Source organism: Pagrus pagrus, assembly GCF_965226575.1.
Source record: "Pagrus pagrus genome assembly, chromosome: 21".
NCBI classification, from domain to species: Eukaryota; Metazoa; Chordata; class Actinopteri; order Spariformes; family Sparidae; genus Pagrus; species Pagrus pagrus.
The window spans coordinates 19,427,329-19,531,341 of NC_140208.1; the positions used below are offsets into that span (position 1 = coordinate 19,427,329).

The following is a 104,013-nucleotide window of genomic DNA, read 5'->3' on the forward strand; positions in this document are numbered from 1 at the left end:
TGTCAATCAACTTGACAAGGAATGATAAGGCAGCTGTGGCTCGGGTGCAGCCAGCGTCTGCATTGTCAAAGTGTCCTTGGGCAAGCTACTGAACCCCAAACTGCTCCTGATGTGCTGGTCGGCACCTTGCATGGCAGCCACCGCCATCAGTGTATGAATGTATGTATGAATTACTGTAGGTCGCTTTGGACAAAAGCGTCTGGTAAATAAGAGGGCCTATGATTTCAATGTTAGTGGTAGTAATTCTCTTTAATTTACACATATCTTTACTACATCACAGATTGATCCATTAGTTTTGATTTCACATCAATAATCTGAATGATTGCAAAGGTGTATATAAATCTAAATCTAGTACATATAAAGGTGTTCATGCTGGGAGTTGTCTTCCATAAATCCCTGCTCTGAAAAGCCTGAATATTTTCAGCCAGCAGGTGTCGGTGTAGAGCAACACACAATTCATTGAATGCAAAAGGTGAAAACTACTGCAGAAAGAAAAATCAATCCTGCAGGCTGTCATGTGCAGCAGCAGGTCCAAAACTTTCAGATTTCAGTTCTTCTCTGGGCGAGAAGAGGGGCTGCTTGTGTGAGAAACCAATCCATCGCTTCTGTCTAGTACAAAGGACCGGCGGACTACATTTCCCAGAATGCACTAAGAAGGGTTAGAGGTTATCTGGACGTGTGTAGTTCTCCATAGCTACTGCACCTTTCTTTCACAGAAAAATAAGACCTTGCACCTAATATTGTGCAATTACGTTATCTCCCCTACACACAGCCTATGTGTACATAGTGCTGGTCACTCAGTGTGTATGAGCGACACCGACACCGCCGCTGCTGGGAACAAGCACTCAGAGCTGCTGGACTGCTGCGGAGGACTCAACAACGTAGATTATTCGAAGGTAAAAGCGAAAACTGTTCAATACGAAGCGGTTCTGCATGTCTACGGGTCACACGAATCGGCGTAACTGCCCCGACTAGCCGCGAATGTCCCGAAATGACCGACCGACCGAGTCGGCTTCATCTCCGAGCTCCTGACAGCCTGAAAACATCCGGCTTAGACCTCTTTCAAAACAAAAGCATGTTTTTTTTGCAAATCTTCTGTACGAATCTTCTGTTGACCCTCAGCAACACAATGTCACGTCAACATACCGCAATATAAAAGTAACTTTTTCAGTTTAAAAAAAACATTTTCAAACTTGTGTTTTCAATATAAAGTGAAAAAGTCAAAATAAAGTGCTGTTGCTGTGTCCTAAATGTAGGTCTACCATGTGTGTCACCTGCTTATAATAACCATTTTGTGCATTTATATTTATTTTATCTCATTTATTTTGCCCTGTTTGTGCCCAAAGACTATATTTAATATGATAAGGAAAAATTACGCAATATTTGTCCTATTTGGTCTAAGTTTAGAAATTTGGTACAGACACACTTTGGGCATGTATCAAAGTATCAGCCCTAAAACACTTACAAGATATGAAACAAACTGGGGACATTACCCCTCAAAGACCTACTTTGTTGCTCTTCATCTTTGACGTCAACAGGCGTATGCCGAAAAACCACAAAAGAGCCCCCCAGTGTGTGCTGCTCCACCTCTCGTCAGCCATTAGAATGAAACTTTATGCCATGTGGCACGCCTCACTTTTAAAAAGCCCCATCTTTCTTTAATTCACAACCAAGAATATTGAATGAAAGCCTGTTCTGTGTTTGATACAGCAGCACAATAGTAGTTGTATTATGCAGGGCAATACAGACATTTAGTCCATGGTCAAATTAGAGCAAATGTCATTTTAGACCGATGAGAAGTACATCTGGAAAAAGCGATGGATGTATCCGCTGAAGCTCTCTATCCTTCAAAATCTAACTGAAATGTGTCTGTGAGCTACATGGGAAAGAAGATGGTAACAAGTCCCAAATTACACAAAAGTAATCTCCAGATGAACTGAGTACGTTTGAGTACAGACCGTGTAAAAAGTGTATTTCCATCCACTTGTTTTATATGTAATTTCATTCTGCGCACAAAATGAAAATGCACAAACAAGAAACTTCAAATATCACAAAAAAGTTTTTACACTTGGCTCAGGTGAATAAATTGAATTGATATATTTAATATTCTCTTCCTAATGTTCCCATAGCAGTAGTGGACAGAAAGAAACATTAATGTGCATTTTCTTTTGCAGGTTTTCTGAAAACAAAAAAAATGTGCAACATTTGGATGGAAACCTGATAATGTTTCCATTCCTGTGCAGACCTCTGACGACTGTTAATGCCTTTTCATAAGTAGCCGGCCACACTTATTAGGATGCATCTTTGAAATAATTTATGTTTTAAAAGTATGTAATGTTTTTTTTCTCCTCATGATCAATTTTCACCTGGTTGTTTCTGCCAGATGGACCTGACATGGATGGAAGAACTTCTAAAACATATCAACTTTCATGACTCCAACTTTTGTATTGCTGTGATCGCCATCATTTTCAACCCTCTCTTCTGGAATGTGGTAAGACTGACTATAGATAGTACTAAAGATATTGTAGCCACTAAATAACTGTATACAGCCTTTTGTATATTTTATACAAACTTTGTCAGGTTGAGCTCACTGAGGTCTGAAGCATAAATAGCTGCTTAGTTTGCTGAAAGAAAAAATTGTCCAGAAACCTGATTGGATTTTGATTGCGTCCAATCAACTTTCTGTATATATATATTGCATTGTTTTGAGGTGAAAAGCCAGCTTAGGCCAAAGATATACTTGCTTTTTAACCATGCGTTTGTGTAGACGACCAGTTCCGGCTCCTGAACGTAGTTGTTCACATACTTACCTATATACTACGTGTTTAGTACTGGGGGATACCACTTGATGGCACATCTTGGCTACATTTCGAAACTTTCCGCCATTGTCGTCCCTGCTGCTTCTGACATGCTTCCTGACCCTCGACCCTGTCACATCCCCATACTGGCCCTACCGTTAATGTGCGCATTGCATCTTGCGAATGGGTAGTGTTAGTTTCTGAGTATGTGCGCAACTGATCCTCCACCCCTACGTAAGATAAGCAAGGCCTTGCTGTGTCTTCACTCTTTTCTTACCAACTTTGGTACTTGATTTTTCCAGACTTCTTGGCGTGTTGAGAAAGCAGTCTGATTATGCAGTTATCAGATATCAGATGTAATTAAGAATCTTTTATATATTTTTGGCGGCAAAACTGTTATTGTTCTTGGCCTTGAGTAATCAGCAGTTACCAGAACAAGCTGATCAGTGAGTCATTGTTTTTGTCGATCAACTCCAGACATGTTCAGAATCTCTGGCAGTGGTGCTTATAGCTTGGCCAGGTGCACAGAACTGCTTAATTGGTGGGAGTTTGCTGCACGACTGACTCTCAGTGGATGGTTGGTGCACCAGGTTGATAGGGGAAGGTTGAGGGGGGAAGTATGAACTTCCACTGAGTTACTGAAGCCCTGCTCTGTTGGGTTAATAGGGCACATAAAAAACACAAAAAATGACAATGTAGTGGAAGAATCAAATTGAGAACTTGAGTGTTACCAGCTTTATTGTAGATATTAGATAGACTATCACTGACGGATTATCTGCCTTTGTTATATAAAGGATAGCTGTCCCAACAGTGTGCCTGAGGCTGATTAAACTGCCCTTTTGTCCATCACACAGAGTTATATTTCACAGACAAGATGGCTACATGAATTTAATGATTGGTTCACAAATATCTTAATTATATATGATCACAATTAAAAATTAAAGAACACTTTTAATCATCATGAAGTGATTGCAAACTGTCCCAGAGTGAGTGTTGCTTCTTTACTTTTTTATCATCAAGTATTTATTGCATATAAGGTACTTTTACCTCCAAACTGGCTGGGTTCAGCTTAAGTACTTTACTAAATTTAATACTGTAAATTTGTTGGTACAATAAACACTCCATAGGGTAGGCAAGCAACCTACTGGTGTGTGCACACACTGTAATTACCTGGAAGCTGTCAAACATGATTACAGTATGCTACCTTCAAATAATTTGCGGTACTTAAGAGTAGCAGGAGTAATAGTTTTGCTTTTTCTGCCGATCTACTGCTCCACTCCAGTTTGTGGCAGTAATACACCTATCCACATTATTCAAGCCCTCATACCGTGCACAAGCTAACGTATCTAAAGCGTTAAAAGGGCCGCCAGAGTGTCAGTTATTATACTTCTTTACTTACACTAGTTCCGATGAGCACCAGAAGTATCACCGCTAATCATTTCCCGAGTAACCTCTCCAGGAATCTCGTGGATAAGGTCATGTGCCAATTGCTATTAAAAACAGAAAGAAGCAATAAAACAAGAAGAAGAAATTAACTTCCTGTGTTGTCACATTAAGCTGCACTTCACTGTTTTATCTTCTGAGCAGATACTCCCAGTCCTGCTGTTTGTTTAGCTCCATTAGCTCTGTTAGCCAAACACACCACAGGACACCGACGACTGCTAACAGCTGAATAGCTCTCCTCCTGCTGACTTCAAAACAGATTTGTTGTTCACAATAGTCAAACATACTGTACACATTGAAAAACCCCTTGTGTCCCAGAGAAGATCTTTGTTTGTCCCAGACACGTTTAATATCATCCCCAGGATGACAGGAGTCCTTTAGTCTCAAGCCCCGCAAGACTGATTATGAATAATATCTGGTAGATAATATTTTCCATAATATTACTTCTGAGTATCACTCCATTATTTGCTTTGCCTGTGTTGATTGAAGTGCACTGTAAAAGAGGCAGTCATGGGGTGTCCTTTTTCACAAAGACAAGGTTCTCTTTAGTTTTCAATCAGAGATGCTTCAGATATCAAGAGCTTTGCAGACTTCAGTTGTACATTTAAAGTTTCATCTTCCTCAGTAATGGGGTTTACCGACTGAGTCATGCCAACACTTAAATAATGCATGGAGAATTACATAACGCTGACATTAGGAAAAACAACCATATACCAGTATCTCCTCGCCCATGTTCTTTATGTTATTTTCAATTCAAAATGTTTAACATTATTGAGAAAATAAAAAAATAGTGAATAAAAGAACTGATATAACAAATCGCAAGAAGTTAAATTGATGCACTGCAATTTAATAATTCTCATGTATTCTATCAGTCTCCTGTTATGACGTTAACCACATGTTATAATGACCTCTTGCCTAGAGTCAATAAAATTGGCCAGCTGTAGGATTATTTGCTAAAATTGGTGTCATTTACTCGCTGTGTTTGAAATTATTTCCACTACCTCAGCAGGTGTATGTGTTTCATTTTCACCATGTCATTTAACCAACCTTTAGTGGTAACTGATTTGACCATTGACACAGTCTACCATCACACCTGCACAGCCCTGCTCATCATACAGCAGCTCTCTCCTTACGAAAGAGAAGTCAATTATTTGCAGTAAATGCTCAGGTGTCTGGCCCTGCACATGATCCCTAATCACCTTTATGTGCCTGTTGCGTATGGAAGATAAGCAGTAAGTGGTTGTAATGAGGGTTATTCAAGCAAACAGCATTTGGACTGATGGAAGTTACTTAAGGTAAGACAACCTTGGTTTTGTTCTACAATCTTTTAAAAGGTGGAGAAGGAAACTGGACATATATGATGGATGTCTATATACTAGAAACAAACTGCCTTCCATCCCAGCAATTTCTTATGTTTCTGATCACATGTCTGTCACACGGGCTCGGTCAACTGCTGATGTACATGACATTAGGGCGCTAACTTGTATATTTGTCTCTGTACACCTGGTCCAAAGAACATGTTCATTTCTGGTGCCGACATTTTGATGAAAGGTAATGGTAAAGTATGTTTTATTCAATCATTTGTAGCAGGTCACGCTGATGCCTTTTTTTCATGGGACTGTATGTGCTGCATGCTTGTTTGTTCTGTAAAATGTCAGAAAATGGTGAAACATGTTGATTAGTGTTACCCAAAGACCAAGATGACATCCTCAAATGTCTTGTTTTGTCCACAAGCCAAATATATTCAGTTTACTGTCACAGAGGACTAAAAGAATATTCACATTAAAGAAACTGGAATCAGAGAATTTTGAAAATAAATAAATACTCAAAGGATTAATCGATTATCAAAATAGTTGGTGATTAATATAAAAGCTGACAACTAATCTTTATAGCTTTAATCGATGGATCGTCAGAAGAATCACTCATGACAATAACTATTGTTTGCAGCCATAGTGCCTACATTTTCAACACATTGGAAAGACTAGTGTCTGGTGCTGTTAAATCTTTTCAGTCATGTTTTCCACTCACACTACCCCTCATTTCCCACTCCTCCCCAAGAAGGGAGGAGAAAGCTAGACCTTTTTTTTTTTTTTTTACAAAAGGTGCAGACAGCGGTGTGAGGTGCACACAGTCCTCTTATTAGTGTACTTTGTGTACTGAAATGACCCACCAGTCTGTCCCAATAATTAACCTGGGGTACAACATGTACAGCATGCAGTTCTGTAAAGAGGCTGCACTTATATGAGGGCACATCCACGATGGTTTTTTTACTCTCCAAAGATAATTTACTTCATTTCTGGTGCTCATTCACACAGAGCTCAGAGGTTGGGGTCACACTGAAAAGAGTGATTTTAATAACTTGTTTAGAACAGCAGTCTTTCAGTGAATCATCACTGACCTCTTGATTTGATTATGATTAAATCATCAACAATTTAAATGCACAACGATTCTGAATGCATGTATTTTCTTTCCTCCGCACATATCTACTTTTTCATCAGTTAACACAAGCCATCAGATTTAGCAAGTTCTTTCAATAATCACTACAGCAATCTGCAATACAAAAACTGCATCTTTTAGATACCGGTATCTGTGTGACACATAAATATATATATTAAATAGAAAAAATAATTGCAGTATTCTGTAATCTACCAAAATAATGTAAGGTTTTCACATTGCAGCTCTAAGAGAAAGCACTGCCTGGATGTGGCAAACATCACCAACATAACTCTGCTGCACACACCTCTCTGAGAGTTCAAGCAAAGTCGACAGCACCTTCCCAATTCTTGGCTTATTTGCTGGGCTCACTGTATTCTTTATAGTTGCAGACGTTAGCTGAGGCTGAGGTGACGTGGTTCATCAAATTTGTCGTATTATCAATTTATTAAATTTTTTTGAGGCAGATTTTACATGCAGTGTGTGTCTTGTCCAGATTGTGCTTTCCAGTAGGTTAATAAAAGTTGTCTTAATCAAAATGTTTTTTTTTATTTAAAATTAACTTGATTTATATAAACTTTATATTTACTAATAAAAAAAACCTCTTAGTGGCCTCATTTGCAGATAACCAAACCCCACATCCCAAACCCAAAGCTGTTTTTCAAGGAAATGTAATGTCAGGTCTGTGGAAGTGTTAGATAATTTTTTTTTTAATTTTTAATTTTTTAATTGCTTTTAATACAAAAGGCTTCTTGTTACGTATTTCAACCTAGATGTACCAGTCTGAGGGAGACATGCTGTTGAATGCTGTGCATCTACATGTGGTTTGACCTCTCACAACTCATAACTCTCCTCCTGCTTAATATCCTACTTATGTATTTTAAACGCTCATGTACTATATGTTCTGTCACATTACAAAAGAGAGGGACTCCTCACCAGCTCTTTAGTAATGGAGGTAGACCTATACTTTACATTGCACTGAACACAGTGTTCCTACGGGAACAGAGACACAGCAAGGCCTGTTCCTTGAATTTGGTGTGTGTGTTTGTGTGTGTGTGTGTGTGTGTGTGTGTGTGTGTGTGTGCATATGTGCATGTGGGCACGGATCAGGACGTACCAGCTCCCCACTGCCACTGCTTATCCTTTTATCTTTTCACACTGCCATGAAACACTGATCTCACACACACAAACACACATAGACGGATAATGAAGCCTGCTGGCTTAACCTATGCATTAGGAAAATATCAAATGTCGGGATTTATCAGAAAACATTGAAATCAAACTCTATTTGTGTTTTGAGGCAGATAAGTCAAGAGGTGTTTTCTCTTTGAGTAAATGATTTGGCTTAAATCAATGACACGCTGCTACAGCCGGAAAATAGAATTAGATGAAGCAACAGGAGATGTAATGTGGGCTCAGTGGGGGCGAGGAGGTCAGTGTGCCACAGAGAGGCTGTGACACATTGACCTGGTTGTGGAACGAATCCTGCTGTCAGGCACCAGCGACATTCAACCTTGGGAGTGGTAGAATCACTGCAGGCTTGAATGACCTCGGCAATACCTGAACAGCGTTGGCTTTGAAAAATCTGTGTGTGTGCGTGCGTGTGGCCTATATCATGACTCATCTTTTTGGCCACCTTGAGTATTTTATTCATTATATATCTCGACTCTCAGTATGGGACTCACCTGGGCAAAATGAATTTCCCTTTGTGGATGGAGAAAGACGTCCGTCTGTCTGTTTTTCTATCTACAGACGAGTTACGTCTCTGAAAGCCTCTGGAAAGCACAGATGTCACACGGAGAGCCTGTCAGTCAGCTGGCACAGCGCGGCGCTCTCATTACACTCATCTCCAGCAGGCAGACTTCTGTGCCTGCTGATGCTAATTACACCTGTGCTCTGATTGCAAGGGTGTCATCAGGTGCAGATGATGTCATATCCTCCCACTAAATGTGCGGTAATGAGTTGTGCGGAAAGCTGATTTCTTCTTTTTATTTTTTTTGTGAGAGCGTTCCATCATATTCTTTCATAATCATACCTCTGACAGTCCAAATACGGCGCTTAACATGGATACTGTATACCTCCAGGTTTTGACTGGTGTGTGACGATGGGTACAATGACTGTCCAAGCATTATTGTCTTTTTCAAACAGGGGAGATTGTCTTGCAGGTTTAGTAAGAGGTGAATCTGATAGTGTTGTGTTGGAGTTGTTCCTGGAACAGCACATCCACACTTTAAATAGAACATGTCACTGAATGTTCTAAACCATGACACCATCTACCAATGGTAGGGGGGGGGGCAGTGTGTCTTGGTAGACAGCGTTTTGCATCACGTGCATCTGCGCAATATCATAGCCCATGATTTCCGAAAATATACTATATCAACTAGTGGTATCAGCACAAGAACTCCTGAGGAATATTTAGACAATTGTTTTTGTCATGTTATAATAATTGACAGACGCTATGATTTCCGCTCTGTGCGTGTCCTCGCGAGACTGAACACAGGAGCTCAGCTTTGTGGCTGAGACACAAACTAGGGGATGCTGCCGTTGCGGGCGGGTGCGCCCGATTATTAGACTAAAACATTGAAATGTGCCAATTTTGATATGTTCATATACTTAAAACGGACGGAGCAACCTAATGCAAACCAGTCAGCTTACCGTTTTTAGGTGATATGCCATGTTTGTAGTCGAGCTGTGATTTATATGTATATATAGCCTATGCAAACTGTTGTTTGCTAACTTTGCATTCGACTTTTTTTCCATTTTCTATTTTTATAAAATGCTGCCACACTGCTGATGTCTGACATGCTAGAATAGGAATGACTGTAAATGAAATGCTTAAAAATAAATAAATATTTAACAAACCACCGGACCTTGGCCGTCTAGTACTTCTTCAATCTGTTGTCTGTAGTGGGTTGGGCTAATCCAAAATGGTGAAAACAAGGGGGGTGCTCTGAAGACACACTGTTACCTGTGAAACAGGGGTGCTCTGAAAACATCCCCATTAGCACTTGGTACTTTCCTCCTGATGAACTCAAATATGCCGTATGCAGGACACACAGCATTGGGATGGAGAGGACCCGCTACGTGTTTACGTAAATTAATTAAAGTAATTAACACGCCAAAAATCGACCAATCAGAATTTTGGTCCAGCCAGAACGTATTGACCAATAAATCGACCAGTCGACTAGGAGAGTACAGCCCTAGTAATGTGACTCAAGATAAAATAAAAATTCACACATGGGAGAAGTTATCGTTTCCAAGATTGTGAAAGGGTGAAACTGAACCTAAACCATGTTTTCCTAAACCTAACCAAGTATTTGTGTTCCCTAAACTTAACCGAGTATTTCTGTTGCCTAAACTTAACCAAGTATTTTTCTTTCCTTAACCTAACCAAGTATTTGTGTTCCCTAAACCTAACCATACTGCGATAGAAAACTGAACAAACACGGAAAATACTAAGTGAAATTAGTGTCAAAATAATAAGAGAACAGTATAATCATGTGCTGCAAACAGGATACGAAACCCGGTATACTGAGAGAGAGTCCTGTACGTAACCCACCCACCCAGCCAGGAAGCTTGCTCCAGGTTTGGTTTCCGACACAGTTTCGTAAATTGGGATGATGGAACACCAAAACGAGTCGTAAAACTATGGCATCATAAGAATGTGATTGGTCTGTTTGAATGATGGTCGTTTAAAGGGTTATCAGCACAAGTATATATAGCTACTAGTGTATAATTTTAACTTAAGCTAGGCTATAAAGTTATGACTATGCTAATTTAGCTTACTTTAGCTATCAGTTGCACGGTGGGGATACGGTAGTCCAAATGCACAAAACCCGATTCCATCGGTATCATGCATAGAGTGCCTGGGGCTTACTTTCAGAGCGCTTGGCTTCCTGTCAATTCACACAAGGAGAGTATGTGAGACCCTGCAGATCCAGGCAAGTACACAAGCAGATATCATTTCCTGTCTGAAAAAACATTATTGATTATGGGTTTTATATGTTTGGATGAGATTAGGGGCAGAAATGGAATAGTCATAATTATGTTTTCATTAGTGTATATCACCTAAAACTAAGAATTATTGTGTTTATCTTACCTTAGAATGAGCCTCTTATACCTACAGAGGGAGCGGGTCCTCGTGGAGTCCACCATGTTGCAGCGCCTTAATTTTACAGTAGCCCAGGACAGACAAACCAAACACTGACTCTAGCGAGAGCTTCGTACTTTACTCTTTTAGCTCAGACACAACACCCAGGTTGAAAATGAGTTAATATCTGCTTTTACAAATGTGTCATAGTATATTTGTAACAGGGAGGACCCTCTGCACCTCCTCTTCTCTGCCTCTTCATTTCCTTTGGTTTTCACACTTCACTTCCGCACCATTTTTGTCTCCTTGCCCCCTGCTGTTTTCTCCTTTCACTCTGTCCTGCTGCTCTCACCCACAATAGGTTTTGTCACAGCGAGGGTAAGTGAATCGCACAGTTGTAATTTTCTCTTTTCTCCTGTATGACGAGGCCTTCATGTATCCGCTTGCCACTCCTGTAATCCCCAGGTCTTTTCCTTCCTATTTTTGTCATAATTCCCTCTCTATATCCTTGGCAGTTGGCCTGTTCCTCTGTCTTAGTCTAAAGTAAGAGTCTGTGTGAATATTGAAAATGACAGTTTTATAAATCTGGAATATATTTAAAACCAAATTTGTTCCAGAGTTTCTGTTTAGTAATCAAGGCATGTGTAAGGCTGGACCTCATCCCGAGCGAACATCCTCTGATCCACAGGAAGAACATTAAGTCTGACCCGAAGCAAATTGGCAACGCAATGAGAATTTATCACGAGGGCTGTGTACTGAACCTTAGAGCTTTTTGAGTGGCAATAAAAGTGGGTCAGCAGAACACAAATTTAATTTCTGCCTTGTGATGACTCTTTAATGAATGAAAACAGAAGGGTTTTTTTGGTTAAACAAACACTTATTACTATAGTTTCACAAAAAACTAAGTTGTGATAACACATGAAACTTAATACAAACTTGAAATACAAATATATTCAATAACACTAATACAGTAGTATTGTGTACTTTAGATTAGCAAATGTGCACGGTATCATACTGTCAATTTTGATTTGGAACTTTAGCTTTACCTCAAAAAAACTACTACTTACTGTTACCAAGCAGCTGAATCTGTTATCTGTTGGATTACATGTTACCTACATCTGTGACTGAATGGAAACTACTAAAACAAAGTTCTCTCTGATTCTCAATTCTCATATTACCATTAATAATCCTACATAGTCACAAATACTGTAGATACTAGAAGTATGAATCTTCACTGGCCTCACGATTCGATTCGATTACGATTCAGCTGTCAATAATACAGGTGCAATTGAAAACATTAATGATGGCTGCATACCATTTAGTTTTGCCAATGCAACCCTTGCATTGCACACACACACACACACACATTCAATGGCATGGTTCACTGGAACCTTTAAAATGGAAGTTGTAATTAATGTAATCAGTTTCACCTGGCAACAGGTTAGCACTGTCAATACAGTTTTATTTTGGTCAGCAGCACAAATTCAAATGTCAGAGTTCACCAAAGTTAAATGCTGATGTCTGGGTCATTCGTCTTTGTCTTTGTCTTTTCCAGTCTACTGACTGCTCAAAGCGCTTTACACTTGTCACATTCACACACACATTCATACACTGATGGCATTGGCCACCATGCAAAGTGCCAACTGCTCATCAGGAGCAATTTGGGTTTCAGTATCTAGCTTAAGGATACTTGGACCTGCAGCCGGGGGATCTTCTGATTACTGGATTACCTCCCGAGCTACAGCCGCCCCCACAAGTTTATCAAATTTTGAACAGTTTGGTTCTGTTTATTTTGTTTAAGAGTCAAAAGTTTTTTCGACAAATGTACAGTATGTTCCTAAAACTGATGTATTAAAATATTACTATTACTTTGAGTTTAGGTATTATTTTGGTATTGATGATGCACACCTGATATATCACCAACGTGTTGCCGAAGTCACGACTAGCTCCCTTGTTTTCTTGACTTTTTTCTTTATAATGATATAATGTAGCTTCTGCTGTTTGTTGTTCTCTGAATGGTGGGGCAGGCTCATAAGCATATATTTTTAGCTTCAGTTTCTAACGCTACAGTAAAGTAATTACAGACTCGGAGTCTGGGTCCATTCTGCATGACAGCCTTGTGAGATGCTTATCGGAGTTCACATTTTCATCTTGCTTTTAAAGATAGTGTGTTTTTAGTCTTTATCGCAATGATTACATGTTGTGGCCATGAATTATCAACTGGTTGCATAAGCCTCTGTCTGTGTTCAGAGGATTGCAATAAGAAACACTTCCTAGCACGAAACTTGCAAAGTTATGCTGCTGCTTTAAAATGTGTTTAGGAAAATTACACCCTTCATCTCAGACAAAGAGTTAAGAGTAAATTCCTGCCCCATTATATGTGTGACACAGTTCCAACCCAAAAACAAGCTCATGAACTTTCACACTCACACTGATGTTTCTGAAACTTTTCTGCTGCTACTGCACCGTATAGTTCCCTGTTGAGTTTTTGACCATTCATAAATGGTTTATAAGAAAGAAAGTGCACTCATTGCATATACTTTGGCCTTAAAGGTCATATTGATGTGCCATTTTGGCACCATCTGTGCCATTTAAAATGTATCAGGTACCAAACTATATTTAACTTATATGTTACCATAGGTGCTTAATATAAGCAAATAACCCAATCTGGCTCAGCTCGGGCTTAACAGGCTAATACTCACTGCAGTATAGTGAAGGGAATGCTGAAAGGAAAAGTTAGTGCCACATATATTTAATATTTTTTACAATACATTTCATTTGTGTTGCTCAGGCAACAAGAATGTGCAGTAATTCTTGTGCTCAGTGACTGGAGAGGTAAAAGAAGATGAAAACTGTTGGTCTTTGCTTGTATGATATTTGTACGGTTTGAGGATGATACCTCTTTCAGATTAAATGTTCTCCTCGTTGCTGTCTCAGCCTCTGAAGATATCTTCAGAACTATTTCAAAGTCAAATCTGCTCCGACATAGAGGAGATTAGATCGGGTCTTGGGCTAAGATGTCACGCTGACACTTAGACGCTGGGAGGAAAGTGGTCACCCTGTTCTTTGTCGTTTTATCTCAACGCCTTAGGCTGACATCTCAGCTGGAATCACGTGGACATGATGTCAAGCATTAGATAACAGGATGTGGGACCTAACTGTGCAACTATAACAGAAGGATTGCTGTGCAAGCCATATTTTGCAGACCTTCAAAGTAATTCTCTTGTACAGTCCTAGTGGCTTGGATAAGATGTTGGAAAACTAAATTCTAACATCTCGTTGGATACCAATGAAAAGGTCTTTAGAGAAGGTTTGGATTGAGAGTGAAAAAGTAAAAAGTAATGGATAAATGGTTGGAATTGTGTCAGAAATTGTAATATCAGTTCTAATTGATATGGAACATGACAGGTAGTGTAGGTGAAGGGAAACCTTATTTTCATCTGCCAGGGCTGTGGACGTATGTCAGACAAAAAAGGATGGGAACCAATGCTTTACAGAGCATTAAGAGATTGTTGGGTTACATAGACTGCACCCCATTAGATCTTAGACCTGTGTTTAATCTCTAATCGATCTTTCTCACTCTGCTTTCAAGCCCTAATCGCAGGTGAGACTTAAGCCAAATGTTTGCAAGAAATGCAAATATACAGAAATGACTTCAAAAGCAGCATACCATGAAATTGTGTGTGAAGATTCGGGAGATTGGACGCTGGTTTACACGAACATGAAAGTGCGCATACAAAGCCTCAGTGATGTAAGGCTACCATCTCCCAGGGGTCTTATCTGGCGCCTGAAGGGGTGCTGATGCAGCCAAGGGCAGAACAATAACGTCTGAATGAGTCATCAGTGTTGAGACAGGCAGACGGAGGGACTTGACGGAGTGAAGCAGAGAGAAAAAGGGAAAGGAATAGGTGTTTCATTTCGTTCAGACTGCCTTGAGAAATTACAAAGGACAGGGGTTTTTATGAACCAGTCGTAGCTTTAGTTCTCAAGTGACAACATTTATTGTCATTAATTAACACAAAATTAACATTAATTTGTAGTCAGGATTTTGGCTTTCAGTGTTCAGAAATAACTGTTCATTTCTGAAGTAAAACAATTATGTGTGAATTTGCCTGCACTATCATTACACCAGTCTTTTGATGCAGTCTATTGCCTTTCGCTAAACTCTGCTCCTCTTAGCCTATTTATGTCAGTGCAGCTGTCAAGCTCTCTAATTAAGCTCAGTTTTTTGTGGCAACAGTTGTAGATTTGCCACTCGAAATTCATGGTAATTTTTTAAACGACAGGTCATTGATTTACCCAGATATAAACAACTACAGGCTTCCTCATTCGTGTAAACAATTGTCAATTTTGTCAGCTGAAATTACAACTGTCTGGGGCAAATTTTATTAGCATTTGATATGTAGCTATTTAATACAGATAATGTAGTTTGGTATGTTGGTAAGTTGGTTGGTTTGTCAGCAGGATTCCACAAAAACCACGGAAGGGATTTCCTGGAAACTTGGATGGAGGATGGGACTCGGTCAAGAATAGCCCCCATAAACTTTTCAACCAGGAATTTCTTTTCACTTTCTTTAACAGTCCAATATAGGGCGACATTTTTGTTAATTTCTCAGGGAATTTTGCACAGATCTTGGTGCAGAGTGCAGAATGCAATGTGGCACTAACAAACTGGTATTATTCTTGGGGCACTCTGAGGTTTTTTTTCCTCAACTGTACCAATTTTGTGTCTCTGTGACTTGCTGTGCACCCCAGTGGGAGAACAGGGGCTGTATGTGCCTATTGCCATCCAGCAGCCCACTGCAACCTTGGTGCCAAGAATAAGTGCGTCCCATCTGCCCTGAGCAGCTCAGGGCACTTTTGTTACACAATATTTTGGTCCCTTGATTTGGTACACTCACATAAACTTCTCCAAAATCACACAAATCCTTTTATTGAAGTTTTGTTCTTTTAATGAATCAGCTGATGTGTTTTATTCCAAATGTAGCAATACTATACAATACCTAGGTATAGGCTACTAACCATGATAGCAGCAGACTACTATATATTATATTTACTTTCCCTGGTGACTGTGAAACCTCAGTGCCTACACTATGTGCAGATAAATCTTGTTAGTCGGATTAATTATTCAAGTAAGGTTACAGTGGTATTCAGTTTTTCAGGTATACCGTCATGAAACTTGACTGTTATCATACCTTGTACATTTGCTTATCTAAGGTATTGATTCCTCCTTCATAAGTAACTTATTAATTTTATCTTTATAGTTTATTTTTAGTTTATGTCAAGTTTCATGTCTGTCAGGGCATAATATTTAGTGAAATTATAATAAAGTGTTTCTTTAACCACAAAAAAACCTATTGTTTTAATTCCTTTAAGTGTCATTGTTACTGATAATCATGATAATAATTGCGTAATACCATGTGATACCCTGAAACATTTCCATTTTCTGAGATGGTTGTCTTACCGTGAAAATTTCATACCGATTGCCAAACTGTCCGTCATGACAGACACAGCCCTGTGTTTAAAGTAGATGAAACAAGAAAATGTGAGTGGTCGCCAGACTCGCCACTCACACCCTCACCTGTAGTGTATGATAATTTATTCTTTCTGATCCCATCCTGTATCCAAGTGTGCCACAGGTACACATGACACACCAAAAGGGCATTTGGCACCTCCCTGATGCACTGGGGAGGGTGAACTTGACTGCAATCTGTGCTGCATTGTTCAAGAAAATAGAGCTCACTTTATCCATGCCATTCACTTCTACCACTATGTTTTTAGTTTTGGAAAGACAAAGAAACCCTTCATCCAGTAGTGTATATATTCTTTGGCTTTGTCTGCACTCAGATGATCCTGATTACTGTTCCTTGTCTTTCTGCTTTTTATAAGTAATTGCTCAAACAAAATCTACCCTCCCACTGTGCCCTCAGAAGCAGAGGTCAGCCTCAGTTGAACAATTAGTTGCCATCCGGTGCATGCCTTCTCAACCTGCCCATATGTGGCGATGAAGCTGATAGAGCAAACAACATATTCAACGTCATCTGATCTTCTCCCTGCATATGCAGTTGGTCTGATTCATCTGGTTTGTGCTGCCCGCTGACCTACATCTATGGTAACACAGTTCTCATCAGCTCATGCTGTCCATGTCGTCTGCTACAGTGGCGGGTAGTGACGTGCAGCTGAAGTTGTCTGTTAGACAGCAAAGGTCAGGAAAAATCATTATTGCAAATGTTTGTTGAGCCAGAGAAAGCAAAGAATGGGCATCCGTTTTAAATTATCTCCCAAATGGTTTCAGTACTTTTTGGATACATTTATTAAACGTTTAGAAGATTAGATTGACATTAGATTGGAACTAATGTACAATTTGTCTTTGGTACACATGTTTGAAATAGGTTCAATGGGACAAAAAGCCTAAGCGGTCTGACAGTCAAACACTTGGCTGGTTCTTGAAGGCAAGACCAACAGATAGCTCACCCTTCAGCTTGATTTATGCTTGAATCCATGTAATACCTATGGTTTAAGCTCTGCTTAGATGTATGCCCTATGACGTAGCCCACGCCATGTCTACACCTTAGCCTACACCATAGCATATGCCATAGCCTGACATTTCCCCAGTAAACACATTGACCTCTTCAGCTGTTGCTCTTCTTGGGCTATACTCCTCCTCTGGAGCTTTTCACTGCTGGGGTGTCTCTGGGCTACTGAGAGAGGACAGGCTGGATGTCCGAAGTGTGGCAAATGCCACCTTGCCGAAAGCAAGTCCTGCATCCAAGCTCGGTGTGTATGGAATCGCAGGACTCCACTCTGCCTAACCCAAAGGCACAGCACACAAAAGTCTGTGTGTTTACCAGGGTACCGCTGTATCACTGCTGCCAGCAATGCAGACACGCCAGCGCACATGTATAAATGCTCACAACGGTGTGGGCCTCTTGCGTAGGTTACAGCATAGGCTCTGCATAGAACCTACATGCCATTCCATGTCCTTGGACAAGATACTGAACCCCAAAGTGCCAACAGTGTGTCAGTGTGTGAATGGGTGAGTTGTAAGTGTTGAAATATCGCTCCTGTCGAGCAGGTAGGCACCCTACATGGCAACCTATGCCATCAGTGTATGAACGTGTGTGAGTGGAGGAGTGTGGCATGTGTTGTAAAGGGCTTTGATTGGTCAGTAGACTAGAAAAGCAGTCTATAAAGGCAGTTCATTTCCAAACAGGCACAAATGCAAACAAACTGTGGAAACTGCAATGGGCAAAGAAAACTGATGGACAGTGCTACAGAGTTCAAATAAAAGACAAACTGTAAAAACTATAGATTTCTTTCAACAAGCCGTTTGTGGTTGTGATGTTCTTGCCCAAAAGATAAAGTTTGTAGTACTGCAGATCAACTTATATTTTTTCTCGAGTTTAAATCTGTTGGTAGGAGGAATGTTGATGTTGCTGTGTCTGCTGGATGTATACGTAGGCAATTGTTCGTAAATACCACAGTCATATGAACTTGTTAAAGTGTACTATCACTCAGTGGCAGGCTTATTGTTGTGTTATGTTTTTGTTTTTCTGTCTTCAGATAAAAAAGATCCCTTTGTGTTATCTTCAGTTTCACAGTCATTTGAGGTCATGCTGCATAACACTATCAGTAGCTGATTTACAGTAAGTTATTAATTAAATTCATTAGTGTCCATACTGTATGTATTAGGTTCGGTCAGATAAGAGGTATAGATATTCATGATTTCAGTGAACAACCAAAGATTTTGTTCATTGTTTTCATGTTTTTATTCATTGGACTCAATTACGTTGATTGCCTGGGTGATCTGACCTCAGAAGTAACCACACAGTGTGGGCTAAGCTTGTGTGGTTGTATGAGTCACATTGGTTGGCATTGGAAGCCATTCATATTCAGAAATCCGTTCTGCTCGTTGAATTTCTGTGAGCTTTAGTTGAACGACAAAGATGGTGACAGCTATTTAGGATATTTTTTCCAACTAGCCTTAAATTCAGCCCAAACGATTCAACAGTTCTTTCAGGAAAGTCTTTCAAAGGCAGACGGGTTTTTGGGGAAATTGCCTAAGTGTTCAACATAGTCAAGTCATAGGAGCTTGCAAATTTGTATATTAAAAAAAAAAAAAAAATCTCAAATGGTGGCCTCAATTTATTACCGTAATTGCAGAGAATAAGGGGTTTATGTTATGTTGTCATTCTCTGGACTTATTTACACTGGTTGCAATGGTGATCTGACGTCAGATGTTCTCACGCAGTGTAGGCTCAAGTTTGCGTGTGTGTGGATGAGTCACATTGAAAGCCATGTTGGGATTTTTTTCTTTTTCTTCAATTCATTCAAATTTACAGAACAAATCTTTTTCCGGCCTACAACTCAAATCTGCTGTTTGATTTACTGTGGGTCCAATTTGTAGCACACAGCTTGTTTCAAAATCATACAAAAGTACAATAACAGGGATCAATTGATTTGTTTATTTAAGGGTCGACACCACTATCCATTAGTATCAAGTATCAAGGAAACAGATATTTTGAACTGACATACGTTTCCAGTTAAAATAAAAATCTTAATGACAAAATTTAGAATAAACATTGATGGAATGTAACTATCTACAATGTACTCAAGTTCTGTACCTAAATACAATATTAAGGGTACTTTACTTGAGTATATTCATTTTCTGCTACTTTATAGTTTCATTCCACTACATTTATTTGATACTTTAGATACTAGTTACTTCAGAGTATTCAGTGTTGCTATTTTTTGTGACATGTAACACATCAGATAGTATTGTGGTAGGGATTACATTTTCTAAACTAATTGAATTAATCGGCAATTGGACCCCAAAACCACTGATACCGATTAATGGAAAGATGCTCAATATTGGCCTCCATAATTAGCCAGGCCAATGATCGCTCTATCCCATGCTGTATTGCCATGAATCAGTCCTGGTCATTGTGTCACAACATTGCCCACAATGGCCTAATCCACTAGATATTAATATAAAATGTTAAACAGCTACCATTGTCGGACAGAATGTCAAACGGTTACATTTCATCAGACAGTATATGCAGTCTTATTACCCTCCCAAATTCAGTAGCTGACTATTCTGTGCATAATATTTATTCTGTGTGTTATATTTATTATTACAATATAGTTAAAGACAAATAATGCCCTATTGATAAATGACCATATATTGCTGTGGTCTCTGTCTATCCCATCAGGCTCAAGGCTTTAAAAAAGCGTAATTTCCACCAAGCAGTGAGGTTCAGTACAGTTAATTCTGTTACAAATTGAAAGCGGTTATCTCGAACCTGGTTGGCCCCAACTACATTTAATAGTACTGACTGCAGTGGAAACACAAAGCAGATCTGTAACGTTACCAGGGGTTACGTATGGTTCAGAGGGCGACTATACCCAGAGTACTTCAATGGAAATGACGGCCTGTATGTCTTTTTTAGGTGATCAGTGTCAAGAAGCCAAATTTCAGTGTGACTCAAATGTTGCTGTACCTGATGATACTCACAAAACTGTACATGACAAACAAGCCACAGTGTAAGACTTTCAAATCCTACAGTTCCCAGATTTTCTGTTTGAAAGTATACAACACTGTTTTCCTTGAATGTATTTTGTATTCAGTCCAGTTCAGTCTGATGACCTCAGTGATACAGGGAGAGCAGCTGGTTCCATAATCCTGACGTCTGCATGTATTTATTTTAAGTTTTTCGCAGCCTGTAAGCATTTCAGCTGAATCATTGTTGGTGATATAATCAGGCAGATATGATAGGTTAGACCTCCTACCTCTGCCTGAAGGTGGAATGGGTGCAGCCATAACAGAGGTCTCATCTCATTAGGCTTTAACTCACATGAAAGAGATGTCTCAAGGGCAACAATAAAACGTGGTTAATGGGGAGTAAAATGACATAATGTATGTATTTTCCCAGTCCAGTAAAATTAAAACCACATTGAGTGTCATTGTTTCATTTTTTCCTTCAAAGGGTGTAAAGGCATGCAGTAAATTAACTTCTGACAGTTAGCTCCTGATAATGTGCCACTGACCAATGCAACTGACTGATACTTTACACTACTGCGGCTAATAAGTTAACCTGACGGTGGTAATAGATTAAAGGTCATGGGGTCACGGCCAAGGAGGTGTACTGTACCTCTACGTGACCAATGAGTTTCCTGGAAATCTGACTCTGAGATAATGTGATATCTACGGTGCAAAGTTTGACATGAACTGCCCCAAGGTCACAAAAATGTCAAGACCATGATTATCCACAGCAAATACTGCAAATATTCAGGGATATATTTTCTGAATACCTTTTCAAGGAAACAAGCATCCTCTGGGAATTTTAAATTTCCTTACCCAACTTAAAAGCGTAATGTTTGAACTTGTTAGAAATAGTGTTTTTGAACATTACGTTGTGTTTTTGTTGATTCATGCAGTTTCAACTTTTACGACGCAGGCAGCTGTGTTTTTATGTTTTTTCAGCACCTCCCGCAGTCCACACCACAGCAGCCTAAAAACACTACCGTTATTCAAATGGCAATGGGAGGAGTGGCGTTATCGCCACAAAGCCTGATTTGGTCTGAATAAGGCCGAAGGGTCTACAGTCATGCTAGCACCTCTTGGTGACTGTACCTAGCCACAGCAGTGCTTTGAGCTAAATGTTAACGTTAGCATGCTAACATATCCACAGTAACAGTGTTAACATACCGATATTTAGCAGGTATAATATTATTTTAGGAAGCTAACATTTGCTTACTAGCACTAAATGTACATCTGAGGATAATGGGAATGTTTATGGATTTGGTCACACACCAAAAAAAGTATTATTATTATTATTATTGTTATTATTGTTATTATTATACTATACGAATTACTATACTAATTAAAATGTCTGGGGATCACCAAAGTTATTACAGTTTATCTGGAGAGGAACATAAATGTCCTTTCACAGCATCAAATAGTTACAAATGTAAACATTATGGTAATGCTTGAGGAGAAGGAAAAGAAAGCAGATCACCAAAGCCATTAGGGTGTATCCTCTGGGAACACAAGTTGTTGTACAACATTTTATAGCAATCCAGTAGATCCAATCCAATAGATGAAGAGTATAAACCTTCATATTAAAACCTGGACCTGCTGACAGCAATAGAGGAACATTTAGAAGACTACCAGCTCAGGGGATCACTACAGTCAGTATGGCTTCATTCTTTGGGGACCATGATTGTAGCACAAAATGTATTGCAATCCAACTGATATCCTTCCAGTCTAGACTAAAGAGGTGAAGCAAGCGACTGACAGACAACATTGCCATCCCTAAAACTACACTGCTAACATGCCTAAAACCTCAATTGTTCTGTTCCCAGGTTTTTGATTGTTTTTCTAAATTTAGTTTGTTTCATTAACAGAGCAGGTGCTCCCAGTATTTTCTTCACTGCAGTTGACAAAATGTGCATAAATCCCCAGATATTTAAATATTTAATCATTCCTGTCTGAATAGATTTAATCAGGGTGTCGCAGGTGTGCATGTGATCCATCTATGTTCCTGTTCTCTTTCCGCTCGTTACTGAGGGACAGCACACATCCTTGCATTAATACACTTGGCTGAGCGTGTACGTGCATTTGTGCCTGTGTGCAGGTTGTCCTCCATTGAACACAGCTGTACATTGATATAATGGATCAACCCCAAGCTGTCAATCAGGCTAACAGAAACACAGTGTAGCCAGAAGATTTTGTCCTTAGAGGGGTTGAAATTTAGCACAACTTCAGATACTCCAAAGCACTCTTTTGACAGTATTATTACATAAGTTGTGTGTGTGAGGGACTGACTAGGTGAGAATGAGTTGGAGGGTGCTTTCAGCTTTATTTTCCCATTTTTGCTGCTTAGATGTTCTCCTATCAATGAACATCAGACATCAGAAGTCCCTCCTCCTAGAATTTCTACCTGATGTCCTGACTTCAAGCCCATTGATGTACCTCCATCTCAGATTTAAGTGGGCTGATGGGGACTCAGGAGGAGCCTGTTACCTAAGCCTTGATTGAATTTGTCTTGGAGAGCTGCTAGTTCTGCCAAACCGGCGCCACTGTCTGTACTCTCCCTGCCTTCTATTATTTCCATGGCTTGATTGATGATTTGATAACAGCATCAGTAGTCTGTCTGCAGAACATCTGAGTATTTTTAGTGTACTCCATCATCCAGTTGAGGGTTGTAAATCACGTTGGATGACTGTGGGAGGGCTTGCAGTCCCATCTCTGCTTATGACTAAAGCGTACTGGTTTGGTGGATTAATAGAAAACAGATTTATTGAATCTATTTGTCTCCATTGATCAAATTATATAAAAATGTATTGAGTGTATTACAAAGTTTAAGAATTCGATATTATAATCAGAAAATAGTACAATGAAATGAGAAATGAAATTAGCAGATTTGTGTATTAAATGTAGATTTACATACTTGGAAGTTTAAGCTCAAGGTTGCAGATTTATAGGTCGCATAAACAACTGCCTGATTCAAAGGTTCAAATTGAGATTTGTTATACAAGATAACAATTTTGTCATATAGGAAAACTATATTATTTTCTATTACCCCATAATGTCATTCATTATCCCCGATGACGCATGTTTGACATTCTTTTCTTTTCATACAGTTTTCAGCTTTTATTTGTATAATTTCCATTTTTTATTTTGATAGTAACACATTCATATGAACATTCGAGTTATTGGACTGTACAAGCTTTTAAGATTTTATTTACATTATTATCAACATTTGTCCATTTACTTTCCTTGAAAAAAAATGTTTTAGTGTGATTCCATTTGCCATACATAGGCATGCATTATTCATGAATACAAATTATGCTTACATTAAAAATGAATATATCTGTTGGTTATTGTCATTCAGAGTAACTGTTTTCTCTTAGAATGCATCATTTTTATTTATGGAACTGAGAAGCATTAACAGTATGATGCCAAATACTGCCAAAGATTTTTAAGACATTTTGCAGCTAAAAGCACATTGCAGTGTTAAAATGTAGTTAAAGAACTTCAACAACTGATTAATGTCTGAAGCAAACACATTATATTGAGAAAAATAACTGTGAAAGTCTTTCTGAGCTCTATATATTGGTCACTGTCAAAATGTGTATAATTATTAAGTATAATTGATTTCAAAAGTTTAAACATGATAATATTCTAAATATTTAGCAACCAACTAAACACTTTGACACTTTGACTTTGACATTTTGACTGATGTTGTCACATAATTCTTATTGAACAACTGTTGAAAATAATATTTTTGTTATAAGTTAAAGGCAAAAACTACTTTGTCCTGCAGTTTTAACCTATTTTTGTTTTCGGTCAATTTGAAAACCTTATTTGTCATGAGGCCAAGTGAAAAGTGTGTTTTTTTTCAGTCTACAGCGGCTTGTGCAGTGCCAACAAAATGTTGGGTTAATTAGAAACAGGCCTCTTTAATCAGGTACATCTGTGTGCATAGAAATAAACAAATGTTCCCACGTCTGTTGAGTGTTTCTATACATGCAGTATATGTGCTTGTCTGTACATTTATACACCGCTATTTGCATTGTTTTCTCCTCTGCTTCTGCATCACATTGGCCTTACTGTTTTTCTTCTACCTTTTTTTTAAAAACAAATTATATGTAGAACTTGAGAATTGACCCTGAGTTTGAATGAATTGTCTCACCCTCCACAACATTTCTTTAACATTTAGAATAGAATAGAATGGACAGCAAAAAACTTTTTTTTTTTTAAACAAAATTGAATTATAAGCTTTATTCTCCAAGCCTTTCCCAATAACAAGACTGTCTAACACAGAAGCAGCGTCTCCATAAGAGACACTTCAGTGTGAACACATTTCTCACATTTAAACTGCATATCACCATTAAAAATGCATTACGTCATTTTTTAATCTCTACATTCACCAACTTGTAACCTGGAAGGTAAATGCATACCATTAATCCCTCCGTTGTTATCTGGCTCACTGTGTCCTACTGTCCTACTGAGCAGACTTTAATACAATCAACTTCTCGTTCACTCCAGTCTGAGTCACAGAAGTGCTCAAATGATTGGACTTTAACTACATAGCAGTCATCTTCTTTTGGCATGGAACGAGAGAAAGTGACATCAGGGAAAAGCCGCTAGCAGCTGCAATGAAAAGGCAGTGGATGTGTTGTGCTGGGGAACATGGAGAGGGAGAATTAAGTATGATGCTTACCTTCTTATCACTTCTCCAGGGTGCTCATCGACTAACAGTCAGACACTCTGCTACCAACACATTTTATATAAGACTGTTCATGCTCAGCCTTTCACGTAGAGGTCAAAAACCAGTAAGGATGTCATGTCATTTCGTCATTTCCTTTCTTCTCTCAGTTTCTTTCTTTTCTCACCGTATAAAGTTTGTTTCATTCAATCTTTATTCATTTTCCCTCTGTGTTTCTATCCTTCCTCTCCTGAACATAGCAAAAAAGACACAGATGTTGCCATGGCAACACATTTTCCATGTTTCATGTACGCACTTCCTCAGCCCACACTCAGTCCGTCCATCAACGGCCCTTTCTGTCAGTAATGTCACAGACAGACAGGTTCACCGTATAGACAGACAGGTCAAATGCTTTTAAAGTTGCGTAACTGGTAGGAGTTGAATGTTTTCTATTTTAAAAGTGCATCTGGGCAATTACAGCTGTGACCACCACTTAGATAAGATCTTTTGCTGCCTTCCCTGTGGGATATGCATGGTGAAAACTGTAAAAGAAAAAAACAAGACAGCTCCAGCATGCTTTGCCATTGTGTATCACTTTAGGTTTCCCACCAATTAGCAGTATTAATCAATCCATCCATATACTGACATACGTTTCGTCTACACAGTTTGCTTCTCATCATTGTTTTCTAGACCGTTCACCTCCACATATTAACGAGACTAACACCATCATCTCATGTTTTCTGTGCTCTTCCTTTCTGTTGTTTTGTCAGGTGGCGAGATGGGAACACCATACACGGAGACTGTCCAAGGTCTTTGGTAGCCCCTACCTGGCCTGTTACTGCCTGGGCTTTGTCATCATTCTGCTCAACGTGTACCGCAGCCACAGGTGAAGCACACATTTTCTGTAGCTGGCTAGTAATTTACAGATTATGTGTGTTAGTGTTACCAGGATGTCCAGTTGTTTCTGTTATTTTCCTAGTTTATCCCTATACCTCTTGTCTTCTATTGCTCTTTCTCTCACTAATACTTTCTTAATTAAGGAAAATATACGTCCTTTTTTAACTTTTACAATCTGCCATTATAATGTAATTGTAATTTGTTTATTTGCACAATTAAAAAAGAAAATACACAGAGAATGGCGAAAAATACAAATAACATACAGTGCAGGGAGAGGCAGAAAACCCAGTGGGCTTATTTGAAGCCTCCACCTATTCCTAGGGTCCCATGTCCCCCAGCTCAATATCCTCTCAGTATGAGACATGAATGCTTTTCATGCACACATTACCACATGTCGACATTGATATATCAATGGACAGATTTTAACCATTCAAACTGCATTAGAGCAGCTGCATCATTCTTTGAGTTCTTTTTCTCTTATGTTAGTTTACAGTATATCAAGAGACATAGGACTCTGGACACATAGGAATGAGTATTCTGCAGTGAGCAGGAAATGAGAAAGCTTTAGCTTTATTAGCTCTAAAAGAACAGCGCCCACCTTTTAGATGCTGTCAAGCAAATCAACAGATTTCATGCCCGCCCCATCCCACTGACTACAAATGTTAAAAAGCAGAATGAAGGCCTGTCTTATATAACTTTTCTCTCAATCAAACTTAGGGGATTTTTTTGTTTGTTTGTTTCTACCAAACTGAGCAACTTTGATAAACCTCACTGTTTTTAACTTGCATCCTTTTTTTTTAAATTCCCCTTATTCTTACGCTTCTTCTTCTTTCTTCCACCTCTGTGTCCTCTTTTCTTCCTTTCTCCCTTTCTAATCTGTGCCTACGGGTCTGTTTGTGCCAGTGTCGCCCCACGCCTGCTATCATGCAGTACCCAGTGGAAATACACGCTCCCACACCTCCCACTATGGATCAAAATGGTGACAAAGCACCCTCAACAAAACCACACATATACAGTATGCCAGTAGGCTCCCAAAGGATGTCTGTGATGTCTGTTACCAGGCAACAACGCTGTTGGAACAAGCTGCCTCGAAGCGATAAATTGTCTTGCCAGTTTTCTCTTGCGCTTCTGAGGAGAATATTTATCAACACACAGTGCAACATGAGAAACTAAAAATAGTTGTGACTTAACAATTTATTCACTCAGAGGAACAGAAGATGTGAATGAATGATGAATAATTACTAGAATGTTCAATCCTTCAACCTTCAAAACTCATATTAAAGTAACTCTTTGAAATGTAACATGCTTTTAGTTGAACCATTACACTTTAATAGCCAAGAGATTTCCAGTAATTGTAGGGAAATGTCAAATACTTTTATGTCATTTTGCTGGTTTTCTGGCAAATATAAAAGCACATGCTTGCACATGCCTCTACTTTCGTCTTATTAAAGGAGAGCCCTCTTATTTTACACCTAAAGGCCTGTTTAGTACTCATAGACTGTATAAAACGTGAACGTAGTCTCCAAGATCAACCATAGGTTTCTGAGGAGCTAATGTGACGCGATATGTGGTGGCTCACCATCTTGACAGTGACGACTTCGCTAAACTCCGGGCTTACCCAAAAAATGGGCAAAGAGGTGGAGTGTGGTGAAGCTGAGGCAGGCTGAGCGAAGCCGGGTTGCTGACAGCTAGCTTGAAAGCCAGTTAGACAGGTAAGGTAGGCAAGTAGCTGCCATTCAAAGCACCCACGCCCTTAGTTATGCATAACTTTAAGCCTTAATGTTGAAGAAACCAAAAATGTTTTTGTACCAGGCCGTGAACATCTTTATTTCTGCTCTAAAGTTGGGCTTTTAATGTAATGTTTGATTGTCTGACACAAAGGGCTTGTCTTTTTCTTCAGCGCAAGTTGCTAGTTTCAGACTGACGCAGTTGTTGGTGTTTTCCTGCCATTTAAAGGACGCATTAGATGCGCCTACACAAACGGGTTTACACTGTTCATACACTCTGATTTTATGATTTTAGAGGCTGCTTTCAGTTATTTTTAACATTTCCATGAACGCAGTAAGGTACTGTAACAAATATCGTTATTGTTACGTAACTCCATCTGAAACTAATGTTTAGCTCCTATTGCTCTCTGTTAGCGGAGCAGAGAGAGGCACTGAGACTGAGTTCTTCACAAAGAAAACAGTCCATCAGCATTAAATAACTTTAAATAACTTTTGTTTGAATAACAAATCGTCCACAGGCTTGTAGGCATCAAAGAGAGACGGGCAAGCTCTCATTTTTCACATCATGTTACACAAAAATGTCCAATAAAAAGTGATTAATACATACAAATTGCTAGAAATTGTTACATAAATCCCTTTCAATGCCACTGATCAGGCTGTCATATTAGATTAGTTGGCAGTGAGAACTTGTTGACCCTGGACAGGTCGCCCGTCTGAAACATAGAGACAATTCACACCTACAGGCAGTTTGCATTCTATTTAAGAGCAGACTCTTTCTTTATATTCAGTGCTTTTGTCTAGAGAGGCTCGATTATGGAATGAGATTTAGCTCCACAGACGTCACTCCTGCCTGTTTTATACCCTTTTAATAAAAGTAAAAATCTAAGTAGATCAAGGTAAATGGTACTGTGTTTCTTTGTTAAACATACACTAAGAAATCATTACTTACAATCTTTTCTTTAATGTGGAACTGACAGGAAGACGACTACAAGACAAAAAAAAGGAAATTGGTGCTTAACAAAGTGCAAAACCAACGTATTTTCATATTTATGTATACAAGTAAAAGAGTACAAAGTATGCCACTGATCATTATAGGCCATTCATTTAAATTCTTTCCGAACAGCATTTCCAGAGTGAGTCATGCTGTATTCATGCGTTCTTTTCTTTTCGGTATTTCAAACCGACACCTCACACATATTCATGTCTGTGCAGTTCATTCCATATGAAGTGTGATACAAAACAGTTTAATTACATGAAAAAAATCATCCTGAAAGAACATATTTTTCTTGTGCTTCCTGTGTCACCAAGCACACATTACCACATGAATTTTCAAATGGATACGCAGCAGCGTCATAGAGGCAAACAAATTTTACTGTATTCACAGTGGTAGATTGACGCTCTACTGTTATGTAAGCTGTGTGGTAATGATGGCAGTTATCCTGGAGGGGCCACATCATTTATGATGACATAGTGATTAGGAAGGTAACTGGATGGTAACACTATCTACTGTGCTGCACTGTGGCAGTTTGATTAGCTGTTAATTAAAGATCGAATCAGACAAAGGGCTACTGCTGCTTTGCTTAATGCGATGGAGAGAAAAGTAAAGATGGGGTCTTGGGGTCAATCCAATGAAAGAAAAACAAAAAAAAAACACATTCAATCTTAGACTATTTCTGAAAACTGTGCAGCCCTAATAAAATACAACCAGCATGATTTATCATTTGAAAGTGAGCAATAAATGACATTGTGACTGCCCCACAGAGCAAAAATGACTAAATGTCCAGAGGGTTGATGTGGTTTCTCACCGACTAACAATAACTTCTCTACACAGTGATGTTTACAGCTTTCAAATCACTTTCTGGCCCGTTTGTTGTTGGGAAAGAAAAGCTCCTCAGGCATTAAAAATTTCAAAAACAATTTCATACAATGATGAAAGTCAAAGAACGGACGTCATCACAACTTTAATTTCAAGGGAAGTTTTCAAAAAGAGAAGGAGAAACGCTGTAATTTACATCAAAGTTTTGCTAGATATAGAAAACATTGCCGATATGAATGTTTTGAAGTCAGCTCGTTGCATATCTCAAACAAAAATAAAGTTAAAACAATGCCTTGCTTCTGAGAGCTGCCTAATCATGTGCTGATTCAGAAGAGGAACAGATTTGAGCGACTGCTCCTCGTGAGTTATAACCACTGCTTTAGTGATAAACACGTCAAATAAGCTGGACGTGAGAGCTGTGCTCGACACAGCTCACAAAAATAACTGTTCTCTGGAAAAACCTAATTAATGATTCCAGTCCCAGCTAACAGACTGATTGACCAGCAGACTAATTACCTTACAGATTCATAGTTGTGCTGCCTGTTTGTCGTCTAATGGACTCGCTCACACACACTGACATGCTGATTAGCAGACTGACTCAGATATATAGGCTGTTTGACAGACATGCCAAGGATACGAGCTGTGTATTTTTATCTTTTAAGTACACTGCAGTGATACTCTCCACTGATTACTCTCCATAATAAACCTTTAGGGAAAGCTCCAGGGGCTTTAACAAGTCCATTTTTTAATTAACTCAGAGTGTTAATTTGCTGTTCCTGCTATTGGCGGAAAGCCTGATGAGATGGGAGGATTGGGATTTACACATTTAGAAGTAATAAATGTGAAATTGTTACACTTCCACTGCTTCTGTATTCATGCTCAGGAGATATTAAAAGTTAAATAAAGAATATACTAAAACCTATATTTTGAAATGTGATCAATGGAACCAGGCTGACAAATAGAGGTAGAAATCATTTCATGTTTTAGTCTCGATGGGGTAGTGTTCGGACTGCTTATTGAAGGGGGACTATCTAGTTCTGGAGAAGAAATTTAAACTACTCAGTTATATTTATAATATCACTGAGGTAATAATACCACCTCAGAAGTGTTATTTTTTTCCATTACTGAATAAAAACAAGCTGTTCTCAAAGGAAAAAAAGGCCCCAAGAACGCTGCTTGGAGCTACAGTAGAAATTAGACGTAAACAGAAGTAAAACAGAATGAAATTGTGTTATCCTTTAAGGTTTGTTTATTCTGTTTATTCAGTCATGAAAACAAAGACAGTCCGTTTATTTACTTTGTTTAGGCATAAAGAAAATCAGTCAATGGCATACCTCAAATCCTGCATGAGTTGAAGATAACATTTTTATTTTGAGTCTTTCAAGTGCATCAGTACTAATAAAGGTCATTTCAGATCATATTGTCAGAATGTATTGTAAAAAAACACCAATGAACTGTGATTGACGTGACAGTATGGTTGTTGTAAACTGCTGCATCAGAGGAGAATATGAATCAGGATTTTTGCTGCATTTCGCTATGTATTAGTTTGAAATGTCAGAAGGGACGGTGTGTGTATGTGTGTGTGTACTTGACCATGACAAACCTAATACACCTCGACTCCACCGGCTTGTAATCCTTCTATTTGGAAGTGAAGCCTGCCCACCTCTCACGTGTTTTTATCATTTGAAATGGGAGTAGGAATAAAGCATTCAAGTGTGAACTGGAGACTGAATGACTTCTAAAGTATTGGCAGAAATTTATCGGAGCATATGTTACATTGAGCAATGGGATTGGACAATAGCTTGGCCAAAATTTAAATACTCATTGAGATGGAGTGAGTTTGAAGCTTTGAAGCTGAAAGGCGGAAGTGTGGTTATGTGATATCGCCAACCTTGCTCCTCGCGTTTCTTGCTTTTCTAAGCTCTGCTGTGAAAGCGGCTCATTTTGAAAGGGACTTTGTCTGACTCCCACACTTCCCTCCCTGACCCTCATATACTTCCTCCTCCTCCTCCTCCTCCTCCTCCTCCTCCTCCTCCTCCTCCTTCTGCTATCTTTCTCTGTGATCAGACCTTTCATATCATATTCTTAAAAGGTACAAAGATCACAGGTGTATGGCATTGCAGAAATAGTTTGCCTACTATCTAAAACCATCATCCTTGTTGTGTTAACCACACTTGTCATAAATAACACTCTATGCCACACAGTGTGGATGTAAATGAACCATTTGCCGGTTTCTGAAAGTTTTCTCCCATTTCTAGAAGCGAGTCGCCATCAGTCGATACGTCATCAGTCCTAACAATACATCTGGTATTCAGTCCCGCATACCCACTAACCCCCTACCTACATCTCCCCAGACCCCCTTTCCCATCTCTTTTCCAATCCAAATCCCAGCAGTATCCCCTGCACCTTACTTAACAGACAGCCCAGCGGTCGCCCTTTGTGTCTGACATGGTGGAACATCACATTACACTTCCTGCTTCCTTTGACAAAGGGAGGACGCCATAAGACTCACAGCACAGACCCCGTAACCTAGTTTTCTCTTATTAACCCCAAACCTAGTTTTGACTTTGGAGACATTTTTGTATAGAACACTGCACACACAGGTGTGTTAACGCACACACAAACACACAAAACTGCATCCGCCCATGGACTAGTGTGTGTTCGATAATAAGCTGCAACGTTAGGAACTCTCTGAGCAAAACATTTCCAAAAGACTTCAATTCAGTTTCTTTGTCGAATGCTCAGAAGATGCATATTGAGGAGGCACAGTTAAAGTTTTTGTGACGTATTTTTTAGATGTCTTTTCAACGTGCACCATTGACGTCCAAGTGACACCCTTACAATTCAAAAATAAAATTTTGACATAATTGTATTCCCAAAGGGCAACTTCTTGTTGTTCAAAATGAGAGTTTTCATGAAATGTTTCTTGCACTCACTTCAGCAAAGTCACAGAGTGGAATGGGGGAGGGATTGGGGGGTGTTCTGTGCGTTAGCGGTGTTGTGTGTCCTGTGTTATTAATGTTTAAAATCAATAAAAAGTTGATTACAAAAAAAAAAGTCACAGAGTGGACTCAAACCTCCATTCTCAACCTCAGTACCTGGGGCAAACACTTAACTAGGCGAGTTAGCAGGGCACCCTCAAGCTTTACTTCTTTAATCATAAGTATTCAGCTTGATTGAATACCATGTTTTGGTCATTAAACCTTAACAACCCATTCACCAGGATAAATGTTAGCTAAGTATGTTTCTGCAAAACCACTTATAAGTGCAAACGTAAAATTTCTTTATGTTGCAACTTGACGTTTAGTTCTCCATTTCTGTCTTGTCATAACACAAAAAACTCTAACAAAAAACACATTGTTAGAGTTGGCTAAAAATACCTGTTTTGGTTGCACATAAACGGCTGGAGATGGTCCAACTTCCCATCAATGATAACTGTTTTTGGTCGCCACTAAAATAGCTGAAAATGTCCCAACAGACTCGAACTGCTGGTAGCCTTGTGCTTGTAATAACGCCATCTCCCTCCCCTCCACCTCCTGATGTGACAGTCTGCTAATAAGCATATAATGTGAACATGGCATGATATCAGATACAAATGTCAACCATGGACATATCTGTGGTTTGCAAAAATGTTAACTGCTAACATTATATCTTGGTGGGTAGGCTGTTGTTCCAAGGTTGGATGACCGAAAAGTGGTGTTCAATAAAACTGATTCTTTTGAAGCCTCGCTTGTCTGTTTTATGTTTTACACAACATCCTGACCTTTTTAGAATTTGGTTTCTAAAAAAGTCTAGAATCTGATACCATGTTCTGGTTACTGTATCCACTAACCCCCTTTCCACATCTTATCCATGTTTTGGATCTGTTTTGCTCAATGGGTAGGCAATTTCAGAAAATTATTTGGGCAAATAAATTCATCTCAATTTGTGAGAACGAGACACTATTATTGTTGCAGCCATAAAGTGGGAATAAACAGGTGAATTGCTACGTAAATGATCTGACATGCTCGTATTATCTAGCATTAACTTATTCAAAAACAAATATTTAGCATTTCAAGCTGTTATATCTCGATGTATCCTCTCTTCACTTCGATGCAATGTTTTTGACTTCTGGATCATTTACTCCACTGTTTGTATAATAATGTGAGAAGCAAGACTATAAGTGGCATGGATTTAGCATCTGAAAGGACCCTTAGAAGCCTGGATATGAGATTTCCTCTCACTGCCATCTTGTCATAAACTGGAGCCAGAAAATCCAAATTTGGTTGAAGGAAGGGAAGCCCATGTAGAGCTGTGGATTTGCTACTGGAGGTGGTTGTGTAACAGCAGCACTGGTGCTGAGGAAAATCTGTGTGTTTTAGTGAAAGCCTGCCTTTGACCTGTTGCAGCGCTTTGGGAAAACTGCCTACAAGTGGAGCAGTGAAACTTGCAGACAATTCATTGCACACCACCCTTGCAAATTGAGGACATTAATTACACATGCTTGTTTTCATCATTGAGTTGCAGTTGTACACCTCGGCTAGAATAGGCTGACCTGATACTATGATGCAAAACATAAGATTCTGGAGGTGGATTTTTATTTTGTTCTGGCTTTCATGATCATAACACCGTTACAAGCCTGTCTTACCAGTTTCCTTTCTTACACAATAAAACCGGTGGGTAAAGAATTTTTTTCCCCCCAGAATTCCTCGTATGTTTTCTATCTGTAAATGTCTGCATATACAGTAGGTTCAAACGACGTGGAACGCACTAAAACAAAGGGACGGGCAACGTCGATCAAAGTAGTGACATTGGTCTCCCAGCAACAGAAACCTACATACCCTCGCTTTCCTAACATTTCTCTATCCCTGATGCAGCCAGCATTGTTTATATGGCCAGCATTTATGTGTGTGAAAGGCCAATTTAAGTGATTGCAGAAGAGTAGTGAGGAGGTAGAGGAGACCAGAAGAGGAAATAATGACCACCAGATTATATTTATAGAACAACAATTTGAGAAACAGCACATGAAAGGCTTCCATTTACTGAAACTGGAAACCAGCTAACCCTGGTCTGGCATAAAACAAAATAAATACATGTAACAGCTACTATGAAAAGCAGTGTATACTCTTGTCACGATCTGGCTCTAAAGCCATGACAAAAGAGATGTGAAATGAAAGCAAATGATCAGTAATTTATTGAACAAAACAGCACATCTTGAAATGCAATAGAAGATAAGATGAGGTGTGTTTTTATCAGTAAAGTCAGTGGTGTGGGTGCGTGCATACATGAGTGTAACATGTAGTTTAAGGCGAAAGATGGATGACTTGATCACAATACAGACAATGCACTTCTGGAAAGAGAGCACACCCTTGGCTTTGGATGGCAGGGCGGGGCGTTAGTAGTGCGAGCACACTGAGCCTCAGTGCTTCCAGCTACGATGACGATGCTCTGTCCCAAATGCAGGCTACCTGTTGAATTGTAGATCCTTAGTAAGTAGTCCTTGTTGCAGCTGGAAGGACGTAATGCATGTCCCCTCTTTGATTCTAGCTCCCACGACATCACAATACCTTTAAAAACAGACACTCACCCTTTTGGAAAACTCTTCACTCAAACATCGAAGGATAACACAGTGGATACAAATTTAAATGCTTTTACTGTATGACCACGGGACCCTCAAATCATCTGTCAATTCAGACTGCTGAATGTGACGTCAGTGAAGGTTAAAAGCACTCTCCCTAACAAGCGGTCTCTTTCTGTCTGTGCTCACACACACAGTCGGTGCATGCAAAGAGACTGTGGGAGAGTTTGCAAGAGAAGAGACAGCTGTTTTTTGCAGTTTAACCCCAGTTAGAGGTGCCACACTTCAAATAAAATAATGCCATTTATGTTGGCTTGGAAATACAAAACAAAGGTGGACTGAATGAGTGAAATTCTCTTGGTGACCCTCAAGAACAAAATGAAAATGTGACTCCACTCTCTTGTGTTATTAAAGATACAGTAACATCAATGTGGAATGCGTAGAACATTTTAAAAGTAAGTCTTAACTGATCACTCCACCGGTTGTCCCATATATGTTTTTTCATGCAATAATGTCATGGTGATATCTCAGAGTCGGTTGAAGAGTCGTTGCACTCTGATGGTGCTTCACCGGTGGTTTGAAAATAGATCGGAATTAGAATATCTAAAACAGTTGCACTACCAGCCCTCGTTCAGTGACACAAGGGGTCTACTCTGATTTCATTTTCACGTCGGTATTGACATCATGTGGTTGTTTGGCATTTTCTGTCTGTGTGAGGGGACATTATTTCTCCCTTACTAGTCATAAGCTCATGAAGTATCTGCCTTGCTGACGTACGTTTTTAGCCATACTCTCATATGTTGATGAAGGTTCTCAGTCATTAAGGTCATGGTAATTCTAAGTGCCAGTTGCCTACGATACAGCACTTAGAAATACTCTCATATGCCATACCGTCTTACACTGTGTCACTCCACCACTTTGATCCGGACTGAAATATCTCTACAACTATTTTCATGGATTGCCATTAGATTTTGTACCGACATTCATTGTCCACAGAGGAAGAGTCCTGCTGACTTCAGTGATCCCCTGACTTTTCCTCTAGTGTTTCCTCTAGCAATCACAATGTTAATGTATTGAATGCAATATCTCAACATAGATGGATTTGCAAAAAACTTTTGTTTGACTGTTCCTCTTGTGCCATAATGAGTTTGGTATTTTTGGTTTAGAGTGATGTGTCTCGACAACCATTGAGCACCATCATCAGGTCAAAAAGTAACACCAAACAAACTAGCGGGGACAAATCTTAACTGTTGCGACACCTGTGTCTCGACCAAAAATCTGCATATCAACACATCGCAAACACTTAAGCCAACATCCAACTAGCTCGTTCATTCTGCACCAGCATGAGAAGAGATAGCTCTCCATACTACCAGGCGGCGGTAGTCTGGATTGGTCATTCAAAAGGGAAACCGAAAGACCCACGACTGTGGATATACAAACCATTGTTATGACAAAGCAGCTTTTTTTTCACATCACAATTGCTAATAAAGGCACTTCTTGTCAAGTATACGTCTGATAAAAGTTGCAAATGGCGCTGGTGAAGAAGTGGAGGCAAACAATTACGAGAAACTTTTACCATTTACCATTCTGTTTCCATTTCTCTTATCGTACACTGATTCGCTTAGCTAAACAGCTAATCAGAGTGATTTCTCTCATGAATAGCCTAAGGTGCCGATTCAACATAGTCCATCTGCCAAAGAGCCGTCTACAAGGGCAGACTAGTGCCAACAGAGCAGGACACATCGCAACAACTAGGGCCACGGACGCTCAGCAAAGGCCCCGACATTGGTTTGTCAGTGTTAGGGTTGACAGGAAGTTGTGGTTGAGGTTGCAAGAAGAAGTTGACCAGTGTAAGGATTGTTTGGGAGTGTTTAAAATGGGCATATTAGTGCTTTTCTTAGAGGTCACTACTCCATCAGATGGGAACAATAAACAGTGCCTTGAAAACTGTATTCAGTGCTCCCGAATATTATTAAAATGATATGACAGTTCATATTAAACACATTATAATAAACACAAAGTCAACTTAACACAACTTGGATAGATGTATTGATCTCATTGACTCACTATTGTTTACTGTATGTATATTTCAGTTTGATGTGATTAACAATGTAAAATCATTTGTTAAAATGTTACAATGAAGAGAAAAAGAAGCCAGCAGTTTGAACTTTTCATTTCACCAATTGACACAATTCCTCCTACAAAACCTTCAACTTTAAACTCTGTTTTAAACTCTCATTTCAAAAATGGTTGATTGTATTCAGAAGAACAGTGTGACCATGCCATCTGTTTTGTGATGTATGTCAGTGTGTCATAACATGAGCTGTGAATAAGCCAGATGAAAGTGGGTTAACATAGCTGTTCCCTTTTGGAATTCAGTGTCCAATTTTCTTCTTCAGACTTGAATACCTGTGTACTTCTGTTGTATTTCTTTCTTTGCCACCTTTATCTCTGTTCTTATTCCTTACCTTGAATCCACACCTAAGGTCTCCTGCATGCTTACATAAATGCAGTATGCACTTATAACCAAAACTGGAGCATGTACAATACACTAGTTGAATAAGGTGATTATTATTTTTTTTTTTTTCCTGCAGTATGACTGTGGCAATGCAGGCCCAGGCCAAGTGGGAGGTGATGGACAGGACAGATGTCTTTTACATTGGAGTGGCTCTCATTGTGCTAGGCACTCTGCTGGTTGTCAGCAGCTTCCTGGCTCTGGGATTCACTGGGACATTCCTAGGTAGGTACAAACAACTCAGTGTCATTGAAGCTTGATCCGTATTTTGGGGCTTAACGTCGGCATATCTTCGGCTCTGCTGCTTCGATTTTTCTTTTGTAAACTGTCTTCTGGGAGTCCCCCAACAAGAAATCAACAAAGGACTTTTCCAAAGACCCTGAAAACTTTTAATCTTAAAAAGCTTCATAGTGAGTTGGATATGATATTATATGAACCAATCATTTTGGTCCAAGTGAGAACAGGGAAACAAGGGAAAAGACAAGCCCACACGTGCTGTATTCTAACAAGGACGTACAAGTACATGAAGACACGTGAACTAATTTGCTGCCAAATTTAAACAGCCATGCTCATTTCTATGCATGCAAACACGTCCTGTCCTTGCCTATGTGAGACACAAATGTCTTTGCATCTGCCTCTCTGACAAACATGTTTTCCTTTGTTGCATTGCTGAACACATCTAGGCATCGATTCAAGCAAACACGAGTGTGACATCGTCATTATGACCAATTGGCAAGCTCTGGTTTCTAGTTTCTAGGTCAGTCATTTCAGTGAGTCATCTCCAAGACCTAGACTTTCTGTCTCAATTCTGCACCATCTTTGCCTATCACTGTACTGAAATGCTTCAGTCCATCGCTCTGTCTTCATCAATCCCCAACTGTGACGGCAGAGGGGAGGCAGCAGGAGCTTCAGCTGGTGACACGAGTTGGCAGGAGAGGTTGTGTGTTTAGTTTAATTTGTATGCAGATCGAGCAGACCAGCCACAATGGACTTTGCCGGCATGTGTCATTCTAAGACCATTTGGAGCAGTAACCTGAGAGTCTATAAAGCTGAAACATAAACAACGTTTTTCTTCAAAGATAACACTGTGATTGATGAGAAGCACCAGAGACTAAGCTCAAGTGGAGGATAAGCTGTTGCTGCCCTGTAATTTATGAGAATTCAGTATCCCTTTAGTATACCCACTGAGATTCTCTGTCCAAACGCTGTAAAAAGACATCAGGGTGCCCAGTAGGATTGAAACGGATGAGGTTTTCATAGTTCCGATAAACCATCTCAGAAAATATTAATATTTCAGGATGTCACGGTATTAGAGGATAAACCCATTCCTTTTTGGATACTGCAAGTTTTCCTCCTGTGCCCAGCTAAAATATCAACCCTGTGCTAGAAATGCATTGGAAAAAAAACAAACATGCATGCTCTCAAAGGGATTAAAACCTTTCATTTAAATAAACTCATGGCCTCTCCTCCAACAACCTTCATAAGCCCCGCTACTACAATAATAATGGAAAAAATATAATTATGTTAAACCTAAAACGTTTGTCAGGCCTTGGAACTATTTTTAATACCAGTTTTTCAAATCAATTTACTGTGTATTTTGTGCACTTTGCATTTGCAGAAGATTCAATCAGGCCATATTTTTTTCATTGGTAAAAGTGTTTTCTGAATTGTCATAGAGATTGGCCAGCTCGTTCGTCGTATTCGTATTTCGTGTTTGGCCGACATTTATGGGCTGGAATCATTTTACATATGTATTCACTTATTTTACTTTTGACCTAATTTTCAGTTGATCTGGACAAGGGTGTGTTTATGTGCCTGTTTGTGTGGATTTTTATGTCTCACCACAATCTACCTTCACTGTGTTTCCACCCACCCACAACATTCACAGACACATACTAGAGGTCATAGCCTTTGGCTGTGTGTTGTGATTTAATGTGTCTTATTATCTCTGTATTAGGCCCCTTGAGTCACTGTGACCTGATGATTCAAACTGATGGCCCAGGGGTAGAAACAAAGATCCAAACACAATCAAATTACACACAGAGTGTTAACGTTTCAGACGGCTGGCCCAGGATTCAAACTTTGATCACAGACCTACTTCTCTAACCTCTGTTATCATTACTCTTCCAGGTTCCAATCCAGGTTGAACATTTTCATAACTACAATGAAACAGTGACGCAGGAACACACAGAAAACTGTTTTGCTTGCCTTTTAACTTTGAATGTGTTGCCGTTAGTCACTTAGGAGGTCAAAAATGAGGTTACCATATTGTTCCGAAGGCCGATTAAAGCTGGTTTTCTATTCAAAACCAAACATATTTGTTTATATAATCTCTTGTCTGTCCTGCCCCACTTGGAGCCCCTAAATTATCATACATAGTGAATACTGTTATGTAACTTGGACATTAACAGAGAAACAGGGCCAGCAGCACCACATGTGTAATTCAACAGGTCATTCATATACCCACTGGGAGCCTCTGTCCTTGTGTGTGTGTGTGTGTGTGTGTGTGTGTGTGTGTGTGTGTGTGTGTGTGTGTGCGTGTGTTTGTGTGTGTGGGCACAATACCGAGGGAACTTATTACATAGCAAACAACAGTAAGTGCTCAGGTTACAGTGAGCTTTGTCCTACAATAGTTCAGGTGCCCCCAATTTTTTTATTAGCGAAAAACCACCTGTGCAAAAGTAACCACACACACTTGGTTGACATCAAACTCTTTATTATAAACCCCAAAATTACGTCTATTTAAAAACTAAAAAAACTGATAAATAAATAAATAAATGTTTGCATCAATCTCAAACTGCTGCCGTGAGCAACAGAGACCCAGAGGTTTAAACCTTACACACTGCTTCAACATGTCTAGAAACTAGAAACCTTTCGACCCTCTCCTGAAAAATGGACAAATGTATGTGTCGTCACCATTTCTATTTGTATTTTGTGTTGGTACAATGATCAAACTCTAACTCCAGAGTTTTCACATGAGGTCATATCAATGCTGTAATACTGTTGACATCAGTAACAGCCAGGTGACGGTGCGGCAGGCAGACAGTGCTGCAGTAACAAGGCTGTGTGGAGCCAGAGTCATGTTCCCTGACAGTGCATCGTCAGTCTGACTGCTGTTTGTCAGAAACATGTGAAAAAATGATTGTATCATGACAAGTGGACCAAAATCTCTCTGGTCTGAGTTTGCAGCAAGACATCAAGGTTGAAAACACAGAGGAAACCATGGCAACAGTGTGAAGTGTCCACCTTAACTGGTTGTTAACTGGTGCATGGAGAAAAATGTTCAACCGTTACTCCCGCTAATCGCTTAGTGCATTCTGGGATAAGCGCCAGCGTCTTGTGTCACTGAACAGAAAAAGGGGGTTCAGAAGTTGTCAGACATTAGTTAGGAAAAGCGGTGTTTCTATCATCTCGACCTGCAAGAGAATGAACCCACTCTGTGTGTGTGTTCCAGGTGATTACTTCGGCATCCTGATGGATGAGAAGGTGACAGGCTTTCCCTTCAACATCTTAGAGAACCCGATGTACTGGGGCAGCACTGCCAACTACCTCGGCCTGGCACTCATGTAAGTGTGTGTGTGTGTGTGTGTGTGTGTGTGTGTGTGTGTGTGTGTGTGTGTGTGTGTGTGTGTGTGATTGTGGTCAACAAGAGTGTTGAATTTAATGTCTTTGCCAAGGTCTGTAACACAATTTATTTTAACCAGGTTCATCATTAACCATAACTTGAGGAGATGGTAACACATAAATGAAATAAAATGAAGTGGCTAACAAAGTGGTAATGTACGTCATATGCTTCTAAATACAGTGAGGGCATGCAGAAGGCATAGTTGATAAGCCGCTACCTGCAAATGGAAAATGTTGTTGTGGTGAAAAAAAAAAAAAGCAACACGTGTGCCCCGTCTCTATGACAACTGTGGCCACATCTCTCGGAGCCTGGCTGTTGCTAGACGAGCGTTTCAGGCTTAGTGAGCCAGCCGCCAATAAATGCTATTAGCCCCCCCATTCTTGCTCACAGAGAGTTATTACCTGGAATCCATTCCTAATCTTACTGCCTCTACAGTCCCTTTGTTATGACTAATTTTGACCCATTTTCTCTCTGCTTTGAACTTAATTTACTTTCAGCCCCATATCTCCTGCTTTGCGAGCTTTGGGTGTTCATACCAGTGATTGCCTCATTTCATTATCAACTCCACTCGCTGTTTCTCTCTTAAACTTTTGTCCATCCAGTTACCTCCATATTTCTCTCATCTTCTAATGTTGAAATGATGTACAGAAGCAGCCTCAACCTGTTCTGCTGTCTGGAGTCTTCCTCCCTGTCTTCAGCCTTGTCCTTGTCTGTTGCCATCCTCAGGATCTACAGTAATAGTAATTAAGCTTTATAAATAGACCTGAGGCTTAACCCTTCACATGTGAACTGACAAAGTTAGTATGAGTGTCTCTCCACTGCTTCAATAATGTCCAAATCACTAACTTTCTATGGTGGGTGATGATGAAAGCAACCCAATTGGTATTTTTGAGTTTTTAGATTAATGCATGTATCCTTAAAGCCTTACTAGCTTTAAGATGTAACATAGGGGTTTTTTTTATTTTTAAGTTCCCATATTATGTTATTTTCATGTTCATACCTTTATTTTGGGTGCCTACCAGAATAGATTCACATGCTTTTATGTAAAAAAAAAGCAACAACATTTTTTCTCATACTGTCCATCGCTGCAGCACCTCTATTCAACCACTGTCTGAACGCTCCGTTTTAGCACCTGTCTCTTTAAGGCCCCCCTCCGAAAAAAGCCCAGTCTGCTCTGATTGGTCAGCTCTCACGAGCCTGAACAGACATCGCCCACTTTGTGATGTCACAAGTGAGGGCAGTTACAGAAGTCCTGATGGCCCATTAAAAGGCACAATTTCTGGAGACTGGCTGCATGCATTTCCCTGTTGCTTGAGCATTGTGATGCTTTCACAGTGTAGTATAGTACTAAGACCTTGTTTATAATGAAAACAACAATATGGGACCTTTAACAAAACATTGCCGAGTGAAGATGCTTGTATGTTTTTGAGCTTTTGAACAGGACCACCAGATCAAGCATGCTAAGTTGTCATTGAGGAGCTCTCCTTAGGATTTTTTATCCATGGTAACATAAAACAGGCATAATCAATATCTTGTTATTCCCAAGTCATTCACATGACTGATATATGTGAAAGGGGTTGCGCATAATCATCAACCTAGAGAGAGTTAGCGTGTTTTTGCGTGTAGAGTGTTTTTGTTTACCCTGATACCATCTCTTTTAAAAGCAGCAGGCAGCTATTTTAATCAAAAAGGATGTTTTGAAACCCACTGTAAGCTCCCTGCCCTGCACCAAACGGCAGACAGACAACCTGAGCAACAAGCTAGTGAACACAGTGGCATATTTAGCAGCTTAAGAAACAGATACTTTCCTCTTGAGTTGGAAGAGGACAAAGCAGAGCTAAAGGGAGAGTGAAATCTTGGACTTAAATTTGCCAGGTGGCCACAGTTATCATCCTACAGGACTAATCTTGCTCCTTGTCTGTGAATTGTAAATAAGCAACTGTTGGACGTTTTCCATATCATTTTAAAAAGGTGATAATATATCAGTGTTTGTGAAAAATGTATCGTGTTACCCTCATGCTTGTCAAGTGCATGTGTGTTTTTATGTGCATGGCGGTGTTTTTTCATCTAGCACCAACATCAATAATACTTTGTTTATGAGCAAATACCTTTAAAATGGACATTTAAATCAGCCACAGCTGCACTTTGTGTGTCTAATTAGCAAATTAAAGCATGCTTAAACACTACAATACGATTGTGACAATGGTAAACATAATAACTGCTACATATCTGCATGTTGGCATTATTATTATATGTTAGCATGTTGATGATTTAGCTCAATGCCCCACAAAGCCTTTACTTGGCTGAATGCTGGTTTTGCATTGGACTTGTTTGAGTTGCAGATATTTCAGATAATATCACCTTATTTTAAGGCCATATGTCATGACACACAATACATATCAGGATATTTTGAAATCTCAAAAGCGCTTCATAAATGTGAGTGCTGGGTGATTAACTCAGATATCATAATATTTTTTACCATAGGTCTCAATATCGTACGGATGACTATTGGTAACTTTCACTAATAATCATCAGTAATGTGGATATGTGGCTAAGGGGGTAAAGGCAAGTATTTGATAAGGTAGAGCTGTCTGGTTAAGTTCAGAAAATGACATCACTTTTCTGTAATGCAGCCAACAAGGGAAAGACAGCACAACACATGAAGCTTGAGCGAGTACTCGGCTGAAACAAGTATCCAGTAATCCAAATTCTCATTGTAGGTGACTGAAGTTTATTTATTCACGACATATTACTTGAATAAATAAACTTGTTCTCTAAATTTGTGAACAAACTTGTGAACATGAACAACTTCTGGTTAGTGAAACCCACTTCCGGTTTAAGCATCTCCGATTCAGAGTATGAATACAGATTGTGTAGCTCATTGAACAGATGCAGGTACAGATAATACTGTACATGCTCATCACTAACACTTACGCCATATCATGATATACCAATATCAGAAATCTGAGACGATATCTAGTTTCATAGTCTGTTCTTGTCTGTTGCGCATAATTGCAGTGATTGTGTATTGGGCTCTGCATCTCGTCGCACTGTTCCTGAATGCATCTTGTCTAAACTTTGGTGGAGGACTGAATCTGCTGCTTTGGCTCGTCTGACATGTTCCTTTCGGTGTTAAGTGTTTTTGATTTCAGCATTGAAAGCAGTAAAGTGACAGTTTGTAAGATTACCTTGTCCTAGTTGATATAGCAGTATCGGTTACTGGCAGTCATGGCAAATTTTGATGATATGGGCCCCTGTTCCAAAAAACACATGTATCAACCAGCGAGTGCAGCAAACTCATCTTAAGCAACATCTCTGTTGAAGCTGAAAAACCTTTACTGATGTACAATGTCTGGGCATGCTCCTGATGAGTCGTGGATGATGTCCTGGGGGATCTTCTCCCAGACCGGGATCAGTGACCACCCCATGCAAAACCATTCCCTTTTTGGGGGTTGTGTTGCTTTTGCCCCTCACTTGTTTGCCATTCCATTGTTTAAGTGTTTTTTGAGCAGTGTATGTGAATTGTCATGCATGCAACTGGTTTTGACTTTTGCATCACATCCATACATGCATGCATCAATTACTGTGAAGAAACAATTACAGAATCCAAATACAGTATCAAAAATGGGGTTTTGATTATAACAATACTGAATTCCATGCACAAATAAGTTATTTTGAGAAAACCTCCACCAGTTACACAGTTGGATAGTTCATTTGTTTTATCAACCTTACATTTCCAGAGTGATTATCAGTATGGTGAAGTTACATCACAGACCATTTTATCATGTGTTGTGTGTGTGGGAAGAAGCGGTATCTTTAGGCGAGACAAAACAACGACGCTCTCACTTTCAAAAGGTCACTCTCTGCTTTGGGCGAAATCGCATCACTCTACTTCCCAGTCTACCATGTGGTTGACACCAGTGTGCATATCTAGAGGAAAGCAGAGAGATAGGCCGGTCATAAAACATTAAAACGCATCTCAGGCCACAGCTTCATGGACAAAGCATATATTCATGCCTATATTTGCTACGCCATGATCACAGTAAAGCTCCTGTGGGAGAAGTATGATTATGCATCTGTGTTTTGTAATAAGAAACATATGAGGAACTATATAACAGCAGTAAATCTGTGCTTCAGCCTGTGTTCCATTTTTAAATTAATTTTAAAAAAATTACTTTGCCCTACATAGCTCCACAGAGTCTCACACAACATACGGCCATCACAAGACCCCTCAGGTCATGTGGCACAGACCTCCTGGTTGCTTCAACACTTAAAGGGGACATATTATGCTCATTTCTGCTTGTTGACATGGGTCCTTGATGTCTAAATGGAATGATAGTAACATGCTTTGGTCGAAAAAACCAAAGGATTGAGCACAGCAGGGTTGTTTACACACCAGTTTCACAGCCCTGCTCTAAGCGGCCGGATTCAGTGACTTTTTGTCATTATGTTAATGAGCTACTGCGTGCGCCGCCCACTTCTTCCTGCCAACCGGAAGACATGAGGAAGGCATCGCTGGACCATGGCAACAAGCACTACACAGCAACTTTCAATAAAGTTGAGGGAAAAAAACAAAAAACAAAAAAAACAAGGAGCAATACACAGCGCGACGCAGCTTTTCTGTGTCCGTGCCTGCATATAACTGATAGTAGCACAGCAGACATGTAGCAGGTAGCCGCTGTCTCCAGCTCCAAAACAAAGTAGTGACTGCTTTACTGCAGATAACGTTTTGATACTCTCAGGTCTCATGCCAGCAGCTAACGCTACAGGCTGTAGCATTAGCTGTACCGTTAGCTGCAGCCTACAGCTAACGCTACACACGTATTACAAAAAAATGGCGGATTCTCGTTCAGGTAGCTGGCGTAATGTGGGACGAGATATGCAAAGAGTATGCAAAAGACCGGATTGTGACGTCACAATCCGGTCGAAATCCAAACGGCTCGTTTAGAGACTCAATTCCTGACTCTGCCAGGTACAAAATATTGACTTAGTTGTCAAAACTCATGCTTAGGGGGTGGGGAGGCACTCCGGATACGCAACTATACATACTAAAGCAAGGAAAAAGTCAGTTTTGCATAATATGTCCCCTTTAAAACCAAAGTTGTTGAAGCAGCTTTTAGCTTTGAGGTCTCAGCTGTTGGAATACTGCGTCAGATGTGCTCCAATATTAACATCCCTGAACATCCTGCATATTTTTTATGTTGTTATCTTCTATTACATTCTATTTTGGGGGAGTAACTACAACACATACAGTACGATCGAAAAGTCTGAGACCACTAGTCAACATACAGTTGCATGTCATACAGTTACATACAGTTTTACAAATTTCCAGCCCACAGTCATTTCGTTCCCTTTTAATCCCTTTTAGACTCCTTTAATAGACCATGAACATTATGAATGAAGGGCGTTTTGTTTGAATTGATGTCACCTCCATTGCTTTATATGTATTGTGTACTGAGCTTGCTTTCAGTTGCCTTCCCTGTCTAAATGAAGGTAATATTGAATTGAGGGACAGTGCATAGACTTCCATGGCAATGAAACTTTAGGGTGATGTGTCACCAACAGACGGACTGATATTTACATACCTGGAGTAGTCACCAGCATGTCTATAAAACACATTTAATGATGCACTCAGTGTTCCAGCGTTATGTTTTTGTCTTCTGTTGCCTATGGATTATCATCATTAAAATGCTTCACGACCCTTTAGTTTTAATTCTTTGTCTTTGTATTTTATTTTATTTTATGTAATGCTGTTTGTGTTATGATTTAATCTATTGTATTCCTGTTTTTATTCATGTAATCTCTTTGTAGCACATTTGTTGTTTTTAAATGTACTCAAAAAAATTTCAATTTCTGTATTTCCCAAAAGTTCTCACAGCTACCTACTCTTTTCTTCTTGAAAAGTAGGTAGGAGTTGATATATTTTCTTGTTTTTTTCTTTGAAATATTTTTGTGTGTAACTGCATGTCTTCACTCTCCATTTATCCAAGTTATATGTAGAATAATTGCAGCACTTACTTGCTCTTCAATCAAATGCCAACATTTGTGTAGATTTGTCTGTCATTAAGACTCACTTAGTGGAACATGCTGGTGCTGGAGCTGCTCTGATTTCTCTCTCTAACGAATATTAATCCTATAGTGTTCTCATAATAAATTGGAAGCTACCGTCCTCTCCCAGCTATACGGTAGACAAAGAGAAAGTCTATTCCCCGTAGGCCTAATTTGTTTAAAGGTTATTCCAATTACTATGTCAGTTTTTTATACAGACTTCAACCTAACCCAGCTGAAATGTCTAAACCTGACACATAATCTTTATATTCCCTTCTATTCATGCTGGTAAGTGCGTAAGCGGATGGTCAAAGCTAGAACAAGCTACATAGCAGTGTCTCATTGTGGTTTCCATCCCTTTCACCAAACCAACCCCATTCCCTTCCTCCCAGTCAGTCAACATCATCCAACAGCAAACTTTTCACCACTAAAGCGAAGTTCAGTTTCTGGCTTATGTTAAACTAGATTTCTCTTCTTCATATCCTCCGCAACCTTGTTTCCAGCTCAAACTCACTGTAAGCTACCTGCACAGTATCAAACTGCAGACAGACATACAGTAGTTAGTAATTAAAACAGTGGAGCACTTAGCTGCCAAACAACCAGACAATTCCCTCAGGAGTTGGTGGAGACTCCACTGAGAAAACAGTTAAAATAAGAGTGAACATTGGGCTTCTACTTGTCAGGTGGTCAGAAACACGACTCCAAGTGAATGTTAATGTTGCTCTGTGAATACCACAGTCCACCAACTCCTAGAGGTATGGAATTGATATATGTAGGTAGCAGAGTATTTAAGGGTATAAGCTGACCATTTGGTAGAGTGGAACATCCACTAATCAACATTCTTGAGAATGTAGAGCATGTTGTCTGTTTTCATACAGTTTTTCAGTCATATCTTATTTTCATTCAATACATCGAGGGGCAGACTGGAGAGCAGTGTTGCTCTCTGGAGGAATGTAGGTAGGCAGGCAGGATGGGATGAAGCAATGAAACCAGAATAGATATATCCATCCTGTGTGTGTGTTGTGTGTATGATGAAGCCTGTCTTTGACATCTGGATTTCAGGTTACATTAACTAGTCCATTTTTTCAAAAGTAGGTCAGTGTTTGGTAGCTCTGTCTCCCACACACAACCGCACACAGGTACAAACTCAGTCCCTCCGATCACTCTGTTTGTGCGTATTTGTGTGTGTGTGTGTTGACTATCACTTTTCCCAGAGAGCAGGTCAAGTATCATCAGAGTCTTGATTTGAAAAACACAAAAAGGCTAAAGTGACTCATAGCACGCTCAGCACTTAATGCACATGCAAAACAGCCTGCAGCTTGTCAATGATGAATAGTGTGTGTTTATACGTGTCTACAGTATGTGTGAGGTACAAAGAGGGTATGAGTTTGAATACAAGTTATTAACCCAGTTTTCGTGGGGAAACCACAATCTACAATCTAGCACTATGAGCTCATTCAAGATGATAATTAGGATAAATATAATGCACGCGTCAATAAGGAACAAGCAGGAACAGCTTGAGTCACGTGCCGCATAGTAGTAGGTGTCAGGTGTCATTCAAATTTTGACATCACCTGATTGACCCAGATTTGGTCAGTGGAAATCTGCCTCAGATTAAGGCACCTAACTGAATTTCTTCAGACAGTGCGGTCATTTTTGGATTAATCAGTAAACGTTTGTCTTTTATTGACTTTTTGTGATCACTTTATCATCTTATATCACACTGATGCCGAAACTTGTACCCAATCTTACGTGTTACAGACTCATACACCAAATCAATCAATTATTTAGTTTTAAACTGACAATGAGTCATTTTTTTTTATCTCCATCTGCGCAGTGACCTTGTCCACATACTTAGTTTCAACGCTGCCAGCATATGAGCGTCTGCTGCCAGGTCCATACAGACAGCAAAAACGGAAACACACAGACTCAGGCTGCATATTCATGTGCAGAGACACAGATTTCTATACAGATTTACACGACAGCATGCACGAGCTAGACCGATGCACCGAATAGAATAATACTGTTCCATAATAAGCGTTAATTATTCAGATGCTCATTAACTCAAACTGACAGCAAGTCTATCTTAGGATCATATGATTATGAGCTTGATCATCATCTTATCATATAACAAGTCATTTTAAAGTGAAATTTCAAAAATTCTCCCTTAACCACAGCATTAAATGTAAACCAAAGGTCTAATAAACTGTGCGAAACGATGAGTCATGAATTATTGTTCACAAATGCTCTGCTTCTTTTTCCCGTAGCTGCCAAAGTCTCTAGATCTGCCAAAAGAGAAAACTGGCGCTCCCTTCTACTTTAGGGAGGCTCTGTGTTACTTTGAGTAAATTCTTGTATTTGGTACAAGCAAATCAGCCAATGGTCTGATCAATTTGTTATATGGGTCAGGGGCAGATGGCGATTACCACGCAACGTCTACTGACTCATTCATTGTGCCAGATTTGTGTCACAGTCAGTGTGTCTCACTGAAGCAAGAGTTGTGTGTCAACTTTAGAGACAATGATGGTCATGAATTGAATGTAGTTAGTCAACTGACACAGAAACCTAAAGTCAGTAGAGAACTGCTGAAACACTCAACAGTTTTGTTCTCCAACTTTGTTGTTATCGACATACAGTAGACTTTGTACTTAAAGGGATGTGAAAGTCAAATGTCACAGGTATAGATGTATTTGAGTAATGGATAAGACTGCAATGGCTACTTTCCAGTACAACCTATGGAAAAGTACACAGTAGTGCTGTTACAAATGTCTTACAGGGGTGGAATAGAAAAATGGGCCAAATATGAAATATCTAAAAATGTTCCAGGGGTCTCAAAACACAATAGTAACTCTCAGGTGTGGTGTCAGAAATTGTTGACTTGAGCTGTAAGAAGAAGTCCTTTTTGATTCTAAGCTCCTGGTGTGTGCCCATGCTACAGTCCCATTTTCTGTCACACCTGCAATCTTCAGAGGTCAAAAGCAGTTAAATGAATTGAAAGAAGACATTTTGAGAAAACCAAGGGTAGTGCCGAACCTTCCATCACTTCACATGTCCTGACCTGGTTTACGGTCCTCCAGGGAGAAAAGCAAAATAATGGCTCAGCATTCCAAGGGCAAGATAAAGCCAGTGTGTGTTTAAAGCTAGGCTTAAGATGATCACAATTGTAGATGACAAACAAAGAAGTCAGTTTGGAATCTGTTCATCCAAGTGATGTCTGGACCAGACTAACATAGTCCAGACTCAAATCTAACGTCTATCTCTTCAAGTCAAATGCTGTAAAGACTTTTGTGTTCCCCAGAGGATGAATCCTAATGACTTTAGTGATCACCTGACTTTTAATTTAGGTCCACCAGCACGTCAATGTTTTCACTTATCCAGTGAAGTATCTCAAATGATGGATTTTTTTTACAGACATTCATGCTCCCCAGAAGGTGAACCCTATTGACTTGAGCAACCCCATGACTTGTCCTCGATTTTATTATCACCATTTGCCTGACATGTGGTTTTGAGGAAAATGCCTCAACAACTATTGGATGGACTGACATTGCATTTGATACAGATATTCAAAGTCACCAGAGGATGAATTGTAATAACGTTGGTGATCTTCATCCTGATGGGAAAATGAATGTCAGTATAAAATCAATATACAAGCCATCCAATGGTTGTGGAGTCCATGGGCGTAGAAAGCATTTAAAATGTAGGTGGGACAGTTTAACAAGGCTCTGGGGGTATCCCCTAGAATATGTTTAACAGAGAATATGCCATTTTCTGTATTCTGGTTGCTTTTAACGGGTGAACACTTTTATCTGGACACATTAGCAGGAGAAAAATTATGGATACATTTATCATTTCATTCAGACACATATTTGAAGATATAAAAAAGCTAAAAGTATAGAAATGTATTTGATGACTAATTTATAACAGCTTTGTGGCACAGGACCAGCCACTGACATACACTGTTTTTGGCTAAAAATATAATTGCTAACATTTCAAATAGTAAATAACTTAAAATCTAACAGAGAACTAAAAAGTCAAATGAAATATCTTTATAAAGATGACATGATTAATCACTAACTATGACTTAAGGGGGTTGGTGCTTTTGCTGTTCTTTATTGAATACATTTCATAGCCTGATGCAACTGTCAGGTCCCCTTATCTGTCAGCCGCCTGGTTGCAAGGCAGCAGTGAAAACACGGTATGGATTTTTATTGATATGGGAATTTTCCCAATAAGAAAGGTACCATGAATTTCTGTACCAACTTTTATCACACTACATCAAATAATTGTTGAGCTCTTTCATTCTAAACCAAAGTGATGGGCTGACAGAGCTGCCCACAAATTATGCTGCCCATTGAACCATGCTACTAGCGAGCGAAAAGCATTTTTCAACACATTACTCAGAACATCTTCTTTATCTCTGAATGTGTGCTGTTCCAAAACGTAATGTTCTCTAAATATTATTGTTGTTGCTGTTGAACAGAAAAGAAATTCAAAATTGGAATAATTAACAATAGTATTTGTTGTATCCTTTCATCTCGCCATTATATTTTTTTCCAACTGGCCTTTAAAAAGGACCAAAAATGAACTAAATTAGACTAGACTAGAGGTTTGTCTATATCTGTGTGCCTCTGTTACTTACAGCTAAGTAGGTCATGGTGAACAGTTTTATAAGCCTCATCAGCAATTCAGCTTTAACTGGCCCCACACTGTGTTGTTGTTCTGATTGATGTCATTATGCTTCTTTCTTTGCTTTACTGACAATGTGGGCATTGACAAACTTTAATAGGTGGTATGGTGGAGATGAAATTATTTCCTGGGGCATTCAAACAAGTGGCAGTCGAGGTATCAAAAAGGTGTAAACATTGAAAATGTGGTTTGTGTCTCAGTGATTTCAAATAATACCTTTTTATTACCTACACTATGGTTCCACATGTGAATGCTTTCAGTCCACCATTCATATTCTTCCTTTTCACTCATACCTTTTCATTGAAAAAATAATCTGTGTCACTATGCCACTTTCTGATCAGGTGTATGTAGGTCAGTGTGTTGTGTGCAAGTTTATTTCTCCTTGCAAGGTTGAACTACAGCATAAATAATGTTTTAAACTTATTTAAAAAATGTGTAAAATATATTTGATTTATTGATTTACAGGCACATCTTTAAAAAATTCAGTTTCACTCCTCATTGGTTGTTTTGGGATTTTTTAATGTGAATTAATTCTCAAGTTCTGCTGTCTTTGTTCTGTTTGAGATTGATGACCTGAAGTGGGTACACTACTGAGCATGCCACGCACAATATACTGTATAACCTCTTTCTCGCTCTTCTCTCCTTCTCTGTCTTCAGTGGTGCCAGTCCTGTTGGTCTCGTCCTGACTGCCATAGTAGCCGTGGCTTACAAGGTGGCGATAAGATATGAAGGGTAAGTCTTTCTTTATCATACATTTGGCGAATCACTTGGGTATAGGGTTGGAATGCCTTCCAATATGCATTGAGGACACAGTGGAATTTGATAATTTAGGGCACGGTCAGACATGGTCATGGATATAGTATGAAACTATTTATACATATATATTAGGGCCAGGACTCGATTAAAAAAATTAATCTAATTAATTAGAGGCTTTGTAATTAATTAATCGAAATTAATCGCATTTTTAATCGCATATAAATATTTGACCTGAGAACAGTGAGAAGCAATTTTTTTCATATGGGTTTTAGTATACCATTGAATAATGACTATTACACGGCCTTACGAGTGAAATAAATAATAAATAATCACCCACAATGATTCAGCAGCGACAAGGATTGCGCGGTAAAGTTTTAACTTTCACTTTCACTTTCACGGCCGGCCTGAGCGAGGAGCTGGACAGCGTGCTGTGGTTGGTGTAACGCGTTGAAAGTCCAGCTGTCTTGCTTATGTTGCTATATGTTGCCAGGGCGGATCAGAGCGCCGTCCCTAGCTGCTCTCATGTGTCAAGTCACAGACATGATCTGACGACTTTCAAGGCCGGCCTGAGAGAGGAACTGGACAGCGGTGCTGTCTTGTTTATGTTGCTATTGCCAGGGCGCCAGTGTCGGCGGCTTTTTAACTCGTTAAATAATTGTGCTCCAGTATAATCGGTACGCCTGAAACTCATCCAGTGAGAAACGTTCCGCGGTGCAAAAATAAGTGCGATTAAAATGCGTTAATTTTTTTATCGCGTTAATTTTTGTGTAATTAATTAATCTTAATTAACGCGTTAAAGTCCCGGCCCTAATATATATATATATATATATATATATACATATAAATATGTGTGTATATATATATATAAATATGTGTATATATATATATATATGTGTGTATGTATATATATATATACATAGTGAAGTGTGAAAGCAAAGTTATCTGCCTATTCTATCTATTTCTTTAGATTTCTTTAGATTTCCATATCATGAAGATGCAATTAAAACAGCAAGGGACCCCAAATCCTTCCCTGTGGAACTCCTGTATCAGTTATCATATATTGGTCGCCTGTGGGCCACATCCAGCTTGAAGAATATTACTGAATTCAGAAAATATGCACATTTAACATTACTAAGTAGTGGAAGAGGTCCGGTTCATCCGGAGAGTGAACCTCAATCAGGTTGGCAACCTCTGGCAACAAGCAAAAACATCTGTTATTTCAAAGTTCATTCTGTCTACAGAATTGTTGACTGTTGGCTTCCGTTTTTTGGGCTTGCTGCAATTCTAATTTGGCAGACAGGGCTACCTGGGTAGGAAACTGATGTACTATTCCACTCCCATCCCTCCTCCTCCTCTCTTGTGTTTTCATCTCCAGCTATTGAGCACAACATTCATAAGTTCCACCATAAGCTGAGATATACAGAAAGAGAAGGATCAGAAGAGGTGGACATATCTTTTTTTTCTTATTTTCCTGCTTCAAAAGCCTTGTCGCTGAGCCCTTTCCTTCTCGCGTCCTCCTCCTCCTGCTCGTCCACAGCATTTACGAGATAAGACATAAAAAACAGTTATGAGCGACCTACTTCTGGACATCTGTCCGCACAGACAACTGTGCAGAAATACACACACCCACATACACACGGAAATACACAAACATGCTATGACTGCATAAGCTGGTCACAAATGAGGCAGAGCTCTGCGTGGAAGCAGCTGCTGTGTGCACCCGCTCATTAAGCCTATTGTGTGTGTGTGTGTGTGTGTGTGTGTGGGTGTGGGTGTGTTGCATGCTCTCATCTTAAAAACAGGTGCATAGGTGTTAATGTTAATTAACCGTAATCCTTTGCATTACATGAGTAGTTAACCTGACACATAACGGCTTATGATTCAACAGTGATACAGTTAATTAAAACATCCTATTGTCACTATTGCTATACTTAGGACCCCACAAAAGGCTTCACCTGGATTGTAGCAGCAAGAAAAATGAAAATGTCAGGTTGACTAGGTCACAACTGACTGACCTACATTTATCCTATACATAAACCTGACCGCAGACACATACACTCACCATAATACAGAGTCGGAAGCATAATTAGAGACCAATCCAAATATGAATCTCATTACATCTTTGTCCACTTCCTACCTCGTTGAGCCCCTAAAGGTTATTTTTGTTTTTCTATTCATATCTTCTCGCCCATATTTCTGCTACATACATAAGTCGTTCAGTGTTCACAGGAGAAAAAACATTTCTGCCACCTTTGTCTAGCTCGTATAGTCTTTCAGAATGGCCTCAATCGTGAATGAAATGAAAGTCACGTTACACTTGAAAAGGAAAAGGGAGGTTAGCTTTGGCAGGGCCGGAAGTATGATTCTCTGAAGATTTCACACATGCTGTGAATGAAAGCACAGGTGCACATGTCGCTGTGTCAGTTTCCGGCAGTGTCAATCCACAATTGTGTCATTTAGCCCAGAACTGGGGGAAAAGGCAGGAGCCAGATTTACCAAACACAGTTACTGGGATAAGATTCATATGCTATATTTGTCTTTTGCTTCTGGCTTTGATTCTGAATGATCTCAAAACTGCGAGGAAAGCAAGGTGTCTGGTAGAATATTACCTCATACAGTGATCTGAATCGAAAAAAGGCACCAGTGGGATAGATCACACTGAGTGGAAATAGTGAGTGAGTGAGTTCACACTATGCCTCTCAGCTTTCTTGCTCTCTGATTGATACAAATGAAGATGTAGTGGTGAAGGCTGGTGCCAGATGATGGCTTTTAATCCCTTTCTATCTAGTGTGAAAGCTCTTGAAGAAACTTAAGGGCTGCAAACATTTTGGTGCCTTAGTTTTGACTTCCACTAGTGCCCTTGTGAGAGTAGATCTATTCGTAGACGTATCACTTAATTATATTTATTTTCCACTTCTGGTCTGCGCCTTGTCATCAACAAACATACTAAATGAATGTGTTAACTGCAAACCAGAGTCTTAGTCGAGCTTTAAATGTCTCATACTGTACAAAGCCAGATTGTAAAGCAGGTCTAGGAGCTATATAAATACTATGAAAGTATTAAAATGCTCAATCCGCACAGCCGATATTCAGAGTAGACTCTGCTCGGGCCTGTGAGAGCTGACCAACCAGAATTTTCGAGAGGCGGGCCTTGAGCTAAAACAAAGCTTGAATAGAGGTGCTGCAGCAAAGGACATTGTGAGAAAAATAATGTTTCTTAATAACTGAAGCATATTAAAAAGTTCTAGTAGACGCCTAAAGCTAAAGTATAATAGAGAACCTTTAAAAATATTTGGGATGTGATATGTGGAACATAAGAAACTTCAGACATTATCCAGAGTTCTGATTGCTTGTGGAGGAGAGACTCATGGAGGGGTCTCTTCCCTGCCAACTGCACCTTTTCATTTATTTTCCATGGAGGTCTCTGGCTAGCATGTTAGCAAATAGCTTGCCAGCTACAGAAGTTAATCAACTACTTTTAAAAAAAATGTTCTCCCATTTGGCCCCTCCTATACCTTAAAAAGATAGAACACACTTGCGACGACACACTCCGATCAGGATACCACAGGCTTGGCAGAGCTGTCAAGATACAGTATTCCCACAAAATATAGCGAAAGCTTGCCTGCATCCTTCACACTCTTCAAATGTGTCTAGTGATTCAGTGTTTTTGTGTCATCTATCTCTGGCTTGCTCTCGGGCTCTTGTCGAGTTGTTTCTCTCACATATCACAGCTTTTATTTTCAAATTCCCACAATTACACACAAGGACCGGAGCTGTTGTTCTCTGGTCCAGCTGTAAGTTGATTTGGGTGTCAGTGGTGTAAAACCTGTGTGTGCATTCATGTGCAACAGGGTGGAGGAATATGTGCAGACACAAGACATCTTCCTATTATTCACGGTTCAACACACACACACACACAGCGTTCCAGGCGCAGAGTGGTACGGCGTTCTTGCCTCTGATTTATTATCCCATTATATGTTTGTTCTGCTGTATTTACAGACCATTCACTGGACTGATCTATCAGGAGAGGAGTCAGCGCCGCAAGCATGAATAATCACCTCCTTCCCAGGCGCTTCCGGCTCCTGGTTTGGCTGAGGATTCCCATCCTGTCACGAGGACAGAGTGACTGAAAGACAGACAGACTTACCATCAGCCCCAATCATTAATCCACCTCCAGTGTGGAATCAACGGCAACAATCAAACTGCAACAAGTGTTCCATTTTTGATTTTGGCAACATGCTTATGACATCAACCACTAACCATGCCAGTATGTGATGCTTTTCAGTCAGGAAGCTTTCTATTGCTCCTCAAGTTTAAGCTTGATGTTCTGTGACACGTGCTTGGTTGCTTTCTTGTTGAGGTTTCAATGAGAAAGTTGATACCACTGTCACGTCTGTGAGTCAAGTATGGAGGTGGAGCCAGGTGGTGATGCAGCCACCATAAAGTTGACAGGCATCCGCCACAAATGCTGCACAGAAGTACTGGGCAGAATGGCATTCATCAAGATTACAGTTTTCAGTCAAGTTAATCACCTCCTGGAACTAGATCCATACTTAATGCATTGACATGAGTGATATCAGTCTTCTCATCTAACTCGCAAGAAAGCAAATGAGCTTATCTCCCAAAATGCCTTTATGCCTTTAAAGCTGTATTAGGTTGTACGAGCAGTAAAAACATGCTCACCACTCCCAACAACCTAAAGTTTGATTTATGGTATGGCGCTCAACACCTTAGAGTGTTACGCAACAGAAATTATAGAGGCGAGCAACATTCGCCATGGTAACCACACGCTATCCCCCAGCCGCTGTGACCATCCAGCCACATTGCACAACGAATGATGATATCCCCGGCAAAACAAAACTCTCCAGGTGAGCAACATGAAAGGAACGTGTTGAGCAATGATTTTATTCTATTGAATAAAAAATACGAACTTTAATAATGAAAAGCTCAATCCAGACAAAAACCCAAACACACTGGCTAAAAACACAGGGAAATATTCAAAGAAAGGAACTGTGAAGCAAAATATGACACATGAGGAAAGTCTCTTTCAGCATAAAAGACAAAACAATCAAAATAAAACCCAAGACCATGGCACACGTCTCTCGAGCAACACTGAGTAAAAGAGTTGACCACCCTGTCATAAATCAGACTTAATTCTTAAGACGATCTACTTTTCAAATTCATGTTTGGTAATGCCACAGGAGGGAAATTTTAGCGCAGGGTAGAGTCAAAGATACAGAGCCAAATACCAACTACACACTAGTAGAACGTAGAAATCCAATAAGTACATAGTTGAATGAATGTAACATGTTTTTTTACACTTCACTTAAAACATTAAAAAGTGAAATGTAAATATTTCCAGATGAGGTTTTAAAGGAAATGTAAAACACAGGTGTAGCTAATGACATTATCGATGGCTTTGTTCCATTTAGATGCACCATTGTCACCATGCACAGTACCTCCATCTGTAACTGACACACCTGCGTGGAATGAAGTCATTATTGATGTTCAACATGGCACCTGTGTTTGACAAGTCTCACTGTCCACTGTGGAAAAAGTATTATATATTATATATTATATATTATATTGATGACCCAGTGACGTTATTGACTTGTGAGATGTTGATACCATTACATATTATTCCTTGTCAGGGGTGGAAAGTAACGAGTTACATTTACTCTCGCTACTGTAATTGAGTAGTTTTTTTGTGTACTTGTACTTTTTTGAGTAATTTACTACACTACATTTTAAATAGCTTCCGTTACAAGTAAAAAAGTAAAAAAAAAAAAAAAATAGATGAACTTGCACTGCGTCTGCGTGCCAGTAGCTGTCCATCTGATTGGCTCTGGACAACTGCTCGCCAGAAGGTCAGAAACATCGAGAGGAGCTAGCTAAAAGATGATGGAGACGAGTTTGTGGATGGAGACACGCATGGAGAACGTGAGGCCAATCCCTGGCCATACTTAAAGGACTTCTTTGAGTTCAATTCCGCGAATGACAACAATTTCATCATGCAATGTAAACTTTGTATGCCGAAAGTGACGCAGCTATCCACCTACAAAAACTCTGCTTCCAACCTGCGCAAGCATGTACAGGTAAGATAACCTCATGTGAAGCTAAATAACGTTACATGCAATTAATCATGGATCCATGCGATTAATAACTTTACTCAATCATGGTATGCTAACGGCAGTGTTAGCAGCCAGCTTTATAGTGCTAGTTAACGTTTTAAACAATCAAATTTGACTCATTCCATAATTTCACGCATTTCAGTATGTCGGTCACTCAGATGAGGACGATTTCTTCGCATCACTGAAGTCCAAAAAGTCAAAAGGCACAAGTGAGCTAGATGGGTTCCTTGCCTGTGTCTCAGACAACATGGACCTACTGAACTCTTTTCCTCTCATCAAAAAGCTCTCTCTTAAACTCAACACTGGCCTGCCTGCTCCTGCTGCTTGTGAGCGCCTCTTCAGCTGTGCTGGACTGCTGTTCACTGCAAACCGAGCTAGAATGAACTCTACTAACTTTGAAAACCAGCTCCTGCTCAAACTAAATTGCAAGTTCATTGAGTAATTAAAATGAGGAACTGCAGCAGAGCAGGAGGAGAAAGAAACTGAGTAAAAACTGCTTAGAACAATCAGTCAGAAATCCTAGAAGAAGAAAGAATTGACTTTCACTTTGAGATGGTTCATCCAGAGATCTGTGATCTTGAGACTTGAGGTTCGACTGAGTGTTTCTGGAGTGTTTTCCATATGTTTCTGTTGGTTATCAGTGAAAAGACACAGAGCCAACGACTTTCACTTCAACTGAGTTTTTGTTAACATTTATTCTTTATTCATATCTGGGTTAATCTTGTTCTGCTTTTATGTCTTGATGAGCTAAAGACAGTTTCCTGTTGATTTGCTGTTCTTATACAGTGAGATGTGAATGAAAGCTCAGTTTGTGCAGTTTTTGATACATGTGTATCTCTGTACACCTGAATATGCGACAGGTGCAACTTGTAAACAATGATACTATTTCTGATTATTATTTCTGACTCACCTGATGGTGCCGAGTCCTGAAAACCAGCTCCTGTTCAAACTAAATAGCAAGTTCATTGAGTAGTTAAGGAGGAACTGTAATCTGGATCTATCTGTGATCTATGTGTTTTCTTAAATAAAAAAGTCAGTTTGAGCTTTGTGTAGTAACTAAGTAACTTTTACTTTTACATTTTAAATGAGCTACTTTTTACTTTTGCTTGAGTAGACACCAGTACTTTTACTTAAGTAAAATTTCATCAAGGTAACAGTACTTTTACTTGAGTAGATTTTTTTGGTACTCTTTCCACCCCTGTTCCTTGTGTTATAGGTGTTCCTTTTCAAATGCATTACTTTGTCAACACAAACAGTTTTCTGACCTGCAGGCACTGTGTTATTCTTGAAGTAAAATGGTGCAAATTGCTCCATTTCGAGGTATTAGTAAGATAATAGCAAATATTTAAAACACAAGGCAACAGCTAGCATATCATTTCATCACTGCCATGAGTTCTCAATTAATCTAAAATGCTGCAATTCCTTGAAAAACCCTACAGGATGACTACATTTAAGGAAATGCTGGGCTAGATGTGATGGAACTCAAATAGATAGCTTTCAACACTGCCATTATCGTAACAACAGATTTCATGTAATACACAGTTATTCAGTGTTCTACAGGTTTTTGATGTTATCTGAAATGTGTCCCTTTTCAAATGTCAGAGGAACTACACCAGTAACGGCTTTTTACTGTACCTATGCAAACATTTCCAACCTGCCTGGCGATGTGATCCATGTTAGTGGGATATTTTATGAAATAAAAAAGTGACTCAGGGTTTGGAGCACTGCTGTCTCTGTTTTTGCCGCCTGAAGACATCAAGACTGCTAATGGATGCAATTAAGTCTGTACTTTTGCATGTCTACCTCTTACAGGCAGGTGTGGGCCGGGAATGATCAAAGTGCTACTTATGTGTTTGATTGCAGCAAGCTGTGCTAATGCAGCTCCTGTGAGAAATGAGACATTTGGCTCGTTTATAATTGAGTAGCTTCTACATACGCAAGTAGTCTCCTGTATTCTTACATTTATGTTATAATGCAGAGAAAGTGGGTCTGCTACTTAGCCTTTCAACTTGGCTACATATTAAACTTTGTCCAACATGCCCTCATACCCAATTAACTCAATAGGTTGAATGCCAATTACTCACAAAACATATATGACCGTTCCCACAAAAGCATGAAAACTATGGCATATGATCGTTTGAGAGTAGCCTACCAGCAGCAGTTAAAATTGTCCTTTGTCATCACAAGGTTAAAGTTGTGAAAGGGTTGCAGTTTGGTAGTTTTAAGAATAAAAACTACATGGTGAGGTCCCAGCCACCATCTCCATCCTCCTCCTTGGATGGACTTTGACAGTCTTTGACTATGACACCAAACCAATCACCAGAATAGATGTTGGCAATGTATGACCAAACCAAAGCTATGTTGAAACTTAACAACTGTTTATGTTGCAGCTTAATGTTACTTTAGGTTAAATTTCCTATATTATGTTGTGGCAACACTGTGCTTATGGTCTGGTGAGGTTAAGGCACTAAAACCACGTGGTAATGGTTAGAAAAGATCATGTTTTAGCTAAAAGTAGCTGTTTTGGAAGCCACAAACACAGCTGGAGATGTCCCAAGGTCTCATCAAAAACACCTGGTTTTGTTGCCATAAACACGGCCGAGGTCCCGACTTCTAGTCAAAAATATCTGTAGTGTCACCACAAACAAGGCTGTAAATTGTCCTGAGATTTCCTAAAAAATAAGCAGTGGTGTCACGCTTAGGAATGTTGAAGCGCAGTCTTGAACTGCGGTCACTGGCTTGGCAGCCTTCTGGCCTGTAACTCAAACACCATCCCCTCCACCTCCTGATATGAAAGTCATGTCATGAACCTCTAATGTGAATGTGATATGATATGTTTTGTAGAATGATTTTACCCTGGCAACTGGGATGACATCACCTGATTTCCTCCTTTGCTCTCCTCTTAATTACTATTGCCACTAGAGGTCGCCTCTTAACAATGGATGCAAATATTGGTCATACTAAGCTATTTGCACAGACGACCTGTCTTCCTTTTTTTTTTTAATTAGCTAGCTTGTCTTTCAGATTTAGACTTTTTTGACATAAACATACAGTTGGAAATCATTCAATGCTCTCGATTAGACTATCGTAATGTAATGGTGCCAATGTTTCTAAACTACCTCAAACATATTTGGCATTTCTCTACTTCACGTTTCTTATTACTTATCCGCTAACAAATACACTGTCACTGATACAGTATATACATGACTAATTTGTATCTTTGTCAACTAGTTTGTCTTAGGTCTAAACTTGACTTTCAACCCTAAGTGGTACGCCATGCTTGTTATTGAAGAAGTTATTATTCTAGGAAAAAACACCCTCACACACTGTATACACCTGAGACGTATACTACCTGTTACGTTCACAACCAAAAACAGTTGACTCTATCTCATGACCAGCAACATATTAGAACAGGATGCCATACCTGAGAACGAGTTCGCAAAATAAATAATTGATTTACAAATAATACCCAAAACTATGGGAGAATGGAGACCAGGCCAACATGAACAAAAGGACGGGGGACGTCTGTGGGCCTTAGGAACCAGAATTTCTCTCTCTAAACTAAAGGGGAAAAAACACACAAGCTAAACTAACAAATAAGGTCAAGAAAACAGGACTACCAGGCCTCTATCCCAGATAGGGGAAAACAAAAAACAGAACTCGAAGTGGGTCGCAGATGCTTTGCCTGGAGAAAGAGAGTGCCGTCTCATCCAGTCTCCCTTAAATGTGGGCTGGACCACCCATCAATCAGCCCAACAGGAGACCTGAGATGAGAGAAAACACAGGAGCAGGGGAAACGCTGGCAATACCAAGTATCACACTTATTTGGCAATATCATAAACATTTTAAAATGAATGAAGACAATGAATGTCCAGCTTTTGGAGCAATGTCAATATAGCACTTTGCATGTCTACTTTTTGTCTTGTTCCACTTTTCCTCCTAAATTAAGCACCAGACATGGCCGATCATGTCAAATGAAGCCTGAGTGAGCACGAAGACTAGTAATTCCAGCGAGTGGCCTCTAACAACCCTCTCATCTTTGTCCTGCAGCGAGCAGAAAATAGAACCAGAGAAACTCAGCTGGCCCTCGAAGCATGCTTTGACATTCTGATTGATTTGGTAGACCGGTGTAAGATCGCTTAGGGAATCAAGAATACTTGATTAATCTCATGTCGTGAGGTCTTGGATGCAGCATACAATGACATATGAGAGAGGAGTATTAGTATTTTTATTTTCTTTGTGAAGACAAAGAAAAGTCAACAAAGAAAAGAGCATCACCAGGACAACACAAGGTCTGGGCAAGACAGACATAAAAGTGGAACTGTTAAACCTGTAAGGGGTGACTCACTGGTAGTACTGGACGTTCTTGAAAATAAAAATAAATTTCATTTGTGTAGCACCTTGAGAGAGACAGTTTACTCAGACAAAAATAACAGAAATAGTAGTCATAGTAAGATAACCTCACGCTAGTAGTCATAGTCATAGTCGGAATGTTTGCTAGGAGTAACAGAATTACATATATATATATATATATTTATATATATGTTATATATATTAGGACCATAGGCCTTGGTGAACAGGTAGTTTTTCAAAGAGTGGAGGCTGCACACTAGAGGCCCTGTCCCCAAATGCCCACAGGCTTGTGTCATGGGTCATGGGGGGTGAGAGGACCAATGGGTGTCCAGGACGGGGTATAAGTGTGCAGGGGGTCTGATAGGCACTGGTGTGGAGGAGCATGGAGGCATTTGTAAGTGAGGAGGATGATGTTATAGGAGATACAGGAATTAACTAGGAGCCAGTGAAGTAGGGTAGAGGTGCTGTGCTGCCGGGTTTTTTATCAGCACCAACTCTGTCTGATTCTGAAGGAGAGACTGAAGTAAAATATATAAAAAATAACCCCTTTTTCATTACCGTTGACCACCATGCTGATTTCTATTTTTTCCTGGAGAGTTTTTGCCGTTGAACTTGACACAACAGGAAAAAGACAGGAAGGTAAACTGGCAATAAACCATATTAACATGACCGCCATGTGGAAAGCTTGAATGCTGGGATAATGCTATGCTGCTGTGTTCCAGGTTGCAGGTTGTATAAACAGAGGGACTCTGACAAATTGTTATCATTCCACCATTTCCCAATGAATGTGCAACTGAAAAGATTGACATTCCTCCAGATTGTCAATATCCACCATGGATATTGACAAACTGGAGGAATGTCAGGATGATCAATACAGCTACATTTTTTAATCTACCTTATAATTGTCTCTTGCGTCTTCTAAACTGGGTCATCTGTCTCTCACACCTCTCCTCACTCAAGCATGTTGTGCCCACTCTTTCAGAAAACTTGTGTTTTCTGATACTAGATACTAAAGTAGGTCAGAGCACCTAAAACAACCTTGGATACTTTCTTTCCCACTTCCTCTGCAGTCCATCTCAAAAAAATCACTGTACTTTCGGAGAACTTCAGTTCATCACATTCCACTCGTCCTTGTACCACATCTGCCTGAAGAAAAAAAGAAGCTATCCATTCAGAATATTTTCAGCCATCTGGCTTTACTTTGAGTCAGGTGCACTCACAGCTCTGTCATAGATAATAAAGGTAGTGTTACCAAAACACCAGCTGCAGCATACAGAAGTAGCGTAGTCAGCGATCCAAGATTTGCAAAGTGCTTTCTGAAATCATGCTGCACTTGTCTTTATGGAATAATTAAGTTGTTCTTCGCTTTCAGCAGTTAAAAAATCAGGTCAAGTAATCAGCTGGATCAGTGTAGGACTGAAGCAACAGTCTCATCTGTACATCTATCCCCTTTAGTGGCTGTCAGTTAGTGACCTAATTATAATTAAGGTAACACTTGGGCATTCGCATGTTAGGTCCAGAGGAAGTGTATTCACAGCACAAGCAACAAAACATTTAACATCACCCCCCTTTTTAAGATATGCAAATAATAAATAATAACCAACCCAATCACCAGAATAAATGTTGGCAATTAAAATTTCTATAAACCTCGGATATGTTGAAACTTTACGTCGCTTTCTGTTCCGTATGCAATCTTATGTTGTGACAATGCTGTGATTATGGTCTGGTTAGGTTTAGGCACAAAAAGTGCTTGGTTAGGATTAGGAAAAGATCACGTTGTGGCTTGAAATACCTGGCTCTATAAACGCAGCTGGAAATTGTCCCAGATGTTAAAACGCTGTCTAGGACAGTAGTCTCTGGCTTGACAACTAGCTGTCACACCATCACCCAGCTGACGTGAAAGGCAGCACGTAATGTAAACGTGATATGATATGATACTTTCTTCCAATGACGGGGCTGGATCGTCCCATCTAGCTCTTTCTCAAAATGTTGAACTTCTGCTTTAAGACAGATATCAGGTTGACACAGCACCAAAATCTGAAAAGCGTAGCAATGACGTACGTGTTTGAAGGCTATGAAGTGTGTACATATTATAAATCTGCCTCCTGGTTGGATCTGCACGGCAAAGTGTATTTCAGTTAAGGCAGACACATTAGACCACCACTTTGTGTTAATGCATTCAGATGTGACTATGACTATCTGTAGGGGTGGACAGCTGTCAACTTTAACGCATCTGAATGAACACTGCAGATGCAACTGAAGCCTTTTTGCTCTCTCTGATTACAGTCCATTCAGGTGGTAGATTGAGAGTGGGTGTAAACTGTGGAGATTTTTTTTTTCATGTCAGTATGAAGGGCTGACCTCACAAACTACATTTCCATGCCTGATCTGTATCTCTAACTGTCTTTTATGAGCTGCCTGGCAGAAGTCGTATTTGCTTTTCCACTCTCCTCCGCATTTCTGCCGTGCTACAGCACATCGGACCTTCCTTGTAGGGTTATTATCTATCAGACAGCCAAACATGACCACTGTTTTCACACAGTTGCCTCTACCTCATTATTATTGCTCAAACAGGGTAGAAAGAAAAAAAAAATTGCCGCCTGCTTTAATAATTTCCTCATTTTTGTAGAGACTGAACGAGCTGATTGTTGTGATTTGTCCTTTTTGCCTCCCCTAACACTGACACCTCTTCATTGCATCTATTTGTTTCTGACCTGCAATGAACACCTCAGCCATATTGTTTTGTTTTTATGAACTGTACATGCCGAGGAGTTACACTGGGTAACACACTGGTGAAAGCGCCTATTCCATCACACAAGAACTCATTATTTCTCTGCGGTTGCCCCAAGACACACACTTACTTGCAAGACACGGAGTCGTGACTGATAACAGCATCATACTCACAGAGGTAGCCGGGTCATGGGTCACAAAGACTCAGTATGGCTTTTGTTCTGCAGAGATCTTGTTCATGTGGTTCAGAAAAGTCAATAAAAAAATATATATTAAAGTTAAGAAAGGCTGAGCAATACTGTCCACTGACCGAGTGACGCACACTCTGTAGTTGGTTAACCCGATACGACACTGACACGGACAATACGCTTACTGATTATCCCATAGTTAAAAGGCTCTGGGGCCAGTCAAACTTCAAAGGGGAGTTTTCTTTGGTGGGAACAGGAGTGGAAAGCTGGGCGCAGTTCAATCTGCTCAGTCAGCACAGGTTGGACTCAAAAATGAGAATTTTGCAGGAATACATTTGTAGTTTGTCGACGATTTTCTGGTCATGCCGTACAACATGACCCTGTGCCTAAATGACTGAACAGGTCGATTAGTGGCTCACAAAACAGTATGCATGACCAGTGGAGAGTCCAGAGGACGCACGAACCAGACCTTCATCGTCACATAGTTAATGGGTGCAAAATACTTGGTTAGGTGTGGTTTGGAATTAAATAAGTAAGCTATTATATTTTTAACCCCGTCCGCCTCCTTTTTAAAAAACCAGTAGATGGAGATGCACTGGATACAGTGAGAAAACCAGTTGCCACCCTGGTGGACGAACTGCAGCTTTTAAAAACACCACACCCCTTCCACCTGCTCTCACCGGGGATGCATCCCGCTCAGTCATCTAGCTTTTGTCATCCTGTGTCTGCACTACTACAACTCCAGACCTGCCAACCTGTGCGCATTTTGCATAGCAGGTTTGCATTTTGACGTGAGAGTATGCTGGTACGTGTTGTCACTGTAAAGTATGTAAAAAAGCTGGTGATGCCTTGTGAATGTCAACGATTGTGCAGCAGTATTCAGGTCTAATAGCAAGAGGTGGCGGCAATACGCTAATAAGCATGTGGCCTGCAGAAATTCAAAAGATGGAGAAGCAGGGTTCAACCAGTCATACCATTTGCCTCCACCCGCACACAAAACAAATGTTTGCAAACGAGGATGATTGACAAAATGTGTAATATCATTTCAAGAGACGCTCTTGACCATGATTTTATCCTCCTCACTCCAGCTGGCTGTTTCCTCAAGTGGAGACTGTTCTTTGAACTCGTCTGTAAGGGTAAAACGCAGACTATGAGTCGCTCTGCACTAAAGAGACTGCCAAATGAACGCAATATGAACTCATTATATCCATTTCTCTTGGTTTGGCCGTCATTGTAACTTTGATTAAACTGCATCAGTCACATTTTCATTATTTGGTGCCACCGAGCTAGTAAGCCATCCCCCGCACACGACTTAATGAGCCGTACTGAAGCAGGAAAAGTTCATTTGTTAAATAAACGGTGTCCTCGTGCCTCCAGTGTAACCCAGTAACTGCCTCCTCCCATCAAGTTTACAGAAACTCCATTTAATTTTATGAAGCATTACTGAAAACAAACCAAACACACGCACACACCTACACAACCTCTGCCACTGTGAGGTTTCACAGGGAAGTCGTGCCATTCATCTGGATGAGACTGTACCCTGAGTGCCCCCCTTTGGTCACTTCGGTGACTGCAGCATCTCGGCCCTCAGCCTTGCTGTAGAAGCTGCTGCAGCCTCCGTCTGCCAGGTGACATGAATGAGTAGCTGCAGCAGTTACTGAGGTTATGAATGAATACATTAATGAACACAGCTGTGCACTTCAACATCAGGCTACAGTCGTTTATCCACTAAAAATCTACAAATACACGTTCAGTATTGTTATATTGCTTCTTTATTGACGTTTTAGCTTTTGTAAACATGAGGATAAATTGATGGAATGACTGGTTGTTGGGAACTAAACATAACACTTGTCACACTTCAGTGAGGATGACAAGCTGAACTGTCTTGTAACATATTTGCTCAGTCAAGAAGAATTCACATCCGCTGCTGTTTGATATTTGAAGAAAATGTCCAAAGTCCATCCTGATTTGCAACACAATGTACCAAACCGGGTTAAATGCCGGAAGAAGTGCGAATTATTAACTCGCTCTGTGGAAGTTATTATTTGGCTGTTACGCACAGCGCCAGTCGCCCTGTCCCCTCGCCTTCATGTTATGTGCACTAATTGTTCACAGGCTCTGTATGTCACTATTTCCCAGCGCTCACTTGATCTTGTCTTCGCTAGAAATGACAGACTGACGCACCAGTGAGAGTTTGGTCCGCTTTTCCTTGGGCTCAACGGAGCGCACGGCTCCTGCTCGCTGAGCTGTGACGTCCACGGGAGGAGGAGTCCACCGCGCGCTTAAATACAGGGCTGCAGTTCGGATTTCAGACAGAAACGCACAGCAGAGCAATCCACGGCACCTTTACGCACCGAAGGCTGCTCAGCTGCATTTTACGCACTCGCACTCAGTCCACGAACCAGCGTACAACCATGATTAAGAAAATGTCGCCCTCCGAGAGCGATTATGACATCCCAGCGAAGAACTGCTACAGGATGGTGATTTTGGGATCCACAAAAGTCGGGAAAACGGCCATCGTGTCCCGGTTCCTGAACGGGAGGTTTGACGACCAGTACACGCCGACCATCGAGGACTTTCACAGGAAACTGTACAGCATCAAGGGAGACGTTTACCAGCTAGACATACTGGATACATCAGGGAACCACCCATTCCCCGCCATGAGGAGACTGTCCATACTGACAGGTACTTATCCACATCTGTGTCTTTATGTTTAAAATGAATCAGAAAGCAATTTTAAAAATGCAAAAGTGCATTTTGAGTGGTACAAATATGAGATCCCAGTGCGCACCGTGCGCCCTGAGCGCACGGCTGCAGCGGGCAGCAGTATATGATAGCATTAAAACACATATGTGAGACTTTGCATGCATCGAAAGCAGTCCAATCTAACCAAAGCATCCTTCTCTCCCCCTCTCTCTCTATCTCCAGGTGACGTGTTCATCCTCGTCTTCAGCCTGGACAACCGCGACTCCTTCCAGGAGGTGCAGCGGCTCAAGCGGCAAATCTTCGAGACCAAGTCGTGTCTGAAGAACAAGATCAAAGAGAACATCGACGTGCCTCTGGTCATCTGCGGGAACAAGGGCGACCGAGAGTTTTACCGGGAGGTGCAGCAGGAGGAGATCGAGCAGCTGGTGGCCGGGGACGAGAAGTGCGCGTACTTCGAGATCTCCGCCAAGCGCAACGAGAACGTGGATAAGATGTTTCAGACTCTGTTCACCTTGGCCAAACTGCCGCACGAAATGAGCCCCGACCTTCACCGGAAAGTGTCCGTGCAGTACTGCGACATGTTGCACAGAAAGTCTCTGAAAAACAAGAAGATGAAGGACATTGGGGAAGCGTACGGCGTGGTCACTCCGTGCGCCCGGAGACCCAGCGTGCACAGCGACCTCATGTACATAAAGGAGAAGGCGATAGGAGGCGGCCAGGGTAAAGACAAAGAGAGATGCGTGATCAGTTAAACAGACCGCGAGGCGCGAACTCAACGCAATTCTTTGGAAGGAGACTGAGCCTAGTGCTTCAGCTTTGAGAGGCGACATGCGCGGCCGGCTGCGCTCAAGGCGTGTGGAGACGCCGGGCAGCCGCCGCCGCCGCGCTCTGACGCAGCGCCGTCTCCAAAGGACACTGACTGGACACGCGAGTCCGCTCAAAGCGCCAAACACAAAAACAAAAACACAAAACTCACAAAAAACAAAAAAAAACAAAAAATAAAACATTACCCACGAGACATGTGAGAATGTTAGCTTGTCCTGTCAATCAGAGCCCCATGTGTGGCTTCATACCTTGTGAGACTCGTGTGTCGTTGACGTCATGCCTTTAACAGATGTCAGAGGGGAGAGAAAAGAGACTCTTGGATCAGGAGGTGCAAAGATGGAGGGGAAAACAATGTTGTTTACATCGTATCACAGTTTTGATAACGGCTAAGCAGCTACACTTGAATGTTTTGTTGCGATCTGAACTTTTTTATTGTGAATGTATATTTATTGTCAATGTCAGTTTTGCAGAGAAGTCAAACAAAATATGAAAAATGCAATAAAAAAACATAAACTAAAATATATTTTACGTTGTTTCTCGTTAATTCTATTCTACTGTTGAACTTTTTACGCACCACACCTGCTGTTCACTTCATCTGTATCTAAAAGCCCCATGCAGCGAACACACACTGAAGACTGCCGCCGGGTTATAACTCCTTAGGCACCCTGCATTGTGCATTTTTGCAGAATAAGCATCAGCGGGCCAAAATAGTCGGGATGCACTATCGATTGGAAAATGATTGGCATAATTGAGAAAATGCAGTAACTAACTAATAAATAGAGCCAACAATAAGAAGTCGCATTTCTTTCATACACTTAAAGGGGCACCATGTTTTTTTGGAGAAGAAATTCAAAGTCCAAATTTTCACATTTACAATATTAATGAGGTAATAATACAAACTCAGACATATTTATCTTTTCCATAACTGATAAACAAGCTGTTCTCAGAGGAAAATAAGGCCCCCAGAACACTGTTGAAAGGTGACGCTAGAAAGGTGGCAGGGTCCGCCACATATAATCAAACAAGTAAAGCAATATGAAATTGTGTTGTCCTCTTGTTTTTTCGATTTATTCAGTCGTGAATACAAAGAGAGTTTGTTTATTTAGGCATAAAAAATCAGTCAATGAAGATCTTTCTCTTCTGATTAAAATTTCTTCCCCAAAACCACATAGTGCTCCTTTAACTAGCACAAAATGTACAAAACCTGAAAGAGCAGGTGGCTGTTTGTGACTGGGCTCACTAATAAACAAAGGAGAAGGAGAAAATTTGGAGCTGAGAAACTTCTTTTTGAAATACAAACGTGAAATTATGAGTTATATTATTGGCAGGGGGCATCAGTTTGTGTTAAAAAGTGGTGGGAACATAAAGGCTTCAACATATGAAAATTTTAGGCACGATAACAGGGAGATTGGATGTGGTAGATAATTACATTATGGACACGTAACATTACATATGCAGTTTTTGCAGTATGTAGTATGCTGATCACATCTATTATCCCATTACAGTATTGTAGCGCATGTACATGGTTGCTTAGCCTTATTTTAGGCTACTGTACATGTCAGGTCCTCAGTCAAAAGTTTGTCATATTTGGCACCAGAGTCAGCAGTCAGTCAGCTTCAACTGCAGGTGCTAATGGAGAGCAAAGCATTAGCTCTAATTTGTTGGTGCGAGCTATTCGTGAGAACATTTTTAACAAATTCTCCTTTTGAAAAGTGATGAGGACAAAACTGACCATTTAAAAAAGGTAATTGTCGGTTATGGCTGGAAAAAAATTCATATCGCGCATTCCTACCAGATAGGAGACAGCTGTCAGCAGTCATACCGATCAGTAATCTCAAAAAAACAAAAAAGTCCCCATTGTGCAGCTCAATTGCAGAACATAAGAAGAACAGAGAAGCTTTCAGCCAGCCCAAGTCTCAATTATCCCTAGTACAATGAAGATCTGTATGTGGCACCTGGATCCAAACAGAATAATGTTCATCAAGTAAAGAAATTTTAGCACTTTGTGTTGAAAAGTGGTGGGGACAGCCTAATATACAGCAACGCAAACAGCATAATGTCCAAGAGGGAATAAGGGAGGAGCAAATCAGTCCATTGAATGCGTTACATTCTGATTTCACAGTGTGTGTGTGATGTGTTGATCGCATCTATTAATAACTGATATCAACAGTTTTCCTACGCATGTTATAGACTGTTGCTTAGCTTATAGTGTGCTTTAATTATTAGGTGCTGGGTTAAAATCTCTGGCCTTTTTTTTGAACCAGAATCAGCAGCAGCCATTTTCTTTTCTTGGCGCAAGCAACATTTTAACATATTATGGTTTTATAAAGCGGCGGGTCATGTCTCAAGCATCTCCAGTGTATACGACACCTGTGCTTTCATGGTTGTCTGAAGAGGAATGGAAATCAAGCCCACATTAGCATTATACTGGTATCATCAGATGTTTAAAGTCAGACCTGTTTGACTCCATATAAAGGTAAAATTAACAAAAACCTAGACCTTAATGGATGAAATGTGCCATTGTCCTCCACTTTTCACTTTCCCTCTGACTGGAGGAGGGCCCTCGAGCACGAAAATTAACTGCAAATTGAGAGTACGTGCGAGTACTCACATGCACACGCATGTTTTATTCTTAATAAAAGCAGGTGATGAGCTGTTACATCACCCAGTGGATGTTTGTAGCATGAATTGGCACATTCTACCCCTTTAGCACTGAAATTATCACCCTGATCCTTGAGTTCACTCATGCATTTTCATTACAGGCTGTAAAAACAACAACAGGAGAATTATTCCACCCTGCAGCTGCAGACGGAGCACACAGTTTGTTCTCACCGTGGTTTTAATTTGACATTATTTGCATCTGTTTCAACATTTTCCCCCGAGATGAACCAGAAACACAGCGTCCAGTACTTCTTCCTCTCTCTCTCTGTGACGTGCCGGCTCCTCACTATCAGCAATAATGCCGTAAACTGTATCCTGCAATTAACACACACACACACACACACACGCACACAAAGAGCATCCTGCCTTACCCATGCGTGTGTGGGAGAGAAAGTGCGTAAGGAGTCAGGGACACACAGCAGTGTACTGTAACACTGCCCTCCTAATCAGTAACACCATGTGCTCTCCTCCTCTTTGCATTCATAATAAAGGGGAATACATAATTATGGTATTTATTAATATGCATCATTGTCCGTTTTAGCTGAAGGGTAATATGTGTTTTTCTCATTATGAAACTTTTGTGCTGATCTTTAACCTGAGGGACAACAGCAACAACTTCGCCTGACTCTCAAATAAAGCAGAGAATCATTTTTATTAAGAGCACGATGGTTTCTTTATTACCATCAAACTCCCATATGGCAAAAGCATCAACATTTGTACCAGCGTCATAGCGGCAGGGGAAGGCCAGTGTCACAGTGTAAATAAGTACAGAGTGTACCAAATAGCACAGCATCAGAACAATGAGAGGTAACAATGCCGGGACTTTCTTTGGAATGTCTCTTTATCGGAAAATATGCCAGTCGAAATATCTTTGGCACCACGGCTAGTCTAGTTTCTTTGTGGGCCCTTATTACAGACTGTGTGCTCACCCCAGGGTGCGTGTGAAGGATGCCCTGACAAACTATCAGCTACACGCATGCATTGCAGGAAATACAAAGTTATACTAGAACACCACCATAAAATTGTGACATGAGCACAGTTTTAGTTGAAAAGTGTTCAATGTAGTTGAATCAGAAAAGTCATCATGTGCAGTTTATTACATTAGTCTTGGTTTTTGACTGTGCTGTTGATGGATCGTTGTCCCACAAAGGAATGCAGGAGCTGAAAAACAATTATATAATAATAACAGATGATTGTGAAATAGCCCGAGGAAGATTTTGATGTTAAATCTGAAGAAAAAAACATCTTGTTTTCTCTTAGTGAAGGGGAACTCCACCAATTCTACATGATAAAAAGTTCAACTTTATTTGTCCCCAAAGGCCAATTGATTTTGAAAACAAACATGTGACAGTAGTTTTGGAAAGACTTTTGTGGGTCATGCCCCGGCTGCGTGAAGTCTAAAAAAACTGCCTCATTTTAACTGAGTCAGCATGAGTTGATGATTGCAAGTCTGAAAATGAAAAAAAAACTGGGTGTGTGGAGTCAGAAAGGAGTGAGCTTACCAGACCTCATCTCGACTTGAGGCTGGCAGCTCAACATAGATATACTTTGCCGATGTCACATTCTGACTTGTAATAATAATAATAATACATTTTATTTCATAGGCGCCTTTCTGTCACTCAAGGTCACCTTACAGTAAATAAAAGACAATGCACAGTACACAATAGAATAAAATAAGTTAAAAAATAAATTTAAAATAATAAAATAAAATAAAAAGAAGCCACAAAAGTACACAAGAGTACAAACAGTTAAAATGGACAGGAAGCTCAGTTAGAGGGAAAAGGCAATCTTAAACAGGTGTGTTTTGAGTCGGGACTTGAAATGTGAAAGTGTACTGATGTTCCTTATTTCGGGTGGCAGAGAGTTCCAGAGCCGGGGAGCAGAGCGGCTGAAAGCTCTGCTCCCCATGGTGGTAAGACGGACCGGGGGGACAGTCAGCAGAATGGAGGAGGATGAACGGAGTGTGCGAGAGGGAATGGCAATATGGAGAAGATTGGAAAGATATGGGGGGGCAAGATTGTGAATGGCCTTGAATGTTAGCAGAAGGATTTTGAAGTCAATGCGGGATTTGACTGGGAGCCAGTGGAGCTGCTGTAGGACGGGAGTGATGTGGTGGATGGAGGGGGTTCTGGTAATGACACGGGCAGCTGAATTCTGGACCAGTTGAAGTTTGTGCAGGGATTTATGGGTGAGACCGGAGAGGAGGGAGTTGCAGTAATCCAGGCGGGAAGTGATGAGACTATGGACAAGGATAGCAGTGGTATGGGGAGTAAGGGAGGGGCGGAGGCGGTTGATGTTGCGTAGGTGGAAGTAAGCAGACCGGGTGATGTTGTTGATGTGAGATTGGAAGGAAAGTGTGCTGTCGAGGATGACACCCAGACTCTTAACCTGTGGGGAGGGGGAAACGGAGCAGTTGTGAGCTATGCTCTGCCACGCCATCTTGCAGAGGTGTTCTGACATTCAAATAATAGAAAATGCCAGACTTAAGTAACATACTAAACGTGTTGGTAGACCTCCCGCCTCCGTGGACATGCATGTATTAGGCCCCTCTCTTAGATGGCTGCTTTGTTGACAAATCGCTCCAGTGAACAGCAGCCAATGTGGTGTCTGCATGCCTATATCCACAGCAGCTCAAGGCTGTTGGCATTAGCCACTGCTGTCATAAACCACCTGAATCTGTTACAGAACTGCCAGTTGATGAGTTGTATTATGGGTAATGTAGGCAGCAGGTTTTTTGACGCATGGACTAAAAGAAACAACAACTATTTCTCTGATTCTGCTATTTGAGCTCAGATTTGTTGACCAAGAAACTCAAAATAAGCAATGACAAAACAATTTCTTGTGACCGTTGGCAAAATGGAGGATAAACAGGGTTAAGAAATAAGGGCCGAGGAGTAACGCGTGTTTTTTTATTTGGGTACTTGTAGACAGAACCAAATAAGCAAGTGAAGGCCGAAGAAATTAAGACAACGATAACAACTTCTCTGGGAGATTTTTGATAACGAAAAACAAACAAGCCCCGAAAGCAAAGTTTTTCCCAGGGTTATGTACAGAATAACACAAAGTGATCCAGTAAATGTCGCACCGGGAGAGGGGAAGCATGGGAGTAAAAGGTCAATCTTGCAAACATGAGTCATGGGTTTGTTCTTGAAGTGTTTGCTTTTGTTGCTGTGTGTGTGTTGAAAACAAGATTGCACCAGCATCCTTTACACACACAAACACACACAATTATGTCAGAAAATAGATAATGGAGAAGCGATGTTCAGCAAGAAATGAAAGAACACTGATTTTCACTGTCCAAATGTAGGTAACATCCACTTCTCAGAAATGTAAAGTGACTGTAAAAGCAAGAGCTGACATGAAATATTCCAACGTACTTATCAACTGACGACGATGGGTCCAGCATACGTCATTAAAGACACACGGGGTGAGAGAATGGAGATGTAATCGCTATAATGGAGACTAATGGCACAGTGAAGGTCCAGAGGATCCTGCTTATGCAACACAATGTCGTAACTGACCTTAAGCACATTACAGGTTGGGAATTCGAGGAAGTTAGCCAGGGAGCCGAGATGGTCTCATGGAAACAGTGGTGTTGTCATATGTACTGTGGGAGAGATAGAAGCAGAGACGAGGATGCCACGCTGCAGCCTGGCAGCCTGTGGAGAGCAATATCTGACAACTATCAGCAGTCTGCAACCCTCGGTACATCCCAGGAGTTATTTCGTGATTACTTTTCTCCAGGTGCGCTCACTTTCGATATCAGTGTCAGTTTTTATTACTCTCTGTTGTTCGTCGTGCTGACACACTTCCCTCATTGCTTCCAAATGGAGACCCTCGTCAACACCAGAGAGATGAGCTAACGTAGAATGTAGAAAGAGGACGTGTCTACAGAGCGATTGTATCTTCGGATGAAAGCTTGGTATGCTTAGCAGACTATTTTCATCCAAACCTGCAACAATTGTTTGTTTGGCCACTTTGGGACAGCAGAGCAAGCTGTTACAAAAAGTCATTAGGTGTTTCTGGCTGCCTGGTGAAGGAGTTTTCTGGCATTTCATTCTTTTTTTGCCTCAAACAGGTGGATGGAAATAAAATCCTTTCTACGGTAGAGTTACTTTTTATTTTTTAACTTTAAGGCAAGAAACCACGAATTTCAGATCGCTTGCATTGTTTTTATTATTATATGTATTATTTATATAGTTTTGGTTTAAAGCAACATTATGTAACCTTTTCACCTTAAAATAACAGCTTCAAAGTCATTTTGATGGTCCAGTGTCTTGTAATTGGGTGAATGGTGTCTCTGTTTCAGCCACTCCGACCCCTATCACTTGTTTCTGCACTACGTAACTTCAGCGAGAGGGTAGGACCACAGCGTTACATACCTACAGTAGATGTTTACTCCTGTTTACACATAACATTGTTATGAGGTAATGAGTTTTGTTTGTAGTTAGCTCCTACATTAGGTCTGACAAAACGGTCTGTGCATCATTATTAAATCTGCAAAACGGCGGCTCATTCAAAATCTAATGTTTTCTGTCTCTGAAACGTTCCCTGCTATCGAACTCCATCGGGGCAACTGCAAATAACTGACATGGCATCACATCGTCCAACTATAAACCAGAATCATAGCTGCTGCTCAACAGTGAACTGGGACCTGCCATTTTAAGGGGAAAGAAATAGAAGGAGGAGAGGAGGGAAAAAGGAAGAGAATAAGAGAAATTTAGAAGTAAGTCCATGAGCAAAACTGTCCCGATGAAAATAAACCTTGAAGTTGTGTGTTGTTCGCACAGCACAATGCGTATACACACTGTAAGACTTAGATGTAAATTTACAGTAAAATCTCAACAGTATTATGCTGTATTAATGCCTTACAGTATCATGCTGTAAACTGCAAGGCGATCTGGGAAAAAAGAACATGATTACAGCACTTTAAGAGAGTTCCATTATTTACAGGAATTTACTGTAATTTTACTGTAAACAGCTGAGCATCATGGGAAGGTGAAAAAAGTGTGGGAGCTCATTTCAAAAATTAAGTGACGAGACAGGAGCTTTTTATTTTCTGGCAAAGGTTGTTTTTGCAGCTTGTAGCAGTCCAGTGGTTGACTTGCTATTTTTCTTTGTTTGGGCTGATTTTCCTCATGACTGACTGCAGGGGATTCAGAGCACCTGTGCACAGGTGGGGAGACTGACTCTGGATTTGAGGAGTGGAAGCAGCTTGGGGCAATTCCCTCCCAGCCAATCAGGGTGTGACGACACCCTGTTTGAATGCCGTAAAAGAGGTGCGAAATGGCACACCAGTGGAAGAACCTCATTCCCCTTAGATTGCCAGCCAGAACTCTCGTCTATTTGGGCCCTGTTTTGTTTCTGGGCTACCCACATCTTTAATGAGGAAACTTTTTTATTTTGGGAACCCTTTAAAACCCAGGCCCCTTTACACTTTCAGTTTACTATTTTATTTTCCTGTATTTCTAAATTACAGTTTATTACTGTAAAAAGTACTTTGCTGGCAAAGCTGCTGGCAGTAAATTACTGTAAATATACAGTGAAACGTTTTACAGTGCGTTGTTCATGCGTCATCAACGGCACATTGTGATCACGTTGAGCTACTTAGAGAAAGAGGAAAGTCAAAAGTGGCTTCACACAAATGCTTGAAACTCAACAACAGAACAGCCAAGTCCATAATTAATTAAAATGTATTAAATAATGATCTTTTTGACATCATTTGTCTAAGTGTCTCTAAATCCTGGTCCTGGAGACCCCCTTTTTTTTGTGTTTGTGCTATTTTTAATGTATTTATTCGTATTTATAACATTATCATTAATATTCTGGCGGGGATGGGGATTATTGTTAATGTTTAATTCAGTAAAAAAGCATTTGAACACTTCTGCGCACTGGGCTTACATTTTGGTGAAAGTTGCAAAGTAGTAGCACGTACGACTGGTTTGTCATGAATTTTCAAGGTTCTGAACTTGCGACGGTTGCGCCACCATCTGGACTCGTAGCCCGCGATGCCAGTTGAGTGAGTCTGGACTTGACCTATGTGCAAAGTGTTTACTTTCATGCATGGGAAGGCAGATGAATATATTAAAACGTCACTCCAGCCTCTCAGCCTGGGTCTAATTTCACTTTTTCTTTTTTCTAGCCCTGCTGTTTGGTATTCTAGGATCGCAGTGGTAGCATTACCACTCTTATTACTTACACAGTGCTGCTGTGTGAGTAGTGACGTGAATATCCAGCCTTTTCCTCCGAGATGGGAACTTTGCTCCCTTGTATTCATTGGCAACCTCCTCAAATTAAATCTTCTAATAAGACGGGTCAACTGGAAAACTATACAACCTTAATTTGTCACTGAGCCGTATTAAATTAAAATGAATCCAGAGTGTTGGCTAACCCTTGAGCCCTCAATTTTATGAGCCATCTTATGTAACAACTAGTTATGACGCTGCACGCTGAGACGTCATTGACATTTTTGTAAGAAATAAGCATTTGAGTCATTTCCTTGAGATTTTTGCAGTTTGTAGCAGATGAGGCAGAGACCTGTATTTCCACTCTGACAGGACTTGCCTGTGGACACTTCTTACAAAACACAGGGCTGTTGATACACCAAAAATGTCACCTGTTACACAAAATGATTTACTGATAGAGGGATGATAAGTAGCCCGGCTTCTGGCAGCATCAGTCTTAATCCGTAATGTATTTAAGTTACAGCAGAGCACCACAGCAGACATGCTGAGATCAAATTTATAGGGCAGGCCTCTGTTTCAGAGTGACATAACAGCATACTGTCCACTCAGCTAACAGGTTGTTATGGTCAATTAGCAGTATTCTGGGAAATACATCCACACTGAAGAATGATGCCCTTTATGTAGCGAGGCAAAAAGGTTTTTGAGGGTTAAAGCATGTAATCTTATGTAGTATTATTCACCTGAAAACAAGCATAATGTATGCTTTAAGGTTCACCTTTCAGCTCGATCACACTTGCCTAACCCTGACCATACCTTTAACGATACTTAATTTTGCATTGCTACATTCTTTCCCTAAACCCGACTATACAGTATCCATGCACTTTTTTTCTTGTCAAAGAAAGACACAATGCCAACAAAAAAAAAATGTTGTCTGAAAGCCGTAAGGCCTTTTGTCACCGGCACATTCAGCAGAATAACATGTTGGATACGTTATATTTCTACATTTTATACATATCAATATTTCTGTGCATGAGCTGACTTTCAAGTCGGTGGTGTGACAGCAAGACAACACGGCTGCCAAGGGAGAGATCACCACTTGAGACGGCGTTTTAGCGTACATTCATTGTCTGTAACTGCTTATCCTTTGCAGGGTCACGGGGGAGCTGGAGCTGATCCCAGCCGACACTGGGCGAGCGGCGGGTGTTTTAGCATTTGTGCTAAACGTGTGAAACCACTGGATATTTTTAACGAGACATTGGGACATTTTCATGTTTGTGGCAACACAACTGGATATTTTTGACAAGGCATCAAGAAAATGTTCCAACCCTTTGCGGGCTTTGTGCCTGAAGCTAACCAAATGATAAGCACAGCACTGTCACAAATTGAAACTGAAAGATGAAATGTCAAGATTCAAAATAATTGCTGTCTGCAGAAAAGTACAAATTGATTTCTACTTGTTGAGTAATAAAGTCATTGAAATAAGAGCTCAATGAATCAGCCAATAAAAACGTCAGCTGCGACATTTGTGGTGATCATGTACCTTATTTTCTAGAAAAAATGCCCAAAATTGATTGGACAAGGCAAGCAATTTGAAAGTCAGCTGAAAGTTGTTTACTAGCAACTCAAAGACCCTAACCCTGGGATTCAAAATGTTCAGATGTATCAATGCTTATTGTCTTTTTATGACAGTATTGTGATCTTGCATCAAACTCGATACTCAACATGCCGGAGATGCTCTCCAGACAGCAGTGATTCCACAGTAGTTAATATTAACCCAGTGGTTACATTTCAAACGTTAGGACAGTCCTGCAGGACTCAGTGTCTTCCTGCTGTGTCATGTGCATACATAGAGGAACTGAACACATGCAATTATGTTGTGTATGTTTAGGTCCAGTTACATCCTAACCAGGTTTAACCTACACTTTGATACACGTGAGCCTGTATTCTGTATTTGTGTGTACCAAGCCTGGTGACTGATGCAGCCACCTATGTCCTCGTCCGGACATGGCAGCACATGATGAAATTGACTCTGGTTAGCATGTAACTGAGCTACAGGAAGTCATCTACAGTTAAAAGTTAACATCAGTGTTTTCACATGGTGTGCACGTACATTTGTGCCCATATGAATTACACAATTCATGATCATGTGGAGGATCTTCTGATATGGGGCAACAGAGTTGTTGTTGTTTTTTTGAGATAAAATGTTTTCAACATTATAAATATCTTGATACATTTCTTAAGAGAATCATTTAATTATGTATTTATTTATATATGATTATAAATGATTAAATAATGAGATAATTCAATTAAATTCAATAAAGTTAAAAATCAATACCAAGTATTGCAACCACCCAGTTTTTGGCTTCCGTACCACCATGTTATTTTTGTCCTTTTTTAAGATTAAATTTTAAGCTAGATGAACTGTAAAAAAAAGAAAAGCATCTCTGAGACAGTAAATATCTATTGTATACAGCACACAGTGCAAAATGTTTAGCAGACTTGTTACGTGGAAAAGCAGAAGTACATACTGAGCCTCAATGATTCTTCTTTTCCTTTGTTTTCTGTCTCCCTCCTTCACACAGAGACAAACCTTAATACAGAGACACACAGTGGAACAGAAACAAACACATCCACACACACACACACACACACACACACAATCACACCCAAACACACACATGGAAATTGCTCACAAATCTAATTTTGTTGCGTCTGCAGCCGCGCTGTGTGCCCATCCTGTGACACAGATGACTACTGCCTGTTTGTCTTGTTTGGCTTGAGACCAAGCCTATCATCTAAATTTGTAATATTTTGCTCCAGCCAATATGCGACTCTTTGGCTGCTCTCTTGCGTAGATCGGGAATCACAATGTAATTTAAGACACTGTGTTTGTTGTTTGCACAGGAATTATATGGTTGCTCCACATAAAAAATTAATTGCCTAGTTAAATCCTTTTTAGTTTAAATCAGCCACGACAAATCCAGAATCTATGGAAGTTATCATTTCAAAAGGCTTCTGGGCACATGTCAACCACTTTACTGAAAAGTCTATTGCCTGTGTGCGCTGGAGGCTTCATGGTTCCACATAACACTATTGAAAGTTACATACTGGACCATGACTGGCTTCATGATGTGACAAAATCACACTCGTATGCACGAGTTGACCTAGCGTCACATAGCTCACATTATTCTCCACAGTGAAGCTCTAACATCCAAGCATTATGGATGTGCATTTTTTGATGTAAGAATTTGAAGTTTATTACTTAAAAAAAGGCTCCGTACCATGCTAATGCTAATGACTTGACCTGTCTCTTCTGCCAGATTCAGACTACACGATATTTTTTGTCTGTTAAAATGAAATGAAATTTTTCTGGGAGGCAAAAACACCGTCCTTCTGTAAGGACGTCGTGAGGCGTCCCAGATGCAGAGTCAGATGTCGTCCTCTAGGATACTTGGGATGAAATGATCAACTATTGTGCCCAACACTTACAAACATGATGTTAAGCATATTGCGTGGTTGAAGTTGTGGAACAGTTGCAGTTTGGTTAGGTTCAGGCACCAAAACTACGTGGTTAGGTCAAGGAAGAGATCATGATTTTGAAGTACAATAGTTATGTAAGTTAAGTAATGTATCTTTATATATGGGCAGCAGTAAGCTAATCATGTAAGCTGATTTAGGGCAGGCACATCTTTGTTTCCAGAGCTTGCTCAGCTACTTCTCCCTGCAGAGAGTCTCCACTCTGTACGGCTCCCGCGGGATTTTCCCGGCACTTTGTTCCTGGGTCAACAGCAGCAGAGCAGCAGGGCCTTGTATGATGATGAGCGTTTTATGAGAAGCAGATGATTTGTGTGTCTTGCGTGTGACGATAATCTGCTCCTCTAAAGGCTTTAGATCTGAGCAGACAAGACACAAGAGTGAAGATTCAATTACCGATGACAAAAGGCACTTTCATCAAAGGTCCCACTGATGTGAGTTTGTGCGCGAGTGTGTTTGCATGGAGGCTAATCCACTGACGCACATCACTCGAACAGAAACAATATAACAGGCCTCTAACGGCCATGTAAACCGACCACCAGGATTCGGTCTGGTGATTGATTTGACGCTCAGCGGGTGGGTGATGACTCGAGGGTTTGAAAGACATAATCGGCTTGTTGTAGTGCATGTGCTGACTGTTCTACACATTACTGTTCATTCTGCAGCCCTGTTAACACTGCCCTTTTTTTGTGGACCTGCAGGTTTGACATTAGAGCTTCACAACAAGACGGAGTGCTGCTTTGACAAGATAACACAAGTGATGAAATGAAAACATTTTGTGTGAATGGATAATAAAGACATGTAGTCCTTGTTTAACACAGTGATTGTACTGTTATGGACTGGAACACTTGAAGTGGTGCAGCTCTTTATTTGCTGTGTGAAATGATTTGTTTTGAAAATTTGAAATACAAACTCTTTGAGTGCATGTTTTTCAGTCTCGGCTGCTTTTCAAAGAAGTGACATGCATGTGCCATTCATCACAGCTGCTCTGTGATGTTTCATCAGCACTGAGAGCTGGGGTATAAAACACTCATTTCATGCTGAGTCGGCCCCCGCATGCATTTGGTGCCCTATCACCCCTGCTCCTCAAACATCCTGAGTCCGCCACTGGCCTATACTTCTTCTTCTTAATTAAAAGTGTCCCAAAAATGCACTACTTAATTATAGGAGAATCCTTGTGAAAGACTTTTTAGTGATGTGCAAAATATACGGCAACAGATACACAAAAACACAATGTTCCCCCATTGGATGGTTGGAAACCAGCGTTTTCTTCTACTAGATCTGTAAGTAACAAAACCTGCCTACTTGTGAATACAACCAATTGTTTTAGACTGCCTTTCACAGCACTGAGATCAGGGTTTGTGGGTCCAGGTTTTGTTAACACTGTCTTTGCGACAGCAGCGCCAACAGTAACACGACAGGGAAACCTTAGGAGGGGGGAATGTTGAAAAGTGTTTTCTTTTTCTGCTTGAAGCTTATTTGCAGGTCATTGTTGAAATCGTCATTCCTTTTCAAAGTACTATAATACAAAATATAAAATGTGTATTTATACATACTCCAGGTTTTGAATCCAATATTTTACTTCTTTCCTTACATAATGGCCATTTTAACATGGATAAAAACTGATCAGATCAGACACCCAAGAGAAGAATTAAATGTATGAGGCTGAGCCATAGCAGCTGATGGGGAGGAGGCCGTGGCAGATACAGTTTAGGGTACAACAACAACTACCAGCCAGAAGGCTGGGCTGAAAAACTAATGTATACATGGCTTGGCTTTATGTCAAGACAGGAGAGTTTGAATGTTGCTACCTGGTTAGGTTCAGGCAACAACACTTGGTAAGGTATAGGTTAAACTAAGCACAAATGTTACATAAGTTACATCATAAGTATAAGTAGGTCAGCTAAGTTAAGTTAAGTTATGTTACCTACATGCTGGTACTGGTAACACCAGAACTGCAACGTGATGCATATGTGTACCAAGGCAAGGCGAATGTGTCACTGTCAAAGTAAAGTGTATCGGGTGTATGGTGTGATAATGGGCTGCAGTGATGAGGGCCAAGTCTGTTTTGGAAGTAGCTCACACAGCACAAGACTGCTCACTGTCACAGCTTATTTCAGAAACTGATATTTATTTTTGCAACAATATCTTTTTGAGTACATTTCTTGTAAGTGTTCATATTGAGGACGCTCAAACTTATTGGCTTTACATAATTTTTTTAACTCTATATAATTGAATTTCTTAATTCTATAATATTTAACACAGTTAATTGCGTACAATATGCCAAAGAGTACACATGATATACTAGAGCTGATGTTCTACTGGGAGTGATTTTGGTCCATCCATCACTTATCACTAATCACAATATTTTGCTCTTGACACCTACAGTAATAATGGCCTTTTTACACCTCGGATGGAAAGAGGTCAATACAACAGACCTCCAGGATTAACAGCAGGTAAATGCTCAATGACCTCCATAACACAGGTGTATTCCTATAAGGCAGTTGTATTAATATAGAATCCTGCATTTTTCACCTCAGTGTTAATGTGCTGAGAACAATCAGGTCTATGGCGGATTAGCTTTGACCCTAAAATGGGAACTTCTGCACATCTCTGAGGTCAGAGTTATACAACTTTGAAGTTGGCTTCGATAAGCAGCACACAAATTGCTGTATCCAGTTTGCAGCATTGACAAACTAACAAAGTTCAAGATGAGGTTGTAAAGACCAAATAATCAAAGCAGCATTTTCAGAGAAGTAATCTTGTATATAAGAAATACAAGATGCACTAATGGATCGTAGAGATGGCCATCTACAATCTATTCTTGCCACCTTTTGTCATGGCATCATGCTACTGTAATGTACTTACAGTAGCATGATGACGTCCTCCCTGACCAATCAACAACCAGAATATAATTTTGACATTGTGTTTGTCCAATGATACTTTCAAATAGTTATTGTCAGTTCTCGGTAAAGTGATAGATTCATACACTCGCATATCAGAAAAGAAATTATAATGTTTGAACTTTAATGTTTGAAACTTTTGTACATTTCACTACAAAATGACACTTAAAACTAACTCTGCAGCAAGCCGTCGCCATGTTGGAGTGATGATCGTTTCCTTTTCCTGAGCTATTTATTTTATATTCATGTCAAAGCCATTGTTTGGGAACAATTTGCTAACGTAAGCAATGGGGTGATGACAAAGACTGCTCGGCGGCAGAACAGTTTGTTTGACTGAATACCGCCCAGCTTTTTGTACTAGTGAAGGAGTGAAAAAGGCCAGAGGGATTTCTCTAAACTCCTTGAAGATGATTTTGATGTGAAAAAGCTGCAGCTGTTCTACCCATTAAGGGTGAGTGGTTAAAGTACAACTAATAAAGTAAACTAATTAACAACAAACTAAAACAAACAGTTTGAAGGATTTCACTTTATTCGGCTGAACGAAGTTCCCGTGATTGGTCTTGCTGTCCCCCAGTTGCAGTGACCAAACTAGTGTAAAGTAACGTGATGCAGTGGTTTGGTTTTCACCCTGCCCTCCTCAGTGTTTTGAGTCACCAGACTCCTCCAGAACATTTCTCCAAGTTAGGAGCGTCATCTAGTGTGACTGACCTCATTATGAGAGGACTTTTACTTGCATCATTTGTCATCTCTGTGTCAAATAGTAATAATTGTCGGTTGTGTCTCGGCTAGAGCTGCACATGATTCCACAGACTACGAAAATCTGCCTTAACCCCAAATGACTCAGTGATGAAAGGTCGAGCAGTCCCTGCCGAACAAATCTGCTTACAGTATATGTCATTAATGAAATCAAAGAATTTGATGTTATTGAGTTTCCAGAGTCATTCCAGTTGTTCCGCCGTTACCTGGGGGTAGCAAGCAGGGAAAACAACACCTCTTCCTGACAGACGAGCTTCCTTTGTGCTGTGTTTTGACCCTTATTTTTCTGGGGAAAGAAAGATGGCAGAACAAAATAGATTTGTGAAATCAAAGTTTATAGGGAACCAATCTTCAGGCGGATGGTGTCATTTTTCTGCAGCTATTACAGACACTGTGTGATCAGTTTGTACTGATTCCACAATGTCAGTTTAATGGAATTATTTGGAAGATGCTTGTGATATTATGAAATATCTTACATAACTCAAATAAAATATCCCTGAAATAAGAGAGCCACATGCCCATGTACACAATCTATTGTCTCTCTGTTTGTCTAAGTCTGTGTGTTATCCAGTTATTCTGTAATATATTAGTGTAGTTGTCAATACCTAAACGATCATTTGTGATTAATCAGTAACTCTGGGTTTGGTATTCCTCCCTCAGTAAATATGTGCAGGTGGACGGTTCGACGGGCAGGGACAGGATATCCTTCAACCCACGTGTGAATGTTTACATCTGCAAAGAAAGACACATACTGACAAAGGAATTGGTGTAGCACGACACATTCTTTGTTAAATCTCAGGCATTTGTACGGTATGTACCCCGTGTATGACTCAGATCAATAAGCCGTTATCTATTAAATATAGACAACAACGGCTTAAACTGAGTGTTGTGTCTCTTCCATTCCCTCTCTCCATCTGTCGCACCTTTGTCCTCCTTCAACCTTTCAGCATTCATGTTCACTTGATTCATATTCACCTCCTGAGCATCCACTCCTCGACGGCCGACAGCGAGCAGCACTTCTTGACTGTCATTCAGTATAAAACCCACTCAGCTTGAACCATATAACAGACAAAATAGAACTCCACACAGGCTAACTAGAAGTCATTGTAAATTGTTGTTTTTAATATATTTGACGTCTCGTCAAGGTCACACCACAGTTTTAAACTTCTGACGTCGGATTCTGCTAAAGCCCAACAGGCTTTCGCTTGCGACAGATGTCCTTTTAAGTAATACAACAGATGGTGGACAGTTCCCTATCTCACCCAGGCACCGTTCTTTCTTGGGTTGTCATCAGTCTTTAAACCTGGAAAGAACATGGTGGCTGTTTTGGAAATTCTTTTACCCCTCCTGAGGCAATTTAAGCCGTTCAGATCATACAACATCTGTCATTTTATTTATCTGTAAGGTTGGAGTCTGAAGCCCCAGGGCACCTCTCTATTGTCCACGTTTGTACTCCTGTGGGAGAGGTGGGTGTCGTTTTTTTCCATTTTTAATATTAAAGTTCAAGGTGTAGCTACATACACACAAAAACAAAAATTATAAAGACTCATCGATAAATAATAATCAAGTTGGAAAAAATAGAGTATACATGTGGAGTGTTAAGAGAGGAGTCTCACATCTTGAGGAAAGAAGCTGCTCTGTAGTCTGCTGGTGTGGCAGGGGATACTTCTGTACCTTTTGTCCAGCTGGCAGCAGGGTGGGTGTCTTTAAGTATCCTTTGGGCTCTGTGCAGACATCTCACTTCACCGATTTTACCGATGCTCTGTAGATGACCATCAGTTATGATCTGAGCTGTTTTAAAGGTGCAATTTGTAAATTAGTTAACATTAGTTTAAAACATAATATATATATATACATATCAAAAGAATATAAAGAAATGTGAACACTGATGCTATGTTAAAGATGTCTATGTATTGTGCTGCAGAGATATCCACTGAAGTTAGCATGCTAACTAGCTGACCCAAGTCCATCCTTTGTAATACCACTCTGAGCTCCGAGTCCGGACTGCTAGCTGCATGGCTAACTGAGCTATCTAGCTAACGGCATTGCTGTAAGCAGCAGTAAGCAGTAACTCTGGTATATATATATATATATATGCTGCGCGCAATTGGTTTGCAGTCGCATGAATTTGAGAGGTGGCCAAATCTTACATATTGCACCTTTTTAATCATCCGCTGCACAGCCTTCCTGTCCTGTGCACAAACCACAAACCATGCCAGTTTGTATCCTATTATTGGCTGTTCATGACGTATATTTTTACTACCTCCCAATAGTATAGTATGTCTTCACCGAAAGCAAAGCTGTTCTTGACAGCTAAATCCTGCTAGCTTAAAGTTACAGTTTACTTAGCTTACTGCTAAAATGACCTTTAATTGATTTCATTTGTATAGGAGCTGGAGGGGGCAGTTTTATTAATTATTTGTCTCTGCAGGTATGTTTTATCAGTTTATCCTTTATTCTGAATATTATGAGCTAGCACAACGCAGAAGCCCCTCCTGACAAGGGTACTCCCTAAAAACTTGGTATTTCACCCAGATGGCCGTGGTTTTGCAGGACGCAGCAGTGCACGCTTCAGCGAGCTTTCAGGTTTTTAAACAATATTTTTACTTCTCAGTCACAGTTTGGTCAGATTTGGGCAATAAATATACTTACAAAACTAAAAATTATCTCTGATGTTACACTTGACGAGACATTCAACAAAAGTCTACGAGAACGCACATCAGGCTCAAGTCCCCTGAACAAGTACACCTTGTATTCTGTTTTCTCTTTTCCCAGAAACACTAACCATGTCAGGCCTGTGATTTGATCCTGTAATCAGACCACAGGCCTCTTTCTCTAATTTCTCTGCAATTCATCATATGATCTCTTAACTGATGCAAGGCCCCAGATACCAGTGAACGTTATCCTGAATGTGTGGCATTAAAGTTGGGGCTGGAGTTGCCAGGTCTGTTGTACTTCCAAAAGCCAGTTATGTCATTTCATATAAGATAAAGCAAACATGGGGGAGTAAAGCCGTAGCTTGTTGCTATGCTACATGTAAGGACAACAAAGACGAAGCATCTTGCCACCAGGGCGCTGCAATGAAAGATCATCATGCAGTGATTGCACAGTTTAGTCATTTTCGTTACACACTATAGATTGAAAAACACTATGAAGTGGTGCCAGTGAGCAAGTGTCTGTATGGCAGACCTCGACATATGTTCACACATGACTGATAATGTCTCACTCTAACATATCTGTGTAAGTCGTTCAATCACAACGCTGTTCTGTCTTAGAAGCAAGTCTCTATCTTTGCACCCGCGTTCATCACAGACACACACCAGCTGAGTTAACATTTTCCCTCCCCATCTTCTTTTCTCGAGAGCAGAACAAAGAAATGAAAGCGGAAAGGGACTAATGGCTCTACGCAGGGCCAGAGATTCTGCGTCACCAGAGATGAAGAGCTCTCCAGCGCATGGAAATGAAAATTGCAGGAAATAATGTTACCATTCGGGGAAAAGCAATGTTTCAAGTGGAGATGCCGTCTTATTACTTTGCAGTTGATGAAAAAGTTAAAAACAACCCAGTGCAATGTCTTCCTCCATGTTTCACTCAGGTGCTATTAAAATGTCCTGTTCGGTATAATGGGCATGGCTGCACACCTTGGAAAACTTGGAACTTGGAAAGACGGTGCGTTTAAACATAAGCCCAACCTGTGTACACTCCCATATCTAACTTTATTGGGGCTGGTACGGCGAAGTGTGTGGAGGTTTATCAGAGCTCACCTGGACATTCTTTATTATTGAGGTCTCGCAAATACAAATATATGGCTCAGTTGAGCTCAGATGCTTTGTTTGCTTTACATAATTTCCACCTCATGAATTGCATAAGGTGGATCAGACATACAGTTATGCAATTAATAAAGCAATAAACTCTTCTAGTTGCACTGTACATAAAAGAAGTTTTCATCAGATAAAACTTAAACATCACAGGGTTGCACGATAAAGTGAAAGTTGACGTCTCCTCATGGTGCACACACACACAACCTACACAGACAATTATCAGTCTCATCTGGAAGAATAGATTTCTAATATGAAGACATACAAGTGGACGCTCTGCCATAATAATAATATTCATGCTGAACCCAACATAAACTCCTGCTTCTTCCATCCTGCTGATGATTTTCATCCCTAAAACGAGCTTATAGGTGAACCACCACCGAAACTGGACAGGTGTGGTGAATTCTATGTTTTAGTTACCACTTTGGAGCACACTTAATTACCAAATGGCAGAGAGAAATACCAAAGTCCTCAAGGCAGCAAGTGTCGGTATTAGACCCCAGGTGTCATCTGACAGTTTTGCAGGTTCCTATCTCTAAGTAATTGTGTGCACTAATGCACAGCACACTGCTTTGGTGACTGTTTCTAGGGAATGCATGGTAAGCAAGCCCAATAATCTGTCCATTAACGATCTGAGAAACATGAAAAGGATTCATGTCCAAGGAGTGTTCAGTTGACACCAGCAACGGCAGAAAATCAACAGCTGTGTTACGTGAGCCCATAATGGTTGCTGTGTGTCTTGGTCAACTTTATTGTCTCTTGTATTACAGTGTCCCTTGTTTAAACAGCCTTGAGCACCTAAGGGTGTGTGTGGGCGTGTGAGTGTTGTAAGTTGCAGCAGCCTGGCTGTGCACACGTCTGGTTAAAGCCACTCAGTCTTTATGATTTATTATTTTCATTAATTTCTTTTTAAAAAAACTGTTCTTTTACCCCTTTTACCGCTGTTATCACGTGTTGATAACGTGGGTGTTTTGACTAATAAACTGTGTTGTGCTGGTCTTCGTGCAGTTTGCGTACATGCTCGTATTGCTTATCGGTCCGTAGATTCTCCAGAATACACTGGAATGACACTCCTCAGAGACATCCCTGGTGTTTATGAGCTGTTGTAAAACAGCTGTATACCGTGTCTGATTGAGGATCTGTGTGAGTATGTGATGCTGCTGGCAAAAGGCCGGTCGAGCATTTTGGGCGCGGTCGTGTTTGACCTTAGATAGCTTAAGTTTACAGAAGCGCGGATCATCTTTTGCCTCAGTAATAACATGACAAAAGGTGTGACATGATGTTGATGATTAAATCAAGTGATCTCAGTCTATAACGTCAGCATCCAGTGTTGTGTGTGCAGAGCTCATCAGCAGCTTCATAAGAATTTCTATGGAGCTGTTTGGTAAGAAATGTCTGTAAATTAAGTTGAGGCTGGAACAAATTTATCACAAGAGGACTGTACTTTCAAAGAGCCCATCACGTACTAAGTGGAAAACACCAGCTTCAGCTTAAAGACCGAAAGGATTGCAGTCCTGCATCCTAAGAAGGGTTTTTATTGTTGGTTTCTGTCTGATGGTCATAATTGTCCGTACCTGTAGGGCTATTTATCCATCTAGACTGTGATGGTGTGAGTTGCCGAGTTTTGGAGATATTGGCCGTAGAGATGTCTGCCTTCTCACCAGTATAATGGAACTAGATGGTGCTCAAAGAACCAAGAAAATACATTTAAAAAACTCAAGAGCGATGTCTCATTTAGAAATCATGACCCAGTTATTCAAGTGCAGCTACTCATTGTGCTTGTGACAAGGTCGGAAGGAAACACTTATGGTATTCTCATCTCAGCTTAGTAAGCTAGCCTCTCATCCTTGAGTAGGTGCACATTTCCTTCTGCGCGGTGTTAAGTAAAGGATATAGTTCCTACATGAAACTGCTCCTAACAAGGTCTGTGGATTATCTTGCGTAACTGGGTCATGATACCTAAAAAGAGACATTGCTGTTGAGTCTTTCAATCATTTTTTTTTTTTTTTTTGCTCTTTGAGCACCACAAGCCAAGTGCCATCTAGTTCCATTATATTCGAGAGAAGGCAGATCTCTACGGCCAATGTCTCACCCCCAGAACGATCTACATGATGTCCCTTTAAAGGGCTGGTCTTTTCTTACTATGGAATGTGTTTTCATTTTACTGTTCAGCCGCGGAAACTACCTAATTTTCAGAGCAATTTCCGTTTCAGTTTAAATGAGACTTTGTTTTGGACACAATCTCTCACTTGAATGAAAGAAACCAGATCCTCTGTTTACGTGACATTTAAGAAATGGGGTTACTACAGAGAGCTGACAATTACCAGGTTACCTAAGTGCATGTTGCCATTCAGCTTTACTCATTGATCAGCAAGGCAGACCTGCATGTGGTAACATACGATATGTTATTATCAAAACACACTGACGTCACCAGAGACAATTCTTCCTAACTACTCTGGGAATACATTACGCAACATGCACATTTATCAGGTAATATGCACTGTATGCCGTGGTCAAGGAAAAGAGTCTTTTATAAAGTATTTTATTCATTTCTACACTGTACAAAGCTGTAATACCTGTCATTTCCTTGATACTGACCTCGCTCCGTTACAGTAAGTGCTCACCTATCTGTACAGTAGATGAGTCATAGAGTGCATTATTTGTGTGGATTACGATCAAAGTGATGTCATCTGTGTACTGTGGCAACAGAGAGGAATCACATAAGTACCAGCTTAGATGTGAAAACATTCTGATCCCACACGCTGCTTCTCACCGCTGCTTCTCTGATGGCCGACCTCCCACTCACTCAAACCGGAGCTGGTGAGTGTTGGAACAATGGGAAGAAGAACCAAGTTTGTTTTAAGATGATAAAATTTCTGTTTATGTGAATGGAGTCTGGTGGATCAGCCTTGGTACATGGGGTGCACGCTGTACCAGGTGAGTTACCAGGGCCCCGTAAAAAGGATTTTAGCTCCTTGACAAAAAGGTGCATCTCTGTAGGGATCACACCAGCTGCGAAACCTGTCAACATGTTCACGTTGTGCATTAGTACTCAGTACTCATGGGCCAGACATGCACATCTACAAAATTGGCCCTTCATTTTGATCTCAAGTACACATCTGCGGAGTTTCCCACTTGAAGTTGTGACGCGCTTGTCTCGATCGCCTTAGTACTGTCGAAGAATCACCGCTAACAAAGTGGATCCGATAATTCAGTTACGAACACTTTCATTTCCTAGAAATTCTTCACAGTAATTGAATTGGATTTTCGCTGAATACAACTTGGTTGTAATTGTTCATTATGTGCTATCCACCCTTGCCATTTCATTGTAGCAATGCAGTTACTGCATATGAAACCACGAGACCACTTTAGTGAATAAGGACGGATGCAGTCAAGAGCACTTGAGTCAGACACAAGTCCGAGTCAGACATGAGGAGGTTAATGCTGAGATGTTCATATAATATTAATTGGAATAATCTAATGTCTAAATATTGTTCATACTGTTGTTTATAGTCAGAGTCAACTGTAATAAAAAGACGTGCAGTGCAGTGTATGTGATATGAATTTTGTGTTCCTCTGGTGAACTGACAGCTGTCTGACAGCAAGGTAGGTCGGCTTCTTCAGTCACACCTGTCCTGTCAGCAGCGCCTCTTAACGCCTGTGAGATGCAGACCCATCACACTTGAAACGACGCGTTTCACACCACGCTGACGGCTTTAAACCTATGGAAACCAGCGGCACCAGCCAAGAGGTTTCACACATTACTGCATGTGGTGGTTCTGCCAAGTTCTGCAGTTATTGGTTACTGTTAAAACAGAATTTCAATCTCTTCTCCCTGCTGCAGAGGGATGCCACATGCATTGAGTTGTGAATTTCATCTTTAATATGTGTTTTAATGGTTCCAACAACTGCAGTATCACATGATTTAGTCAAGTCAATTTTAAGTATAAAGTACCACCATATTGGTACCACCAATTCCCACCATGAGAAAGGTCTTGGCGACAGCGGCAAGGAAAAGCTCCCCGATTACATGCGAAGACCTCGAGTAGAACTGGACTTCGACTGATTGGGCTGAGAGAGAGAGAGCAGGAGGAAAGAGAACATACAGTAGCACAACGCGAGTTTTACATAGAGATGTAAAGTAATAATGAACGTTACATTAACGTCATCATGCCGATCATGGAGACTCATCTACTCACTAGTCCGTCTTTACAGGCCGACTTTAGTTGCAAACTATTCCAACACTGACTTCACAACTTGCAGGTTGATCAGTTTACAGAAAACGTGTAACTGTGTAGTGAGACGCTTAGTGGTGGTGATGTTTAAGTCATGCGACTGCACTGTAGTCTGTTTATAGCTGTTAGCGCTTTACTTCTAGCAATTTAATTTATGCTTCGAAAATCATCAAAGCACATGCTATGTTATATATGTTTATATACGATGCATGTTTAAAGGTAATATCATGACCATTATTTTTAATAAAAAATAATAATAATGAATTATTGATCAATTACCTTTTTTAAATAAACTTTTATGAGCAATATTTTATTTTATCTTAATCTTCGTCATTCTAATATCGTTATTTTTATTGTTTATATCTATTATTATTTTAACTATTAATTTTAATGCAATTGGTGTGCATTAGTCTCTAAACCTTGTTTTTAATATCCCTTTTGTTTGCAATCACTTGAATTGCATTTTGCATTTGTTTGAAAGGTGCTATATAAACAAAGTATGATTGACTGCTTTATCTCAAAACCCAATTGAAGAATCCCATAGACTTTTGTCGAGGGAACCAGGGCAATGCTAACTTCAGGGTTAGCCTACAAAAAAGCGTCATCCCTACATCACTCTATTGCATCATACAGTAACTAAAGGCTGGTTCAGAGCACACCTGAGCTGACCCTGACTACTATCTAAGTTTTAAGCCTACTCTTAAATGTGGAGGGTCTGCCCCCCATACCCAAACTGGAAGATGGTTCCCATCCCTATCAAGCTATCAGGCTCCCAGGAGAGGAGCCTGATAGCTGTTAGGACCTGCTATTAAGAGCTTTGTAAATGAGGATGAGGATTTTAAATTCTGGATTTAACAGCTAACATGGGAGAAATTTGCTCTCAATTAGTTCTTGTCAGTACACACAGCATTCTGTGTCAGCTGGAGATTTGGAGACTCATTTGGCATTTTGCGTACGCATGTGGGAACTAGGAATGTGTTCAGATTGGGATGTTTCACACACGTCTTATCAGCATTTCTACAACACGTTTCACATCACGTTTTTGAGCTGACTTTAATGTCAGGAGGCGAAGGGGATGATGGTGGCGCAACAGCTCGAAATGTCAAAATCCTAGAAGAATCCTTAAATGAGATGTGGGGACAATTTTCCAACCCTGTTACGTGGTGTTTGTGCCATCACCTAACTGGAGCATAATTACGGTGAAGCTGTGACATCAAGAAGGGTAAAAAAAGTGACTTCATCATTAGAAAATGTGTTTATCTGTGTTAGTGCCACAGTTCGTGTCATTGCTTCCTTCTGTGACTAAAAGCCAAAGTCTTATTTCGACTGTTATGACAAGAATAAAATTATTCATTTCACAGTTAATTTTTTTCTCATAACTTTGTAAACAAAAATGTTTACAGTGCCTGAAGTGGCCACCCTGTACAGGCCAGTCATTGGACTATGGAAAGAAAAACATGATCTGACTCACTGTGAACCCTTTTCTCTAACTTTGTCGCATCTCCTCAGAACTTGTCTGGCCACACACTGGCGGAAATCCTATTTTTATCCCCGTCACCTATACATCCATCTAAAACTATACACTGACTCAGACTGCAGTATACAGTAGCTCCTCTCATATGAGCAGCGCAGTGTGTGAACTGCAGACACTGTGCTACTGCAGAAGCATAAGAGCAAATAAAGGGTAGAAGATGCTGTCAGAGTGTCAAAGAAGAGAAGTGTTTCTGAAAAGTGTCCGTGACGAAGCAGGCTTGGGAAAAAATACTGAAATTCATCACACTACAGACGTCATTCATAACACCATACCTGACCAGAGAAGAGAGCAGAAAATGCATTATCATTGGCCCACTTCACACAGGGGGGGTGAAATGTTTTTTAATGTCTGACTATGATTTCAATTTCAGTCATCTGAGTATGTGCATGGTGTAGATTTACTGGCTCCTGTGGTCTCTAAATGGGAATTCTTGTTCCTCTTAAGGGACTTTATGGACATTTTTGGACTAGTTGTGTTGAAAATGGGCAGAGTTAGGTATATTTTCTTTTTGCTGACGGGGTGATCATGGGAAGGCAAAGGATGCTCTTTGTATTTATATTAGTCCAGGTTTACATAATACATTTTTTGCAAGCACAGAGTAACAACTTCATTAAAATTAGGGGCTTATTATTTTATCAAAAATCTTCAGGTTTCCAGGACAAACAGAAACAGTGTAATAAGTGTATAAAAAACATAACTACATTGATAAGATCACAAAGGCCACAGTAACAAGGACATATACACACAAACTCCCTCATAGTGCGACAAGAACGTCCATTTCATACTTTAACCATTTCAATGCTCTGCGTAAAATTCTGAAAATATACATTTTAATTCTATCGCAGTCAGAACAAACCTAACCCAGCATCTCTCAGAGTGTGAATGCTCCTCTGGAAGGAAACTATCTTTGTAATAACCTGTTGAGTAACATATGAACTGAACATTCAGTTAACCATACACTGCAACGCAATGCCATGCAATAAATGTTACACTCGTACACGTGCAGTGTGATTAGATAAGAGGTTTTATTGCTTTTTCAAAATTTTAGAAAGTGGTTTTCATGACCTTGTGGACACTTCTTATCATTTCTGTTCCCACCCTGCACTTAACTGATGTGTTTTCCTTTGAACAAACACTTCCATGCAAAATGTTTTTGTCCCTGAACCACACAAAACATTCAGGTCATCTATGAAGCACATTTTCACTGGGGTTTAGCCAACTGGTTACATAATGTTTCTTGTGGTTTTTTTTGTGCCCATGGAGGAGTCATTAGCACATCCCATAATCCTCTGCAACTCCTCAATAAAGGGCACAAAAGACTGGCTCCTGAGCAGCTTGCGTCCTCTCTTGGGTTTATGCTGGAGTGCAGTGAGGCTGTGAGCTGCCATAACGCTCTAACACTGTTCTCAGAGAGCATTATGGTTTGCAGTGTCCTACTATGGCAACTCACCAGTGTAGTGCCATGCCACTTGGCCCCACTGTTGACACAATACATTGAATGCCACCAGGTGAGCGACCCTGTTGGAGGCAAACCATCAGTAGTAGAGTATGGACCTGAACGCAGCAGGTTTGTGAGCCAATAGCATAACGCTGTTAGCAGCCAGTGGTATCTGTGTGTTGTCAGCGATCAACAGTCTTGGTAGTTGCCAGTTTGTGGGGAAAAAAAGAGTAAGCATGGCTGAGTTCTACAGTATGCACCAAGTGAGCTAGCATTAGCAACATGAGCTAGTGTTAGTAATGTTTGCTAGTGCACTAACTGGCAACCACTTGAGGGGGGTGATGATTCGAACAACTGCAGCGTTGTAACATGAATACAATCAAAGGGGTGAGATGGAATGCTACATTAAGAGGCTGAATGTTATCAATAATCACCTTTAATTAAAAACAGAAAAAGTCCTCCACTTGTGGGGCCTGCGTGGACTACACATGGCAACTATCAATACCCATTGGAAGATCTTGCTTTTTTATTAAAGCTGCTGTAAGCGTTTTAGCTAACTTCCTGTCCGTTTCAGTCAGCAATCCTGTCCCTCATCTCTAAGTTACCACATGAATGCTTAGCCGTAATTGCCAGACACAGCAGCAAACAGGAGGATCCTGTTCTTTGCCTTCTTACAAGCAGGCAGGATGACCTGTTTATGAAGTTCTCTGTCCTGATTGGATAAAATGGGCAGGGACACCAGAACATTTCTATTCTCTTTTACAGCATGAGCGTGGGAAAGAGAGACATGGTCACTAACCAATCACTCACAGCAGCTTTAAGTGAATATGTTTCGCCCCCCTTTTCTCCAAAACAATTATTTTTATACAGTCCCTTGTGTTCCATGTGTTCATGCGCATTATTTTATACATGAGTGAAAAGTCAGGAAATCTTGTTTGAAAAAATATAATCTGATAGTAAAACGTGCTTGATAAATGGTGACATAAAGAGCTGCTGGCAATTTGCGTTTGTACATACTGTATAGTGTGTGTGTGTGTGTGTGTGTGTGTGTGTGTGTGTGTGTGTGTGTGTGTGTGTAGATGGCTTTACATTGATGATTAAAGGTCACAGCCTTTATCTGCGTAACCCAGCTCATCCAGGCACAGAATGCTCCCTCCCAACATCCTCTCTCTCGGCTGTGACCTTCCCACAGTGTTCAACTTCTCACAGCTGCACTACTCACACACACACACACACACACACACACACACACACACACACACACACACTCTCTCTCTATATATATATCTCTCACACACACACACACACACTCACACACACAGAAGCATTTTTTGTGTGTCCCATATGGCAATAAGTAATTATGTTACCACACATCACATTAAACACACACAGAGTATTTGTATTCACAGCCACTATGTAAACTCATGAACATAGATGAGAGGTAATGAATCTTCTTTCACCCTCCCAGCTTATGAATACTATAAACAGTGTCTGTTTTTCATTTAGTTCTTGTTTATTTGAAAAAAAGCGCTCCGGATGCACACAGTGCAAATGCATTTTAAGCTTTGTAAGTTCTTTCATATTTTGGATGTCATTTTTCTTCATGTTCTTTGGGGCAGGTGAGTGGGTGCAGAGGTGGCAACAGAAGCAAACATGACAGGTGTTATTGTACAGCCTGAAGGCCTTTGTGAGAGCGAGGTTGGCATAGAAAGGGTTCATTTGCAGAATCATAATGCTGCCCATAAGAAAATTGACTGGATATCCTAAGCCCACATGTGTATGACCAAAAGGAGAAATCATTTGTAACAGAGCAGCAGTCAATGCTCAAAGACAACATGGTCTGAGAAGAGAGCGACTGAAACAATCTACTAGAGGCATTGGAATGGGTCAAGGACGCTTGTGTCTCGTGCAAAACTTAATTCCCATGGTTTTTGGGTTGTTTTTTTTTAAGAGCTGCCATCTGACGTCTCAGAGCCGCTCTGCAAAGGCAAGATAAAGTTTCAAAAAAGAGACAAAACAAAGAAACAAAGAGAAGTAGGGGTTGAGCAATGAGATAAGAAAAGACGTCAGAAATGAATGGAGTGCAGAGCAAAGTGATAATATACAGTGTACAACATGTGACGGTTAAAGGAGCAGTGTGTAGGATTTAGTGGCATCTAGCTGAGAGGTTGCAGATTGCAATCAACATAACCCCCTTGTCCATTCCAGGCTACTGTAGAGACATGGAGGGCCAACATTGCAACTCTCTGGAAGAGGCCCCGCTTCCTCTGTAGCCTTATTCTCAGGTAATGAAAAACACAAATTATTTTTTTTAGTATTTGCTAACATTAGAGAGCATAGAGAGCTGGCTACAAAACATTGGAAATTGCTCTCTTCTTTTTGTCTATATTTTCTCAGCTGCTTGTTATACTTTTGTGATAAAACCATTTGAATGTGTATCCAACATTCTGAAATGCAGTGTGACAGTAGCATTAGAGGATAAGAGATTGCAGTTACACAGCAATCTGTTATTGTAGCTGATGTTGGTTTATGTTTGCTTCCCTAGTCGGGGTCATTCCTATGTTTCCAGGGTTCTGTGTTCCCAAAATACATGTGGAACACATGGGAACATGACAGAAGCTCCTTTGTTCCAAGGGTCATATGTTCCCCTACATACAGTACATACAGTCTTCTCCTATGTTTCCCAGCCATAGCACACAATATGAACCTGGAAACAATGTTCCCCAGCTCTATATTTGCTTAGTATGACATGGGCAACTTGTCAAAGGGGTTTTCTGTTCCCAAGCGCTGCCATAGGGGTTAGAGTTAGGGTTATACGCTTTGGGTTAAGGGTAATGGTTGTGTCTATTGTTGTTATGAAGCATGACTCCAATAAAAAAAATATATATTTGTGAAATAGTTTACCTTGAATCGAGTCAAATTTGACCCGAACACAGTATGAGTGTCGCAGAACCCTGTGAACATAGCACTTTGGGTACCTAGGTTTCTGGAAACACATAAGACCCTGGGAACAAGCAATTGTAAGTTAGTTAGAACATACATACACTCCCCATTAGCCACCATAGCTACTGGTGTTGCTGACTAGGGCTATGGCAATACCTCTGACCAAACTGAATTGAACAACAGTGTGTTTTATTGCTCAGAAAATGAATTCAGGGAAGGACTAAGGGGAGGACTTGGTTATTTCTTATCACATAGTCTTACTATGAAACCAGGCTCTTGCTGAACTGAACCTCCTCCACCATGCCACCCTGCCAGTCTGATGGAGGAGTCTGGCTGAAGACTGTTAAGATCATAATTAATTTGTTTTTGCAGACAAAAACACAATTTGAGCTACAACTGACTGTGCAGCCTTACAGAGCTGATTCATACTGCATGCCAGTGAGACATCAGCCCGTTACATCTGATAGATTCCTTAAATGTCAGCACGCTGGCAGGCAGAGGCTGTAGCAACAACATGGAAGAAGAGTTTGTATCAGGCTGATCTACAGTGCCAATAAAAAGTTTTCAGTCCCTCAGACATGTTTTTCAGACAAGATAAACACTCTTTACGGAGACATTTCTAGAAATGTCTATACCTTTCAATGATGTACAAATTATAAACCAAAGATAATCTTCTCTGTATCTGTGTTGCACATCATAACAATGCAACTTGCCCTCCTTCTTTTTCGGTAAAGTGGATCAAGCTTGTTAAGGTTTATTGGAGAGTGGGACAGCCTTATCTAAGCAGATTTACACCTGTCCTAATTACCCATATACTTATTTGTTTTTTTATATTTCATTGCCTTTCTTGATTTAGGTTGTAACCAGTATCTCACCCTTATGTGTATCTTTGTTTGGGGATCCACAGACCACAAGGCTGTATGTGTAAAAATGAATAATCATTTCAAATTCAACCATTTATTTCTTTCAGATGACTGAAGAAAGGAATACCAGCACCCAAGGTTTTGCAGCAGAACCTGGCTGATTGCTTTATTTCTTCATGTGAATCACATTTGTATTTTAAGCAGTCTCTAAAGTTTATTTTCATTCACTTTCCTCCAGATTGATAGTATTTAACAGTTATACCCAGAGTAAGAGTACCTGCAAATGGGGAAAAATAGAATAATTAGCCCTGCACAAAATCATCACACAGGCTGTGTGTGATTGGGGTGTGATTTCCCAACACCTCTCTGATGTCAGGTCCTGTCATACACCACCTGCTGAGGCTGGTTGGGGTTTCACAGTTATGTTAGTCACTGAATGTGTCATGGCTGCTCTCTCCACTACTGTATCTGTGTGTGAATTTTGAACCTACTGTTGCATAACACACTGAGTGATTTCAAGACTGATATTGAGGAGCAAAATGAGCCGGGTTCTAGCTAAGTAATCATTTTGTGCACAGACAAAAATATCTACTTTTTAAAATAGACACATTCCACTTTTTATTTGAGAAAATGAGAATGAGAATAAAAATGGAAATTAAAACTGATATGGTATCTAGAATCCGATACCGGTACCCAACAGTAACTTCTCTCTCAAAAGTGTCATTTCAGTTGAAGTTTCAGTTCAACTACAGAGCATGTTTAATACTGTATATGCCTGCAAATATAAGCAGAGTGAACATATGTGAATTAAAACAGATCTTTTGTAAATATAGTTTTAGCACAGTCGTGAGGTATTATGAGTTAGCATTAAGCTAATGGGCAAAACGCTTGAAGAATTCATACTGTATCATTTCCTCGTAGATGAAATGCAATTCATATACTATTGGTTTCATACTAAGGTTTCAGACATACTGACATCCTGTTTTAGTAAACTAAACAGCATGTGGGAAAGGAATTTCAGACACAACCAGGGGCTGCATTTTGGGTGACATCTGACTCTATAACGTTACCATAAAGATGTTCTCTCTAGTACCGAAATTTGGCACAGATTGATTTAAAGTGAATAGGTACTCAAAAGAACCCACGTAATTTGTTCAGTAACCTTAAAAATACCGAGTTCACTACCCAAACCTAATTAAAAGCCTACATTTTCATAGAAATCATATTTTGGCACTGCTCTATTCAGTCTCTATTCAATTATATCTATACATGCACAAGACTATGCACATTGATACACTGCAGGGAAATTACTTCTGGCAACACATACCACCGCTCCAGAGCAGACAGCAGTGTATGCAGTGACCTTTGAGGCTTTACGGCTCTGACAGTCACGATAATTATAGTCTCCGTGCGTAATTCTTCATAGATGAGTCCAAGTAAAAGACAGATAAGTGGGTTGCTCATCCAAAACAGTACTGGAGGGGAAATGATGAAATACGCTGATATCAAACAGTCCCCAGCAGCTGTAGTACAGCATCAAGTCCCAGAAGGCTTTAAAACAGCTCATGTGATCTGGATGTTTTAGTGTATATCCTCTGAACTTCTATCCTCACTCTCCATTCGTTCAACTTCTTCTAGCAGTTAAGATACAGTTTCTTGCATGGAAGTAGTCTTCTATAAACATGTCGTCTCCTCTTCTTATGATCCTGCTTCACAGAGTTTTCTGATGTCAACAGCTGACAGACGAAGCTCTTTTCCAATTAATGATCTGTCGAAAGAAGCATCCAAAACCAATAGTGAGACATCTTGGGAAATGGACTTGAGAATTAGGGCTGATCACACAGAGACACATTAGTAGGAACGCGTCACCAGCAAGAAGTTCAGCAGTTGAAATAAACTTTACAGCACAAGGGCCGTGTTTCCCATTAATTACATATGACGGCTGGGTGTGCACGCAACCAGCCCCAACAGCGCTTCACGCTGTTTTGTCCAAAACATGCATTTTTTTCGAGGCATCCGCACCTCTAGTGACGAGTCTTTGTGTGATTGGCCCCTCAGATGAGAAGATTGATGCCACTCTATCGTCAGTACTCTAAATTAGGGGTTGAGCCTATTTCAGGGCCAATACTGATACCAATTATTAGTAATCAAAGAGACAGTCCATATTGGGAAAAGGTTGGGAATGGTGGAAGGTTTCAATAAGCACAGGACTTTGATTCAGGAGACCACTGTTTGTGTCAAGTATGAAACCAGAAGTCAATGGTGATCTCTTTCAACTCCATGCCATAATGTAAGTTGTAATGTTAGTTGTTTTAACAGAAGTTACGGATGTAACTCTGTTTTTAACCCAGTCCACCATGTTTCCTAAACCTAATCAAACTACGACTGTACAGTCTGCAACTGTCATGCTGTTTAGGGAACGTTGATATATGAAGTTTTATCAACCTAACCAGCCTTTTACATGAGAATATGTTGCAATCTTCTCATCTAACTAAAGGTCAGAAAGTGTAACATCCTAAAATGTCTAACTATTCTTTGAAAGCAGAAGTATTTTCAGCTATCATCACAGCATGCTGTAGCATACAGCACCAGTTTCAGGTCCATGCAATCACAAAAGTTAGAGAGATGATGTGTATTTTGTCAGTGTGCCAAATCTACCAAACTGATCCACCTGCCACATAGGAAGCCACTGAAACACTTCAAATGACACAGGATGAAGTTATCTCCCACAAGAGAGAGGAAAAACAGCCAGTTGTCTAAACTAACCTCGCAGCACTTGAGAAAATTGCTGTTGGCAGAGCGTTGAGGCGAGGGATTGAGATGTCAGACAGAGCAACACTTCAGTTTCCTCAAGTCAGACATCCACTTGACTGGTGACTGTTGACTTTGTTCTGCTCGAGAAGAGGGACTTTTTACGTCAGCACAGAATGCAGATACAGTCGCACATCACACTGACATCATACTTCTTTCACTTGCTGGACAGACATACATTGGTTTTATAAAGCATCTGCTGGTTGAGTATCGGACAATATCGCGCTTTTTCACAGTCCTGTTGGGCCCATCATTCAATAACCACCACATCTTTGTGACATCTTCAAAACACTGTAAAATGAAAAATCACACACATCTTTCTTTTGCACTAAAACACATACAATTTAATTTTACCATTTGGATTATGATCATTGACAACATGCTGAGTCACAGTTTATCAGAGGCAAACACAGACACCTTTTCTTGTAAATAAATTATTTTGCCTGCTCTCTACAAAAACAGTCCTTGTCTCTATGTTGTCCTCAGTTCAGCTGAGTTGGAAAAATAGGATCATCTTGTTGTGTGGTTTATGTAATGTGGTCTGTGTTCATATTTTGTATTCCTGATATCGTGACATCCTTGCTGACCTGATTTTATTTTTTTGACTTCATCTTAAGCTGCTCTGTTGGGCTGCTCTTGTATATTTTCCTTTACTGTTCTGCAGATCGCTCTTTCCATTGCTGTTCAAAGCTGCTTTTTGTAAAGTAGTTTGCAATGCTGATTTTGATGAGTGCTGCTTAAAAAGTTCATTTTAACATGTGTTTATTTTTTCATTTTTTTATTTTACACAAATAC

General features: G+C 40.2%; 2 protein-coding genes across 2 annotated transcripts; both read left to right on the top strand.

The window, feature by feature from the left end:
- The first annotated feature begins 595 nt into the window (after positions 1-595).
- pemt (phosphatidylethanolamine N-methyltransferase) lies at positions 596-60,449 on the top strand. The gene is made up of 7 exons (XM_084343340.1): positions 596-896; positions 2,384-2,491; positions 25,748-25,863; positions 37,569-37,714; positions 40,944-41,055; positions 52,506-52,580; positions 56,604-60,449. Exons 1-7 carry the CDS (start codon positions 807-809, stop codon positions 56,656-56,658), a joined length of 702 nt encoding a protein of 233 aa, XP_084199466.1. The 5' UTR covers positions 596-806; the 3' UTR covers positions 56,659-60,449.
- A 7,886-nt stretch (positions 60,450-68,335) lies between these two features.
- On the top strand, positions 68,336-70,060 carry LOC311250062 (dexamethasone-induced Ras-related protein 1-like). Its single transcript, XM_084341565.1, has 2 exons — positions 68,336-68,691; positions 68,935-70,060. The coding sequence occupies exons 1-2, from the start codon at positions 68,421-68,423 to the stop codon at positions 69,462-69,464; spliced, it is 801 nt and encodes a 266-aa protein (XP_084197691.1). The 5' UTR covers positions 68,336-68,420; the 3' UTR covers positions 69,465-70,060.
- The last annotated feature ends 33,953 nt before the right edge of the window (positions 70,061-104,013 follow it).

Coding starts and splice junctions, on each gene's coding strand:
- pemt (XM_084343340.1), top strand. CDS start 807: ATGAGCGACACCGACACCGCCGCTGCTGGGAACAAGCACTCAGAGCTG. Junction 897..2,383: donor ACAACGTAGATTATTCGAAG/GTAAAAGCGAAA, acceptor TGTTTCTGCCAG/ATGGACCTGACATGGATGGA. Junction 52,581..56,603: donor GTGGCGATAAGATATGAAGG/GTAAGTCTTTCT, acceptor CTGTATTTACAG/ACCATTCACTGGACTGATCT.
- LOC311250062 (XM_084341565.1), top strand. CDS start 68,421: ATGATTAAGAAAATGTCGCCCTCCGAGAGCGATTATGACATCCCAGCG. Junction 68,692..68,934: donor GAGACTGTCCATACTGACAG/GTACTTATCCAC, acceptor CTCTATCTCCAG/GTGACGTGTTCATCCTCGTC.